Genomic DNA, 127194 nt, shown 5'->3' with positions numbered 1-127194 from the left:
ACAAAAAAAAAGTTTTTAATTTTCAGAAAGCATGTCACAGTATAGATCAGAAAGTGGCATGGACTATAATCTTATGGAGTGGATAAGAATGTGATGTCTCTTGCAGAACATCAATGACATTGCAGAGGCTGCTGTGAGAAACTGGAGAAATAGGCGGTTCCAGACAACAACAAGACCCAATATCCCCAAGCATCTTTAACCTGCTTTTAGAAAGAACAATGGGTGTCATAAAAGATAAGGGAACTTTCAATTCAAGATACTAAGATAATTTGCAGATGATAGTCACTATTGACGAAGAGGAACTAGAATAAACAGTGCTGAAGTTAAGAAGGAAAGAGATATAAGCTGATAATGAACATTGATAAAACAAAAACAATGATATTTGGGGAGAGAGAGAGAGAGAGAAGATAAAAAACCAATTGAGCTGGAAGAGGTTAGGAACTTCACATACCTAGGGAGCAATATGATGCGTGATTTTGACTGTAAGAAAGAAATAAAACCCCTAATGCTGACAATGATTCAAAAGAAATTAGTTTTTTTTGAAAACTGCAGAATGAGTAAAGGTAAAAAGATCAAAACCTTGATGCTTGGTACAATTTCATAAGTGATTAAAAGACTTATTTATTTTTCCCCTCTTAATACCATTTTTTGCTTCTTAATATGTCTTGAATTACTTTTATGGGAAAAAAAAGCAAACAAACAATTTCTTTTTTCATAGCAACTGTTGAAAACTTTTAATAAAATGCTTAGGTTAACACAAAGCTGTATTAATGTTTCTTAATTCTGATTGGCTCTAAAAGATAAATAGCTGACAGCAGTAATTAGCTTATTTCTTACAGTGAGGAGATATGTAGAATTTCATTGTTAATGATGGATATTAAAAATTGAGAAAAGTACTTATTTGACCAAAATATTTCATTATATATATATCGATGCTAACCTAAACATTTTTTGATTGTTTCTGTCACTATCATGATCACTGGCCCCATCTGAAACATTGTCATAGGACAACATAAATTGAAATAGTTATGAATCATTATTGACAAACCACTCTGGATGACATAAGTAATATTAATCATTCTTAATTATCTTCCATATGCAGCTGTGAAAATAGAAAATCTTGTGGACTTCATTTTGGGGAGAAGGGAGATGCATTTCTGGGAAGATATATCCCACAGCAAAGAAATCCTGCCTATTTGAAAATATGGCATTTTTGAAGTATTTATGTATTTCTGCTGATGCTTTTTACTAAAAACTACAGATATATGCTCCAAAGAGAGACATTTTTATTTCTCCTACTATGAACAGCTTGAAAATGAACTTATCTAAAATAGCTGTAATTTTGAATAGTCATCCTTTCCCACTCCCTTTTAAAAAAAAAAAAAAGTTCACTGCATATGTACCATAGCTGCACTCCCCTACTGGGTAACAAAAGAACCAGGCTTTTTTTTTTTTAGATAGAATTTTTAGTAATAAAACAAGTTCTAATTGGTTTAAATTAGGAAATTATGGTCTTAGGAGTGATTTAGACAGAATTCTGACAAAAAATAATCACCTTATGAAAGAAAGAAATCAGCATTCTTGTTTAGAATGTCTGATAATCAAAATTATGAAAACATTTTTCATATATGAGTTGAGCTGGGGCTCTTTAGTATGCCTTCTGGAATGTGCCTTTTTTTAAAATCTTAGTGAGTTATGTCATTTTAACTTTGTCTTGCTTGGACAGAAGATTATTCAATATTTCTAAGAGAGCTCATTTTGGAAATGGCAACATTTAAGACTTTTAAAAAAGCAGTAAATCCAAACTTTATAACTATACAGGTAACCCTCGTGTGACGTGGTACTTATACAACACGGGCTACAAATTGTGGTATCCCTTGTTCGACACAGTTTCGATATAACACGGTCTACAATTTCTAGTAACCTTTTTTTTTTTTTTTTTTTTTTTCATATTTTTCACTGCGGGACTTAAAAATCAGGGAAACCGGGAACCAAATTAAAAAGAATTCAGTTTAAAGAAATTAGCAGAAGGATTGGACTTGGCAAGAAAGTTAGGAAGTAATTTATGGATAATGATTCCTCAATGGAGCGCTCGGGAAAATTCAGGAGACAATTGGATATTTGTTTAGCGCCATATTATGAACTTAATAAAAAATTGCAACATAGTGGAAAGCAAAGTCTTATTACTGACTTCTTGATGACTAAACCAGCCAAAGTATGCAATGAGAATTACACAAATGATGTTCAAGTGGTGATGACCTCCGGCCACTTAAAGAACATCTATGAAATGTTATTTCTGAAGACAGTGATGATTAAAATATGCGCTTTATTTTATTGTGTCTGAAACATTTATGCATTATTTGTAATTTTTATACTACGTATTTGTCATAGTTTGTTTTCTTAACTTACATGAATTAAATAGAAATATTGTTTTTGTTGGATATGTCGTTGTTTATATAATTAAAAAAAAATAGATTTCAGAACCTAACCCTACTTTTTCTATGTGATCTATGTCTCATATAATGCGGCATTTCTATGAAACCTAACATCTGCATTATACGAGGGTTACCTGTATATATAAACAGAAAAAAAAATTAAATAGGGAAAATCCACAGATATTCTGTTTGTAAAAGTCAGAATAATTTCAGCTGTTTACTTCTCCAGATAACTTAGATACTAAGCCTATTTTTGGAGCATGTGCTTCAACAGACACTCAACAATAGTATTATCTGGGAATAATAAAATATGAAGCAATAGATTTTGGATATTAAAATTTGAAATGTTTCCAAAACCAGTAGAATGAAAATTTAATTACTACTTTCAAGTAATTAAATTTTCATTTTGAAATTTTGTATAATCACAATTTTAAATTAAAACTTTCGGTTTTTGCTTCTCTGTATAACACTGTGTATTTCTTCAGAAGAGTTTGTTAGACATCAGTTAAATAGCAAGAGACCTTTATCAAAGATGGAATGGGATCAGTATTATTTCAAAATGAACACATTTTAAATTGGTGTGTGAATATCATGTTTCAAAGTGGTAAAGCACTGCATGTTAATGAAACGAGAACTTTACAGGGGGGGGGGAACAGTTTTTAAGCTAAAGGTGAAAGATTGTGTTCTGAAATATTACTATATATAAATTTGTGACGTTGATAAAAGCAGAATATAGGTCTAGCAAGGGAAAAAAAGGATTCATTTCATTCATTGTATGATACTGTTTTACATAAATATTTAACGTTATTTTCAATGTAGATATTTGAAAACAGTGAAAAAAAATTCTGGAATATTTCTGTAAAATTAAAGAACCTGAATATCTTGTTCCGTTGTGCTAATCTAAAGATAAGATAGCAAATATTTTAGTAAGTTTATTTTTATGATTAATATCAAGTCATATTTTGAAATACTTGAAATTCATTTTTCTCTCTCTCGGACAAAATTTTGATTGCAAAATGTTAAAAGATAGTTTCTAAAAATTTAGGAAAATTCTTAAGTAGGATAGTATAAGTCAAATATTGTTTGTTAGTTAATCGATTAATGGCTCTATCATTAATCATACAATCAGCCTCGACATATTTACGTCGAGGCTGCCAGAGATGAGAAGTGTCCATTAAAATTGCACTACTATTGATATTCCATAAAATGAAGATATATTTCACCCACATGAACATTTGGATGGTTAAGGGATTAAGAGTAATCACATGATGGGTCAGAAAGCTGCTGCTTTTATCCTTAAATTCATAAGGTAGTTTACATATTTAATCCACCTCAGCTAGTAGCTTTCAGATTTGAGAAACTGCATTCATCAGCCTGTGATATTTCTGACATCCGCCTCAAAGAAGAATGCACACGTTTCTATCCGAGTTTATTACGTCAATTCTCTCACTAAACAACTTTCTCCAGACATGTAACTCCAAATCCATTGACATGCAATGTAATGTCTTTTTGTCCATCAAATTCACTTGACACATCTGAAAATTTTATATACCATTTCTCCTACACATGGACTTATTTGATAACATAGCCTTAAGTTCATTCCTTTCGCTACCATGGTAAGACATGACTTTACTCTTTTTGCTTCATCCAGTAACTCATCTTATGTTTTGTACCTTCAAATAAATCATTCATTCTGACTGAAATTAACGTTATTTCCTTTTCTGACAACATCACTAATATCTTCACACCAACAATGCAGGATTTTGTTACACTCTCAAGCACACCCTTAATCATGGAATCATTGTACATTTTTTCTGCTTTCTAATGCCGTTCCTTGTTTTACTCTCTCACCTCTTGTTTCTTACTTTCTGCAATACTCCTCCTCGTGGAGCACCTGTTCATGGTGAAGGGGCTTTTCCATATGATGGCTCTTTTCATTCTTTCTCTGTACTTCCTACATTCTTCACAACTCTAGCTTACAGACCACACTGCAATCCAATGCCCTGCTATGCAACTCGTTGACATATGAAAAGGGTCATCCTGGTAGTCTTGCATTATATATACAGGGTGTTCGGGATAAATTTGACAGTTTCGTAAGGAAAAAGAAAATCTTCTTTGTATCTATTAAATTTAATGAATTGACAAAAAAACATTACAGGCAGAGTTAATTACAATACTATCAACAAGATTTACTCAAAATAACCACCATTAGCATCGATCACAGCTTCAATTCTGCTTCGGAACCTCGAACAAGCTGATGCTACAGTCTCCCTGGGAAGGGCCGCAAAAACTGTTTTAATTTTATCCATTAACTTGGCTTTTGTATTACTGGAAGTGCGATTGGTGTCTTTTTCAACTGCGCCCCATACAAAATAATCCATGGGGTTAAGGTCTGGGGAGTTTGGAGGCCAAACATTTGGACTGGTGAAGTCGTAGAAATTTTCAGACAACCATTTTTGACTTTTCCCAGAGGTGTGGCAAGGGGCCGAATCCTGCTGCCATACATACGGCCTACCATTGGCTACCCTTGTTATCCAGGGCTTGATTACAGTTAGCAACTCCACGAACAAAGCCCGAATTCCAATGCCAGGGTTCTTCAACACCTGTTCCTGCAGATTTGCGAGGAATTCTGCTGTACGAACGCAATCAGATCGTCTGCTAGGGATCTTTCTTCTTCTTGCTACATCCTCGTAGTCACCATTGCAAGTCTCTAGTTCATGCCTGATTGTTTTTACTGTATTCAGGGAGCATTGGGCAGCAGTCGTAATATCCTTATTTTGATGGCGGGCACGAATCATCATGATACAAGTTATTCTCTTCCATGATTCAGGTGGGTTCCAGCTATCCATCCTTTCTGACATCTTGTATATGAATGAAGAAGGGTCCAAACTTTTAAATGAAGAGAAGTGTGTGTTAATACATGTAACTTACGGAAAAATATAATTAATTATAAATATGTCAAATTTATCCCGAACACCCTGTATTATTGCCTGTTTTGGCATGACCAGCAGTCCTGGATGGCCTAGCCAGGATCAGTGGACTAGACACATGACCCAAGTGCTGAAGTGGTTATATATACAGGGTGTTCGGGATAAATTTGACATATTTATAATTAATTATATTTTTCTGTAAGTTACATGTATTAACACACACTTCTCTTCATTTAAAAGTTTGGACCCTTCTTCATTCACATACAAGATGTCAGAAAGGATGGATAGCTGGAACCCACCTGAATCATGGAAGAGAATAACTTGTATCATGATGATTCGTGCCCGCCATCAAAATAAGGATATTACGACTGCTGCCCAATGCTCCCTGAATACAGTAAAAACAATCAGGCATGAACTAGAGACTTGCAATGGTGACTACGAGGATGTAGCAAGAAGAAGAAAGATCCCTAGCAGACGATCTGATTGCGTTCGTACAGCAGAATTCCTCGCAAATCTGCAGGAACAGGTGTTGAAGAACCCTGGCATTGGAATTCGGGCTTTGTTCGTGGAGTTGCTAACTGTAGTCAAGCCCTGGATAACAAGGGTAGCCAATGGTAGGCCGTATGTATGGCAGCAGGATTCGGCCCCTTGCCACACCTCTGGGAAAAGTCAAAAATGGTTGTCTGAAAATTTCTACGACTTCACCAGTCCAAATGTTTGGCCTCCAAACTCCCCAGACCTTAACCCCATGGATTATTTTGTATGGGGCGCAGTTGAAAAAGACACCAATCGCACTTCCAGTAATACAAAAGCCAAGTTAATGGATAAAATTAAAACAGTTTTTGCGGCCCTTCCCAGGGAGACTGTAGCATCAGCTTGTTCGAGGTTCCGAAGCAGAATTGAAGCTGTGATCGATGCTAATGGTGGTTATTTTGAGTAAATCTTGTTGATAGTATTGTAATTAACTCTGCCTGTAATGTTTTTTTGTCAATTCATTAAATTTAATAGATACAAAGAAGATTTTCTTTTTCCTTACGAAACTGTCAAATTTATCCCGAACACCCTGTATATAGCATCCAAGTTAACCCTGGTTAGCTAGACTAAGTTCAGCATGGCATGTCATATTTGTCTAAAATTTTTTGGATAAATATGCCATGCCAAATGGCATATTTATCCAAAAATATAATATAGACAAATATTTGTCCAATTTTTTTAAGCCTCAATGTTTTGCCTTTTTCTGATAAAAATAACCATTCACTTAAATTCCATGGTGAACTTCCTCTTAGGCAGCAGTTATAGACTGGCCATTGTTAAAAACTGTTAGAAAAAAGAATGAAAAATTGGTCACCAAGTAAAACATTCAGGATTTTTAGTTTGTTTCTGTAAATTTATGACAAAATATTAAGAACTACCAAAAGCACAAGTTAACACACAATCTTTATTTCATAACAAAGGCAGCTGGTTAGAAATTTTTCGTCGCAATTTCCTGTAGATGTTTAAGGCAGCCTCTATCCCTTTATCATCTTGACTAGAGATCTGACAGGCTTCATTCAAAATAGACTGAAAGACAAGTTGAATAATTAGCTTATTTGTAATAAAACATAATTATCATTAATGTTAATAATTCACTAAAACAATTACTTTTATTGTAACCTGACTACCTACAAGAATGAGTTTTAAGCTGAGTAGTATTGATTTGTCACTATCCTATTGCATAACAGCCTGCCAAATTCTAAGAGTTATATAATAAAAATATATATTTGTCCCACAACGGATTGCACCATTCAGAAATTTTGATATCCGAAATAGCAGTCTGATTGTTTAGGATCTAAAATATTCAGCTCAATCAGATTGAACTTGGGGGAATTCACTTCTTGTACAAACTTCTACCAGATGCACTTTCAACTGTTTTCAACAAAATTTGGAAAATAGCTAATTCTACTGTTGTTTAAAAGTACCATTTAGAACCTATCAAGCAATTTCTATACTGTTGGTTGCAAAGAGAGAGAGAAGAAAGAAAAATATACACATTACATGAACATGATCTTTCTACTTCTTCTGAATAAGTTGCATCTTGTCTATATAGTAAACAAACTAGCTAAGGAAGTGATTGGCTGCAGTTTAGCAGCAGTTTTAACTGTTAAGAATAGAAATTTCCCCTCTGAAATTCAAGCAATGACATCACTATTCTAATTATTATTATCAACACCTGACCTCCATGGAGTCAGAAGAGACTCATTATTGCATACAATGCTCATCCAACCACATCTTAAACTGATTCAATGTGTCCACAACACACTCAGGCAATGCATTCCACTCACCAACCACCTGCCATGAAAAGAACCTGCTTCTCACTCCTTTGCTCACACCCTCCTTATACAGTTTCCAGCAATGGCCTCTTATTCTACTCCCCTCTCCAATTCTATGAAAAATCTCTTCCATGTGTACCTGATAACAATCCCTGACCAGTTTATATGTCTCAATCATATCCCCCCCCCTCCTATTCACAAGGCTCTGCAACTTACATTCTCTCAATCTGTCCTCGTATTCCACATTCCAAAGACCAACTACCTTTGTGAATCTTCTCTGTACCCTTTCCAACATATCCTCACCATGAAAACCTGGTGACCAAATCTGTGCACAATAATCCATATGTGGCCTGATCAAAGCCTTATACAATGGACTCATAACCTCTCTATTTCTGCATGTCAGGGTTCTCTGCATCATTGCCATTATTCGATGTGATGTCTTCACAACTTGTGCAATGTGGTCCCTGAATTTCAGGTCCTTGTCCATCATCACTCCTAGATCTCTCTCATCGCCTCTACTTCTGTTAAAGTTTCCCCACCAAGTGTATACTTTGTAATTTACTTTGTAATTAAAAGCATCATTACTAACCACTCCTAAATTGCAGCTTCCTCAGTACTTTGTAAATTTTCTTTTACATTTCTTATGAACATTAACCACATAGAAATTATTGAGAAACTGAACTAAACTATGCTGTGACCAAGTGATTCTGCAAAAATTTTGAAAATTCTTATGCTTAGTAACTGTCTGCGACTTGTCCCACTTATTGGAGGACTGAAATCACTTGAAAATATTTCATGTCTAGTTTCTAGAGCAGGATTTCCAGACCATGTAAAAAAAAAAACCTCTTAGCATGTACTATAGGTTCCCAAACCTTTTGTAAGTGGGAATCACATAAATCAATAAATAAATACTAAAAAAATTCAATCTTGGTCAGGCTCCAACTGACAAACTGATATCAGTAGTGACTAACCTTTAATGCAAATATACACATCCAAAAGGAAGTGTGCTTTGTATGGGATATTAAGGCAAGTGGTATGAAGTCAAGAGCTTTTATATACAAGTAACCTAGTTGTGAAAGTGTGTGAAATGGAACATTGCATACACCAAAGTACTAAGTTGAAACTTGCTTAATTTTCTGAGGAAAAGAGCATGTTCAATTGTAAATATTACTACATATCATTTTTACCAATTCAAAAACTTCACATGAATCTCTCTCCAAAATGGCTCCTGTGTGTGGGAGGAAGGGGGGTGGGGTATGTTCCATTCTTTGAGGACCTGTGAAACAATACTGTTTCTTCTCTACAGCACTATATTATATATTATTATATGCTTGCTTTTTTTTTTAGTCCCATTAAAAGATAAAATTTATAACACTGATAACTGATGAATATAAAGCTAACAAATATTAGAGAAACAGAAGGGGAGGGGAGAGTAATACTGGCTAGCAATCATGCATCAGGTTTATGGGAATTAGACTCAAACTGTTATTCAGGAATTTTCAATGCATTACTCAACAGCATTGAAGCCCAATATTTGTTTTGGGAATAGTCCCTCTCCTTTTCAGACATATATATTTTATATGAATCTCAGTAACAAAATATAAGCCTCATACATCAGTATTTTGCATCTGGAAACCCTGCTCTAGATTCCAAACATGGTCCTCTTGTTAAGCTACTTCAGGCAGGGTTAAGCATCCAAGCAATGAAACTCATCTATCTGCTAAAGACATTCACAAACAACCATGCCTGCAGGGATGTGAATCTGATTCAGTGGTTATAGAGCAGAAATGCTATCCAACCAGGTGAGTCATAACTATATCATACGATTTTGCCCTGCAACCCATGCAAGTTTCATTAATGCTGCACTCAACTTTCCAACATGAATGATGTGAAATAACAGTATGTACTATTCCTGATTCAGTTATTTCGTATAACTCATAAGAGACTTATAGCAAACTCTTAAGTGAATTTTATTTTTAGCATTACACCCAGGATAGGAGAGACTTTTCAGGACTTTTGAGTTATAATGGATACTCAACTTCACTGTATTTTTAGTATAAGTGCAGTATAAATATATGTAACAAAATTAATATTTTGTTATCTATACTTTAAAAAATGTTTAGAATATATTTTAAACTAAGTTCAAAGTAAATAACTGAAATATTGCCCTAAATCAAAACAGAGAGAGAGAGAGAATATTCATTATGTGCAAGAACAGCATTAATAGAAATTACACTCTCACCTGTGCACAAGCAAAACACTTCTTGGAAATCTTGACTTCCTCTTCTGGTAAAAATGGATCATTTGTCAAAGCTCTCTGTGATACATGTTGGGAATGAAGAGAAGAAAATATAAGAAAGAAGAAAACTAATTAGAATGATTTCTAACACAGACTTGAAAACTAAATTTAATTTATAATATAACATATTCTATGATTTCATTATCAGGGAGGGTATGCAATGAATAAATTATACTTTGTTATGCATGTAAGTGGTGTTATCTTTTATTCCCATATTTAGGATAACCAACCTACCTTTCACTAACTTAGTTTTTGCTTGAATAGGACATTCTATTCTATCTCAATTCCATGTACTGTCTGTTTTGCAAAAAAAAAAAAAAAAAAAAGGGGGGGGGGAGAACCATGACACATCCATGTCGGAGTTCAGCTAACTTTCAGTTGAAAAGCCTTTTACAAATATTTTAGACAGAATTCAAATTCATTTTTTTCCAGCCAAACAGTATGGATTTCATTCTGAATAAATGATATAAGATAAGATTTATTTCCAAGGCTACACACCTATTACAACAATGCCAGCAAAGGTTGGTCGATTGGTAGAGTCTCTGCTACTAATAGCTCACGAAAAAAGTTAAGCAAGTTGGAAGGGGATCAATCGTTCGATGCTGTTGGCACACTCTCCCTCAATGAGTCTTTGGACTCCCTGGCGGTGTCACATAATAATAATTTATTTATTCAATTATATGTCAGTTATTAACTATCTTATGTACATCACCTCCTATACTATTACATGCCCCTCTGAATTTTTGGGCATATTAGGAATTATTAATCATAAAAAAATGATTAATCTTGATACTAATAAGGCAACTGGTCAAGATGGTATTCCTCCAGTTGTGCTTAAAACTTGTGCCTCAGAATTAACACTCGTTCGGTATCGTATATACAAGCTATCATATTCTACAGACATCTAACAGCATGGAAGCAGGCATACATCCAGCCTGTACACAACAAGAAGGCAAAAGTCAACCATCTAACTACTGTCCCATTGTTCATTGTTTTTACCTCAGTACTTTCAAAAGCAATGGAGAAGGTTAGTGCCAACTAACTTCTTGAGTACATGGGGACTCAACGGTTAATTAGCAATCACCAATATGAATTTCACCATTTTCGTTCTACAGCTGAACTCTTCACCAATCTCACTTACCTTTGGACATGGGTCATCATGGAAAGATTTGGAGAAACTCATGTTGTTGCTCTCGATATTTCAAAGGCATTCAATCATGCCTGGCATTGAGGCCTCCTGAAAAAAAGCTACCATCTTATGGTAATTTCAGATTACTCTTCAGCTGACTGTTGACATCCAGTTTATCCTGTCACAAACGTATTACATATGTAGCCTCCTTGGGATCTGAAAAGCTTGCTGTTCTTTTCCATTCAAAACATTACTTATTTTCCTTGTATTCTTAACACTTTATAAGTCAAATCTGAGTAATCTTGAAATACTGTTCTCATATTTGAGGTGACACACCCAAAACCTCCCTAAGAATTCTTGATGATATACAGAAGAGGTCAATCTGCTTAATAGGTGATCCTTCCCTCACAGACTCTCTCTTCAATCACTTTCCCATAAGTGCTCTGTTTCTGCACTGTGCCTTTTCTATAGGTACTTTATAGAAAAAGTACCTATATTCATGGGCATTGCTCTTCTGAATTGGCAGCTAACATTCCTCCGCTTTCTTCTAACCATATGAGAACTAGCGCAGCCACTGGCCAACACCCAACTCCAAACATATCAAACTTTTCATCAACTTCCTTCATTCCATCCACTGTCCGTGCGGTTAGCCTAGTGGCTTTGCGCTTCGCGACCATATGCCTGGGGAAGGAGTGTCCTGGGTTCGATTCCCGTCGCCGACGTGAGGAGCTTAACGATCTTCCTCAGCCATAGCCAAGTTAGCCAGTCTTGGGAATGGACAGCAGGGTTTTCCCCCACAGTTTATCTGGGGTTTTTCATCCCGCAAGCAGGCAAACCAGCCCCATGAACACACACACACACACGGATCTACAGCCGTAAATACTTTTAACCCCCATGAGGGGGCTCAACTCACCCCAATAGGGATAGGGGAGAAAAGGGAGGAAACTCCATATGAATAAATAAATTCTATCTACTCAATTCTTTGGAATAATCTCTCACATACTTGTACTGTTTTACCCAATAAGTACAACCTCCAACTCTTTAAGAAACTTATCAATATGCTACTTCTCTCTCCTTAATCACTTATCATTATATTATTCACGAATGATGCTAATATTTTGTTAGACAGTCACTACTAGCATCATCAAAGCAGAAAAAAAAAAAAATTTAAACATTTCTATTAGAGATGTAATGGAGTTGTTGCCTTGGAAATGGATATCATTCTTGTTAATGTTTGACTGGTATAAGAGAATTTTTTTTTTATGTGACTCCCACTCTTGAAAGATTGTAAGTCTATAGTACAGCAGTACCATGAGTGGGCAAAGGATTTTTTTTTTTTTTTTTTTTTTTTTTTTTTTTTTTTTTTTTTTTGTACATAGTCCAGAAATCCTGCTCTAGAGACCAAACATGGAACTCTGTCAAGCCACTTCGGGCTTCTTCCAATAAGTAGTGCAGTGGGCTCACACTAGGCAATGAAGTTAATCTCTCACTTAAAGACAGTCACAAACATTCATGCCCACAGCAGGATTCAAACCTGCAGCATGCTGATTGAAGAGCAGATATGCTAACTACTCAGCCAGCAGTATGCCCACAAGACAACATATTTTCAATGGACACTTGAAAGAACCCTGTCAAATGATTCTATCCGATCATAACTGACAAAGGTCAGTTATGATCGGCGACTAAACTTGCCAATACAGAGGAGACCGTTACAATCAATACTTCTCCTTCAGTGATCATAAAGAGATAATTGGTTCATTGTTATTCAATCTATACATTAATGACATTAGGAAGGATTTGACAAGATATATATATACACACACACACAGCTATTTGCTGATAATGGGGTTGCTTATGGTCAAAGGCTCAGGGTCAAAACAAATAACTGGGAGGAGGCCTCCATATCACCTTTAAATGCAGAGAGGCAACCTTTAGGATAGCAATGACAATCGGCTTTTAAACAGTCTGGAAACTTTTCCTCTGTACATATTCTGTTGTATGGTAAGAGAAGGAGATCTACAGAGGATGATGGGATGTGTTTTATCATCTCATAATGAATGTCATCAGGGCCAAATGTAGTAGCTTGAGAGAGAGGAGAACTACACTTCAGTTCCTCCTTAACAAATGGCCGATTGTATGACTCAATCTCCTTGGTACAAAAGCTTAGCCACTGTTTCTCTTGTTTTAATTTTTCAAAATTAAAAAAATCAAGAGGATAGGAAACTATCCTCTTGCTGAGATCCTGTTTTCTCCCCCCAAAGTATCTGCAATAGCTTTGGGATCGGCAACAATACATCCATGATGTTCCCCGGTAGATAAATGAGGTGTTTTGTATCTAACCTTTCATCTTCCAGATTTTATCCCAGACATTTTTTGCACTGGTTGATTGATTAATTGATGATGTAAATTTAATCCAGGATTGATTTTGATTCTGACATCTCACATAACGTGCTTTGGCTCAAGCAAGTTTAAATGCTATTAAGTTTGTTGTGGTAGGATATGTACAAAATATATCCCATGCTCTATCTTGAGATCTTTTTTGGTTGCTTGGCTCTCTCAGTTCCACCAAGGTTTTGGATGGAGTGGAAATAAGGATGATGTTTTTGGAATTGTTGCGATGAATGCATGAACAATACAATCTGTGACATGCTTCATTAATTTGATTGACTGCTTCAGTATTAAATTTTGCAAGATGGGAAAATGTATTCCAGTCAATTTTTCCCATTTTCCAAATGGGCATCTGTGTAGGATTACATGGTTCCTGTGAAGGCATAGTGCTGATAAGAGGATAATGATCGCTTCCACACATTTTCATCACATCCCATGTGAGGGATGGAGAAAAAAAGGCAGGGGAGCAGATTGTAAGATCAAATGCTGAATAAGAGCAGGTAGGCATGAAGAAGGTATTTGCTCCATAAGCAAATATTTAGTGATAACATCTGTTCGTGTTTGTGCTACTCCACAGAATGCTATGTCCATTCAAGTCACCCACTGGGAGTATGGGCTGAGGGATGTACCTGTTGACCCCTGATCTTTCATCTCTGAACATATCTCCTCATCAGGAACATTAGGAGATCCAATTCTGAGATTACTCCTCTACAGGAATTGAGTGTTTTATGGGTGTAAATTTTTCTGGATTAGAGCTACATCAATGGGTGGAATACTAATAATGTAGCTCTAATCCAGAAAAATTTAATAATAAGGTGCGACACCTTTTGGCAACTCTTATATGAAAATATGACTTCTGCATTACTTCAACCTTAGTATCACCTCTGGGTCTGGCTCCCACTGAAGAGACCTCAATAAAGGTCGAAACCAGTCTGACCCTTCCCATAATGCATAGCATTATACATGTCCACAAGGAAATGTGCTTTACATTATGGGATACTAAGGCAAGTGATGCGAAGTCTTGGCTTCCTTATATGAGTTGCTCAGTCCTGAAAATGCTTCAGGCACAAACTTTGTTTGCTTACACTTGGATGAAGGATTAAACCAAGTATATAATTTCTTGGTATCTAACTTATAGCATAACCAAATGAAAAAACTTCCAACAAGTAGCTCCAAGGAGTTTTTCAGAATGTTGTTGACTTGTTTCCAAAAGGACATCGCCAGAATGTAGTTTCTTAATTGTTTTTAGGAGAATCTGCCAGTCTCTGAATGAAGAACGGTGACATTTTCCCTATTGGCTTTTCATCTGTTACACGAATGATAAGAAAAACTGATACTTTATTTGATACAGTATTTAATTCATTCCCATTTCTTCTAGATATCTTTTGATGTTTGCTATTACTTCAACATTATCAGCATATTAAAAATAATTTAGTTTTCTACCATTGATATTAATCCCTTTGTCACTCCAATCTAGTTCACTTTGAGCATATTCTCATATTACGCTGAGTAATTTGGGTGAAATATATTTTATTGATATACTGATGCATTTTATAACTTACATATTTATTTTATTAAATCACTTAAACCTGCACTAATAGGCAATTGTATCATCTACTAAAAAGAGAACAGATCATGTGAAAATGTTAATGCCTGTAAGCTATTTTGTTCTTGATAATATAATTTACACAAGGAAATAATCTAACCTCTCAGGAGGGAAAACATACTTAAGTATGTGATATATGCAAGCAGAACCTATTGTTGTCATGGAAGCATCAAGTCAACACTTGTCTTAATTATCAAATTAACAAAACTTTTATATTATATAGAGATACAAAAAATAATGCTAAATCATAGTGTAATTTAGGAGGGTGGATAAATGACATGCATCCACAAAGCTCTCACCTGTAAATTTTCAGCAATTGCTCTTCTCAATCTGCATGCCACATTTAGACATTCTGATCTAACAGCTATTCTCAAGATTTCACCTTCAACTGCTGCTGAGAGAGATATTTTCTCACCAAGATAATTTAATTGAAGATCAGCACTATCAACAGTTACATTTTCGCTATGACTAATAAGATACTTCAACATTGCTTCTGGAATGTCAGTATCTAGAAAACAAACACAAATCATAAGTGTTTTATTACCATGAACACTGCTTTTCTGAAATATTTTATTCATTCGTCTCCTTTTTAACCACTAAACTTTTTAAGAGTGGAAATATCCTGACTGCTAAACTCACATTTTTTTATGAATTTTGTTGCCAATAATCTGACAACAAAACAATTAACTTTTTAATATAAGTATAAAACTCTTCAACATTTTAATGGGAATTAAAATTAACAATATGTTATTTTATGTAAATTACACATAGGACAATCATTCTTTCTGTATATATAAAATAATGTTTTACTGACATTTTTGTGTGATCTCTGAGTAAGTATGGGTTTTAGTGTAGTACCAGGACAGAGGTAGCCACACTAATCACTGAAAACTGTACTTGGCATGCAATGTACAATGTTCTACATGGTTGGACAGCACTACTATTGAAGTGCCAGCATAATGTCACATTTGAAATATGAACATCAATAAGGAAAATGATGATGGTGATGACATCAGCCCATTGCCTCTCCCAAATTCCTGCACACTTCTCTCTCTCTCTCTCTCATGGGCCATCCTCATCCAGTTTCCTGCTGTTCCTAAGATCTCATCGCTCCACTTCATTCTCTGTCTTCCATTGGATCTCTTGCTCTCTCTCTGAGAAACCAAACTGGCAAGGACTGCCATCTTTCCTACATGGCCAGCACAGTTCCACTTCAGTTTAGTTTTCTGAATGATGTCTGAATTTTTTTACCTTCTGTCCTTTTTTAATTTCCAAAATATTTCTATTCACTGCTCACTGACCAAACTCATAAATTTTTACTTTTTTTTTCTTTTTTTTTTTGTCAAAAATAAAGTTTTGACACCATATCTGATTATTATCTTGTACAAGGAAAATAAGAATATCTCTAAGATGGTTTAAAATTAACCAAATCAGTGCCAAGAGAATCTTTTACCTTAAATGTCCAGGAATCTTTTACAGTTCAACTCTTGGATGATAAAAGTATCAACTACCTTTATTAGCAAAGAATAAATGGAAAACTAGAACTAATGAAAGAAAATTATGATATATAGAGATAATGGAATAATTTAAAAAATATATTAATAAATGCAGCAACACAATGCCTCAGAACAAAAAGTAAATGGAAGAGGACAAAGGGAATAAGAAACTAGGATGAAAACATAAGCAATAATCAAAGATAATTATTAACAATGGATAAACACAAAATCACTAGAAGCAAAAATTAATTATAAATACAAAAGAGCAATAGCAAAAAAAAGCATAGAGAAACATGGGATAACTTCATAGCAAAATTGGAAAGAGATCAAATACATAAAAAATTCTAAGAAATATGAATAAGGAGGAAAAAGAAAAGTGAAACTTGAAATAATCAGAGAAAACCTGGCTGGACTTCTTCCAAAACTTATGGCAAGATAGTAATGAATCTAAAACCAACATAATGCTTACTACTAACCATACAGTGGAAGAAATCCAATAAGCAATACAGCAAAGCAAATCAGGAAAATCCCCTGGAGATGATGAAATAAATATAGAACTTATAAAATATGCAGGCATCCCATTCATCAAACGACTTTTAAAATTATTTAACAATATCTGGCAGCAAGGAAAAATCCCAGAAAGCTGGAATAAGTTAATTATTATCCTAATATATAAAAAAGGCAATAAGTGCAACTATGAAAACTACAGAGGAATAAGTCTTCTAAATACTGCTTATAAGTTATATGCATGAATATTAACTTCAAAACTTAAATCATATGTAGAAGAAAAACTTTGCGAAGAACAAAATGGCTTTTGAAAAGGATGAGTATGCATTGACTCAGCTTTTACATTAAAAATCTTCATGGAAAAACATTACGAATACAATGTAGAAACACACATAGCATTTGTACACTACCAGAAAGCCTTTGACAGAGTCTTTGGGAATAAACTATGGACCATGCTCAAGAATCTAATTATCAAAAGATGTTTTATTAACTGCTTATATTTTGCTGAATTTCAAATCAGCATCATCAGAGCACCACGCAGCTTGTATCTGCAACAGTGAGTAAGTGAAACAATACAATTGTAATGCAAAAAAGATCTAAAGTCCTATTTTGGCACCCTCTAATGTTGTAAAAAAAAAAGTACAACTATGTGGGAGTTACTCTTAGGATAACAGTCCTGAATTTTTGGCAAATTAATGCAACCATATTTGTTCAGGCTAGGAGAATTCTTCATAGCCATGGCTGACTCAAAAAATAATCTTTTGGATCTGTAGCGACTTCTAAATAGCACATTTGTTTTCTTCCATCTAATCCTGTGTGAAGGGTTGTCCAAAGCATGGTCTGCCAGTCCTGACTTGCCATAATAATAGTAGCGAATGTATTTTTTATGTTCTTCCAGGCTGATGTTAACCGATCTTCCTGTTTGTCCATAGTAGACCAAGTCACAGGGAACTTCATACACTCCTGTTAAATTAGCAACTCTCATCTGCTTGCCTAAGTTTATCCTTAGGCAAGCAGATGAGAGTTGCTAATTTAACATGAGGTTTGAATGTGAAGGTGCGAAGACCATGTTTCATCAGTACTTTGGCTATCTTTTTCTGATATACCTCTGACATAGGGAATAGAAATGGTAATGTTGTGCTCCTGTGTATTAGGGGAGGGAGGGATAAAAGGGCTATGTAGTATTTTATCTATTTTGTAGGAATTGTAACCGTTGGCCAAGAATGTATGGCACAGATATTTGAGTTCTGTGGACAGAACTGTATTATTAGAACAAATAGCTCTGGCTCTGTGTGTATCTGTTCTCCAGCCAAAAGGATGCGGGTTGGAATCCTGCCGTGGGCATGGATGTTTGTGATTGTCTGTGAAAATACTAGTGGTGGTGGGTGGTAGATGGCATTGGTGTAGATCAGTGTTTCTCAAAGTGCAGTACGCGTACCCCCGGGGGTATGTGAAAAGTCGTTAGGGGGTACGTGGCAATTTTCAGCTATGCATAATTAAAGGAGTCATTATATTTTTCAACAAACAGTGCAATTAGACACAACTGGGATAAAACAGCACTAACTAATGAATCACATCCCCTCTCCAACAGAAACAGCTGTATAGACCAAGCAAAACCATATGTTGCTGGTGGAACATATGGTTTTTGCTTGATACCACCCCGTTGTTAACGTGTTAAAACTAAGAAATATATAGTGAATGTGTTTCAGATATTATGGAATTCGGTTGAAGGAAATAGCATTTCAACTCAACTGCTGAAATGCTAATTTGTCTTTGGTTAGCGCAATCTTTTGTTAATACCGCACCAATCATATGCAGTTCTTTGCTGCTCTACATATCTCAAGTCTTGTAAATTACTGGTAATTTTTGCTTGAAATAACAGGAACGAAGATGATGCTATTTGGGTAGATAACTTTGACAACGCACACAAAGAAACTGTTCTCGATGCCAAAAGTAGTGATAGCGAGTAGGTATCACTTCTTGGTAAGTCGCACCATTTTCAGTTTTTTTCTGAAAACTTTAGTTTCCAAAAATTTCTGCACGTATCTCGCAACACGATTTTTTAGCTTTAATTTTGGGAAAAAAGTTAGAGTTATATTCGAGCAAATACAGTATTGTTTTTTAGCTTTCAAATTCTTACGTATGGATCATTGGTTAAAGATTGGATTTATAAAATTTTAAAAACTTTCAAAGAGAACAATATAGCAAATACAAGTAGCTGTAAGCAACAAGAAAATGTTTATATTGCATCTGGATCAAATGAAATTGATAAGAGTGTGTCGTCTGACATCTCTAGAGAACCAAAATTTAAAAATAAATCATATTTTTTGTTTACATGAACATATAAATTCAAATAAAATAGATATTAAATGTTAATTAAAATTTTTAATTAATTTATTTATTTTTAATTGATTAATGAATTTATTTTTTTATTAATTAATTAGGGGGTACTTGGTAATAATGAAAATTTAAGAAGGGGTACGCAGATATCTGAAGTTTGAGAAACACTGGTGTAGATGATGGTAGTTGCAGTTCGTTGTAGTTGGTGGATTGTAAGTGGTAGAGACACAGTTGTAGAGTAAGTGCCCTCCGTTGATTAGTCTTTGGACTTCTTGGAGGTGTCATGTAATAATAATAACTGAGTTACAAAAAAGGCTAAAGAAAGAAATTTTAAAGAAGGCTAAAAAAATCTCTATAAAAGTTCAAAAGTTTATCCAGGTCTAAATACTCTTTGCCTATCACTACTTCATAAAATTAGTATTAATGAAGCAATTTGTTAAGGCATTAAAATAATGTTTTAAGTATTTTTGACACAAATTTCTTTCAAATTCTAAGTTCAAAGAGGGGGCACTTTAATGGGATTAAGACACAAGAATATTAACTGAAGATAAACTGTATGAAGGAACAATGACTACAAACAAGAAGTGTTGAGTTTTTTTCACTGGTTAAAGTATAAATTAAAGATGTCAAGAAATTATAGTCTTGGTTTAATCTTTATTCTTTTAAACTTTTTTTAAAAAAAGTTTAAACTTTATTCAAACGAAAGTAAACAAAGTTTGTGCATGAAGTATCTTCATGAATGGGTTACCCTAAAGGATGCATGTTTTGCATTATGGGATACTAAGGCAATTGATGTAACGTCATTAGCCTCTGCATAAAAGTAACCCAGTTGAGAAGATACTTCACATGCAAACTTTGTTTGCTTACACTTGGATAAAGGATTAAACCAAGAATATAATTTCTTGGCATCTTTACAAACAAGAAAAGAATTTTAATGGATTGCTAAAACGATATTATGAAGAAATTTCCTGGAAAAAACAACAAAGATTCCAATTTTAAAAGCATGGTTGAATACAACTCAACTTTAATTGATATGAGCTTGAAGGTTCATTTCTCATGCTCTCATTTAGAATATTTCCCAATGTTGGTGCAAGGTGAAAGATTTCTCCAGGATATAAAAAAGACAGAAAGAGGTCATCAAAGAGTAAAATATATTAGCAGCTTACCATTGGTGATTAAAAAGGGAAACTTCTGGTACATCCAAAAAGAAAGAGTCCAGAAAACAGTGATTTAAAAGAAAAAGAACAAAAAATATTAAAATATATCTGTTTCTCATATTGTGTATATCCATGCTGTACTGACTTGCTGTAAGAGTGATTCAAAAGTTCACCGAATTTTATCATTTTTATTTTACCACTGCATAAGATTTCTTTCTACAAGCAGTTCAATCCCTCTAAAATATTAGGCTCAATCTCTGAAGGCAAACAAACATCCTATCTCAACTTCAACATCATGGCATGAGGGCAATATCTGTAAAGTGGGCCATTAATCCAAATGAGTGATAATCATATGCAGAACTCAACAAATACACTTACCTGCGGCAAGTAGATACAGACTGGACAAAATATCATATACTTATTTAATAAAAAAATAATTTTCTAAACAAATTCTTGTTAAGAAAAAACTACATTACTAATCCTTTTATGGAACTCCTATTGACTTAATGAGAGATTAAAAAATGGGCAAGGGGGAATCAGGATGAAGGAAATTTTTTGCATAGTGAGTAAGGTCTTGCATAATTTGTCAAGCCCTGATGATATGACATCAAATCTGATCAGTATGTTGGATGAGGAAGAAACCATCTCCTGTTCCTTGATCTCATCTGAACCAACACAGTGCAGTGTAACATGTCTTGTTGGAAGAATCCTCTTAATTGACTAACCAAAAATTTTGCATGAGGAATAGCATACACTCACATACTTTAGTTATTGAGAAGAACGGTATTAATGGTATCCTTCTCAAACAAGTTCAACATAGATTATTATATTTTCAAAGCTCCACAAAACACATACATGACCAGGTGATGATTCACTTGGAGTTAATTTTATGTCTTTGGATCAATGAAGTAGATCTACTATTCACTGCAAGTGGCTTGAAAATGTTTAAGTCTCTACAGTAGGTGAAGCAGATTATCTAAACCTTAGTTTCCAAGAATACTAAATCTCTCTGACAAAAGAGTAATTCTTGACAGATCCAGTGCCATAATGAGCTTGTTCTAATATTAATTCATGTAAATTAAACTTTCTGTTGCCCTTGCCCAGCCTGTGAAAATGATGCTTTAATGGAGTGTCACTGGTAAACAATCTGAGAGTACTTGTGACCAAATCAACTTTAATTACATGATATAGTATCTCTGGAGAGAATGGAATTCCAAGGTTGATCATCATAGTTTTGCTGAACTTTTCTCAACCAGTCAAATTGTAGGACATTTCTTCACACATTCTAAAGACTAAATTTTACTGCAGTATACCAAAGTTCAAACTCTTTTTGTTCAAGGACTTGAAAAAGTTCTTGAACAAAAATGCATTTAACAATAACTTTTGATTTTTGCACAAAAACCTCATTAATATGGTATACATAAACATCTCTTTAGTTATTTATGATACCATAAAAAATAAAAAGATAATATAAAGACAAATTTCAAAACTTCTGGATCACACTTGTAATAGTCATTAACCCAGAATTTATCTTTTGTAATCATCTTAGGCTATTATTAGCCTAATCAAGAAATTTCACAGAATTGATATATCTTGATGTTTTCTGAGCTTAGTCAGCCAGGCTGATCAAATAGTTAACAACCCACTCTCCAACCAACAGGTTAGATGTTTGAATCCTGCCATGGGCATGGATGTTTGTGATTGTCTGACTTGATGGGACATGAATTCCATCACCCGGTGTGAGACTACCCCCGTGCTTACTAGAGGCCTGAAGTGCCTCAAAAAAGTTTCATGTTTTGAAACTTTTTCAAACATAGTCTAGGGTTAAATATATATTTAGCATGGTATAGAGTTACTGGACTATGTTAAATATATTCTGTTTTTTATGGATTGATATTCCAATGAAGTTCAAATTGGTCTCATGATTTCTGGAATTCATCCAGAGACCAATTTAGAAAGACACAAATATGACTATAATTTCTCTATCTCTAGATTAAAAATAATATACAAAATAAACATTATTTACCACTTCCTAAAGAAACACCAGCTTTACTTATGATGTGTGAAGCACTTGCAAGAAATACAGACACTATAAAATGTTCAGGTTCACTCTGCTGTGTTGTACTTATCCTGTCCTTTGCTTTGTCATGTAATTCAAATCCTGGCTTCAACTTGGCAATGCCCCATATGATATCATCTAAAGTTTTGCAATGTTCTTTTCTATTTTGGTAATCACATGTCATAGTTAATTCACTCTTACTAAGAAACCATAATTCATCCACAATAATTGTTTCCAAAGTTACATAAATGGGAAGGTGGTTTCTTGTTGTCCAAAAAATTTGCATATCTGCCATATGTTTAGGAAGACTTAACTGTATTCCAAATTCTACTTGTAACGGAGGACAAAGACCAGTAGGATTATGAAGCAGATGCACTTCCACCATTAGAGAGATGCTGGATGCTGGAACAAAAAAATAAATAAATAATCAATTAGAGTAAAACATTTTATTACAACATGTCAGTTCATACTAAAATTAATAAAGTTTCTCTACCAGAAGCATAATGCTTTCTCACAGAAAAATATTTTCTTATTATGAAAATTTGAATAAAAATTATTAATAATAATAATACCAATATTTAGAGAAAAATATAAGAAAGGTATGTGTAAAAGCAGGTAAAAAAAGTCATAGGAAAAATTTGTTAAGAATACAGAAGATTAAATGTATTAAATTGGAATGGATTAGAGTAATATTGGAGTGAAGACAATGGAGAAATTACTAAATAAAATAAGTTATAACTATGATTTATCATATAATTCATTTTTATTGTATGTTCAAAAGTTACTGACTATAAATTAAAAATTCTGAAAGCAAAAATCTTGTGCGTGTAGTTAGTAGGCATGTGCACTCCCTTTTTGATGGGTATGCACAACTTAGAGAAAAGGTTCTCAAGTATACTTACAGATAATTACATGTTGCAAAAGATGAATTATATAGACAATACATAGGCTGTCTTTAAGTTGCCAGTCAGCAGTTAGAATTAGAAGAAGATGATTTAATGTAAAATCAGCTGTAAGATACGGGTGCACATGTGATCTGCACTCTTATTTATCATCTTATATGAATCCCACTGAGAAAGGAAGTCGCATTAATGATAGCAAACTTGAAGTTATCCAACTCAGCTCTTGGCTTTATGTAGATCATGTCATACTCCTAAATTATCCAGTACAAGTCTTCAGAATTTTTTGAATAAACTGAATAGCTGTTGTAACAAATATGGTATGAAAATCAATTAAAGGACAAACACTATGAAAAACAGATTGAACAGAGAAATTATCATCAACATTCTCAATGGAGAGCACAAAGAACAAGTATTTCAGCTCTTTAGGCATAATTTTAGTGAAGATAGCAAATTAAATATGGAACAGACAACAGAATAAAGAAAGCTGGTATGGTTGGAGGGTCAGTTTATATGAAATAAGAGAGAGCGAGAGAGAGATTAACCAAAAACTAACTTAGCAGTATACAACACAGTGTTTAAACCGATATCCACATATGGATCTGGGTTAGAAATAAAACACTTGATGGAATGGGGGAAACAAAGCATGATTATGCTTTGAGAAGAATTACAAAAAGAAAGCAGATGATATCAGTGGCAGTATCATATTAAAAATGAACATATATTGAGAAGTTATTTGGGATTACAGCAGAACATGGAGATCTTTTAATGGCATGTGTTCTGGTTAGTACTCTGGAGTAGTGGTGAAGATTTTAGAAAAGTTGGTTAGGATTTGCATTCAGAAATGGGTTGACAGAGAATCTCTACTTTGCAATGAACTGCATGGGTTTACTAAGGAAATGTCATGTTTTAGAAACTTGCTCACACTTTATAATAATCTTATCATTCAGTTAGACAAGGGGAATGGATATACCATGATACTTTTGGATTTTGCTAAGGTTATTGACAGAATACAGCATGGAAGACTGTTTCATAAATTGGAAAATATGGGACTGCATTATAAATTATTAGCATAGATAAGAGGATAACTGACTGACATATCAAAAAGTGGTATGTGGGGGATGTGATCTGAAAGATTTAAGGCAACCAGTGCTGAACCACAAAGACCAGTCCTTGGTCCACTGTTATTCAATCTGTACATTAATGACATTGAGAAGGATTTGACAGGCAACATACAGCTATTTGCTGATGATGCAAAGATTCAGGGTAATCAGAAATGCAGCTGATATGCAGTTCTTGCAGAATGATTTGAATAGGCTGGAATTGTGAGCATGGGAAAATGGATGTCAGTTCAATGCTAGTAAATGTAAAGTCATGCTAGATTAGATATCTAATGTCATATTATATTGGTGGGATTATGCTAGAAGAAAATGATCAATCTAGGGATCTTGGAGTTTTAGTAGATACGGAAGTTGAAGTTCAGGGGTCATATAGCAAAGATTGTAAATACAACTCAGAGGATAATTGCAATGCTGAAACAACCTTTGACATGTAAAGATAAGAATGTCATTTTGCCTCTTTACAAGGCCTAGATAAGAGGTCACTTATCTAGACCTTGTAGACTGCAGACACTAGCAAAGAGGAAAATAAGGATGATATGATTGAGATTTACAAACTTCTGAAAGGTTCATACAGGATTTCAGTTGATAGAATTCTTCATTTTATGGATGGTGGGGAAAGGATGAGATGAAATCCTTGGAAGCTGAGAATGAATGATGTGAAGAAAGGGGGTGAGAAGTAGATTTTTCTTTCAAAGAGTGGTGCATGATTAGAATGGACTGCAATTGGATGTTGTATGTGCAAATAGTGTGAATGAAATCAAAAACAAGTATGACAGCTGGTGCATGTGGTATGTGGCCTCCCTCAATGAGTCCCTGACTCCCTGGAGGTTTTTCTCGATAATAATAAATGGAATAAAAATTAATGATAAGATAGTAAATCTTATCATTCTTATCATATAATCTACTCTGCAATGATGTAGTATTGGTCAATGACACAGAAGATAATTTACAATTAGAAGTATTTAATTTCCAAACAGATTTGTCAAAAATATAACATGGAAATATCAACAGAAAAATATAAAACATTTGTGAATTTAGAAATAAACAGAAAAATAGAAAAAGTAATGAATTTTAAAATAAATAGCTAGGAATTCAGTTTCTAGGAAAGAATAATAGAAAACAGAGTAAAAGAGCAGGTCATTTAAGATAAACAAGATTTACTGGATATTTAAAGCAGAATAATATGGAAAAATACAAATCTAAATATTGTAAATTTATACATATAATAAATGTGTGATAGGGTACTGTATCCTTGCTAGCTATTTTTTCTGAAGTCCCTTTACAGCAAGGTATTGAAATTCTTTTCAAATCTGATTATAGTCTGGTAGAAAGATAACAATTATCAATAATTTTTTTGAATGGTAGTTTTGTTGTATCCATTATATATTAATTTTATGCTGAAACACACATACTATCATACAACAAAACTTCAATTTCATAAAAATAAAGCAAACTTGTGGCTCCTTTAGTTTGGTAAAATATATGGACTTAATGTTTCTTTTGAATATTTAGAGAATTCCCCATCGGCTTAAATATTTTAATTAGAAAAAAAAAACTTAGATTTAATGATTCAAAATCCTTTTTTAAAACATAGCTCTTTCATTACCTACTGTTAAGGGAACACTTTTACACAAAGATGGTCTACTGTCATCTGTGAATTGTTCATTTACAACTGCTACTAAATGCCAAAATTCAGGAGCTATCTTCAACAGATGTAAGTTGTGCAATTCCAGAGTAAACAAATATGTGTTGGTTATGCCTTTTACTTTCTCAACTTTGCAAGAAACAGTTAATGAATCAATACCTGCAAAGAAAAATAAAGGAAATGTTTCAAAATATTAATAGAAATTTTCTTTTAAATAATCCTAAATAATTTATAGACAAGAACAAAGAAATATGTTATATTAGAATACGGATCTGATTTTGAATGATTTTAATTAAAAAATATGGCATTTTGCTTAAAATTCAGAGTGTGATTATGAAATTCAAATGAATAAATGACATGAAGTCTGGCTCTGACTGATTATTTTATCAGGACCATAAGTTAATAATAAGCTAAATTTCCTTTGCTCCAAAGTTCTCTAACTCTGAATTGCATTAATTTCAACAACAATAATGCTTCTTTGAAACTTAAGGAATCCTGACCCAAACCATGCATAAAATACTACTTTGGGCTATAAAGAATAATTTAAAAAATGCTGTATGGGAAAGAGAGAGATGAAGACAGTTTTAATTTTCAAATTTATTCAGGACAAAACTTTTCTGCACACTTCTTGAAGACTGAAATAAAAGGTAGCTTTGTTTTCTCAAGGATGCTGTTTCAAATAATGATGGCCCATCTAAGTATTTATTCCTCTAAAATGAGAATTATACTGAAACACAAAGATTTCCTAATATCTAAAATAAAATAATTTTATCATATGTCATAAATGAGAAGAGATTTCCGTATTTAGAAAAATTGAACTAGCAAAATAACTAACAATTAAATTAACATGGCCCCAGCTGTTTTCATTTGAGAACCAGGGTGGACATCAGCTAGTGGGTAAAGAAAAAAAAAAAAAACCTCTACATCAGACTTCAAGAAAGGTACAACCAACATAACTGGTGTTATCAAAACACCAGTTATGTTGCTTGTACTTTTTCAATTCTTCTAAATAACAAATACTAGATAAAAAAATAAAATGAAATAAATAAAAATTTAGAAGAAAGGAAAGCTATTGATGAGAAATTAATAATGATATAAACTTTTCATGTAGCACTATCATACAACCTCCCTTGAGGTTACACATCTGGAATTTGATGATGATAATGGTGAGAAAAAATAAAATGAAATTCTTAAATATAAAGAGCCAATAGGCTTCATTTTGGCGATATAGTTTACTATATTCGGCATGAAACTCTCTGCTTCCAATCTTTGAGTTTCTTATTCGGTTTTAAAACAATGTGGGATTTAATTTCCCCTTAATTTAAAAAATGAAATACTATAGTCAGAGGATGTGTTTGACACACACTGGTCTGATCTACAAGATGTTGAAAGATATCTTTGGAATAATATTAAGATAGATAAATCCTGTAGTATTTGTTTATTAATGTTGATTCCACTCATGTAAGACCGGAAACTTATAGCATAAATTAAAGATGCCAAGAAATTGTATTCTTGGTTTAATCCTTTATCCAAGTGTAAGCAAACAAATAATAAAATTAGTTTAATCTTTTATCCAAGTGTGAGCAAACAAAGTTTGTGCCTGAAAGTATCTTCAGGACTGGGGTAAGGTGGTACAACACCAGGGCAACTCGTTGCAAAGGTGGAGCAAGATACCAACACTCTTATCTCAGTATCTCCTATAATGCAAAACACATCTCCTTGTGGATATGTCTAATGTTATGCATTAAGAGAAGGGCCACTACCCAGACTAGTTTCAACCTTTATTGAGGTCTCTTCAGTGGGAGCCAGGCCGAAGTGGAGATACCAGGCAGAAGCATTAGCAGGTCATCTCTACCTATAGGAGTTGCCAAATAGTGTGCCACCCTTTTTTTTAATAAATTACTCTGGATTTAGAGAAAGATGTTGAAAGTTTATTTTTAACTTGGTTAGAGTATAATAAAATTAGTTTAATCCTTTATCCAAGTGTGAGCAAACAAAGTTTGCACCTGAAAGTATCTTCAGGACTGGAGTAAGGTGGTACAACACCAGGGAAAGATGACCTGCTAATGCTTCTGCCTGGTATCTCCACTTGGGCCTGGCTCCCACTGAAGAGACCTCAATAAAGGTTGAAACTAGTCTGGGTAGTGGCCCTTCCCTTAATGCATAACATTAGACATATCCACAAGGAAATGTGTTTTGCATTATAGGAGATACTGAGATAAGAGTGTTGGTATCTTGCTCCACCTTTGCAACGAGTTGCCCTGGTGTTGTACCACCTTACCCCAGTCCTGAAGATACTTTCAGGTGCAAACTTTGTTTGCTCACACTTGGATAAAGGATTAAACTAATTTTATTATACTCTAACCAAGTGAAAAATAAACTTTCAACTTCAGTAAGCAAACAAAGTTTGCACCGGAAGTAATTTCAGAACTGGGCAACTCATATATAGAAGCTAATGACTTCACATCACTTGCCTTAGTATCCCATAATGCAAAATTAGTATCCTATTATACATGTCCATAAGGATATGTGCTTTGCACATATCCTTATGGACATGTGATACGATTTAAATTTCGTGGAAAGTGAAAAAATCATATCACATGGAAAGTCGCCTCATCACTGAATAATATGTTATTCAACAAACCTCCATTTTTGATCTGATCCACAAATTCTGCACACCTTGCTGCTTGATTTGGATAATCCTCTTCATTTAGGACATGCAGTACCTGAATGTGATAAGCTTTTTTCATCAGCGTTGAACACAAGCTTCTATGAACTGTTGTCTTTGATGTCATGTCGTGTATGTACAGATCCAGTTCTTTTATGTAAATTTGTTCACAAGTTCACAAATCGCTTTGTCTGTAGGACTGGATTTGTGAAATTTCCTTGTAAATATTTTTCTGATTTTGTTACATCGCACTCCTTTGATACAGGATGTTACAACAAACATGCATTCTTGTGTATTCATTATTAGGGTTCTGAAAGGATGATAAGGTTCTGATGAAAATAAAATGATATAATAATTTAGAAATTTTTACATTTATAACACACATTAAACATGATAAACATCAATGCTAGGTTGCAATTAATGCAAGTTTGAATAATTCAATATCCAATTGAGTGCAAACTGTATAATGATACCAGGTTGCATTTTTGGAAATTATGGAGACAACTACCGTGTTTGAATAAAAACTTTAGTTTACTATTACTAAAATTTTACAATTCGACGTTTCGACCTTTATGTTGGGGTCATCTTCTGGAGCGTACAAATATACACAGGAAACAAGCTATACTACAATCATACTGGTTCGTTAAAGACACTGACTAACCGCTACCACAATTGTTGGCCTGACCTCTGGTGGGAAAAAAAAAATTGTACATCAGCGCTAAAGTCCTATTATTTGTGTTGTCTACTATATACATATATTAACATTTTATTAACATCATTCCAGCCAGTTGGAGTGGAATGGTTTCTAATAATAGCAGATTGGCTAGAGTCCTGACTTGTATTGAATCTTTCAAATTAGGTTGGCTGAATGTGTGCCATCCAGATCCTTGGAATTTTCATACCATCTTTATTGTTGATATTTGGGTGGTTTATCAGGATTTCGCAGGATTCTTTAAATTTTCTTTCGTACCATGTTTTTGTACGGTGTAAGGAGCAGGTGCTTTTCCAGTTGATTTGGTGTAAGGTGTTGAGTGCGTGGTCTGAGAGGCCTGCTTCACCATAATGGTTATATTTAATGTGTCTAATGTGTTCTTTTTTGCGTATAGGGATTGTCCGTCCTGTTTCACCAATGTACGGTAAGTTACAGGTGCAGCGGATGCAGTAGACTCCAGGATGTGCTAATGGGAGGAGAGGGTCCTTAGAGGAGCTGAATAAGGTTTTAAGTTTAGTGGGTGGTTTAAAGGTGGCATTAAGGTTATAATGTTGTAGGATTCTGTTGATTTTTTCTGATAACCCTTTAATGTATGGGATGGCTATGGTTTTGCTGTAGTCTAGATTCGTTTTTGTTGTGGTTTTATAGAGTATTTTATTGACAGTATTTTTGTTATAGCCATTGTTTATGAATGTGTCACTAATGATTTTTAGTTCTTGTTTTAGGGCCTGCTGGTTAGAGCAAATAGTTGTGGCTCTGTTTTTAAGGGTGTTTATGACTCCATATTTTTGTGCTGGGTGGTGATATGAATTCGCATGTATGTATTGGCCCGTGTGTGTAGGTTTTCGGTAGACCGTGAAGGATAGATTGCCTGAAGGAAGACGTGTAACTAGTGTGTCTAGGAACGGGAGCGAATTTTGGTTTTCGATTTCGATGGTAAATTGTATGCGTTCGTGTTGTTTGTTTAGGTGGCTGAGGAATGTGTTTAGCGTTTGTCGACCGTGCGGCCAGATCGCGAACACGTCGTCAACGTATCTGAGCCAGATCGTCGGTCGAAGCGTGGCGGAATCAAGAGCCCTTTGCTCAAAGGTTTCCATGTAGAAGTTCGCGATTGGGGGGGGATAATGGTGAGCCCATGGCCGTACCTTCCTTTTGTAGGTAGAATTTGTGTTGCCACACGAAGTAACCGGACTTTAGTACGTGGGCAAAGAGGGCCGTAATGTCGGGCGCAAATTTGTTCTGTAGTAGGAGAATTGTGTCATCGATGGGGACATTAGTGAAAAGGGCAGAAACGTCAAAACTGACTAATAAGTCATCTTTGTCGAGTGTTATGTTTTTGATTATGTTTATAAAGTGTTGTGTGTTTTTTACGTAGGAGGGGGAATGACCTACCAACTCCTTGAGTGTTGCCGCTAATTTCTTGGCTAGGTGGTAATTGGGACTGTCTATTCCTTCCACTATTGGTCGAAGGGGCACATTTTGTTTGTGTATTTTCGGAACCCCATATATTCTGGGGGGGCGGGCGTAGTGGGGTTTGAGTTTTTTAACTGTGTCTGGTGGCCAAGAAGTGACGGACTTTAATAGTTTTTCTGTTTTGTCCTTTATCCTCTTTGTTGGGTTATAATTCATCATTTTATATGTGTTGTTATCGGCTACTAGTTGGTTCATTTGCAGTATGTATGTTGACCTGTCAAGGACAACAGTGGCACTGCCTTTATCAGCTTTCGTTATTATTATGTTTTGTTTGGCTTTTAACGATTTAATTGCTGCTAATTCTGTTTTAGTCAGGTTATTCTGTATGGTTTTCTTGGTATTTAGGACATTACTGGTTTCTAGTCGTATTTTGTCTGCTATGTTGTTAGGTAGGGATCTGATGCCTCTTTCAATGTGGTAGATAAAATCTAATTTGTTTACCTTTTTAGGCGCTATTGCGTAGTTCAGTCCTTTATTCAGCAGCGTGAGTTCGCCGTTGTTCAGGGTGTGGCTTGATAAGTTGATCACATGGTTCTTGCTTGTCGGTGGTTGGTCGCTCCTTGTCTCCCTTGTTTGTTGTTCATTGTTGTTTCTTGGGGAGGAAGTCCTCTGATTGGCTGCCATATTTTGTCGTTGTTTCAACCTGTGGAATTTTTTCTCGAGTATGATTGTAGTATAGCTTGTTTCCTGTGTATATTTGTACGCTCCAGAAGATGACCTTAACATAAAGGTCGAAACGTCGAATTGTAAAATTTTAGTAATAGTAAACTAAAGTTTTTATTCAAACACGGTAGTTGTCTCCATAATTTCCAAAAATGCATTCGGATCACCGTGCAAGCCTAAAAGAAAGGAAAAGAATACCAGGTTGCATTTAATGCAAACGAAAATTCAGTTAAAAATGTGAGGCTAGTGTGTGCACAGTTAAGGTTACTGGGTTACCATTAGTTTGTTATATGTTATGTTAGTTTGTGATTTGTTTTAATCATTTTAAGAAGTACCCTTAACAAAATGGACAAAAGATTACTTAAATAAAAACACTATGAATGCAAAAAAGAAAAGGCTCATTATTAGAGCAAAAATTTGATGTGATTGAAAAACATGAACGTGATCATAACAACTCTGAAATAGGACGAGATGTTGGAATGCCTTGGTACGGAATATTTTAGAGCACTTAAGGGAAATAAAAGAAAAGATAAAGTTGCATCAGCCTTTTGTGGTTTGCAAAAATCTAAAAGGAATAGAAGTGTACAATGATAGAACAAAAGCATCTTTTAACTGTATGGATTGAGGATTGCAATAAAAAAAAAAATGCACTGCCCTTAGCAGAGTAGCCCTTTAGACAAAAGCTTTAAATCTATTTAAGAGAGTGAAAGAAAAAAAATAATGAAGTAGAGAAATGTTTAATGCAAGTTTTGGTTGGTTTGATTTAAAAATCAAATTCGGCTGCATAGTGTTAAGATTATCAGTAAAGCAGCTGGTGCAAATGAGGATGCAGCATTTAAATATCCTGATGCAAGAAAAGAGAAAACAGTTCGGTCTACACTGCTAAAATATTTTGAAAGACAAAATACCTAGCTGTATTACATAACATTAATATATATATATATATATATATATATAATTTTTTTTTAAAGAATTGAATGACTAGAACCGAGATTTAAGTAAAAAAGTTTTAATATAAAAACACGACTAGTTTTGGCTTGTAACAGCTTTCATCAGGTGACATTATAAAAGAAAGAAAAAAGGAAAAAACACTAAAACGCTGAAGCTTAAATAAACTAAGAACATCACAGAGAGTCTCTATACATAATTAACATTAAAACGTGGTTGTATTTAAAGCTGTTCTTTCGTTTGTGGTATTGTTGGGAAAGTGCGTGCTAGTAGCATCTCATGAATGCCAGTACATGATTACAGCTGAATGACTATCTGGGAGGTTGTAGCTCAAGTTATTATTTAGATGAACAGGATTGAAGATGATTTCCCTAGATTCTACGATTTTTCTCTCTAGGTCATCATTGCAATGGAAGATGTTAGTAGATTTTTCCCAGCAAACTTTGTGACTTTGGCTTTCATCATTAGGATTAGCCGAAAAAGCTGTTACAAGCCGAAACTAGTAGTGTTTTAATATTAAAACCTTTTTACTTAAATCTCAGTTCTAGTCATTCAGTTCTTTTAAAAAATATGTATGTTAACCGAGTTAATGATCATTCATATATATATATATATATATATATATATATATATACATATTATTACCAGAGACCTCCAAAGAGTCAGGAACTCATTGAAAAAAGCCACGTATCATCTATACCAACTGTCATGCCTTCTCTTGAATTCATTCACACTACCTTCACTCACCACCTCAAAAGGTAAATCATTCCAATCTAGAGAAAAATCTAGCTCTTGCCCCATCGAATGCATTGGCTCTCAACTTTCATGGATGCCTCTCCCCACCCTGCATAAAATGAAAAATTCCACCTACTACTATCCTGTATGATACTTTCAGAAGTTTGTAGATTTCTGTCATATCCCCCCCCCACCTCTTTCTCCTATTTGCATCTGCAGTCCACAAATTCTCAATCTGTTCCCATAATCTTCATTCTGCAGTCTTGATATCATCTTTACACTCTGTATCTAATCACCTTAGAAACTAGATAACATCTGCAGACAATAGTCCAGATGAGTTGGAATCAAGGCCTCGGTAAAGGAGCAAATTGATTCCCTTATTAAACAAACATGCCAATGTTCGTTTTAGCATTGAAATTACCCTCACTTCAATTTCCTATCTATTAAAACTTCAAGATCTTTAGCCTGATCAATTTCTTCTAGCATAGTCCTACCAATATAACACACTACTAGATATCTCAACACATCAACGTACATAAACTTTACATTTACTAATAATAAAATGAGAGCCATTTTCACATGCCCACAATTCCAGCCTATTCAAATCATTCTACAAGTACTGCATATCAACCATATTCCAATTACCCTACTTATCTTTGCATCATAAAGAAATAGTTATATATTTCCTGTCAAATCCTTCCCAATGTCATTAATGAGGAAGATAGTGATCCCTGTGGTGCACCAGAGGTCACCATAAATCTTTCAGACTCAAACTCCCTATACATCACTTTCTGATATGTCAGTCAACAATCTTCTTATCCAAACTAATAGTTTATAATTCAATCCTATATCTACTAACTTATGCAACAGCCTTCAGTGATGAATCCTGTCAAAGCTTTAGCAAAGTCCAAAAGTATCATGATATACCAATTTCTCTTGTCTAACTTAACATTATTATAAAATGTGAGCAAGTTATTCAAGCATAGGCTTCCTTTAGTAAACCCATACTGTTTATTCAAAACGCATTGTTTGTCAACTCTTTTCTGGATGTAAGTTCTCTCTTACCGACCTTTCCAAACTAAAGTATCAATTGCCAGACCCCAAAGATACTGTTAGGTTGAAAATTAAATGCATCAGTGTCTGTATGACCCTCAGGCAATAATATCATAAATTCTCTCCACTGTTATAGAATCTTTCCAGTGCTGAGACTCAAATTACACAGTCAGTTCAGCTGAACACTTATAGTACCTGCACTGATATCCCATCAGCTCCTATTGCCGAATTCTTATTTAGTTTATGCAACAGTTCTAGTACCTTTTCCTCATAAATAAATTAAAGATACCAAGAAATTATATTCTTGGTTTCATCCTTAATCCAAGTGTAAGCAAACAAAGTTTGCGTGTGAAGTCACTTCATGATTAAGCTACTTGTATATAGAGGCTAATGACTGCACATCAATTGCCTTGGTATCCCATAATGCAACACACATCCTTACAGAGATGCATAATGCTATGCATTATTGGAAGGGCCACTTTCCAAACCGGTTTCAACTGAGATTTTTCTCAGTCGAAACTTTCAAAATCTCTCATCAGTAGGAGTCAGACCCAGAAATGATACTAATAGCCAAATGGTGTCAACACCTTTTCACTAAAATACTCTGGATTAGAGACAGATGTTGAGTTTTTTTCACTTGATTATACTATAAATTAAAGATGCCAGGAAATTATATTCTTGGTTTATTCCTTAATCCAAGTGTAAGCTTCCTTTAGTAACCCAAGTGAAAAATATTTTTATCTATTTCTAATCCAGAGTATTTTAGTAATAAGTGTGACAACCTTTGGATACTTGTATATGGAAATATGACGCCTGCATTACTTCGACCTTGGTATCACTTCTGGGTCTGGCTCCCACCATCAATAAAGGTCGAAACCGGTCTGGGTAGAGGCCCTTCCCATAATGCATAGCATTATATCCGTAAGGATATGTGCAGTGTGTTACGAGATACTAAGGCAAATGACGTGAGGTCATTAGCCTCTATATACAAATAGTCTAGTCGTGAAGTGACTTCATGCACAAACTCTGTTTGCTTACAGTTGGATAAAGGATGAAAGAATATAATTTCTTGGCATCTTTAATTTATACCATAACCAAGTGAAAAAAACTTTCAAAATATTCCTCATAAACCTGAGTTTTTTTCATTCAGTGTAATGGTATCATTGAGCTCCATACTGAAATACCACTTGCAAAATGAGCACATATAATTAAATAATCTCTTCTGCATCAGCCACCTGCATTACCATCTTCATTTAGGAATGTTTTCATTCATTCTTTCTTTTTGAAACATAATGAGAGGACTCTTTTGGGTTGTCTTGAGTTTGTAGAATCAATTTCTTTTCATACTCATATTTAGTACAACTTGTAACTCTTCTTGCCTGCACCTTATAATATTCATAACTGATAGATGTTAAAGGGGTTTTCTTTTTCACCAAATAGCACAATCGTGAAGATACTTCATGTGCAAACTTTGTTTGCTTACACTTGGATAAAGGATAAAACCAAGAATACAATTTCTTGACATCTTCTATTTCGTAACTGATATCATACTTATGCACATAGTATTCCTTCCTCGTCATCTTTCCTTAAGAATCTCTTGCTTAATAAGATTGTACATCCATTTCACTCTTATCCCATTTATTCTTCAAACTATAGGGACACATTCTGATATTACATCACTGATGTATCTTTTAATATCATGTAATAATAATATTTCATGTTGTACTACATGATTAAGTTTACATTATTACTGATCTATTAATATTTTCTTTCAAATTGTACCATCACTTGTTAACACTTCAGTATTGGCATATTTAATATTTTGGTCTTCTCCAGCACTTCTGACTTAATAAACATACTTGGTCATATGTGCCAAAAAAGACAGATTTAGATCTTGGTCTTCCTTTGGGTCTCTTTCCTGCTATCTTAGCATCAAACACCTGTTTTGCTAACCTTTCCTCTCTCATCTATGACAATGTACCTTAGATTAGCTCTGCTCACATATTCTTGAATGCTTATTGAATTCTTTCTTAATATCTTAATTTTTAAGATTTTGCCATCAATTTACACCCCTTAATTTTTCTCAGAACTCACTCATATTTATGGTCTCTAGTATTTCATCAAATTAGTTTGAGGCCCTGAAGACTTTATTTCTAACTCTCAGATCCATAACTGAAAACGTTTGAGCACTCTTGTATACTGCTACTTTAGTGTTTTGGCTAATTTCTCTCTTATTCCATATAAATTTATTCAGCTAGCTCCCCCACCATACCAACTTTGCATATTCACTTGTCTATTTTAATGTTTAATTTGTTATGTCTAGCAAAAATTGTGCCTAAATGGTTGAAATATTTTACTTGTTCTGTAGGTTCTCAATTGAGAATGCAGTTGAAAGTTTTATATATTCCTGCCAGTTTTCATAGTTTTGATCTTTTTTTACTGCTCATTTTCATGCCAAATTTCTCACAGCTGTTATTCAATTTATTTAGAGAATCCTGGAGACTTGTGCTGAATTTGTTTTGGAGTACAGCATCATCTGCATAAAGTAAAAACTTAAGCTTGGTATCTGCAATTCTAATATCAGGTTATATGCCACTTTCTTTCAGCAATCCATATAAAAGATGAATAAAAAAATTTAAAAAAAGGGTGAAGATAGTGTATACACTTGTCTTAACCTGATTTTTCTTCAAACCATCTTCTGTATTACCTTCAATTCTAACTGCTGACTTATAACTTAAATATAGACTATGTATTGCTCTTCAAGTGTTTCATTTACCCCAAAAATTGTAGTGTGTTGAAAAGCTTTTCTCTGGACACCTCATGCTTTTTCTAGATCTACAAAATTAAAGTATAAATCCTTGTTATATTCCCATATTTTTTCTAAACTGTTTGTTGTAAAGTGAAAATCTGAACTCGACAACCTCTATTTGTCCTGAACCTTTCTCAGAGATCCTCTTCCACAATTTTCTGAACCTCTTTTCAAGTATGCTTGAATAAATCTTACCTGGAACACATAGAGAAATCCCATTATAATTCTCATATTTAGTTTTATTCCTATGATATAATTGATTTACTCAGCTGAGAGACATATTTTTGAAACAGATTAAATGACTATAAGCCGAGAGATAAAAAAAAGAAACACTATTTTAATTTAAATAAACTGAACAACTAGTTTCATCTTCTTAGAACTCTTCTGGTGCATAACGTGAGGGAACTACCAACAAACATTGCGAAAGAAAATCTATACATTAAAGCGTTAATGTATTAACGTTTGAATCCTTTCTGTGTATCTCTTCATTGTCAGGCGCACACACACGTTCAGTGTCTTGTGAATACCAAAGTTGGATAGCAGCACAATGACAGTCTGAGAGATTATAGCTGAGGTTAGTGTTGAGATGTACTGGGTGGACAACGATTTCTTTAGATTCTACAATTATTTTTTCCAGTTCATCATAGCATTGAAAGATATTGTCTGATTTGTCCTACATGACTAGATGAATGATAGAATTTTCGTCGTTAGTGTAAGCAGAATTCAGGACGTAGCATTTGCTCTGATTCTGCCATATGTGATGTCTCTTTATGTTCCTCTAGACATGCTTTGATGGATTTTTTTCGGTCTGCCCGAAATAAGGCATTATTATTATTATTATTATTATTATTCAGGCCTCCAAGGAGTCAAAAGACTCATCGAGGGAGGTCCTTCCTAAGACAAAGTCTGTCAAGACTCATCGAGGGGAGGTCCCCCCCTGAGAAACACAAAGTCTATCATACCACTCTTTAAACTCACTGACCGTTCTCGCTCCCACCACTCCATCAGGCAATGCATTCCACGGCTCAACCACCCTCCACACAAAGAAACCACTCCTTACCCTCTTGCTCACAGTTTCCTTTCATAACTTCCAGGGATGGCCTCTTGTCATCACTCCTTCTCGCTGATCAACCAAGCGAAAGAACTCCCCAGTGTCAACCCTGTAACCACCTCTCAACAGTTTAAAAGTTTCAATCATATCACCTCTCCTTCTTCTATCCACCAAACTCTGCAGTCCACATTCTCTCAGCCGATCCTCATAACTATCCTTGTACAGTCCTGAAACCATCTTTGTCATCCGTCTTTGTATCCCTTCCACAGTTAATTTATCCCCTTCAAATCCTGGGGACCAAATCTGAGAACAATAGTCCAAGTGTGGTCTGATCAGAGACTTATACAACGGAATGATAACCCTCTTATCTCTGCAGGTCAGTGTCCTTCTCATAATAGCAGCAATCCTCTGTGTTACCTTCACCACCTTTGCAATATGTCCCCTAAACTTCAGGTTTCTATCAATCATCAACCCCAGATCTCTTGTCTCCCCTACTTCCTCCAGTATAACTCCTCCCATAGAGTATGCAGCATCCCATCGATGTTTCCCAAACCTCAAGACCTTACATTTTGCTGCATTAAACTGACACCCCCATTCATTTGCCCATCTATCTAGCTTATTTAAATCCTCTTGCAGGGCTACCATATCTGCACTATTACAAATAATCCTTCCCAGCTTTGCATCATCTGCAAACAACTGAATATCCCCCTGCAATCCACTGGCTATGTCATTGATATAAAGGTTAAACAATATAGGTCCTAGTATTGAGCCCTGTGGGACCCCACTTGTAACCCTCTGCCTCCTGGAAACTGCTCCACCATACACAACTCTCTGATACCTATCAGACAGCCAATCCTGAATCCAGTTGACCAATCTGACATCCAGACCCATGTGCTGCAACTTAAATATCAGCTTATCATGTGGCACCCTGTCAAATGCCTTTGCCAAGTCTAAGAAAATTGCAATATATGCCTTTCCCTCATCTAATGTTCTTGTAACTTTATTATAAAAGGCTAGCATATTGCTAAAACAAGAGCGTCCTTTCACAAATCCATGTTGATTCTCACAGATAACATTATCCTCATCTGCCCAATGCTGTATACGGTCCCTCACTACTTTCTCCAAGATCTTATCAACTACTGATGACACACAGACTGGCCTATAATTAGACACTTCCAGTCTGTTACCACCCTTATGCAATGGCACTATCTTACCTTCCTTCCATTCCCTGGGCACCTTTGCCAAAGCCAGACTTTCATTGAAAAGCCACGTTAAAGGTACTGTCAATTCCCTAGCACATTCTCTCAAAACTCGTGGCGAAATACCATCCAGTCCCACAGCTTTACTGACATCCAGAGTACTCAGTATCTGAAACACACTCTCCTCCTGTACCTGCAGACCTCGAACCAGTCCTATCCCTCTAGCATTAAAACTGACTCCTCTAGGATGAAATACTCCAATAAAGTGTTCATTGAACAATTTCACTATGTCCTCTGCATCAGTCACTCTATTCCCATTTTTATCCCACAATATCATTCTCCCACAGTCATTTCTCCTCCTGCTGGCCACATAGCTAAAAAATTCCCTAGGATTTTCTTTGGATCTTAGGGCCAATCTCCTCTCATATTCCAGTTTTGCTTTCCTTAACACACTAGTCACTCTTCTGGCCTGTGTCTTATATTGCTCATGCATCTCTTCACCTGTCTCCTTATATCTCTTCCATAGCCTCTTTTTCGCATGCAATTCCTGTTTAATATTGTTTGTCATCCACTTTACTCCAAATTGCGTCCTCTTCTTCACTCGTGGTATACAACTTACCATTGCTGATAACAAATATTCTTTCACAATTTCCCACGCACTGGTAATATCCCGGCCTTCCAATTCCTCTCTCCGTGAAACTTCCCAAAGTTGACGTCTAAGACTATTATAATCACCTGCCTTATAATTCCACATAAGTTCCCGTCTCTTTGATACTCCTGCATGTCTATTCATTTTCCAAGTCAACACCATATGGTCACTCTCTCCAACTGGTGGGAGAGACGTCAACTCAGTTATTATCAACTCTTCTGATGCTATAACCAAATCCAAAACTTTTGAACCTCTTGTTCCCTCTGTTACATGTTGCCTAAGACATTTGTCCCTCAAGAATTCTAGAAATTCCATTACCCTATTGCTACATGCATCTTCCTCTCTCCAATTTATACTACTGAAGTTAAAATCTCCCATAACAATCATTCTTCTTGCACTTGCCAAACTTAGCTGTCTAAACATCTCCTGGTCCCCATCCTCTGTGCTCCTGGGTCTGTAGCAACACCCCACTAAATATCCTGTCTTGCCTACCTCTACCTCACACCATACGCTCTCAAATTCATTTGTCTCACTTCCTTCCAAATTCTCCACTCTTAGAGGACATGGGTCATCACTTATCATAAGCAGCACCCCACCACCACGCTTTCCCCTCCTATCCTGGTGAAAAATGCTATACCCAGCGACTTCTATTCCTGTTGTTATATCCCCTTCTGTCAACCACGTCTCAGTGATCGCAATAATTTTTGGCCAGGCTGATGCTATCTGCGCCACCAATTCCTCTCCCTTATTCCGGATACTCCTGGCATTAGTATAAAGCATATAAATGCCATTGTTTCTATACCCAGCATTATCCCTTCTAGACTCCACTGGGCTCAGTGTTACCTGACATTGTCTCCCTTCTCCCAAGTATCCATTCCCACAAGAGGCCACCCCTGCTATCATCCTCCCTGGGACACACTGACTCGTTCAGAACAGCAATCTCTCCAGATGCCTACGTCCTTCCTCATTCAAATGTAAACGGTCTCTCACATACAATTCCTCTCTTTCCTCAAACACACTCCAAGCATCCACATATACCAGTCCTCTCTTGTCACACATTCTCGCTATTATGCCATTCAATATCACCGCTCTTCTGCTCAGCTCATCATTATCATACCTAGGCAACACGCACACTATTTTTCCTCTCTCTGTCTTCTTCCGTACAGTCTCAAGCAAAAATCTCATATCTCTCGCTGCCCGACTTACATTACCACTCAAGTCATTCGTTCCTACCATCACAATCATCTCATCCACCCTTTCACCTCTCTTAATTGCCATAGCCACCCTTTCTATTGTTCCTCCTGGCAAACACTCCTCACGCATCCTATCTTGAACACCACGGATCATTGAGTCGCCATACATTATACTTCTTACCATTCCCTCGCTCCTATTGTTTCCATTCTCTCCTCTTCTTTCATTCCCATACCTCTCTCTTCTACTGTTTCCATTCTCTCCTCTTCTAGCACTCCCATACATCTCTCTCATTCCCTCTCTCCTACCGTTTCCATTCTCTCCTCTTCTAGCACTTCCATATCTCTCTCTCTCATTCCGTCTCTCCTACTGTTTCCATCCTCTCGTCTGCTAGCATTCCCATACCTCTCTCTCATTCCCTCTCTTCTACTGTTTCCATTCTCTCCTCTTCTAGCACCCCCATACCTCTCACTCATACTCCCTAAATTCTCTCTCTCTCCTACTCTGATTCGCCTTGCATTTATCTCTTCCATTCTCCTAATCTTATCTTTCATACTTCTGCTCTCATTCACAAGACATTCCACCTCTTCTTTCAACTCATCTATCTCCCTCTGCAGGTCAGTCACTCTTAATCTAAATTCACTCTCCCAAACAAAACCATCTCCTAAACTTCCACAGTCACTCACACCTTCCACACTATCAACTATTATTTTCTCATTCTCTCCTATCATACTACTTGTCTTCCTACATTCATTCCCTGTTCCTGGAGCAACAAAGTCGGATATCGATATATCTAATGTACTTATTCCCTCCAACTGCCTGCATTTTGCACACATACGCTCTCCACTCTTTAACAAGCCACATATGTAATTCCCGAGACGCATACATGCCGCAAGTACTGCATGCCACAAAGTCCCTTATGATATTGCTAATAATTGAGTTCTTAAATGGCGGAGGATTTGGCGTTATGCCACTTGCGACTGCTGCCGAATCCACCATCATTCCTTACTGCCGAGTAGCGTAATCTTTAATAATTATTTAATTAATAAATAAGAGGAAAAAAAAGTACAAACATCAGAACATTTAAGTACTAAATATAATTAAATAAAATGAAATATAACTAAATACAGTAACTTAGCTTCGTTTTGTCTTTCACTGTTATGCGTTCAATTCCGACGGTACCAAAATATATTATATCGCGACAGCAACTAACTTCCAAAAAATAACCACTGAAGTACACTCGTATTCAGAGAAACAATTTAGCACTCAAAAACGTAGAAAAACGGGGAAAAAAGCGGACTATTCACCGATTAAAAATCACTTTCTTCTGCACAGCTCAAATTCACTGCCACGTGCTACGGCGACGCTAGCGCCAATCCCAAAAATATTATTATTCCTGACACCTCCAAGGAGTCAGACTCATCCCGGGAGGACACCTACAACTGTCTCAACCACTACACTGAACCTCTACTGCATGAACCTCTACCTTTGGTGCAACTGCATGTTGCAGTTGCACCAAATACAGTAAATGCCAGGATATTTCAGGTTATGTTTTTTGCTTGGATGTATTGAGCAAGGAACGAAGTTTAAGCAGAGGAATGAAATAAGTCTGGATATTATATTTTTTGAGAACTCTGGCTAATTTTGGGGAAACGGAAATGATATATGGTAGGGATATGTAGCCTTTTTTTTTTTATTGTTTCTATTTTCAATATGGCAAGGAGGTGGATTGAATAGTAGCCTATTTACTGTTTGTTTTGAATAACCATTTTGCTGAAAGGTTGTAAGAAGAAATTGAAGTTCTTTGTTAATATCTTCTTCTTCACAGAGGAGGGAGCGAGCATGTTTGTCAAGCGTAGAAATAATGCAAAGTTTGTTTTTGAGGTGGATAGCGATGGGACTGTGCATGGAGATATCTACTGGTATGAGTGGGTTTCCCATAAATAGAGATTTTTAATTTCTCAGATACACAAATGAGTATGGCATCTAGGAACGGAAGAAAGTTATCAATCTCTAATTCTGCAGTAAACTGGATTTTGGGGTTTTGACTGTTGAGATGGTCTAGGAAATTCTTTAAAGACTCGAGTCCATCACTCCAGATTAGGAAGATGCCATCTATATATCTTTTCCACAATCTAGGTTTCAAGGAATGAAAAGATAGCTTTTTTTCTTCATTTCAAAATATAAATTCACCAGTATAGGCGAAAAGGATTATCCATGGCTAAATGAAAGTTGTGTTTGTAAATAGTATCTTTAAACTGGAAATAACCACAATTAACACAATGGGTTAATTGTAAACACATTACTTTTTTTGATAATTTATCTTTTAGCAGAGTACGAACTTCTGTTGTAGGTGCATTTGTGAAGGGAAAATGACATCAAAACTTCTTTTTTTTTGAATATTTAGGTTTTTGACACTAGAAACAAAATCAACAGAATTTACGAGGAAAGAGGAGTATTTTCTTTCTGAATTTTTGGTAATTCTCATAATCAAGGGATTAAAGGATGCAATGAACGAAGAAACAATTGAATATTTCTAGAAAACTGTAGTTCTTAGAAGGGTTTGTACGTTTATGGAGTTCATGAGTTGGATCTCTGTCAAAAATAGAGTAAATATTGGTTTGTAATAATTGGAACATTTTATTATTATATTCTTCAGTATCCAGGATGACAGTGGAGTTACCTTTATCTGCAGGTAGAATTATTATATCTTTGTTTTTTTTTGTACTTTTTTTATTGCTTGACATTCTGTTGGAGAGATATTGTCTGTAGGGAGGTTTTTGCATTGTTGATAATAAAAATGGATTCCATATGTAGTAAATTAGCTTCTTGAGTAGGAAGGAAAGAGGTAGCCTTTTCAATTTTAGTTAACAGCTCCTTTGGAATGGATTTTGGTGACATAACAAAATTAAAGCCCTTATTAAGAATAAGGGCTTTAATTGTTTTCAACATTTAAAAGGTTGCAACTGGATTTATTTACGATAACTTTATCAGGAGAGAGTTAAAACTTTGATTTAGATGATTTTTCCTGTTCTTGCTTAAGAGCTTCAAATTTTTTAATTAATTTTATTATGTTATTATTCTTGGAAGTCTTGTAATTTGATTGTCTCTTTGATAGGTTTCCAAGTGTCGCTGTCTCAAGTATGTTCAAAGTATAAAAATAAATAAATAATAGTTCCCACATGTGTGGGAACTACAAGATCTACTGTAAAACTTTTATACCCCCATATTTCAGCATTACTGGTTGAATATCATTTATATCAGCTGCCTTTCAAGCTTTGATTCTTCAAGTATCAATATGTACTCCTGTTGGTATTATTATTCTTGATAATAATACCAACAGGAGTACATATTGGTATTATTATTCTTGAATATTTTTTACTATTGTTCTGTCACTTCTTTTTTTCATTTAACAAAATAATTACTCCAAAAAGCCAGAATATCTTTAGTTTGTTTTCATATCACCTTTATCATTTCTAATTCCTATTACTGCACTCTTTCCTTCATTTCTAAGCTTTTTCAATAGCCTCAAGAACATTTTGCCACCTTTCTGATATTTACTTTCTATATTCTTACCAATGTCTTCCCATGATTTTAGTATGCTTTCTTCTTGTCCAGAATTGCATCTTTAACTTCGTGGGTCCACCATGGTGTTCTCATTTTTCTATCCTTACACACAACTTCACTACATGCCTCCCTAGCTGAATCAATCAGTGTTTGCCAGCCTGGTTGGCCAGGTGGTTAGCATATCTGCTCTCCAGCCAAAAAGGCTGTGGGTTCGAATCTTGCCGTGGGCATGGATGTTTGTGATTGTCTGTGAAAATACTAATGGTGGTGGTGGTGGGCAGTAGATGGTGTTGGTGTAGATGATGAGGTTCGCTGCAGTTAGTGGAGATGGAGAGTTGTAGAGTAGGTGCCCTCCTTTGATAAGTCTTTGGACTTCCTGGAGGTATCACGTAATAATAATACTTCCAATGGATTACCAATACCCTATGCAACTAACAACCAATACCATGAATTGAATTTAGTATTCTTTTCAGTTTGTAATTCAGCATGTAACCTTTTCTGAATGCAACATCCATATAACTAGTCACTTCCCAGGTCAGTAAACATGATTCTTGTCACCAACTGGAGATAAACAGTTACATCTTTAAATGAAACTCCATCTGGCATTATAATCAGCTCTAAAATCTTTGCACTGAAATTCCTTCTGTTACATGTTCTTAAGGAAATTGTCTTGTAACAGTTCAATAAATTCAGCCTCAATCTTTTCATGAGATTTCACTGCCCAATCAGTGTTAAATAATAAAGTCACCCATGATTATCATCATCAACTGATCCACTAGGTCTGTAATAACATCTCACCATGTATTTGATCTTTTTACACTTTATCTCAAACAAGATGGCTTCAACCTCATTACTACATAGAAAATTATTACTAATATTGCAATCATAGCTTTCTACTCTAAATGGACTCAAATCATTCAATATCATTATCATCACACTATCCCTCTCCTATGTTGTTTATCCTTTATTCCTAAACAGGCTGTACTCTTTAAAACAACCAAATTATATGATAATCAGAGTAATTAATGAAAGTTTTGTATCGTGTAATTTGGTTGTTTTATAGTTATGCCACAGGTACTTTTAAAGATTAGGCTGTATGCTTTACACTCAGTACCAGTTAATACATCAGCTTCTGGGAAGTCACAGGTATCCATTAAGGCAACAAATTCAATCTCTTGGTTTCTGACATTTGTGTACAGATATAAGTTACCTCCCTGTTTTTTTTGTATACTCATCTGTGTAATTTGCATGATCAAGTTGCATAACTTTCAGATTTCTATTCATATCTAATGCTTCACTTATACAGAGATTTGCACATACATAAGTTTGAACCAGACAAACACATACTTTCAACATCTACATGATTAAATATATTCATAACATTTATTTTATTTATAGCATACGATGATATAATTGCCACGAGGCCCCTTTTATGGGGAAGTACGGCACCATCTCAATCTCCCATAATTTTATCCAGGCTTGGAACTGGCATAACATTACATAACATTAATGCAGTTGCATAACTTAGTCACCTGTATGCATAGATTCTCTCCATTCCTCTTATCATGATCTAGTTTTCCCTGACTCTCCATATTAGGTGTCATACCAATCAACAATTTCTCCGGACTCCTGATAATAAAAAACTCAACTGCAGGCTGATCCTCATCCACATATCCAAATACCCATAATTCATTCTACACAGCTTGCTTGCACACTGAATCATTTACCATCATAACCCTTCTTCTTAATCCAGTACTATCTCACTCTGGTGACAGACTAATGATTTTCAGTTTCACACTCTTCAGTCTTGCTTCTTCCAGCAATTCTATATCCCTCTCATTCTATATTTATATCTAGTTAAATCATTTGTACCTAAGAGAACTATAATCTGTTTTATTTTTCTTTTACGTTTTTCAATTGCATTCATTAATTTTAGCACTAGAAAACTTGAAGTAGTAACACGATCATCAATGATATATTTTATAGAAGAGTCGTCGTACCATATAACACTCTTCTTTTTATATTCTTCTTTACTTGCATCCTTCTTTTTTATATTTTACTTTACTTGCCTGAGGATCATTATACAATAATATTTAATCTGCTTCAATGCTTTCTTGTTTTTCCTTTTGCTGCTTAATTTTCTTATTCTTCTTATGCCTCTCTAATTGCTTCTCGACTTTTTCTAATTTTCACATCATTCATATTTGTTTTAGTCTTGAGATTATGAAAGTTAATTCATTTTCCACATCCTCATTAGTTTCGGTACTGGCATGTTCTGTTCACTGGGACAAGCTTCCTTGATTCTTAACTTCACTATTCAGACTAGCATTCCTCTTTGTCAAAATAAAAACACAAAAATCAGCAATACCTGTACATCCCTTGAGAGTACATGTCAGGAATTTGATGATGATGAAATCAGCAATAATATACTATAAAAAACTATTTACTGTAAGAAAAAAAATGCCATTAAATAAACATAATAAAATAAATAAGAACTACTAAAAGTTCCAACTAAACACTACAGGCATGATGCTATACTATATAAAATTCACTATACCAAACTATTCCTGTAATCCTTACATGTTTGCTAGTGCGAGTCAGTCATAATTTGTTTCTCTATAATTTTGATTTAACATCAGGGAAGGCTCATACAATTATAAATGTAAAAATTTATGCAAAAGGAGTATACTATAAACTGTACACACTACTAATATACTATACAATAACCAACCAACATCATGTGTGTGGGCACAACATAAAATATGCATAGAAATGCCTACACAAAAGGCTAGATGTTTAAACCACTGCCAAAAACTGAGTGGTTAATTCTTAGATATGGAAATGTCAATTAAATTACAGGAACATGAATAGAATCACTTTGTTAAATTTGAGAACATTTATATTTACCTAAATTTTTGATAGAAAAATCCTACCACCACCTCATATGAAACTCACCATCAGCTGAAAAACTTAAAAATGTTCTTTACATCTTAAATAGGATTCAAACCCATTTTTTTTCCCCAACTGAAGTGTATTTTATGTTTACATAGTCTCATGTACTCTAACACAATATTATACACCATGTTAGAGCACCATAATAAATTTAGTTTAATCCTTTATCCAAGTGTATGCAAACAAAGTTTGCGCATTAAGATACTTCAGGAGTGAGGCAACTCATAGCAAAGGTGGACCAAGCTCTCATCACTCCTTGTCTTAGTATCTCCCTTAATGCAAAGCACATCTCCTTGCGGATATATATAATGCTATGCATTAAGGGAAGGGTCACTACCCACACTGTAGAGCACCATATTATACACGGAATAAAAAAATTAGAATAATCAAAGAAAATGTGTTGAATGATTTGTAATTCTAATTTATTACATAGAAAATAATTATTACCAAATATGAATTAGCATCATCTAAATCTACATACTTTGTAGATTATATAACCAGGTAAACACAACACACAAGAATGTAATATAAATTATAAGTAAACTGTTATTTGAAAACACTCACAAAAATTAGAATAATTTTTTACGTGGTTCAAAATATTAGAATAATGTGAAAATAAATGCACAAAAATTACAGTCAAAGTACTTTTTTGCATCCCCCATAAGCTTTCATGATCATTCGTAAATGGTTGGGCATATTATTTACTAGCAGATCACTGTCTTTCTTTTTATCAAAACATGCCCATATGGTCTGCAGACTAGAAACAAGTTCCTTTTTGTCTCTTGGGGCAAATTCTTGAAGACGCTTCTTCAGAATTCCCCACAAATTCTCATCATCATTATCGAATTCCTGATATGTATCCTCAAGGGGTGTATAGGATATGATAGTACTTCATGAAAAATTTACATCATTAATAATTTCCTATCTACAATTTTCCTCCAAATCAATCTGTTACCTGTCAAGATTCCACATTATCAGATCATATTGTTTCCACAAGATTCCACATTATATTTCTATCTTATAAGGTACTTTTTACCATATCAATCTACCTATATCTTGGTCTTCCTCTGGGTCTTTTTCCTTCCAACCTGGCAGAGAACACTTGTTTTGTTAATCTTTCCTCTCCCATTCTGTTTAAGTGACCATACCACCTGAGATTAGTCTTGCTAACATATTTCTGGATGTACAAATTCTCAATAGGGTTTAAATTTGGTGAGTTTGCTGGCCAAGGAATTACACTGATGTGCCTGTCTTTGAGCCATCTAGTAGTGGTCTTGGAAGTATGACAAGAAGCTGAATCTTGCTGAAAAGGAAATCACTATCACATAAATCTTCTGATGCCAGTAAAATAAAGTGCTCAAGAATTTCTCGGTACACTTTGGAACTGACTCTTTCATACACAATACACAGCCTACCTGGACAAATCTTCTGATGCCAGTAAAATAAAGTGCTCAAGAATTTCTCGGTACACTTTGGAACTGACTCTTTCATACACAATACACAGCCTACCTGGACCCTCTGTAGTCAACATGTCCATACCATGACAGAGGTTGCAAATTTCACTGAACATTTCACTTATTCTTTATCAAATGTTTCTGGCTTAAGAAACCAAACACATATCCCTTGATGACCATGAGACACACAAAACATACTTTCATCGCTAAAAAAGTATCTTTTTTCCTCTTGATCCCCACAATAGTCTTTGCTTAAACATCTGGAAGTCACAAGAGACTTCATCTTAGGCACACATGATTTAAAACCCAATTTGTGAAGTTGCCTCAACATCATAGATTTAGATATGTTCACATCTAGTTCTTTCCATCTCCTGTGAAAATATCTTACACTTTGGAAGCGGTTTTTCTTTACAATATTCTTCAATCCCCTCTAATCTCGTCATGTAATTATTACCTTTCGACAGCTACTGCAGTGATTATTTTGAAAACTCCAGTTATTAGAATACTGTCTCAATACTCTACTCATGCTTGCTTGCTTGAGACCATTTCAATTCTTTAGCTGTAAACTGTTGAGTTTGGCCTTCTTTGTGTAGAAACACCATACAAAACTTCTTAGTTTCCGATGTCACTCGTTCAACCTATGTTTAGCAAATGATTAACTGAAATCCACACACAAACGATTTCTTACACACATGACCCAATCCCACAGCAATTGGAATATATGCTATTTCTAATGCTCTCCTCAAAATCAATCGAAAAAAATTGGAATATTCTAATATTTTGATACATCAAAAATTATTCTAATTTTGTGAATGTTTTCAAATAACAGTTTTCTTATCATTTACATTACATTTTCATGTGTTGTGTTTTATATGGTTTTATAATCTACAAAGTATGTAGATTTAGATGATGCTAATTCATATTTAGTAATAATTATTTTCTATGCAATAAATTAGAATTGCAAATCATTCAACACGTTTTCTTTGATTATTCTAATTTTTTGATTCGGAGATGTATAAGGATCCCTTGAATCTTCAGACCCGAATAAATCATCACTGTATGGTTATTATTTACTTACTTGCTTTGAAAAACAATATTCAATTTAATAAGTTCATTGTTGCCGATACAAAAATTCTCAAAAGAGAAAGAAAATATTTTGAATCTGCTGATCATAAACAAAAAAAATTTCCAAGTATTAAAAAAATATAACATAGCAAGCTAATTATTGTGTTAAAGTGAAATTGTAATAGTAAGTATCACTAGGTATTAGAGAAAAAAAGTACTTTTAGAAAGCAGAGCTGATACCACTCCTAATTCTTTGAGAAATGCTTGCTGCTTCTTATTTAATAATTGCACTTCCTGCATTTGTTCAGCATAATGATAAATTGAAGCCAAGAGATTTTGTATCTGTTGTCCGCCTGATGCATCTGGAATAGTTTTCTTAGACGATATTATGCTATCAACAGAAGACAGAGTGAGGTTTCCATCAGCAGTAACACTCATAATTTTCATTATATTACCTGTAAATAAATAAGTCATGATTAACTGTGCTTCACTAATAACATAGACAGATTGTTAATTGCTAACTGCTATTTCCATTTAGTTCACTTAATTCATTACATTTCATTAAGTGAAGACAAATAAAGAAAACAAAAAAGTAGGCTAAAAAAATAAAAGTTAAAATCAAGTGAGGTTTAAATTAAAGCATATTAATTTACACACCTGTGTAAAATTTTTTGGAGGAGGTAAAGATGGTAAAACCTTGACACAAGATGTGATCAGAACTGAAGTGATATACAATTAAAGTAATGAGCACAAGATATCAACAACTGAGTATAGAAATAACCTTCAGATAAACAAAAAATGTAAAAACCAATAATGAAAGATGAATTATAGAAAAGGAATAAAAACCTGTTATATATATATATGGAAAGCCAGTAATATCTACTCTATAATATAAAATGATAAGCTTTTTTTGTAACCTTTTTTTGTGTCATGTTTTTTGTCAAGTTATTTGAAACATTTTGAAACTCCGGGACTAGCCTGAGTGTCGAGTCTTCAAAATTCAAGGAGAACCGGCCTACCAGTCTGGAACTTGGGGGGGTCACCTGTCAGAGCCCCCCCTAGTAGTATATAATATAAAAACATCATCAGATATGGATAACTGAAAAACTGAGCTAACTGCACGGTGATTTTTTTTCTGTATGTGTATGCACGTGCACACACACGTCATCATCATCATCAAATTCCTGACATGTACCCTCAAGGGGTGTACAGGATATGATAGTACTACATGAAAAATTTACATCATTACTAACTTCCTATCTACAATTTTCCTCCAAATCAGTCTGTTACTTGTCACGTCTCCAACATTATCAGATCTTATATTTCTATCGTCTAAGGCACTTTGTACTGTATCAATCCACCTATATCTTGGTCTTCCTCTGGGTCCTTTTCCTGCCAACCTGGCAGAGAACACTTGTTTTGCTAATCTTTCCTCACCCATTCTGTTTAAGTGATCATACCACCTGAGATTAGCTCTGTTAATGCATTCCTGGATGCTGACAATGTCAAGTTATTTCCTAATATCCTCATATTTAATATGATATTGCCATTGATGCCATCTGTTCATGCCCCTAATCTTTCTCAGGACTCTAATATCTGTAGTCTCTAGTCTTTAGTCAAGTGTTTTACTTCTGACCCAGCTCTCAGATCCATAGGTTAAAACTGGTTTGAACACTGTCTTGTATACAGCTATTTTAGTGTTCTGACTAATTTCTCTCTTATTCATATGAATTTATTCAATTGACTGCCTACCATTACCAGCTTTGTTGATTCTGTTGTCTATTTCCATATTTATTTTGCCATCTTCAGTAAAAATCGTGTCTAAGTAGCTGAAATGTTTTACTTGTTCCACAGGTGCCCCGTTCACAATACAGTTGACATTTTCAACAATTCTACCTATTTTCATTGTCTTTGTCTTTTTAATGCTGACCTTCATACCATATCTATTACAACAGTTATTCAATTTAGTCAGAGAATCTTGCAGACTTGTAGCAGATTTATTTAGAAGTATAACATCGTCTGCATAAAGCAAAGGGCTGACATTAACATCTCCAATTCTGATATTATGTTTAATACCACTTTCCTTCATAATGTGATCCATATAGATAATGAATAACAGAGGGGATTACATCCTTGTCTCACACCAGATTTAACATTAAACCATCTTCGTGTACTTCCTTCAATTCTAACTGCTGACTTACAACTCAAATAAAGACTAACTATTGCTTGATATAATGCCCCATTGACACCATGTAACTGTAGCGTATTGAATAGCTTCTCTCTTGGCACCTTGTCATATGTCTTTTCCAGATCGACAAAACTTAAATATAGATCTTTGTTATATTCCCATGTTTTCGCAACTATTTGTCGTCAAGTGAAGATCTGATCCTGACAGCCTCTATTTGGCCTGAATCCAGCTTGTTCTTCACCAAGCTTTTCTTTCACAATTCTTCTCAACCGTTTCTCAAGTATACTTGCATATATCTTACCAGGAACACTCAGTAAGGAAATACCTCTGTAATTCTCACATTCAGTTTTATTTCCCTTTTTATATATGGGTACTATGAGAGCTCTACTCCAATCATCGGGAAGTTGTCCCTCTGTCCAGGCCTTCTGAACTATGCAGTGCAGCCACTGCAAGACTTTTATACCACCATACTTCAGCATTTCTGGTCGAATATCATCTACTCCTGCTGCCTTTCCACATTTTAGGCTTTTGATGGCTTTTTTACTTCAAGTATGGATATGTATTCCTGACTGCATCCCTGGTCAGTGTTTTTTACCACTGTGCTATTTACCACTTTTTTACCACTGCTTGCTTCATTTAGCAATTTTTCGAAGTAATTACTCCATACTTCAAAGATATCTTTTTCTCCTGTTTTCATGCCACCTTTATCATCTCTAACTCCTTTTACAGCACTCTTTCCTCCATTTCTAAGCTTCTTCAACAACTCCAGAATATCTTACCACCTTCTTGATATTTATTTTTTATTGTCTTGCCAAATTCCTCCCATGACTTTTGTTTAGCTAGTTTTACACAGTGTTTTGCTTTCTTACATTTGTCTCTGTATTCTCTAAGAGCAAAAGCTGACTTATTTGCCAAGAACTTTTGATATGCTTTCTTCTTTTCCTTCACTGCCTCTTTAACTTCCTGGTTCCACCATGGAGTTCTGATTTTTCTATCCTTGCAGACAACCTCACCACATGCCTCTCTGGTTGAATCAATCAGTGTTTTCTTCAAGGTTTGCCACTGAATCTCCAAGGTTTGTTTCCTGTTCTCAAACTCTTTCATTTTTTCTTCAATAATCTTTGTGTATTTTAGTCTACAGTTCACATCTGAGAGCTGCTCAACTTTTATTCGCTTTAAACTTTCTTACACGTTATTCTTTTCAATATGAAATTCAATTGTATCCTGCTCAAGACTAAATAGTGATCGCTTCCGATTTCAAATCCTCTGTACACTCTGGTGTCCTGCACCAGGGAGAAAACATCACTATCAACAATAATACAGTGGTGCCTTGGTTAACGACTGTAATACATTCCAGAATTACCATCGTTAACCAAAAGCGTTGTTATCCAAGGCACGATTCCCCATAAGATTTAATTGAAAATCGATTAATTTGTTCTGGCTCCTCCCCACAACCATAGTACATATTAAAAATGCAGATAAAACTCATTTAAAATGTCATAAAAATATGGTAAATATCATTTATTTATTATACAGTTTATGTATTTGCTACAAAAAAATTAACATTAATAAAATGAATTGTTCATGAAAACAGTTTTTAATTATCCATCTTCACCAGAAGGACAATTGGGCTCACTTTGGAGTTTTTTGAAAAATGGACCTGTAAAAAACACGTGTAGGGTTGTTTGTTTCTGCCTCTTTTTTAAAATGTTTCTGAAAAATTGCATGGACTTTTCATTAAATAGATCTGCAGTTCTGATAACCTCAGATTTGTTTGAATTCCATTTCATAGCAACATTTTGAATTTCCTGGTTTCAATAAATTTTGCTGGTAGTTTGTTGGTAGTGATGAAGACAATTCTGTAATTTGAATATTTGAAGATTTCGTTTTATGGCTTTATAAATGTTTTGGATATACAGAAATTTCATTAAACTATATGTGGGTTTTGATGTGTGGCTTTGAGAAGAGGGGATGTGATTTTGGGCAGAATGAATAGTGTAGTCTACGAGTTGTCTAGGATACTGCCGAGAGCTAAAGATCTCTTTCAGATGTGTGATTTCTTGGTTTAAAGCTGTAATTGAAGATGAGTGTTTGTAAATGTTAATATGACAGATTTTTTGATGCAATAAGAGTGATAGGAGGTGAAATGCAAATAATTTCTAATGTTTGTAGTATACTTTGGTACTAATATGATGATTGAATTTAATGAGGGTCAAATTCATTGTTACATAATACAATCGACTGGTTTTGATTGTATTATGTGACACCTCCAAGGAGTCCAAAGATTCATCAAGGAAGGGCAACTACTCTCTACAACTCTGTATCTCCATCACTTAACCCACCAACTACAGGGAACTGCAACTATCATCATCATCTACACTAACGGCATCTACTCCTCCCTACCACCACTAGTATTTTTTTTGTCTGTAAATTGCGTGTTTTCTCAAGGCCAATTTGTCTGTATGTGAGATGAAAAACCTGAATTTCCGGGAGAAAAACCCTATTACTTCTGTATGAGATCAGCTAACTCACCTTCAATTGAAAAAAACCCACATAAAGATTCCTCTCATCATGACGAGAATCAAACTTAGGCCTTATCCAACCGAAGGTTGAATAAAGGTGGAAAAAGCATCTTTCATTCTTCCAATTGCACTATAGAGGCGTTATAGATTTATTTTCTTCATACCAATGCACAAAACATCATCAACATATATAGCTGCATAACCAATTTCTTTTCATTTTCCAATTTAACTTTCTGCATAATACTCTTAACTTTTCTGGCTCTTTATACATTTCATAACTCTTCACACTCTTATTCTCATATTCCTTCCACATTATCTTCTTCTTATGGATCTCAGGTTGCAGATCTATTTCATTCCCACCCTATTTGTTCTTTGAACTTTAGTGATACATGCATTGCTGATATCTTCCCATTCAGAACCTGATACCATGGGACGAAGATAGTAATTGCCTGAGATGGTCATAATTTCCAGCTTTGTAGTTCAGCATGTAACCTGTCCTAATTGGAACATCTATATAATTAATTACTTCCTAGGAACATAAGGAATGATCACTGTCATAAGAGGCAATAAAATCATCATATTCTTAATTGAGACACCTGATGCTGTGATCGAATCTAATCTCTTTAATCTCTTTGGGGAAGAAACTCAAGATCAAAGAGATTAGATTTGATGCTATGATCGAATCTAATCTCTTTGATCTTGAATTCCTTCTTCACATGCTTGAGAAATGGTTGCCATTCACTACTGTTTTAGACAATTAAATTTGCAATATTATTTCTAAAAACTGAATGACAAGAAATTATATTCATGTTTCAATCCTATACTAAAGCATCAGCATGAGCGTGAAATATATTCATGACTAATCCACTTGGATATAGAGGCTGTTGACTTCACATCAGTTGCCTTAGTATCTCATAATGCAAAAAAAATAAAGTTTTCCTCTCACAGTAAGTCATATGACTCCATGGAGGTCATAAAAATAATAGTAATAATTACTATGGGAAGGTCACTAACTGGTCGAAACCAGTTAGTGACCTACTGAAGTCTCATCAGTGGGAGATAGACCCAGGAAGATACGAAGATTAAACACAATGCAGAAGTCACATATTTTCCATACACAATTAAATAAAAATCATCACCAAATTCCTGATATGCATCCTCAGAAGGTGTGTAGGATATCAAGATAGTAAGATCTAACTTTTTCATGTAGTACTAACTTTATATCAAACAGTTTCCCTCAAAATAATCTGTTCATCTGTCAAGAATTTGATATTATCAGATCTTATATTTCTGTCTTCTAAGGTACTTCTTACTGCATCAATCCACCTTGGTCTTCTTCCTTTTACCTGCCAACCTGGGAAAGAAAATTGGTTTTGATAATTTTCTTCTCCCATATTAATCAGAGCCAGATAAGACTAGCTCTGCTAACATATTATGAATGCTAACAATTTAAAGTTCTTTCCTGATATCCTCATTTTTAATATGATAGGGGAGCATTTGTTTGTTCCCCTAATCTTTTTTTCTTTTTCTTTTCAGAACTCTCATATCTGTGGTCTCCAGTGTTTGATGCAGCGTTTTATTACTAACTCCCAAATACATAAGTTAAAATTGGTTGGAACACTGTCTTGTGTACAGCTAGTTTGGTGTTTGACTATTTTCTCTTTCTCTATTATTTTCCATACAAATTTATTCAGGTGAACTCTTTCCACCAGTTTCGATAATTTAGTTGTCTATTTCCATATTGAATTTGTCATTTTCACTAAAAAATTGTGCCTAAATAACTGAAATGTTTTACTTATACTATATGTTCTCCATACAGGATACAGTTAATATTTTCAATATTTTCTGTCTATTTTTAGCATCTTTGTCTTCTTTATTTCTGATTTTCATACAAATTTATTACATCTGTTATTCGGTTTAAGCAGGGAATAATCCTGCAGACTTATACTGGATTTATTTAGAAGTATAACATCATCTCCATAAAGAAAATAGCTGAGATGAAATCACCAATTTTGATATCAGGTTTAATACCACTTTCCTTCATAATGTGATCTGTATAGATAATGAATAACAGTAGAGATAATGTGCACCCTGGTTGTACATTTCATTTAATATCAAACCATCTTCTTGTGCCTCTTTCAATTCTAACTGCTGACTTACAGCTCAAACAGAGACTAAGCATTGCTTGATATAATGTTGAAAGTTTATTTTCCACTTGGTTAGAGTATAATAAATTTAGTTTAATCCTTTATCCAAGTGTGAGCAAACAAAGTTTGCGCCTGAAAGTATCTTCAGGACTGGGTTAAGGTGGTACACACCAGGGCAACTCGTTGCAAAGGTGGAGCAAGCTACCAACAAGTGTACCACCTTAACCCAGTCCTGAAGATACTTTCAGGCGCAAACTTTGTTTGCTCACACTTGGATAAAGGATTAAACTAAATTTATTATACTCTAACCAAGTGGAAAATAAACTTTCAACATCTTTCTCTAAATCCAGAGTAACTTATTAAAAAAGGGTGGCACACCAATTGGCAATTCCTATAGGTGGAGATGACCTGCTAATGCTTCTGCCTGATATCTCGACTTGGGCCTGGCTCCCACTGAAGAGACCTCAATAAAGGTCGAAACCGGTCTGGGTAGTGGCCCTTCCCTTAATGCATAACAATAGACATATCCGCAAGGAGATGTGTTTTGCATTATAGGAGATACTAGGATAGGAGTGTTGGTAGCTTGCTCCACCTTTGCAACGAGTTGCCCTGGTGTGTACCACCTTAACCCAGTCCTGAAGATACTTTCAGGCGCAAACTTTGTTTGCTCACACTTGGATAAAGGATTAAACTAAATTTATTATGCTTGATATAATGTCCCATTTACACCATATAACTGTAGCCCTTTGAACAGCTTTCCTCTTGGCACCTTGTGATGTGCCTTTTCTAAATCTACAAAACTTAAATACAAATCCTTGTTTATATTCTCAAGATTTCTCAACTTTTTGTCTCAAAGTGAAAATCTGTTCTTTTAGAGATACTTATGCCACTAGAGGTTTCTTTAATTAATATGAAAATCATAAATAAATATCATTACTTATTTCTTGGAATTTTCATGTTAATTAAAGAAAGTGAAAGTGTGATCCTGACAATGATAAAGGTTGTCAGGATCATACTACTGTAGAGACCACTGCTGCAAACCCTACTGTAGAGACCAAACATGAAACTTTTTAAAGCCATTTCAATTTCAGATCATCTTCAAGCAGAGCAATGGTGGGCTCACACTTTGCAGTAAAATTTCTCTATGCAGGATTCAAACTTATAAACCTGCTGCCCACTGGCTGGAGAGTTGATATGTAACCACTCAACCAATCAATTAAACTTGTCAAGAAATTATATGCTTGTTTAATCCTTTACCCAAGTATAAGCAAACAAAGTGTTTGCTTACACTTGGGTAAAGGATTAAAAAGGTGTTAAATGTTTGTTAATTATTTAACACCAGAGGTAAGGCTAGGATAAATGATTAACAAACATTTAGATTCATTTTACTTTTGTATAGTGCAGTGGCATGTAGGTTGTGTATTGTACATATGTATGTTTTCCTGATGACTTCAATACAGAGGTTGAAACATTGATTGTTACTTGCTTAATGTTAAGTAAAGAAATTATTCTAACATGTGTGTTGTGTCTCCATAACTTGTTCACTATGAATGCTGACCACCATGTAACTTTAAAAGAAAGAATAAAATCTTGTGTGATGTTTATGTTCTTTATGTCTGATTTTAAGTTTGTGGGCACTTTTCTTTTTAGAAGATAAGTTTTAGTTATAATGCTGATTTATATATAAGTGAAACAAACATTTTACACACACATACACTATTACATTCATGCATTACCTAAATTACTAAAAAAATATTGTTTGTAAATAAAGATATTAAATTTGAATTTCCTTTGTTTCTTACTTAATCTCTTAACTTATTTTTATAATAAAATCCTGGATATTAACTGAAAAGTTAATAAACCATTCTTTTATATTAGGTATACCACAACTGACAATATATTTCTTGGCAAGTTTAATTTTATTTTTAAACAAGTGGAAAAAACGTTTTACTCAACCTACCACCCTGGCAACAAATTCAACCAAACAAAACTGCAAACCAAAATACAAACATATTTTATAAAAAATATAAACTTTGTTTAAATTGGTTAATTACTGTCCAAACACTATTAACTCACCTGTACATCTTAATGGATAAAGTCCAACAAGTGCACAGTATGGCAGTTCTTGAGATTGTACATTGAAGAGGTCTACTCCATCTTCAATTCTATGCTCAATGAGTGAGTACCATAACTGGCCACCAGAAGATATATGCAGTAAACCTCCACCATGATGAATGCAAGCAAGAACAGGAGAAGAAATAAGGATAACTGAATAATTCAGGCATGGTGATTTGTTTTTCTCTGCCAGATTGGATGTATTACGTATGGATATTATCATGATTCTCCCAAATACACCCACTACAATTATACAGTTACACGTTTTAGATCCTTCACCTGTAATGTATAAATAAATAAATAAATATACACACACATGAAACAAAGAAATAATTACATATAAGTTTTGTTTATGAAGGATAAGACATACTTCTATAACATTACACACAGTTTAGCATGTAACCTTGATTACTGATTTAAACAACTGGGAAAACCACATTCAGCATGCACTAAAATGTATTAAATAAGCATGTAAAAAAATAAATGAAATGAAATAAAATAAATCAGTTAAACAAGCAAATCAGCTTGTCAAGAACATTACATGTTATTTATATTTTTCTTCTCTGCTAGATCTTCTCTGGATTTATTATGAATAGATATTATAATTCTATCATAACGAATAGATATCATTAATGAGAGTTTGGAAGTACAAAACCAGGGAAACCAGGAGATATCACTTTGGGACAAATTGTTGAGAAATCATGAGAATAGACAAGGATCTGTACTTAAGTTTGATAGATCTGGAAGGTGCCTAGGGAAAAGTTCACCATTATATAGGATAAATGGAACATGATACAGAGTAATACAGTCTAAATTTAAGTTGTAAGTCAGCAGTTAGAATTGTAGGAAATATAGGTAGATACTTTGATGTGAAATTAGGCGTAAGACAAGAATGCACATTATCTCCACTCTAAATCATCATCTATATGCATCACATTATGAAAGAAAGTAGCATTAAACCTGATATTAGAATTGGAGATATCAAACTTAGCTGTTTGCTTTATACAGATGATGTTGCACTCCTAAACACATCCAGTGCAAGTCTTAAGGATTCTGTAAAACTTTATTATTCTGTACAGTGAATAATAGCTTTAACAAATTTGACATGAAAATCAGCAATAAAAAGACCAAAACTATAAAAATATGCAGGAACATAGAGGGCTTTAGCTGCCTTCTGAATAGAGAGCTTATAGAACAAGTAAATATATCAGCTATTGGGCAGGATTTTTAGTGAAGATGGCAAGTTAAATCTGGAAATAGACAACAGAATAAGCAAAGCTAGTATAGTGGGGATTCAGCTGAATAAATTTATATGGAATAAGAGAGAAATTATCCAAAACACTAAACTAACATATACAAGTATTCAAAACCAGTTTTAAAAATTGTTTTGAAATTGACATTAAAAATGAAGATATTAGAAAGTAACTTGACATTGTTAGCATTGAAGAATGTGTGAGCAGAGCTAATCTAAGGTGGTATGATCACTCAAATAGATTAGAATAGGAGAGGAAAGGTTAGCAAAGAGGTATTTGATGACAAGATGGAAGGATAAAGACCTAGAGGAAGATCAAGGTGCCTTAGAAGAACGAAATGTCAGATATGACAATATTGGAGTGCTGATGAGTAATACACTAATTTGGAGGAATATTGTTGATAGGAGATTATATTACATTATTATAATAATGTAAACTTAATCAGAGCATTTGAAATGCTTAAGAAAAATAAATAAGACTCACTGGTCAGAAAATAAAACAAATGAGTAAGTCAAACACAAATTAAACTAGAGAAGATATCACAGCTATTTGGACATCTCCAGAGCATGTTCTTTCAAAGATTACCAAATATAGTCTTGAATGGAATCATTGGAGGAAGATGATCAAGAGGCAGACCAAAAAGAACATGGCTACAGTCTTTGAAGGAATGGTCACAATTATCGAGCTTCAGAGAGAGAGAGAGATGACAGAAATGGCCACAGATAGAACCAGATGGCAAAGATTTGTTCATAGGGAACTCAACTCATCATCTGACAGATGAGAAAAAAGATGATTCATGTAATGCTTTCATAGTACTCTGAACACCACTTGAGGATAACTATTAGGAAATTAATGATGATGATAAATCAATAATAAAAAAATGAACAAATACATTAACTTGTCAAGAACATCAAATGATGATCTTCATGAAATTTTCATGATCATTACATGATGATCTTCATGAAATTTTCATTATATGTATAAAATTTATCTTGATGAAATATTTTATTACATGTACTAGACCCCATGCTGAAGGGCGTGATATATATAATAATATAGTTTCATTTGTTTCTCAAGATGGATGTAATGTTTCCTTGGCAAACTCTTTATTTCCATTGAAACACTGTATTTAAGAAGTAAAATGCTTGAATTATGCATGTTTTTGGTTATAAAATGTTACAAAATGTAAGACTTATTGTTAAACTGACCACAGATTTTTAATTCATACGTATGTTCGTACAATACTGCCTACTGGTTTCGCTAGTAACTGACTAGCTTTTTCAAGGCTTGCACAGTACAAAAAAATAATAAATAAAAAAAGGGGCTTAAGAATACAAAAAAAGTTAGTACCTGTTAGGTAGCTAAGGTAACACATTCACGTGGCATTTCTACTCAGTATCATGAACACGTGTTACATGCAAATGCATAATATGATTATTCACGTACTGTAGTTCTGTTGAACTGAGGGAATTAATTAGATTTTTCCAAGTATCGTTTAGTATGGCCTCTTGATTTCTGTTTAGGTTGCTGCCTGTATGTAGCACTACTGCTGCTTCTTTAAATAATCGATGTCTGTAATCTTCATCTACGTAGGGCATAGAGCTGTTATTCCAGTCTATAGTGTGATTCGAAGTTGAAAAGTGATGTGCTAACTCGGAGGTGATTGTTCTGCTGTGATTTACATCATCAACATTTCTTTCTGTCTTATTTCCAGACTTCTGAAAGTTTGTCCAATGTAGGAAAGACCGCAAGTGCATGGAATATTATACACACCTGGATATTTATAAAATGGAACACTATCTTTAGGAGATCTTAGAACCTGTCTGATGCTAGTAGTTGGTTTAAATACAACGCTAATGTTATGGACCTTTAACAATCTAGCAATTTTGGTGGAAATTGAACCCACAAAGGGGAACTGCTGTTGAAATTTGCTGGGAGACTGTTCTTTCTTGGTGGTTATCTTTGTATAGAAATTTTGATGATGTTTCGAGGATAACCATTTTGCAATAGTGTTATAGTGATTTGGAACAGTTCTGTTTGAACTTCTTCATTGTCGGAGATAAAGTTTCTAGCTCGATTTCTCAACATGTGGATGATGCTCTGTTTATGTGACCTATGATGGTTTGAAGAGTAATGTAGATATCGTCCAGTGTCCATAGGTATTTTGTAAATGGACAGTTTGAAATTGTTACCTTGTCTTTTAATGTCCAAGAAGTGTAGCTGTTCGTTGTTTTCTACTTCTAGAGTAAATTTGATTTTATTGTGGAGTGCATTGACTCAATTGACAAACACATATAGGTTTTCCATGTTGTCTTGCCATATGATGAAGATATCGTCTAAGTATCTCCACCATATTGAAGGTTTAGGAGTATGGTGAAGGTTTCATTTTCAAATTTCTCCATGAAAAGGTCTGCACATGGTGGTGACAGTGGGCTACCCATGGCTAGGCCTTCTAATTGTTTGTATACCTTGTTGTTAACTTTGAAGAAATTTGATTGTAGGCAATGCTTAAACATCTTTGTAATATCAGCAGGAAAGAGATCTTTGATAACGTTCATGACTTCTTCTACTGGTACATTCATGAACAAGGATACTATGTCTAGACTGGCCATTATGTCTGTTTGTGTTATCTTCACGTTTTTGAGTTTGTCAACAAAGTGTCGAGAATTTTTTATGTAGGATTCCGTTTGTCTAATTTTTCCCTTAAGTAAGTTCGCTAGGTGCTTAGCCAATAGATAAGTGGGGGAAGGACCTGCCATCCACAATCAGATGAAGTGGCACTTCTTCCTTATGCACTTTAGATGCCCCATACAGTCTAGGAGTAATGGGACATGAGAATTTAAGTTTTCTTTTTAGTTCTTCAGGCCAAGCATTCATGTTACGGATAAGGAAGTTTGTCTCGTTATGGTTCTTCATGGTAGGATCTTTGTTGAGGATTTTGTACGTGGAACTGTCTGATAAGTCGTTTATCTTCTTGAAATAGTCTTTTGAGTTTAGGATGATGGTGGCATTCCCCTTTTCCGCTTTAGTTATTATTATTTCTTTGTTCTTCCTCAGTTCCGAATAACTTTCTTATCATATGGAGTGGTATTCAGTTTTGGTTGTTTTGCTGTTGCTAGGATGATTGTGCTTTGGAATTTAATATCGTTGGCTACAACTTGTGGTAGTGGGTAGAGACTTTTTTCAATTACACACATAAAGTCCATTTTAGGAATGTAATTTGGAGTGATCGAAAAGTTAAAACCTTTCTTTAGTACATCTGATTCATGTTTCGAAAGGCAGTGATTCGACATGTTGAAAATCACTTTGTTATCTGGGAGGTCTTTGTGTGTCTAGTATTTTTTCTTGTAAAGTTCTTCAAATTTTCTAATTTGTTAGGCTTTATTTAACTGGAAAATTTTTTCGTAGCTCTATTCTATCATGTGGTCTATATTATTCCAGGTCGTGTAATCTAGACTATTAGAAATGTCATCAAAATAGTTGCGGCAATTAATCACTTATATTCAATTCCTACCTGATGTGTTGGATTCTTTCTCTAAGTAGTGCCAATGAAGTCCTTTGGTAAATTCTTTTGGCTTGTATGGATTGAATATGTCCTTTGATGATAAGGAATTTAGGGATGATAGAGAAATTTGCATTTTTTAAAGTTAAAATCATATTCCATGATAACTACTTGTTTGATTTCTGTATAACTTATCTAAGTCCATTCAAAACTATCCAGGTTTGCCTATACTATCACAACTGGAGTTCCCTGTTTTGAGTTTAGCCACTTATGAAAAGTCCAACAGATTAGTTGGATATATTGATTATTTAAATCAGTTCCCATGGGTATGTGAAAAACTAACAGCCACTTATTCAACATCACCAGAATATCTTTTGCCTTTTTTTAGTAGTAGATTATATTGTAGAAAAAAATTTAATGCAAATTCTCATCTATAAAAGGCTGCAAACTATTTTGCATTTAATACTGCAATGGACTAAGGTTAGATATTGTCCCTACTGTACAGGGAACGTTTTTGAGCCATTTCAGGCCACTAATAAGCAGAGCAATGGTCTCCCACAAGGCCATATAATTTATCAACTAGCATGCAGAAAATTTGCTAAAACTTCTTTTTTTCTATAGATATCTTAGATGTAAGGCAGTCTACTGCAATCCATCTTCCCACTATTTTGTGGTCTTCCACCTGCTCATTTTATGTATGATTTCATTTTGATTTCCACCACCAAATTTTAAACCTATAGCACACTAGACCTGTGGATAAGGTTAAAGATTTTTTTTCCCTATTTTTATTCATATATATATATATATGAATAAAAAAAAAAAAATATATATATATATATATATATATATATATATATGAATAAAAAAAAAATATATATATATATATATATGAATAAAAAATATATATATATATATATATATATATGAATAAAAAAAAATATATATATATGTATATTTGTATACAAACTGAAACCGAGAATAATTGTAGGGTTTTAATGGTATAACACATTACTAGTTTCAGCTTTTGACGGCCTTCTTCAGGTGACTTTTAAAAATAGGAAACAGCATTAAAAATACTGAAGCTTAAAAAAAACTGAGAAACACAGGAAAAAAATTGCAGTACATAATTAACATGAAAAATGTTGTAGTTACATTTAAGTTGTTCTTTCAATCGTTGCATTGTTTGGTGAGTGTGTGCTTGCAGTCTCTCGTGAATGCCAGTACTGAATAACAGCAGAATGGCTATCCGGGAGGTTGTAGCTCAAATTGTTATTTAAATGTTCATGATTAAGGATGATTTCTCTGGACTCCGACTTTTCTTTCAAACTCATCATGGCAATGAAAGATGTTTTTGGATCTATCCCAGCAGACTGAAATACTCTGGTGTTCATCATCAGGATTGTTTGAGAAAAGAACATGACTAGACAAGGCACTGGCACATGTTTTTTTGTAAGAGATGTCTCTCTTATGCTCCTCTATACATAATTCAATAGATTTATCTGTATGACCAAAATAAGGGATATTACAGTCACACCATATCTTGTACACGCCAGGATATTTCAGATTATGATGATGAGGCTTCGAATGGCTTACTAGAGAGTGCATTTTTGGAAATGTAGTAAATAAAGTCCTGATGTTGTATTTCTTAAGAACTCTAGCTAATTTTTGAGAAACTGAACCGATGTATGGGAGAGAGATATTACCCTTAATATTGGTTATTTCTTCAGTGCAGTGGTCAGGAGGATCTAGAAGGAATTTGTTGATGGTTCTATCAGAATATCCATTTTGTCTAAAGACATATGAGAGGTAACTAATTTCTTTTTATAGTTCATCCGGGTCATTTAGAAGAGAGTGTGCTCTATGTCCTAAGGTAGAAATAGTTCCAAGTTTTTATGGAGGAAAACGATGGGACTGACTATGAAGATAATATATACAGTAAAACCCCGAAGTTACGCGGTAGGCGGGACCAACAAAAAGCACATAAGGTAGAATTCACGTAACTTGGGGTATAATTTTGCATGTAATTTATATATACAAACATACAATTGGGACCAAAGGTTTACAAAACCACCTATATTTTTTAAGAAATATAATCAGAATTGTAATTTTTCGTACATAAAAAAATGAAACTTATTTCGATGTCGATGGTTTCATAAAATCTAATAGATTCGTCTGACAGCATAATGTCTTTTTCTTGTCACGCAAAATTTCTTCATAGCAAACTAATGATTTTTTTATTCCTTGCCTTGTGGCTATAATTCGTTCCTCATTAGAATCTATGTCCTCCAAAATCTGTAAACCTTTCTTTTATGATTGTTCTTACTGTGGATTCCTGTAGATCGAACTTCTTTGCTAGCTCACAAATTTTCATTCCACCTTCAAAATCCTTAATAACGTTGAGTTTTGTTTCCAAAGTCAATGTTTTTCTTTTCTTGCTAGCTGTAGAAGAATCGGACTTGCTTCTTTTGGATGACATTATTATTTTTTATGTGATAAAATTTTTATCAAGAACATAACATTAAACAATCACAAGGTTTGTAGACTATAAAAATCGTGTATGAATGGAGACCGCACGAAACACGTCATTGTTCACAGCATGTGTGACACTGGCGAATGCAGCTGGGGCCTGAAAGATACGACTAGTGGTGAGGCATGAAGCGGGACAGGAATACGTACATATAAGAAACCGCGTAACTCCGGATTCGCGTAAGTCGGGGTATGACTGTGTGTGTGTATATATATATATATATATTTTTTTTTTTTTTTTGTATTTTATTTTTACATAAACTCTGCTCTAGATACTAAACAAGTACCTAGAGCACGGTTTATGTACTGGAACTTTCTCATGTCACTTCAGGATAACTACTTCCCAGGATTATTCATAATTAAAAATTTTGATGAGCAGAGTACGGATGTAAAAATATGTAATTAGTTATAATAAATATGTAATGAATGCTATTTTAATAGAATAAGATTTATAAAGGTAATACACACCTGTTTTATTCATTTACTTCACACTTAACCCACACATGGCACAATATACGATAGGTTTTGCAACCTCTCATGCATGGAAATGTTGCCACCCAGTTATATTACCACAAGAAACATATACTCACTACTGCATATAAACACTGAAAAAACCTGTAATATTCATCTGTTTTTTTTAAAGTTAAAGCTGAAATGATCATGAAGTAATTGAGATATCCTAAAATTGAAGGGTATCAAAAAAAGTATTAAAACTCTAAAAATTGATAGTAGTAAAAAAGTGCTACAATTCCACATTTCACATGACAAAGTAAATAATAACATATTTCATAAAAATATAATAAAAATGACTAAGACTGATAGGCTTTATGATTACTAGTTACAATGACACAGGATTTTTGCATGAAAACAAAATCTAAAGGAATCTATAATAGGGTGAAGAGTATTTTCCAGTAAAGTTTACTAAATAGCAATTTCTGCAAAAACATTTCTCATATCCTGTTTCAATAATAGTGACAATCAGCGTAAGTTAGCTGGCAATCAGGCCAGCTAACTTACACTGATTAGTGTATCTGCTCTCCAACCTACAAGTATCAGGTTCCACTGCCTGTTGTCAATGAATTATTTCTTACATTATCATTTGATGGATTGCTTTTTTGACAAACTGTAATTCAATCACTTTTTATGGTAAATTGTAATTTGATGAATTTTTGTGGAACTTCATCTGCTATCTAAAGACATTCAACATTCGTTCACAGTGGTATCTGAACCTGCAAGATCGGATGTACTATATTGGTTGGAGAGTAGAAGCTAGCAATTACTTTTAATCACATTATCCTTGCAGCTACAATGCTCTCTTCTACTTAAAAAACTCATGAAAAATCAAATTGCAACCATAAAGTGCACCTGAAAATACACCATTTGTAGGTGTATTTGAACTCACTGAACTAGAAATATCTCCTTCTCACTCTGAAACAAATTTTTTTTTTTATCATTATTTAGGCTCTTTTAGGGAACCCCTGAAGCCCTCACTCACTGAGGGAGGTTCACTTTATTCATATACAGGCATACAATAATTTAGGTTCCAGACCATTGTCATATAACGAATTTTGTCATATACTGAATTACCGCCTTCTCCCCTTCCTTTACTTCTGGAAGCATGTAATAGTAATATTTTAATAATGTTTTTGAGCAATCATATATGTGCATAACTGATGTAAATAAAGCTTTTATTTATGTCAAATACACAAACAAAAAGTTATTCTGAATAGCTTGGATTAAGGGACATGCCAACCCGACTAGCCATGAATCTACATCATTAAAAGTTTTTTTCATTTTGAAATAGGATGTTCACATTTATGAACAACTGTAGCACTTTTCACTGAACTAAGAACTTTATCTTTGTTTTAAACAAAGATAAAGTTCTTAATGTTCTTACCTTGCACTACTGTTGTTAGAGTAGCATGAGGTAAGGTTAGCCTGTGGCCCACCTCAGTGTTCGATAACCATCTTCACTAAATTTAATAATTTTAATCTTAGCATGTAATATAATAGGTTTACATGTCTTCTACTTTTCACCAGAAGTAATAGTGCCCTTACTTTGAATTTTACCTGTCACTATTAGCAACAAAAAATATAACATAATAGTTAAACCATTTATAATTCGCAGCAAAACACCAAGAACAAAGAGATGTAGTGAGTAATTATTGTAAATAGACAGCTCACAAAAATTATGAATTGGTTGATTCATGGTAGCATCGTGTTGTAAAATCATCATATAAGCATCAGTAAGGAAATACCATGACATTTTACTAACTATTATAATAACGGAATTAACTCACGTCAATTATTCTTTATTCATAGAATTTTCACCTGAGTATCACAAGCATCATCAGTACAGGTACAAGGCTAATTAAACAAAAACTTTATATTCACAAAGCGCCACCTAAGTAGCTAAGGTTAAATTTCCTAAATTTATTTAATTATTATTATTTATTAATTTATTTTATTTTATTTTAATTATTTAGTTATTTAATTATTAAATAATAATTATTTAAGTATAATAATTTAAAAAAAAAATTTTTTATATACAATCATACCCCGACTTATGCGAATCTGGAGTTACGCGGTTTCTTATATGTACGTATTCCCGTCCCGCTTCACACCTCACCACTAGTCATATCTTTCAGGCACCGGCCGCATTCGCCAGTGTCGCACATGCTGTGAACAAGCACTGACATGTTTCGTGCAGTCTCCATTCATACATGATTTTTATAGTCTACAAACCTTGCAATTTTTTAATGTTATGTTCTTGATAAAAATTTTATCACATAAAAAATAATAATGTCATCCAAAAGAAGCAAGTCCAATTCTACAGCTAGCAAGGAAAGAAAAACATTGACTTTGGAAACAAAACTCAACATTATTAAGGATTTTGAAGGCAGAATGAAAATTTGTGAGCTAGCAAAGAAGTTTGATCTACAGGAATCCACAGTAAGAACAATCATAAAAGAAAGGTTTACAGATTTTAGAGGATATAATATGCATATATCGGATAATATCCAATATATGCATATTATTCTACTAAGTCATAAAAACCGATATTGGTAAGATTTATACGTACAATACATACCTGCTATTATATTAAAGAAATGGAACTACAACGTACGATACACCAACTGGAATCATTCGGCATGTAATATGGGCTACGAAAGCCAAGACAGTTAGTGATTCCAATTGGAATCACTAGGGCAGAAAGGGTTAATAATTAAATAACTAAATAATTAAATTTAAATAATTAAAAAAATAATAAATAAATAAATAAATAAATAATAATAATTAAATAAATTTAGGAAATTTAACCTTAGCTACTTAGGTGACGCTTTGTGAATATATCAGTTATTGTTTAATTAGCCTTGTACCTGTACTGATGATGCCTGTGATACTCAGGTGAAAATTCTACGAATAAAGAATAATTGACGTGAGTTAATTCCATTATTATAATAGTAATCATATAAGCAAATGTAATATCATATAAATGGGTATTATTCGTAAGCAAGTGTTGTATGAATGGATAATTGTGAAGTGAAGTGTTGTAATGTGGGGTATTACACTATACTTAAATGTCTATCATAGCAAACCCGTGAACACATTTACTATTGATATACCAAGATGTAACGTAATGATAGCTCATTCTACATGCTCACCACATGCTGCAAAAGACCTTGCTTGCTAACTACTATTAGTCAGCTTCCAGGGATGACCTTGAGTTCTATATTCAGTTCTATAAGTTGCAAGCTTGTGTCTATACTGTTTGTCATATTTTCAGTCATGTCTCCCCTTCTGCATCTGTTCCCCAATGCTAACAATAACATTCCTCATTGTCCTCATACATGCAATTTCACAGACCCAGTTATCATGTTGATTATCTTACAATGGATCTTTTCAGCAGTCTTCCAATCGTCTCAGAAGCCAATAATTCTCTGTCCACTATAACCCCCAAGCCTCCAACTTAATTGAGCTTAATGGATATCACCCAGAAACTCAATATCATTAATATATTTGAACAGAACAGAACCCTGTGGTACAACACTCGTTATCCTTTTTCTCTTCTTCTCAGCAACTCCATACTTCACTTTCTGATATTTATCAGTCAGTCATTTTCCTATCAATGTTGCAAGTTTATGTTGCATACACATCTCTTTGAGTTTGTGTAATAACCTTACATGTGGAATCCTATCAGATGCCTTGGCAAAAGCCAGAATGTCATGGTCACTATTATAGAATGTGAGCAGATTGCTAAAGCAAGACCTATCTTTAACAAACCCATGCTTCTACCCATATTTGGATGTGATTCCTAATCAGCATCTCCTAATACCTTTAATGACCCACCAGAAATACTAACTGGTTTATTATTCATTGCAGAACCTGCAACTGGCATCATCTTAATACTTTTGATTACCCACCAGAAATGCTAACTTCTTTATGATTCACTGCAGATCCTGTATAACAGAATTATCGTGCTCTCCTTCTGCAGGAATTATGCTTGTGCAGACTCAAGTTGTCCAACTTGAACAGTTCATTAGTTCTCTGAATGCTAAGGGGAGAATTGGATGAAAGAACAGTAGATTAGAGATATTAAAGCTATTACAAGAGCTTGATTTGAATATAGTGGTTGGACAGGATGGGATATCAGCATAAATGCTAAAGGACTGTTCAAGAGAGCAATGGATCTGTCCAGTATGTATACCATACCAAAGTGGGCAATTAACTGAGTTATTCCTACTGCATTTGTTGCTTTCCTATCATCTGCATTCACTGAGGTTATTTGTCCATGGTCATTTCTCCTTTTATTTGCTACATAGCAATAATATTTTCTTCGTCTGTTCAGTAATTTTTTTCATAATCTGATTTTGCCTTCCTTACTATATCTGTCACTATAGTGACCTTTATACTCAAACTTCTCACAATATTAAATTCACAATGTATTTTTTTTTTATGCAGCTCTTGCTTTAAAGTGTTATTTGTCCATTTAACTCCTATGCAATTTATTCTCCTAACTTTAGAAATGGAGTCAAATTTTTCTTGCTTTGACTACTTCCTATGGCCTGTTTATTCTTATACCATGCAGTTTCTCATGCCAAGGCACTGCCTCAGGCTTTATAATCACTTGTCTTACAGTCCCACACATGCTCCTCCTTAATCAAAGCTCTCACATGCATGATCACATCACTCTCAGCAACTGGAGGCATAATGGTTACCTTATTTCTAGACAGACTCTCAGATGCTACTAGATCCTATGTTTCTGTAATGCAAGTCCCTTCCATAGTGTACTGCTTAAGGTGGTTTTCCCTTAGTACTTCAATAAATTCTCTTTACCTTGTCTTCCATGCCTTTCATCTACCCTTATTCTACATTCCTATAGTTGAAACTGTCCATAATGATAACCCTCCTTGTATCCATAAGATCTATCTCCCAACTGCATTCACAGTTATCTTCAGATACTCCTGGTATATTTCACCACCCAATTGTGTATTATGTCCTACTAACCTCTGACTCATGCTAAATTGCCTCAAACCCTATTTATCTCATACTGCTAACAATGATGGAGATTTATATTCTAACTGGATTTAATTCATGTACAAACATCAGCAATATTCCCCTGCCCTTTCTATCCTATGTCCTCCTTAAATACTTGAACCCATTACATTCTGTTCCTGTAATGATATCCTTCTCTATCAACAGATTTCATTAATGCCAATTTTACTTATGTTCGTTTTTATACACATTTTTATTCATTTTTGAATTAGTTAATGAGGAATACATAATAAAGTAATCTAAAAAATGTGTGTTTGCATTTATTAATGCAAATGTATATGCTTAGTATTATCAGAGCTACCATGTGGATAAGCAGTAGCATGGCAATATTAAAGAAGACAAAGGTATTGAAGAAGTCAATTTGCTTACCATATGTTGTAATCCTTAGGAAACAGAAATGCTGCATGTATATTTTGTGTTTGTTTATAGTAGTGTTTGTATCTCACACTATTATGGTACAACATGTGAGCATTGTATAATGGCAAACATTTTGTCACTTTAGTTTTGAATCTTGGTAATAGACATGCGCATTAGTTGTTTTTAGAACAGCTGTCGCTGGGTTACAGGAATGCTAAAGAAGAAAAGGATAGACAAGCAAGGAAGGAGAGCCGAAAAGATCTAATAAACTACAGAGTTAAGTTCTCTAATCCCCAAAAAGTTTTTATACTAATTAATTACCCTCCAAGGATATGGAACTGTGAAGTTAATAACTGAAGGACAGTATAATGTATCAAGCCTTTGTATATAAGAACTAAGTGATATATGTTCCAAGAAGTAAGAAGGAATCTGTAGTAAAGTTCCTTTTATTGGAAGTGCATTTGAAACTGTTCAATTAGTCTATTTTATAGTGGTTATTCTTCATGCCTACTTCAGAAAAATAAGAAAGGATGCATTAAGGAAACTAAAAGACATATACAAGTATATTAGTTAAGCAAGGTATTTTTAAAAACTTCTATTGTATTTTGAAGAATTTAAGAGATAAGACAGAGTGAATGAATGAATGAATAAAAACAATAAAATAAGTGCTGCAAAGGAAGTTCTCATATGGCCAGGTGAAACTACAGAACTTTCAGCCGAATGCTACGTTCAGTTTGTTTTGTCAAGTACTTGATGCTATTTCCTTAAAACTGAATTTAATTGAGAGAATAAGAAAATGAAAGCATTTTCTTTGAGCTTATATAGTGTAATCTTAGAATGGACATATAGTTATCCTGAGTATTTAATTAGAATTTAAGAATTAGATATATAGAATATTGGAATTAACTGATTGTGATTCTGAAGAGAGTATGAATGTCGATCTCATTTGAAAGAATTACTTATTATACAGGAATTGTATATATTTATGTTTACAGCAAATATTTTATTTTTATAATTGAACTTCATTCTTTAGTATACAAAACATGTTAATCTTTGAGGTCAATACACCATCACAGATATGAATCTGAAACATTCTAACTAAAAATATATATAATTATATTGTTATATATTACTTCACGACTGACTATAAATATATAGGTTGGATATAGGTTGGGAATAACATAATTGAAGCAATCAAGCTTTTCAGATATAACAATGCTATGCTAATAAACCTCTCATCTTTATCTCTGATGTTTCTGGCATTAGTGAATATTAGCCAACCACCAATCTGACGAGTGTTCAGATAACTATTAAAACATAACCAGTTCAAACAGGAAGCTGATTCCTCATTCACATCCTCCTCCCCTCTCTCTCTCACACACACACCATATTTCCACAGTTCTGTTTTTCTTTCTTTCTTGACAAAACTAGTCACCTTTCCTGGAATTATCCCTAACATACTATCACACTCTCTCTCTCTTTATATATACATGTATGTTCCATCCATGAAAGGCTGTCCACTCTAAATTATGAGGAGGTTAAGGTTTAGGTGCTGCAGAAACCACTCTAAAGACCAGCTTAAAGACATTTACAAACATTCATGCCCAGACCATGATTAAAATCTACAGGCTGCAGGGTCTGACTGCACTATGTTGGTTGGAAAGCAGATAGGTTATCTACTTGGCTAACCAGGCTGGCAATTATTTTCACTCACATTATCTTTACGTTTATAATTCTGCCTTCTACTTGTGAAAACTCAAACAGTAGACAACATGCCATTCACTGGAAGGTGCATTCAAACTCACCGTACAAATATATTTTCTTAATCCTAATTAACCCTTAGTCCATTCATAGTACTTATGCTTTCAACCTCTCTTGGATAAGATTACTATAAAATTAAAATTTGAAAAAAATATATATATATATTTCACTGATGGATACCACAAAAGTTTTCATGAATTCCATTTGAGATCCTATGATTCTCAATGAAATTATCTGACTTTTATTTAAATGCATACAGTAAAATTATGATATTTTGCTGTAACATTAAACATACAGCCATAACATAAAACAAGTAGAAAGTCCAGTCACAAAGTACTGATATATTAATCTTTCATTAATGAATTAATGCTCTCCTGTAGTGGAAATTCAATTTTGAGTTTACACTACCAGAGAGCACTGCTTTAAACTCTTCAATCATGAACTATAAACAAATGTTAGCAGAGCAAAAAGATGTAATCGATAACTAAATGCCACATTTCTTAACAGGACAAAAGCCTCATGCTAGAATAAATAGTATAAAATATTTCATTTGAGATCATTACAATCTTCTATAAATCCTTTGTGAACATCATAAGATTTCAAATGGAATATATTATTTATTCTAGAATTAGTTTTTTTTTTTCTCTAATACAAAGAAATTACATTCAGAACTATTTTTTCTCTCTTTTTCTGTATACATAAGGTAACTGATTTCAAGTTTTCCTAAATATCCATTACCAATGGAAAATATTCTCACAGCATTTTCTCTAGGAAGCATGTATTATTATTACATCATACCTCCAGGGAGTCCAAAGACTCATTGAGGGAGGGCATCTACTCTACAAATCTTCGTCTCCACCAACTTTCATCATCTAACACTAACGCCATCTATCGCTGACTACCACCACCACTAGTACTTTCACAGACAATCACAACATCCATGCCCACGGCGGGATTCGAACCCGTAGCCTTTTGGCTGGAGAGCGGATACGCTAACCACTCGGCCAACCAGACCAGCTATTATCTTGCACATAGTGTACTAAATAAGTTACTACCTGGTTTCAGCATATAAAAATACTCTTATGGGTATTATTTCATGTATACAATTCTGTTTATACTAATAAAAACAAGAGCAAATATTTGCATAACAAAATCTATTATTTAACTCTTCATTTGGGTGTTGTATCAATCAACATAATGCAGCATATTGGAACAATGCTGTTCTAAAATAAAAATCACAACATTTGTAAATAGTGTACATTCTCTTATAGAAAATTTGTTTGGGTGAAGCAAAATAAAATTCTAAACAGATTTCACTACATGTGAATAATAACAAAGCATTGAAATTCTTTATTATATTAGAAAACCTTATCCTATATCTTACTTGAAATTCTGCTGGCAAATATTTCATAAACTGGTTCTTCCAAGTCACAGAAAAGATTTGCTGATTTAACTGGTGATGTTTTCCCTACTCTTAGTTCTTTAAATGGAAACCAAAAAATTCTCCCATCAGGTAAACCTACTAAACCCACCATGCTATTAAGAAGCAGTGCATCTCCTCCAAAACATACACTAAACATTTCATTATCCAGTGTCTGATCACCAGCTTCTGATGTTGTTTTTGAAGAAAAACATGTGGGTTGAAAATATCTGATAACAGGTTTTGCTACTCTTGGAACAGCCAAAAAGTGATGCTCTAAGAAATAACAAAAATAAAATAAACAAATAAATATAAAAATATACACACAAATAGTATGCCTTAAAAAAGTACACTGAAATGAAGCAGTACTGTGTGTAGCAGCATTTAGTTGACAGACTTTATTATGACATAGTGCAACTCTGACTATATCACCACTCAGAAACAGTGGCACTTAACACGAGAATTATATTTTCATCATTGTGCATTTTAGCTCATTTGGAAAAGGATGAAGTAGTAGCACCTTATCTCAAAAGGAATAGAATATTTATTTTCTCCAAATTCAATGACCTCCTGACTATTCAATACTAAATAGCTAAATGAAGCATATTTCCTCATAGAACAGTCTTGTGTTACAATACTTATTATTAGTGAATGAATGCTAAAGAAATATGTAGCCAATACAACACTCTTCCATCCAAGGAATTCTAGATGGAAGTGTATTCCCTTTGTTGATATCAGAAGGCTTAAGCATAAGAGGATATACCTTGAATGCATGCATATGTGTGTGTAAGCTCTGACCTGCATACTCTTCATTTCAGTATACAATTTTCCTAGACCATATGTGCATGGGAGTGTTAGATATAGAAATATGCATAATATACATGAGATAATAAAGTAACCTGATTAATTCAGTAAAAAATATACTTCAAAGTACTCACCTTCTGACTTTATATGCATCTCAACATTTCTATCATGGCTAGAATTGCCACTAGAAATAATATTCTTGTTGGTATGTCATTATAGGTCTGAATCCATAAGGAATTTAAAATGGGTTCCTTTGATGACTCAGTTTGGAAATATGAAAACATTGTACAGAGAAACTTCTATACTAGCATTTCCCAAACTTTTCTTAAGAATGAACACTTCACAAATCCTGAAATTTTCACTGAACACTCTGGTTAGAGTCGAGTATCATTGGTCTCATATTCAATGTATAGCTAAGCACACACTATCGCCAATGCACGCTATATCGCAAAAATGTGACACTGCACACTACAGCTGTGACAGGCCTCAGCGCATTGCATTGACCTTGCTTGTGACAGCACGTTTCTAGGAAACATGCTGTTGCAAGCAAGGTCAATGCGAACTTGTTGCAGCATTTAAAGCCATTCCAGGCTCATATTAATTTTGATAATTTTTCACGGAACACTTATTCACTTTCCACAGAACACAGTTTGGGAAACCCTGGTCTATACTATGGAGTTCCAACTAGTACAAGTAAGTTACATGCAGCAAACTGCTTTAATTAGCAAAGGAAAGGGAAATGGAGACCACAAAATAAAACGATAATGACTTTTTCATGTATTTACTCCATGCTCTACAGCAGAGAAAAAAAAAAATAGCCACCAGTATTAATCCTTATTTGGTTGCAATTACTGCAAACAAAACTAAGGAAATTTTCAATTTTGGCATATTAAATCATTTTGCCATTAACATTGGACTTTTTATTATATGCTAAAACTTCAATATCACTGTTTCAATAACATATCATTCTAAAATAAATAAAACGTGAAGATATGTGGTCAAAAGTATTTTTTTCCCTTCAGGTACAGAATATAGAATTGCCAGATCATAATTTCTTCACTATAACAGGAGTATATATTGGCTCTCATTGTTGCCATTCAACAGTTTATCATTACAAGAGACCACCAAAGTGTCGAGAACTCATCGAGAAAGGCCAAACATCATTGATTCACTCATTATACCTTCTCTTGAATTCATTCATGCTACATGCACTAATCACCTCCAAAGGCAAGCCATTCCAGTCACACTGCTCTATGAGAGTAAAATCTAGCTCTCATCCCTTTCTTGACTGTATTCATTCTCAACCACAGATGCCCTCTCGTCATCTCATCACCCTCCATAAAATGAAAAAATTTCCATCTACTGCATCTTCTATGACATCTTCAAAGTTTATACAGCTCTTTCTCCTGTCTGCTAGTGTTTGTAATTCTCAATCTCTCCTCATAATTGAACATTCCACAATCCCCATGTCATCTTTAATGATCTCCTTTGCACCCTCTCCACTGTATCATCTTGGAAACCAGGTGACCAGATTTGTGCACCAGATGAGGTCATATCAAGGGCCTGTAAAGAGGCAAAATGAACTTCCATATTCTTACATGTCACAGTGTTTGTTTCAGCACGGCAGTTATCCTCTGAGTTGTATTCGCATTTTTTGCTCTATGAATCCTGAACCTCAACTTCCTATCTACATAAAACTCCAAGATCCCCAGTCTGCTCAGTTTCTTCTAGTATAATCTTGCCAATATCATATGCCATTGGATATCTCATTACACCAAACTGTATAACTTTACATTTACTAACATTGAATTGACAGCCATTGTCACATGTCCACAATTCCAGATTACTCAAATCATTCTGCAAGTACTGGATGTCAGAGAGCTAATGATGCAAAGATGTACAGGGTAATTCCTCATCACCCTGCCTAGCTTTGCATCATTAGCAAATAATTGTATGCCACCTGTTATATCCTTCCCAGTATCACTAATGTCAAAAATGAATAACAATAGACCAAGAACTGATCCTTGGGAGGTACATCTCACCCTAAATTTCTCACTTCTCACCCTAAATTTTTTAGACTTGCATTCCCCATGCATCACTTTTTGATATCTGGCACTCAGTGAACCTCTTATCCAAACTAGTAATTTATAATACAATTCCATATCCTCCAACTTATGCAAAAGCCTTCCATGCTTAATCATGTCAAAAGCTTTAGCAAAGCCCAAAAATACTACCATGGTGTATGCATTTCTCTTGTCTAATTCAACTATGGCATTATTATAAAATATGATTACTTAAACATGACCTTTTCTTAGTAAACCCATGCTGTTAATTGCAAAGTACAGATTCCCTGTTAACCCATTTCAGTATGCAATCTCTTACCAACTTTTCCAAAATCTTCATCACTATTTCAGAGATACTGATAAGTCAATAGTTAGACAGTCTTTGCACCACCCTTGTGGAATGGGATTATCACCACTCCTGTAGAAAATATTCCCTGTGTTAAGACTAAAATTATACAGTCATTCTTTTCCATTAATGAAAGGAATAACCATTCTCATCATTAACACAGTTACCTAACATTGTCACTCTTACACACAGATTCTTATAATTCAGTTTCCCTGACTTAATATTACAGTTATTCATAAATGTGACAACTTTATTGCCAAAATGGGAAAACTTTTAATGATGCAGATTGATGATCAAACTGGTTGGTGCGTTTCTTTAAGCCAATCTATTCTGAATAACATTTTCATTTGCAAAAATTATTATAAATTTTTCATTTGCATATCTAACATAAGTAAATGCTTTATTGACATCATTTATATTTATGTACATAACTGCTTAAAAACATTAACAAACCATTACATGCATCTACAAGTTTACATATCTAACATAAGTAAATGCTTTCTTGACATCATTTATATTTACGTACATAACTGCTTAAAAACTTAACAAACCATTACATGCATCTACAAGTTAAAAAAAAAATTAAAAAAAAAAAAAGCAGTGATTTGCTATACAATGAAATTCACAATATGACAATTCACTAAAAAGACACTAAATGGAAACCAACTAGCTGTTAGACAATAGCAGGAGAGAGTGTCTGCGATAAGGGAGGGGAAGAGAGAGGGCATTTCAGATTAAATGAAGCACCTCTTTGAAACAGCCTTGAGAATTTTTACAAATTCTTCAGATATCTGGTTCACCATCTCAAATGTAGACAGCATTATTCCAAAGTTGGAAAGATTTAGGATGTGCACAGAGTTAATAGCTAGATAGTTGAAAAGCATCTTAAATGAAAACAGATGTTAAGTTTTTTAGAAGCTGAGGATGCTATAGAAAATGACATATTTATGTCAGGGTAGGCTAGAGATAAGCATCAAACCAAGGAAAGATATCTGGTCTTGACTATTAAAGTAATTATCAATAGTGGGGGGGGGGAGAAGAAGATAGAGAGAACTAGGATCTTTTTTTGAGAGAAAAAAAAAACAAAATTGTGTTTTGGAAGCAATGAAAGTGATAAATTGTTATCATCCCACTGAAGGATGGTATGGAGGTGTTTAGGACATTGACTGTAGATGATCTCAAAGTGTGAGATGTTTGAACATTGCAAAATTTATCAGATGAGTTGGAGGAATAGAGAGTGCTATCATCAGTTAAAACTGTGAATGAGAAATAGTAACAGAGCCAAGAGGAACACCTGCATTAGTAGGAAAATCAGAAGACAGAACACCTTCCACATTTATGACTAAATAGTCCTGACAAGTGTCTTCTCTTTTTTTTTTTTTTTTTAAAGGTGTGTGTGTGTTTTAGAAGCACTGAAGAAATTTATGTTTGTGTTTCAGAAGCAGCAGAGGTGACTAGGCTGCTAGCATTGCAATGAAGGATGGTATGGAGATCAATGTTTAGGGCACTGGGTGTGGAAGATCTTGAAGATTGAGATATTTGAGTGCTGAAAGGTTTGTTGTATGAGTAGGATGAATGGAGAATGCTATCATCTGCAAAACTATGAACATGATTTGAGATCAGTAACAGAAGGTCATTTATATAAATGAGGAAGTAGGTAGGTGATGTAACAGAGCTGTGAGGAATGCCTGCACTAGTTGGACTGTCAGGGTTCTGTGAAATTAAAAAGAACATCACCCACATTACATGTCATAAATGACCTCTCAAGCACAGGTCTCTCAACTTTTCTGTGGCACGTGCCCAGAGGTGTATGACATAAGCAAAATTCATGTTGGTGATTTACTGATTGATGGCAGTTCTCCTGGTGATGAATAAGATGACATGCCATGAGTGTTGATGACTTTCATTACTTCAGAGAACTGAGGTGAGGAATAGGCAAACAGTTGAATGGTAGACATTTAGAAGCACGTTTTTGATATCCATGTTTTCAAATTTTTAAAACGTCTATTTCCTGAAAAGTGCTTGCTCCTGGAATAGTTGCAGGCAATATTCCTTCTAATTTTTGCCGGCCCATTAAAAACATTTTGTGCACAAGTTTCTGGTCTCAAATTCAATGTATGCACTAATGATATTTCTTATATTAATGTTGGCTTTTTTTTTCCTAGCTATAACCTGTAAAATTGTGAGCACTAAATTAATTTGCTTAAATCTGCATAGTATAATATCCGTTAATAGCATTATAGCGTATCCACTCTCCAACCAAAAGGCTGTGGGTTAGAAATGTAGTCTTTGTAAAATGTAAGCAAGGGCACATTGAATTATTTTTCTCTCAAAGAAGAGTTGTTTTGAAGTTCAAGCATTTGTACTGAGCCTGGCATTTTGGCAGCATTGACACTGAATGGCATTGGAAACAAATCTAAAGAAGACTGTTGGTTATGAAAATCACTAAATCTCTCTTTGAACTCACTTTGCAACATGCTAATTTTGTAGCGTATTCATCAAGAGACGAACAGATGGACTCAGCGAGAAGCTGAAAATGAGTTAAGTCTTCTTTTGTGAGTTGTGCCTTCCAAAGTTTGAGCTTGGCCACAAAAGCTTTGATGTAATCAAACAGATCTTCACATCTGTGCACCAGTTGATCTTTGGATTGTAGTCGTGTATTAGTCATTCATATGCAACGAGATGTTGGTCACAAAGGCAAAGTTTGTCATCCACTTCAGATCATTAAATTCCACAATCGGATTCCCCTTGGTTTGCATGAACTGCTGTATTTTGCTCCTTAAGTCGAAAGACTCTTTTAAGAACGTTCCCTCTGCTCAACCAATGCACATCACTATAATAAACCACATCGCTGTGATCCGCTTCGCACTCTTGGGTCAAAAACTCTTGGAATTAACGATGATTCAATCCTCTTGCCCTAATAATGTTGATGACAGTCACAATTACTTTCATGACATTCTCAAATCCAATAGTTTTCGTGCACAAATTCTCCTGGTGGATTAAACAGTGGTAACGGATGAAATCTTTTCCTTCTAGTTCCGGTTCTTTCTGTAGCATTGCAACAAACCCATCGTTCTTTCCCACGATAGCAGGGGCACCATCAGTTACCACACCCTCGAGGCTAGTTAAGTGGAGGTCGAAATGCTGGAAACGTTTTCTTGGTGGCTTCTAGAATATCAGTGTCTTTCGTTGTTCTCTTCATAGGTACGAGGACTAGCAGTTCTTCTGTCACAGTGAATTGTTGATCAATGCCATGGACAAAGATAGCCAGTTGTGTTGTATCCTTCACATCTGTGCTCTTATCTAAAGCAAGTGAATATGACGTAAATTCAGATGACTGTTTTTTTAAAGTTCCTTCAATGTCATTGGCAAGTTCTTCGACACGTCATGCTAAAGTTACCCCAAACAAACTCAGTTTTTTAAACCTTCCTTATTATTTGGGCACAGAATATCCCCAGCAGTGATGAGACACTCTTTTACAAACTCGCCGTCCAAGAAGGCTTTTTTAGCAATTTTTTCAGAGATTAAATAACTTTGACACACGCTTCACTCTTTTCTCTCTGCCTTTTAAATGTACCCTGCTAGCATTTTAAATCAATTTGGAGATGGTTCACTTTGTCCATTTGGAGATGTTCACTTTTTTTCCACACGAAGCCGCCCTTGAAGGTGATTGAAATTGGATGCATACTTTGTCTCATAGTGTCATTTTATATTGTATTCTTTTGAAAATGACACTGCCTCACGACAAATTAAACACACTGGCTTATCATTGATCGGCACAAAAAAAGTACAAATTGGTCCACTTTTCACCCAACAAGAATCACGTGATTTACACTTTTTACTTGTAGACGCCATAGTGATGGAAGGTGAACCCAAAAAATGATCCAAAATGGCTGTGTAACAGTTATTATCCACTGAATATGTCTCACACTAATGAAAAAAGTCTGGCAATATAAAACCACAATAGGCTATGGCTGACACGACGAACTTGTGTGCACTTATACATGAATATCACACTGTTCACGACTGACTGACTATGGATGAGATCCTCTTGTATTTATATGAAAATAACGAAATATGAAGAACCTTCGAGATGTATCTGGAATGCACTAGACAGCGCACTTGAACAAACTGCTGCTTCAGCCATCTACTTGCAACGTTAGTACTAGTACTTAAGTACTGCTTGGCGCTGGCAGATGGCTGAAGAAGCATGTCTATTTAATATTTATTTTTATAGGATTTTATGTAAGGTATCAAATCACAGTGTTCCTTGTGAATCTGGAAAGCATCTTACAATTCTAAATACTGCAGTATAGCTTAGTGGCCCGGCAGGCTTCATTGAAATTATTTTTTATTTAATCGCGTTTTAATATTAAGTAGTTATTTTTTCAAAATGGCCGGAGGGCCATGTGTTGAAGACCCATGGTCTAGACAGTACACACTCTAAACAAGGATGCCTCTGCAACTTGCTCATGTCACAGCATAACTTCACATCCATGGCATAGGCTAAAAGCAACCAAATAGAGTATATTAAATTGGAATGGGTTAAAGTAATATAGATATTATAGGTTTAGAGTAGTGGAGACACTGCAGAAATTATTAAATAGAGCAAGTGACAAGTATGATTTATCATATAATTTGTTTTTATAGTACATTCAACAGTTATTGTCTGTAAATTAGAAATTCTGAAAGGAAAAATTGTGTGCATGCAGTTGCTAAGCATGTACACTTCCTTTTTGATTGATTTGTACACATGCATACACACAACTTAGAGGGGAACGTTGGTTGGAGGCGAGTTGCCCTGTCATCTATGGAGATGGAAGAGAAGAATGATGTCAGCTTTGGATAAGTGTTGCTGCAATAGTACCATCCATGTCAGAGAGGTGGGAGCATATATGGACAGAAATGCACTCAATGGCCTTTCCGAGAGAATAGAAGGCATGAATAATGCTATTCATGCTAGAGCAGAGTTGTTTGCATTTAGCTCTCTCAAACAAAGTCAGCCTTGGATTTCTTAACAGTTGTTTTGCATTTACTGTGAGCTTTGGTGTGAGATGAGAATGATGATGGCAAACAAAGTGCAATATATCTTTTTTTTTTTCTTTTTTTTTTTTAGTGCCTTAGCACTCTTCTTAAGAAACCATGGCTTGGATATGGACAAGAATTCTGAACTAAGTGGGGAATGAAAGATCTCCTTCCAATATGGATAAATTTTATTAAAACACTTAAGGAATTGAACAACGTAGTTAAGAATATAAATTAAATTAAACTTTAATAAATATTTTCCGATATTTCGGCAACGTCACGTTGCCATCTTCTAAAGGAACTTACAAAAAAAGTTACGTGCACGTAGGCACTACAACACAGAAACTGGGAATGAAGAGATGAAGCTATTGTTCTCCTAGCAGTCCTGATGGTGCCCTCTAGCGGGCTAAGTAGGTGTTCTTGGCCGTTGGGCTGAAGGTCTGCTGATGTAGGCCTCCCAGATTTGGGGCAGTCGCATACAACCAAATTTGTTGAGGTTTGGAGAATTTCTTAGGGATGAGGCTGATTCCATAAAGAGTCCTTCAAATTTGTATTCGCTACGGTATATCACTGTAGCTTTCTTCCACCGTATTCTGTGGCGTGTATCCAGAGCATGGTCCGCAAGACCAGAATGACTGTATTTGTGAAAACGGATGTGGTCCTTGTGTTCCGAAATTCTGATATTCGCTGTCCTGCCTGTTTAGCCAAAGTAAGACAGTTTACAACTGCAAGGGACCTGGTAAACACCAGGTAGGTCTAGGGGAAGTGGTTGGTCTTTAGTGGAGCGGATAAGGGATGCCAATTTTCTGTAAGGTTTGTAACAGGAGGTCAGGTCAGGTCATGTTTTTTTAAGATTTTGGTAATCTTTTCCGAGGTGCCTCGGATGTAGGGAATGGTGATGGATTTAGAGTAATCCTTGTTGTGGAGGGGGGGGGGAATCTGTGGTTTGTAGGTTCTAATATTTTTTGGATTTTTTGGGGGGGGGGGGGAACTATTGGCTGAGAAAGTGTTGAGGATGTGATTTAGTTCAGTGTTTAGGGCCAAGTCGTTTGAACAGATTAGTTTAGCCCTATCGTATAGTGTTTTCACTACTCCATATTGTTGTGAGGGGGGGGGGGATTGTTGGTGAATGTATCTGCCTGTATGGGTGGGTTTTCTATAAACTGAGAAAACCAAGGTTCCATTAGGCTGGCGGGTGACTAATGTGTCTAGGAAAGGGAGGTTGTTGTTGTCCTCTTTTTTCAGAGTGAATTTGATTCTGGGGTGTTGGTTGTTTAAGTGTGTTAAGAAGGTGAGAAGTGCATCAGAGCCATGTGGCCAAATAGCGAACACATCATCAACGTAGCGAAGCCATATGGTTGGTTTTTGTGGGGCAGAGGCTAAGGCTTTTTCTTCAAAGGTCTCCATAAAGAAATTGGCCAAGGGTGGGGAGAGTGGTGAACCCATGGCTGTCCCCTCTATTTGTTTGTAGAATTTTCCCTGCCAAACGAAATAGCCTGAGTTCATTGTGAACTGAAATAAGGCTGAGATATCGGGAGAAAATTTAGCTTGGATTAGCTCTAAAGTTTTCTTGAGTGGGACATTTGTAAATAAAGAGGAGACATCAAAGCTGACCATTATGTCAGCATGTTGGAGTGTAAGGTTTTCTATGCTGGCTTTGAAATGGGCTGTGTTTTTTATGTGTGATGGTGTGTTGCCAGTATAGTGTGTGAGCTCTTTGGCCAAATGTTTAGCTAATTTGTATGTGGGGGAATTAATGCCATCCACTATGGGATGTAATGGCACATTTTCTTTGTGTATTTTTGGGAGTCCGTAAATACGGGGAGGGGGGGGGGGTATAGAGTTAAACGGCTTTAATCTGTTGGTAACTTCTACAGGCCAAGAAGTGACTCTCTTAAGGAGCCTGTGAAGTTTTCTAATTTGAGAGTTGGTGGGATTGTAATTGATAGGAGGTAAGTGGCCCGATCTAATAGAAGAGCATTCAGCTTACCTGTGTAGTCCTTTTGGTTAAGTACTACAGTTGCATTTCCCTTATCTGCTTTGGTGATAACTAATTCTTTATTATTCTTCATTTCCTGTAGAGCTTTATATTCCTTGTTGGATATGTTGGTTTTTGGTGGTCTTGCTTTGGAAAGGACACAGGCTACAGTCTTACACTGTTGGCGACTTGATGTGGAAGGTGGCAGATTCCGCGTTCGATCTGGATCATAATATCCTCACTAGGTATTTTATTGGGAGCAATGGCGAAGTTGTGTCCGCGTGACAGCGCGTTGAGTGCTTCAGGGTGACTGAAGAAAGGTTGATTACCGTGTTGGTAGCAGGTTTTGGAAAGACGGTAGAGTTCTTTTTTAATTTTTCGAACTTTTTTATCTGTCGGCCTCGTATTTTTTAAAATTCTTTTTCGGCAGTGGTACATGAGACGTCATGTAAAATCGACCAAAGTTCGTGGTTCAAAGTGCACGAAAGCTCATCTTCGATGGCACGAATAGCTTCGTTAATATCCACTAAGAGCGACCGCGTGGCGGTGATTTGTTCGCATAGCAACGCGTAGCTAGCACGGTTATATATTCGGAGAGCTTTTTGTGACACAAACCGGTGCTTGAATTTTACACAGTTCGGGATTACTTTATTATCCTGGCAGCGTTTCCATATGGCTTCGCTACGTTGATGATGTGTTCACTATTTGGCCACATGGCTCTGAAACACTTCTCACCTTCTTAACACACTTAAACAACCAACATCCCAGAATCAAATTCACTCTGGAAAAAGAGGAAAACAACAACCTCCCTTTCCTAGACACACTAGTCCACTAGTCACCTGCCAGCCTAATAGAACCTTGGTTTTCTCAGTTTATAGAAAACCCACCCATACAGGCAGATACATTCACCAACAATCCCCCCCCCCTCACAACAATATGGAGTAGTGAAAACACTATACGATAGGGCTAAACTAATCTGTTCAAACGACTTGGCCCTAAACACTGAACTAAATCACATCCTCAACACTTTCTCAGCCAATAGCTCCCCCCCCCCAAAAAAAAATCCAAAAAATATTAGAACCTACAAACCACAGATTCCCCCCCCCTCCACAACAAGGATTACTCTAAATCCATCACCATTCCCTACATACGAGGCACCTCAGAAAAGATTACCAAAATCTTAAAAAAACATGACCTGACCTCCTGTTACAAACCTTACAGAAAATTGGCATCCCTTATCCGCTCCACTAAAGACCAACCACTTCCCCTAGACCTACCTGGTGTTTACCAGGTCCCTTGCAGTTGTAAACTGTCTTACTTTGGCCAAACAGGCAGGACAGCGAATATCAGAATTTCGGAACACAAGGACTACATCCGTTTTCACAAATAAAGTCATTCTGGGCTTGCAGACCATGCTCTGGATACACGCCACAGAATACGGTGGAAGAAAGCTACAGTGATACACCGTAGCGAATACAAATTTGAAGGACTCTTTATGGAATCGGCCTCATCCCTAAGAAATTCTCCAAACCTCAACAAATTTGGTTGTATGCGACTGCCCCAAATCTGGGAGGCCTACATCAGCAGACCTTCAGCCCAACGGCCAAGAACACCTACTTAGCCCGCTAGAGGGCACCATCAGGACTGCTAGGAGAACAATAGCTTCATCTCTTCATTCCCAGTTTCTGTGTTGTAGTGCCTACGTGCACGTAACTTTTTTTGTAAGTTCCTTTAGAAGATGGCAACGTGACGTTGCCGAAATATCGGAAAATATTTATTAAAGTTTAATTTAATTTATATCCTTAACTACGTTGTTCAATTCCTTAAGTGTTTTAATAATGCATAACCGTATAAGCCTGTCTACGATGGATAAATTTTGTACTCCAATCACAACAAGCATCTAGATCTGGAAAGCAGAAATAGTAGTTGGTCATGTAAAGGAAAAGTCTCCAAGGTTTTCAAACTTGGTGTTGTAGTTCCAAAAGATACAAAGTTGTGAATGGCTGAGGGAGAACCACTAGAGATGAAACATGTATGAGTTCATGATCTGAATTACCAAGATGAGAAGTCACCTCAACAGTATACCTAGAAGGAGAAATGCTTAAGAAAAGATATAGTGTTTGGCAAATGGAGAGGATTATCTGGTATTCTGGCTGTTAGATGAACAATGTATATAGAGAAGCAAATACTTTAGCTTCTCCAACTTTGTCAGTAGAATTGACAAAAGTCAGTCAGTTGAAGTTGAGAATATATGTCACCAAGGAAGATTACTTCACTGTTTGTTTTATGAAAGCAACACTATATATATTTGTGTTGAGTGTCATGGTGGTCTTTAAGAGATGAAGAAAGAGCAGGAGACATGCTATGAGAGGAGACAAGCTCTTACACATTACTTACACTCATATAGAGAAAGCATTCAGTATCTCCTTGCTATAACTGCAAAAAATTATATTCCTATATTTGGGTATATTAAAAAGCTCATGGTGGAATAAAAAAGTAAAATATATTCCTCATATGGAAAATATGGAATAAGGGATGTATTTTGCTTTTAACTCTGGCATAAGGCTATTTGTCCTAAATAGGGGAGGAGGAAGCAGGGGTAGCCAAAGAAGAGCTGGTGGATGACCTGATAATGAAGAACTTGGATGTGGTTATGGCCCAAGACAGGAGGACATGGAGGAGACCCACTCATTAGAAACAGCGACCTTAATTAAGTGGGATAAGCTGCAGAAGAAGAAAAAGAAGGAATATAATACTTTTGTTTTTGTTAAGAAAAATACAGAATTTTGATCAACACAGTAGTGAAAATATTTCCTTTAATATTCAATGCTGAAAAACATCTTAAAATGCTAATACTTTTGAAAGCAAATGCTAATAAAGAAGGATAAGAAAATAATTATTTATTAACATAAAAGCTAATATTTCGCTGGTATTATATCCAGCATCTTCAGAGCACACAACACAAAGTTTGTTACAAATGCAAGACAACCACAATCCGGTGTAACAGCGGGGCTAGTATAAGTAATTGCAGCGTGCAACACAAGACTAAAGTCCTAATAGGGCACCATCTAGGTTAAAAAAAAAAAAAAAAAAAAAAAAGATAGATAACATACTAAATGCTACCCAGAAATCACCTTTATCTACTACAGAAGACTACAACAAAACTATCGCCATCCCATACATTAAAGGCATATCTGAAAAGATATCTAGGGTGCTTAACAAACACCAACTGCGCACCATGCTTAAACCTTATGTGAAATTAGCAACACTTATCCGTTCACCTAAGGACAAATGCACTCCTTTATCACATCCAGGAGGCTATGAAGTGCTCTGTTCTTGCCATCAAGCCTAATATGGACAGACAGGAAGAATTGTGGACATCTGCCTCAGTGAACACAAAAAATATATCCGATACTTTCGCTATGGCAAGTCGGGTCTGGCAGACCATGCATTGGATACCCCTGCACACAGGATCAATTGGAAAAAAACAAAAGTAATGCACAGAAGCTTCTACAAGTCAGAGAGGTTGTTCCTGGAATCAACAGAAGCCTTAAAACATACTCCAAACCTTAACAAGTATGGCTATATAAATCTACCAAAGATTTGGGAGACAGTTATCCTAAGACCAAATTAATATTTATTACTTTTATTTTATTTTCATTTTTTTTTTCTTCCAGACTTTCTAAGACTATTATTTGGACTACTATTTCAAAACTTTGGTTTTTTTTTTTTTTAATCTATATAACCTAGATGGTGCCCTATTAGGACTTGAGTCTTGTGCTACTTATACTAGCCCCACTGTTACACTGGATTGTGGTTGTCTTGCATTTGTAACAAACTTTGTGTTGTGTGCTCTGAAGATGCTGGATATAATACCAGCAAAATATTAGCTTTTAAGTTAATAAATAGTTATTTTCTTATCCATCTGTGTTCATATCAATACCATTAAATCTATTACAACATGTCTGACGAACACATAAGTCTATCCACGAGCTAATAAAGAAGGAAGCATATACATCATTAGAACTATATATATATATATATATATATATATATATATATATATATATATATATATATATATATATATATATATATATATATATATATATATATATATATATGTTATATATGTTAAAGATACCAAGCAATTTTAAACCTGGTTTTACTCCATTTTTCCCAAGTAAGCAAACAGACAAAAATGTCAAGTTTGCGCCTGCAAGTGATGCAAGACTAGCTGATCCTACAGGTAGTGCAAGACCAAGGCAACTCGTGGTAGAAGTGGAACAAGCTCCGATCACTAATCTTAATATTTACCCTTAATGCCAAAACACATCTCCAAGAAAGGGATGTATGATGTTTTGTATTAAAGGCAAGGGGCCACTACCCAGACCGGTTTCGACCTTTTTTGAGGTCTCATCAGTGGGAGCTAGGCTAGAAATACCAAGATTTAGTAATACAGAGCTTGTATAAGTATTTTACCAAAACAAGTTGCCATAAGGTGTTTTAACCTTATTAAATAAAAATCTCAGGAGGAGATATAGATGTAGAAAGTATTTTTACCTTGGGTATAATTATGAAAAACTTGACATTTTTGTCTGTTTGCTTACTTGGGAAAAATGGAGTAAAACCAGGTTTAAAATTGCTTGGTATCTTTAACATAATTATACCCAAGGTAAAAATACTTTCTACATATATATATATATGTATATATATATAAGAAATATAATAATAATACTCAAATATATTTAAAAATCAAATTAATTATCATGAAGACTTATACCTATATTAAAAGGATTCAAAGAATCATCACTATCAAATATAGAAACTTTTGTATACTGACAATCTGATCATGTGAAACATAAGGAATTTTATTTGATAAAACTGAATTATTAAAATTTATCTATAAATGGAATATTAAGTTAGCATAAAAACATATATCAAACATATACCTGTATTAAAAGGATCCAAAGAATCATCATCATCATTAGAGTATTCGAAAATCTGATTATATGGAACACAAGGAATTCTGATTGATAAAACTGGAATGGTACTTCCTTTCAGCACATCATCTAATAAAAATACTTGAATTACCCAGCAATTTTCTAAGTAATCTTTATAAACAATTACAATCCCATGATCAAAACAGCAGACAGACAAAATGTTCTCCTTTCTTAATTTTAATGGCATGTTATCAATAATAAATGGTTTCTCTTTTGTGGAAACTGCAGCATCTTCTATTCTCTCCTCTTCATCCTCTTCTTCATTAACAGAAGTAGAGAAGATATCCTCATCAGAAGCATTAAAGATATCTTCATCATCACTAAAATAATAATCTAATCAGAATTACACAAAATACTTCACAGTATTACTATGTTGCCTATAAAAAATATGACAATTTGAAATCCAAGAATATTTTATTGCTACAAAGCAAGTAAAAGGGAGAATTATCATGGAAGAACATTCTTAGTGAATGGGGATGAAAACAAAGTGACTGATGCACTATAAATAACTTTTTTTACATGTTTGCTGCAATATGGTATGCATTCTGCACAGCTCCATTAGCTTGCAGTTGAGTGGAGAAAAAAACATAGGGAGAAGGGGTAGTGGCATTAAAAGATTACAAGAGCTTAAATCAAATATAGAAGTCATACCAGATGGAATATTGGTATAGGTGCTGAAGAAATGTGCAAGAGAGCAATACCCTTGAGTTGAGTGTCTGAATCTCAGCACTTGTATGTTCCAGATTAAGTAGAAGGAGAGCAAGATAATTCCAATTCACAAGGACAGAATTAGGATTGACGCAGCAAATTACAAACCAATCAGTATTTCTGGTGTGGTCATGAAGGTTTGAAGCTGATTAGGAATTACATCCAGAAGCAAACAGACATCACTAGGCCTTTATGGCTAGTGCAGGCAGAACGTGGGGTCCTCCATGGAAACTGCTAAGGATGTGTGTTGGAAGCACATGAAGTTTAGATTCTTTTCATGATAAGTGGTTAGTGTGCAGAGCGAGCTACTGTTAGATGTTGTGAGTGCATCTTCAGTGAATGTGTTCAAAGAAAGGAAAGACAGGCATTTAAGTGTGAGTAACTGTCACACTTAAAATCTGTCATTTCCCTTTCCTTAGGTTGATTATTGTTTCCAGTTTTATGATACCAATGATTTCATTGAATGACTCAAACAATTCTTACAGATCTCTCATTACTTATCTAAGCCCTTCACAGTCTTTCAAAAAGTGTGCCTGAACTGTTCAAGAGAAGAATCACTCACTCACTCACACACACACACACAAATCATGGGTGATTTCATTAGTCTTCATCTCCTTTTTCTGCTTATACTTCAGCATCTACTGCTTGCATTTTCTATAAATGCAAGCAGCAGATGTTGCATTTACTGCTTGCAGTAAATGGTCACTACTTATCAGAATTGGTACTGGTAATTCTCCCATAAATAGCTGATGAAACACATACAATAGCCAAGAGTGAATGGTCTGAAGTAGGGAGATTTTGCTATAGATGGGTGAATGCAGGTCATAAAAATGAAATGTTAAAGAAAATTAACCTTAAGTACAAAGTGGGATAAACATGAAACATTGCAACTATATGCTACTTGGGAATAGCCAAAGCAACTAAGGCTAAGAGGCCAGTGTGTTTGTTATCATTATTATTATTATTGTATGGCCACTTCCACAAAGTCAGACTCATCACGGGAGACCCAAACTATCCACAAAATCTATAATACTTTTCCTTGAATCCATTAACAGACAAAGCACTCACAACTGACTCTGGCAAATCCATTCCACTCATTCACAACTCTCCAAGCAAAAAATCTACTCCTCACATCCCTACTAATCACACCTTTATTCAACTTCCAGAGTTGAATAAAGGTGTTTATTCAACTCTGGAATGTGGGAATTGTGGGAATGCTGAGAGTTGAATAAAGGTGTTTATTCAACTTTCAGCATGTGGCTAGAGGAGACAAAACTTCCGTTTTGTCTCCTCTAGCCACATGCTGAAACATTTCCCCTGCATCAATCCTATAAACCCTTTAAGCAAACTTAAATGTTTCTATCATATCCCCTCTTTCTCACCTATCAACCAACTTCTGTAATCCACACACCCTCACTCTATCCTCATAGGGAAGAACATTCCACAGACCATTCACCATTTCGGTCTCTTGCCTTCTGTACTGCTTCCTCAAAACCAAGAAACCCAGGAGACCAGACTTAAACATAGTAATCCACATGTGGATGTATAATGGCCTTATAAAAAGGAATAACATCCTTATCTCTACTGGTTAGCCAAGTAATCTTATAGGCTACCTTAACAACATGTCCTCTAAACTTTAACTCTCTGTCTACCACCACCGCTAAATCTCTAGCTTCATCTATCCCCTGGTTACAGTTCCATAATCATCATCAATTTCTGATATACACCCTCAAGGTTAAATGACTAAGTTTACATTATTATTAATCTCCTATCAATTTCCCTCCAAATTAGTCTATTACTTGTAAACATTCCAATATTGTCATGTCTATCATTACATGCTTCTAACGCATTTCGGACTGAATCAATCCATCTAGACCTTGGTGTTTTTCTTAGTCTCTTTTCTGCCATCTTGGCATCAAACACCTGTTTTGCTAACCTTTCCTCACTCTTTCTATTTAAGTGGCCATACCACCTTAGATTAGCTCTGCTTACATATTCTTGAATGCTAACAATGTCAAGTTTCTTTCTAATATCTTCATTTTTAATATGATTCTGCCATTGATGCCATCAGTTCACTCTCCTAATTTTTCTCAGAACCCTCAGATCTGTGGTCTTCTGTCTTCGATCAAGTGCTTTTTATTTCTAACCCAACTCTCAGATTCACTACTTAAAACTGATATGAACACTGTCTTGTATACTGTTAGTTTGGTGTTTTGGCTAATTTTAGTCTTATTCCATATAAATTTATTCAGCTGGCTACCCACCATACCAACTTTATTCTGTTGTCTATTTCCAGATTCAACTTTCCATATTCACTAAAAACTGTGCCTTAATAGCTGAAATATTTTACTCCATTCAAAATGCAGCTGAAGTTTTCTATGTTCCTTCCCATTTTCATAGTATTGGCATTTTTGTTGCTGAGTTTCAAGCCAAATTTGTTACAGTTGTTACTGAATTTAGTTAGAGAATCCTGGATACCTGCACTAGATGTGTTTAGGAGTACATCACCTACATAAAGCAAAGAACTAAGTATGACATGTCCAATTCTAATATTGGGCCTAATGCCACTTTCTATCATAATGTGATTAATATAGATGATGAATAAGAGTGGATATAATGTGCATCTTTGTCTTACCCCTGATTTTACATCAAACCATCTTCCTGTATTTCCTTCAATTTTAACTGCTGACTGACAACTTACATACAGACTACGTACTGCTCTGTATAATGTTCCATTTACTCCATATAAATGTAGTGTTTTGAAAAGTTTTTCTCTGGGCACATTGTTGTATACCTTTTCCAGATCTACAGAACTGAAATACAGATCCTTGTCATATTCTCATGATTTCTCAACTTAAAGTGAAAGTCTGATCTTGACAACCTGTATTTGATCTGAACCCAGCTTGTTAACACTTCTCCAAGTTTCACAATCTTTCTCAACCTCTTTTCAAGTATGCTTGCATAAATGTTACCTAGAACACTTAGTAGAGAAATTCGTCTGTAATTCTCACATTCAGTTTTATTCCCTTTTTTTTTTACAGATGGGGAACCATGGGGGCTCTACTCCAATTTGACCTTCTGACCAGGCCTTCTGAATTATCAGTGTAATCATGGCAAAACTTTTATACCTCCATACTTAAGCATTACTGGTCAAATATCATCTACTCCAGCTGTCTTTCCACATTTCAAGTTTTGATGGCTTCTTCTAACTCGAGTATTGATATGCACTCCTCTTTGCATTCCTCTTGAAAATTTCCTAATAGAGTTCTGTTACTGCTTTGTTCACTTAACAGTTTTTCAAAGTAAATACTCCAGACATCTAGGATATCCTCTTCTTCAGTTTTCATGTCACCTTTATCATCTTTCATTCCTTTTACAGTACTCTTTTCTCCATTTCTGAGCTTTTTCAGTAGCCTTCGGAACATTTCACCACCTTACTGATATTTATTTTCTATATTCATACCAAAGTCCAGTATATTATGTCTGTTTATTCTCATGGCCAAGTTTGTTTTGTGGGATAAAAAAATCCAAGTTTCCAGGAAGGGTAGCCCACCTCTGTATGAGATCAGGTAATTTTCCTTCATTTGGTGTAGCTATCATAATAGATTGGACAGAAGAGACCACATGCGATAAGGAAAGAAACCAAATTTTAGAATTCTTGAGAGCAATTAGACAGTATATGATGAAGGGAATGTGAGAATGAACAGTTTTAGATTCGGTGAACAGAAGATGTGATTGAGAATACCATTCTTGTGCAAGTGATCACATCATGAGGGACATAGAAGCCAGCAATGTCATATAGGGAAGAACTTAAAAGGAAAGATAGTGGAGAAAGGGGGGGGAGATCAGTAGTTCACAGAGTTAGTTAAGAAATAACTGCTAAAAAAATTGTGGTAAATACAACCTAAAAGATAAAGAGATTTTGTTGGCAGAACTGCAGAGGAAGAATATATTATTCAAAATGTATAATGAGAGAGAGAGAGTAAGAGATGTGAAGGGCAGCTGCAGGAGGAGCATAACATTCAGGCTAGGAATGTGACTAATATAGAAAAGAAAGAAAGAGAAACTAAATGGGTAGGAGACTGGTGCTGCAATCTAAGGAAAATCCCAAGAGGTTCTTTAGTTATATAGCCAGTACGAGGAGGAATGATGGTAGCATGACCTTTCTAGATCGAGTGGTTAGCTGAATGATATAAATTACATAGTAGAAATATTTAATAACCCCTTTATCAGGATATTTCATTCTGGTGAAACAGCTTTTATTCCTAGATAACTGAGGGATTGAAAGTGAACACAGCAAATGTATTTAGAATAATCTCTAGATATCAACAAGATAGTGGGACATGGATGAGCTTTCACCAAGGGCATGCACTAAGGAACTGAATGAAAGTCTAGCAACTAGAATAGTCACTAACAGATAAAATAGTGCCTGTTACACATGGATGATAACAAAATGGAAGTATCAGACTATAGATCAATTTACCTTTCTTCAGTGGTATTTCAGATTTTGAAAAAAAAAAAAAAATAGAGCTCATAAACAAAACTGGGCAGATGAGGGCAAGATTATTTATGGTGTTCATTATGAATCTGTTCAAGATCAGGCATGTTTAGTCACTAACTGTAAGTTATAAAATAATAATCAATGAGGGAATGCAAATATTATAATTTTTCTATATTCTGAAAAAAGCATTTGACAGGTTGCTGTACAAGTTAATACTTAAGTATTATAGTTTAGCTGCCATGTCAGCAGCCTGGAAAGACAACTGGCTGTCTGAGAAAGATCACAGTTGTGCATTGATAACAGCATCATGAAGAATGTTACAAGTGGTGTTCAGTACCTGAGGCAATTACTATTCAAACTTCACATCAGTGATACAGTGAACAGATTGCAATAGCAAATTCAGTTGTTTGAGGATGATGAAAAGTTGTGGGAGAAGCATTAGGATTGTTGCTGATATGATAGTCTCCTCAGGATTTTAATAAGCTAAAAAGTAGACAATGAGTGGAAACACCAGTTGTCACACAACCAAGTGAAAGGCTATATATTCTATTGGTTGGACTATACTGGAGGAAGTAAGAAATCTTGAGCTTATGGAGTTGGAAGCTCAGAATTGCCATAATAGTAAGAAAGACAATGATCAGGAGGTAAGGAAGTAGTAATTTCATTATGTGAAAGGGTCCAGAACTGATTGCCTAAGGTAGTTTCTGATCTCTGAAATGTTGAATATGAAGAAAGGTTAAGAAGATGCAATGTACAGTCTAGTGGATAGGAGGAAGAGGGATGATATGATAGAGATGTACAAGTCGGTAAGGGGTTGTTACAGGATTAATGCTGAAGGGGCTTTTTATAAAATGGTGGGAGATTAGAGGAGAACAATAGGTCATCCCTGGAAGCTGTATAAAGAGGGAGTGGGAAGCAAGTTTTTTTGCATGGAGAGTTGTGAATGATCAAAGAGACACCAGACTGCAAATACCATACTCTGATTGTCTGAGAGTATAGTGTCTGCAGAGAATTTAAGACAGGTATGATGTGCTGTGTGAATGACAAGGACTCATCCTAGATGAGTCCTTGACTTGATGGGGTGTTAAGATGATGATGATGATAATAATAATAATCAAAAACCCTAATCAGATCACATGTAAACTACTGTACAGAAAAAATGGCTGCCTGTGTTTCAAGGGGATAAAGAAATTTTATAGTCTCAAAGCAGGTAATAAAAATGATTAGGTTGGAATGTTGGGCAATAAGGAAAAGCTAAATATATAATGGCATAATGTGGAGATAGGTGGAAGGAGTTTTTTTTTTTTTTAATGAAAATCCCACCCACCAAAAAGTTTTAAATTTATAGCACGTTAGAATGGGCAGATTAAAGGTTATATAATTCATGAACCTTCTAGAGACATGGTGATTTAGCAAGCCACTTGCTAAATTTTGTCAAATCTGCATCTATTAAGCAGAGCAGTGGTCTCACATGAGGCAATGAGAATTATTACCACCTAAAGATCATTCTGGAAAGTTTTGCAGTTGGTTACAATGTATATTATACTTGGCAAGAAATTATGTTCTTGTTTTAATCCTATACCTAGGCAGAAGCACAAGTATGAAGTAACTTCATGACTAGTTGTCCACTTGTATACAGAAGCTGCTAACTTCACACTGATTGCCTTAGTATCTCTAATGCAAAAACATCCCACTCCCTCTCTATATGGATAGAGTCACTACCCAGACCAGTTTCTACCTCTATTGAGATCAAGGCAATTGATGTGAAATCAACAGTGTCTTACAAGTATGGAGTTGCTTCATGCTTGTGCTTACATTGACAGGAATAAAACAATATAATTTCTTGTCAAGGATAATATATCTCAATATACACCTTTCCTTAAACTCATTCATTATCACTCTCCAGAAAGTCTTCAAGATCTTTGGCTAACCACATGTACACAATTTTCAGGAGATGATATCTTGTTCTATCTCCTCTTATGTACTGAATTTTTTTTTATTTCTTTATCTATTCTATAAAACTCTTTTAGTAAATTTCTTCATATCCCTTTCTTCTCTACCTGCCAACCAATTTCATAACCCATATATCTTCCAACATATCCTTATAGGGAACACAGCCCTGTAAAGGATAAGAGCCATTCCTGGAAATTGCATGAGGACATGAGAAGTAGGTTTTTGCATTCAGAGTATAGAGTGTGTGTAGAATGCTTATGCCTGAGAGGGTTAAAAACAATGCAGATTGAGTGTAAACAGTCACTAAAAGAAAGAATGAGTGTAACAGTAGTAAGATAAAATTTGTTGCACCTAGAGTAGACCCTCTTGTAATGCATGATGATTCTGTAACAATTTAATAATAGGAAAAATAATATTTAGAAATATTTAAATGTCTGAATACATCCTTTCCTTAAATTGGATCCAATATTTTAATCTTTTGCCAGTCCTGTACTGATGATTCCTGTTTATTTTTGATTTTTGTATTTTCCAACACATTCCAATTAATCCAGTTAAAATTTTTGAAATTAAAAAAAAAAAATTGTATATCTGAAGATTGTTTCCCAAACAGGATTTGCTTTAATCTATATTAAAAAGTTACTATTGTTGTTGTTATTACTGTTACTACTGTTAAAAAGTTTTCTTCAAAATTTAAAATTTTTTGAAGATGTCTAAACAATTTTAAAATAAATGCAAATAATTAAAATATTTTATTTCTGACACTCACCTCTGAGATAATTCAGATAATAAACATATCCCATTCTTTGTCATCACCAATACAGAAGAGTCGACAGATGTCAAATAGTAAATTGGCGATTTTAAAATGTAACTTTCCTGAAAAATTAAGATCTCACATTTAGATCAAATTATGCCTTATAATACATATCCACAAGTATTTAAATATTCAAAATTAATTTAGTTAAAATGAAAATGTTAAAAAAAATGTTTCCAAAACTGTTATATGATATTCAATTTATCTTTTAGCTTTATACAGCATTCTGTTTTTAATTAGTTTGACAAATATTCTACCAGATTTAAAAAAAAAAAAAATCCTCTACCTGTTATTCTCAGAGACAAATGTCCCTACCCAGTCAAATCTCCTATGCATCTTCTGTACTGTATCCTATATTCAAATTGGGACTTTTCCATCTTGTACCACTTGCTTTTTCTTCTCTATTCTCATATCCAGTGTTCTTTTTTTTTTTAATTGTTCTTTTTCTTCTTCCTATATGCACTCACTTTAATCAACTTTTCCTTGCTTCTGTTGAAAAAGCATGGAAAAGTTTTACCAAGATATAGTAGCAGTTTAAGTATAGAATTAAATGAAAAAGATTATTGTATGGTTAAGGAAAGAAAAGCACAAGATAAGCGATTAGCCACTCAGGACAAAGAAAATGCAGGGGAAGCTTTTTTTTGTTTTTCTATGTGGCAAATAGAAGCAAACACTATATTATTGAAGACCTAAAGTGGAATTGGTTTTGTGTCTGGTCTCTAGAGCAGAATTTCTGGTTTAGATAAGCCTGCACAGGTAAAACATTTCCCATATAGGATTCATATATATATATATATATATATATATAGGGATTGACAAATTATGCAAAATCCTACTCATTGTGCAAAAAATTTACTGGTTTCATGTTTACTGACTCTCTCTCATTTTTAATATGTTCCAATAAATTAAAAGGAGTGATGTTACCTCTTTTTTTATAAAACGATTTTGTTTAGAAAGTTATCTTTTATTAAATAAAAATAGTCTATTTTGTCCAGTCTGTTTGCATCTATTCACCACAGGCAAGTAAGCAAGTGTATTTGTTGAACCCTGTATATATGTGTATATATACATATATATATAAATATATATGTACACACACACACACACAACAAAGAAAAAAGAAGTATAATTACAAAAGGAGTGATGCTAATGGAAGATGCTGATGGAAGAGGATGTAATGGAATGATGAGCACTTTGTTAATGTATACAATGTTGTGAATGTTATTAACTAAAGACAGGCAAATGCTACAGGGACTAGAAGTGAATGAAATAGGATATGATATGCTGAGTAAGGAAGATGTTAATATGGCTTTGGGACTGAATAACCTCACCACATATTTTAAACAAATGTGCAAAACAGCTGACAGCATCCTTGACTTGGCTGTTTAATGAGACTTTGCAACAGTAAGTGACTCTATTTTGTCTTTTTTCTCCCATTCCCAAGTGATGAAAAAAAAAAAAAAAGATTTGTTGATTGGTAGAGCCTCTGCTACTAATGGCTCACGCAAAAAGTTAAGCAAGTTAAGTGGTTAGTAGTTGGAAGAGAACCAATCGTTCGATGCTGTTGGCTTAATATGGCTTTGGGACTGAATAACCTCACCACATATTTTAAACAAATGTGCAAAACAGCTGACAGCATCCTTGACTTGGCTGTTTAATGAGACTTTGCAACAGTAAGTGACTCTATTTTGTCTTTTTTCTCCCATTCCCAAGTGATGAAAAAAAAAAAAAAAGATTTGTTGATTGGTAGAGCCTCTGCTACTAATGGCTCACGCAAAAAGTTAAGCAAGTTAAGTGGTTAGTAGTTGGAAGAGAACCAATCGTTCGATGCTGTTGGCACACTCTACCTCGATGAGTTTTTGGACTACCTGGAGGTGTCACATAATAATAATAAAAGTGACATTGCATAAATCTGATTCAAAGGCAATGTTTTCAATTTCCAATATTGGTTTCAATTGAATACAGATTTCAGCTGATAGATAGCATTCTCTATGATGGTCATGGTGGATTTGTAAAAGGAAGGTGGATCTTAATTTAACAATCTTGCATTTTATGATTATGATAAAGTGACAAATGTGTTGGAAGAAAGGAAGGAACTTGCACAGGGTAACATTCTTAGATGTTGTAAAGGTATTTAACAGATTACTAGATATTTTAAGGGAATAAGTGTCATAGAAATTATTATGAAATAAATAATGGTTAGAGTACATAAAAAATAGAGAATTTATTAGCTTTTATATATTTCTTCCTTGTTATAAGGACATCATCAGGAAGAAAATAAAAGACTGGTTAACATTCAAAACTGACATGTCATATAGCATATATTTACTTCTCATCTCAGTTACACCTCAGTAAACAGTAGAACATACTATTAGAGTTCAATGGATACAATGGTCAGTTTACGTAATTCCATTGAGGGTTACATAAATCATTCAAAAAAAAAAAAAAACTTAACAGTTTGATTACTTCAAAAAACTAAGATAGGCATACAATCAGAGTTGTTGAGATGTGGACAGTGTAGTAGAGTTGCACATGTTTCAAGAGAACTAACTAAAAATAAAAATTATGACTAATGTATATCAACAAACCTCAATTCACCTCTTTTGTGAAGAAGAAATTATATGTAGAAGTCAACTTGGTTGGATAGCCTTTAGAAAACACCATAAAGTGCTCAAAGAAAACATCCAAATATGCCTTAAAAGTATACAATTGTCAAATATTTTTCTTTTAAGGCATATTTGGATGTTTTCTTTGAGCACTTTATGGTGTTTTCTAAAGGCTATCCAACCAAGTTGACTTCTACATATAATTTCTTCTTCACAAAAGAGGTGAATTGAGGTTTGTTGATATACATTAGTCATAATTTTTATTTTGTTTAATTCTTTCAACAGAAAGGAATTAATAGAACAGACAGAATGAAATCGGATGGAATGAAAGTGAGATGAAGTGAGTATACAAAATTTGATAGACCCATCTTCCATGATGGATGATGGTGTGAGGAAGGATGAATGTATCCGCTAGTGAAGGAAGGTATTAAATAAGGTGGGCAGCACAGCTATTTGCTCATCATACTATTGTAAAATTCGATGCAGCGTAAATTTTCCATTTTTCTTGCATCGACTTTTACAGGGATCGCATCTTGAAAACTCACAAAAATAACCTTGTATTTTACTAGGTAAATAATACCAAAAACCCGTGTATTAAAATCCAAAGGAATTAACATGCTAAATTGTGTAAACAGAAGATGTCTGAAAATGTTAAGTTCAAGGGCAATGCCTTTGAAATTGGAAATATATTAATGTTAGTATTTAGCATAAAGTGAAAAAGAAACCTACTGTATCCAAAGTCACTTTGATACCACTTTCAAGGTGAATGGTAAAAGGGGCGGTATACATCTAATGCAGTTCCGCTGTTCTGTAAAAGGGATTAAGTGTGCACTTTGGAGGAGAACTATAAGTCCACGTTAAAGAAAGGCCAAGACAGATTGTGCGGGAATGTTCGGGGGTCTCAACCCTTCGTTCAGAGTCTCATGAAAACTGTATATAAGCCATCAAAGAATAAAGAAAGATGTCGACACCAGGAAGAGAAAAGGAGGAAAAGAGGAGAGAAGAACTGTCAATCCACCATATGATGTCTCAAAGGACAGCCACCGGAGGCGAGAAACTACCAAGAGAGTAACGGCGCCGGACCAGAATGCATTGCCCTCGAGACAATCTGCATAGGCCTCAATCGTCAGACCCTTTGCCCGAGTCCTAAAACACCAAGAAATAGTGCTCTAGGTCCTGCAAGCCATTCCAAATGAGATATCGGTGTCCATGAAACCTCTAAGTGATAGCCCAAGACCTGATATGGAGAAGCCAAGGAATCTGTAATGGAATTAAGGACGAGTGCACTATAAAGATAAAGAAGATATGCGAGTCGATTTTAATGTAATTTAGTCTATGATATGAGAAACTGTTTTAGAAGGATTGATAAGTTTTTATTGAGTTACTATATATAGTCTGAGAATAGTTTGTATAAAGTGATAGTTGGAAACTCTAGTTATAGTTACCAGAGCATGATAATTCCTAAAATGTAAATGGGCTGATAGTTTTCTTTTTAGACTGTTGAATAATTTATATTATGTTGCATGATTACGTGAATTTACTAAAGGAAATTTTTCTCTAAAGTGTTAAGCTTAAAGTGAAGTAAGGATTAGTTCACTATTGTGTATTTTGTATAGTTATTTTAGTATAAATAAATATGTTTGTTTTATTTACAAAGAGTGCTGCCTGATCTTTTACGCAATGCACTGTTTCAAAATAAACATGATCCTGTGAGCAGGGAGTTTAATAATAGCAATGACTTGAAGTTAAGTGATAGCCATGATTGTAAATTATTATTGAGAAGGGCTTTAGGATAGAAAGAGAACTCTACCGGAAGTATTGATATTTCTTGTACCACAGTCGTTAATTCAAAAAATAAATTTCTAGAATTCTCCAGTATAAGTAGAGAATGCAGAAGGTAGAGTAAAGGGAGTAAAGATTAATAAGTGTAGAAAAGAATTAAATATAAAGTTAAAAATAAATAGATAGAAATAAAATAAAAAGAGAAACATCCACATTTTACAATTGCACAGTAATCAACACAAGCACAGAATATTACACTATGGTGTCCATTAACTTCTTTCCAAGCAGTGTATATGATCATTATTTTTTTTTATTTAAAAGAGCTGCAGTCAAAAACACATTCTGATCCACGGGTGCTCGATAAAAATAAAGCTTTGCTTATCTCTTTATATCTAGATATGGATATTTTTCTAGATTTTTTTAAAAACCAATTGACAGGCCTTTACATGACAATTTAATATTTAAGTTGCAATAAACGGACTTAATCAAGCTAGATCAGCAAATGGCTCTGGCAAATATCAAAGAGTTGTGTACAGTTGAGTGTATAGACGTTGAAAGTTTTTTCATTTGGTTATACTATAAATAACTGCACGCAAACCTTTTTTTGCTTACACTTGGATAAAGGATGAAACCAAGAATATAATTTCTTGGTATCTTTAATTTATAGTTGTGTATATAAGAGAATACCAACATATCAACATTTCAGATAATATAAACAAATAAATAAAAACCTTTGTCTACACAGTACTAATGTATTGTAGGTTTACAATCATCATTATAACAGTCTCTGTACAGATCAATACTTGAGTGCAGTATCCTCTGCAACATATGTAAACCTTTCAGTTCAAAATGAAAGCTTTATTAGACACACATATTTGCAAAAATAATAACTTTTATCATTATAAATATTTCGACCACAAACTGACTGGTCATCGGTGCATCAGCATAATCACAAGGTGAAACTAGAACAAAGATTGTTAATCCTATATAGCTTTGTCTGTTAATGAGTTCAAGAAGAGGTATAACAAATTGTGTGGATAGATTGGGTCTCTTGCGATGAGACTTCAGACTCCATGGAGATGCTCATATAATAATAATAATAATAATAAGTACTGGGAACGTCACTATTCAAACCTTTATGTAAATGATGCTGTCATGGACTGCAGGAAGATGTTTAGTTATATGCAGATGATATAAAGCTAAAGAGGATTATTAATAATGCTATGGATGTTATCTTCAAGAGGATTTGAATGAGCTAGAAATGTGGGCAAATGAGTGGGGGTTTTGCAGTTTATATTATTATTATTATTATTCAGGCCTCCATGGAGTCAAAAGACTCATCGTGGGAGGTCCTTCCTAAGAACATAAAGTCTGTCAAGACAGATCGAGGGAAGGTCCCCCCCCTAAGAACACAAAGTCTATCATACAACTCCTTAAACTCATTGACTGTTCTCGCTCTCACCACTCCATCAGGCAATGCATTCCACGGTTCAACCACTCTCCATGCAAAGAAACCACTCCTCACCCTCTTGCTCACAGTTTCCTTTCATAACTTCCAGGGATGGCCTCTTGTCATCACTCCTTCCCACTGTTCAACCAAGCGAAAGAACTCCCCAGCGTCAACCCTGTAACCACCTCTCAACAGTTTAAATGTCTCAATCATATCACCTCTCCTTCTTCTATCCACCAAATTCTGCAATCCACATTCCCTCAGCCAATCCTCATAACCAAAATTGTACAGTCCTGAAAAACCATCTTTGTCATCCATCTCTCTACCCTTTCCACAGTTAATTTATCCCCTTCAAATCCCTGAGATCAAATCTGAGAACAATAGTCGAAGTGTGGTCTGATCAGAGACTTATACAACGGAATGATAACCCTTTTATCTCTGCAGGTTTTTATCTCTGCAATTATGAGAGTCCTTCTCATAATTGTAGCAATCCTCTGTTACCTTCACCACCTTTGCAATATATCCCCTAAATTTCAGGTTTCTATCAATCATCAACCCCAGATCTCTCGTCTCCCCTATTTCCTCCAGTATAACTCCTCCCATAGAGTATGCAGCATCCCATCGATGTTTCCTAAACCTCAAGACCTTACATTTCGCTGCATTAAACTGACACCCCCATTCATTTGCCCATCTATCTAGCTTATTCAAATCCTCTTGCAGGGCTACCACATCTGCACTATTACTAATAATCCTTCCCAGCTTTGCATCATCTGCAAATAACTGAATATCCCCTTGCAATCCACTGGCAATGTCATTGATATAAAGGTTAAACAATATAGGTCCTAGTACTGAGCCCTGTGGGACCCCACTTGTAACCCTCTGCCTCCTTGAAACTGCTCCACCATACACAACTCTCTGATACCTATCAGACAGCCAATCCTGAATCCAGTTGACTGATCTCACATCCAGACCCATGTGCTGCAACTTAAATATCAGCTTATCATACTAAATATAGTGGCACCCTGTCAAATGCCTTCGCTAAGTCTAAGAAAATTGCAGTATATGCCTTTCCCTCACCTAATGTTCTTGTAACTTTATTATAAAAGGCTAGCATATTGCTAAAACAAGAGTGCCCCTTCACAAATCCATGTCGACTCTCACAGATAACATTACCCTCATCTGCCCAATGCTGTATAAGGTCCCTCACTACTTTCTCCAAGATCTTACTAACTACTGATGACACACAAACTGGCCTATAATTAGACACTTCCAGTCTGTTACTACCCTTATACAATGGAACTATCTTACCTTCCTTCCATTCAATGGGCACCTTTCCTGCAGCCAGACTTTCATTGAAAAGCCAGGTAAAAGGCACTGTCAGTTCCCTAGCACATTCTCTCAAAACTCGTGGTGAAATACCATCCAGTCCCAAAGCTTTACTGACATCCAGAGTACTCAGTATCTGAAACACACTCTCCTTCTGTACCTCTAAACCTCAAACCTGCCTTATCCCTCTAGCATTAAAACTGACTCCTCTAGGATGAAATACTCCAATAAAGTGTTCATTGAACAATTCCACTATGTCCTCTGCATCAGTCACTCTATTCCCATTTTTATCCCACAATATCATTCTTCCACAGTCATTTCTCCTCTTACTGGCCACATAGCTAAAAAATTCCCTAGGATTTTCTTTGGATCTTAGGGCCAATCTCCTCTCATATTCCAGTTTCGCTTTCCTTACCACACTAGTCACTCTTCTGGCCTGTGACGTATATTCTTCATGCATCTTCTCTTCATCTGTCTCCTTATATCTCTTCCATAGCCTCTTTTTCGCATGCAATTCCTGTTTAATATTGTTTGTCATCCACTTTACTCCAAATTGTGTCCTCTTCCTCACTTGTGGTATACAACTTACCATTGTTGCTAACAAATATTCTTTCACAATTTCCCACGAACTAATGATATCCCGGCCTTCCAATTCCTCCCTCCATGAAACTTTCCAAAGTGGACATCTAAGACTATTATAATCACCTGCTTTATAATTCCACATCAGTTCCTGTCTCTTTGATACTCCTGCATGTCTATTCATTTTCCAAGTCAAAACCATATGGTCACTCTCTCTCCAACTGGTGGGAGAGATGTCATCTTAGTTATTATCAACTCTTCTGATGCTATAACCAAATCCAAAATTCTTGAACCTCTTGTTCCCTCTGTTACATGTTGCCTAAGACATTTGTCCCTCAAGAATTCTAGAAATTCCATTCCCCTATTGCTACATGCATCTTCCTCTCTCCAATTTATACTACTGTAGTCTCCCAGTCTCCCATAACAATCATTCTTCTTGCACTTGCCAAACTTAACTGTCTAAACATCTCCTGGTCCCCATACTCTGTGCTCCTGGGTCTGTAGCAACACCCCCACTAAATATCCTGTCGTGCCCACCTCTACCTCACACCATATGCTCTCAAAATCATTTGTCTCACTGCCTTCCAAAGCCTCCACTCTTAGAGGACATAGGTCATCACTTATCATAAGCAGTACCCCACCACCACGCTTTCCTCTCCTATCCTGCCGAAAAATGCTGTACCCAGCGACTTCTATTCCTGTTATTATATCTCCTTCTGTCAACCACGTCTCAGTGATTGCAATAATTTTTGGACAGGCTGATGCTATCTGTGCCACCAATTCCGGATACTCCTGGCATTAGTATAAAGCATATAAATGCCATTGTTTCTATACCCAGCATTATCCCCTCTAGACTGCACTGGGCTCAGTGTTACCTGATGTCTCCCTTCTCCCAAGTATCCATTCCTACAAGAGGCCACCCCTGCTATCATCCTCCCTGGGACACACTGACTCATTCAGAACAGCAATCTCTCCATATGCCTACGTAAGCAGTCTCTCGCATACAATTCCTCTCTTTCCTCAAACACACTCCAAGCATCCACATATACCAGTCCTCTCTTGTCACACATTCTAGCTATTATGTCATTCAATATTACTGCTCTTCTGCTCAGCTCGTCATTATCATACCTAGGCAACATGCACACTATTTTTCCTCTCTCCGTCTTCTTCTGTACAGCCTCAAGCAAAAATCTCATATCTCTCGCTGCCCGACTTACATTACCACTCAAGTCATTTGTTCCTACCATCACAATCATTAAACAAAAGTTTAATATAGCTAAGCATAAAGTTTTGAACTTTGAAATAATTTCAATATAGAATGCTGCCAATCCTAGAAGTGAAATTAAATGGAGGAGAAGGCAAGAAACTTTGGGTAATGGTGAACAGAAATTTAAATGTCAAGGGATATTTATCAAAGGTGATAAAGACCATCATCAAATTCCTGATATGTACTTCAAGGGATGTACAGTACTTTGCTAATCCTATGATAGTACAGGAAAGGTTTGCATCATTATAAACTGCCTATCAACAATTTTCTTTCAAATTACGTTATTTGTCAGGACTCCAATACTGTCAGATATATTTCAGTCTGCATCATTTTCCTGCTATCAAACACTTGTTTTTAATAACTTTCCTCTCCCATTCTGTATAACTGACCATAACCTTAGATTGGCTGTGCTCATTCTTGAATGATAACGCCTCCATAGCGCAATTGGAAGAACGACGGCACATTGCGCCCTTCGATTGGGATAGGCCTAAGTTCGATTCTCGTCATGACGGGAGGAATCTTTATCTGGACAATTTCAATCGAAGGTGAGTTAGCCGATCTCATACAGAGGTAGCAGGGTTTTTTCTCCCAGAAACTCGGGTTTTTCATCCCGCATACAGACAAATCGAGCATTCAGAACACATGCAATTTACAGACAAAAAAATACTAGTTGTGGTGGAGGTGGGCAGTAGATGGCGTTGATGGAGATGATTCATAGTAGAGGTTCGGTGTAGTGGTTGAGACAGTTGTAGGTGTCCTCCCGCGATGAGTCTTCGGACTCCTTGGAGGTATCAGGAATAATAATAATAATAATAATAATTTATAGTCTAACCAACTGAAAAAAAAACTTCTAACATGTATGATTACATATAAAAGTGAAAAATATATAAACCTAAAAATTGCAAAATATTTAAAAATAACAGGTGTAATTAACTTTATATGGAACAATAAAACAAAAAGACAAACAATGATTAATATCGTATCATAGTGGATGGAATTTTTCATTTTATAAACGGTGGGGAAAGGAAGAGAGAACATTCGTGGAAGTTGAGAATGAATCTAGTCAAGAAAAGGAGGAGAGATGGTTTTATCTCTCATATAGCAGAGCGTGACTGGAAAGGCCTGCCTTTGGAAGTGGTAAGTGCAGTAATGTGAATGAATTTAAAACAAGGTGCAGGAAGTAACATGTGGATTCACTCGATGAGACTGACTCTCCGAAAGTCTTATGTCATAATCATAATAATTTTATAGAATTTATGTTAATAAAGAGACATCAGTTTTTTTTAGTTGAAAAACCTTACATCTTCATTTACATATTAAAGATATCAGCGTTTAGTTTCTTCACGAGTTTCATTCCGTGTTGAGCATTAATAGCATATACCCCTTTATTGGCTGTGATATACCAAATTACTTGCTGATATTAAGTTTGATGCTATCGTGCACAGTGGAAAACCGCTGTGTTTAGTTAGATTGTTTGCTGAAAAGAAGTGTTGGAAATAAATACATAAGGTTAGGCATATGCTACATCTTAAATCCTAGCTTATTTTAGTGCGTAGAATGTACAATCATGTGTTTCACAATATACAAGGTGGCAATATTCATTTCTTATGATTGTGTATCTATATTTATATAAATCTGAACCCCAATCTGAACAATAATGGTCTAAAAATCCCAAGCATATGGAAGGCACATTCTACCCACAGAACCTTTCTCTCTAAGAGTTAACTATAAACAGGACTGTAGGTAATCCAGAATCCTAAATCTAAAATAACAATTGTAATGTTAAAAATAGGGCATCATTGTTACTGAAAGAAGACTATCTATAAGAAAATGTTTTTCTCATGTTTTCTTAAATAGAATTTAGCTTTGATGTAGTTTCTAAATAATTTGTATTTTTTTTTCACTAGAGCCAGTAGAATAACCGGTGATCAAATCATTGTTTCTTTAGCTTACTGTGTGTAATGTAACTCAGCTTGTCCTTGTATATTTGTATATACCCCAGATCAGAGTTTCCCAAACTGTTCTGTGGAAGGTGAATAAGTGTTTCACGAGAAGTTCTCCTGGAATTTGTCATTTTAGTTTTCTAAGCATTTTTCATAAATATTTTATAGTGGAAACTAGGGTGCTATTCCCCCCCCCCGGTGCCTACGGCGCCCAACTCCCTGCGTTCTAGACTGGTAGGCCGGTTCTCCTTTAATTCTGATGACTCGACACTCAGGGTAGCCCCCGAGTTTCAAAACGTGACATACAAATGCGACATAAAATATGACATAAAAAGGCTGATCATTTTATATATATAGGGTAGATATTCTGAGGAGAATAATATTCATGAATATGTCGAAAAGCTCAGACCCAGAATGTCTAATAACATCTGTGTAGCAAATGTTAGTGACTAAGCTGTGTATTTAAAAACATGGAAGTATTCATGAATTATCGTTAATTTTCACACATCGAAACCTTTCGACATTTGGGAAAGGGAATACCGCTGTTTATGACTGGTCATAAAAATTGCCTGCAAGCGGATTATAATAGTGGGTGGCGTATCCTCTGTTCACAAAACTGAACAAAACAACATCTGTGTAGCAAATGTCAGTGACCAAGCAGCATATTTTTAAACATGGAAATATTCATGAATTATCGTTAATTTTCACACATCGAAATCTTTCAACAATCGGGAAATACCACTGTTTATGACCGATCATAAAAATTGCCTGTTTATGATTACAACAATGGGGAGGGGGGCATATCTTCTGTTCTCAAAACTGAAAGAAATAATATCTGTGTTGCAAATGTTAGTGACCAATCAGCAAGGAAGTATAAAGAAAATTTTTCCACTAAAATTGAAGATCAAGGTAGTCCATATCTGGTTTTCAAATCTAGTAATATTTAATACTTTCTTCGCAAGTTTGTATTATAGGGTGAAAGTTTCGAAACCGTAGTGCTGTGATTTTTTAAAAGTAATAGGCCTGCAGATTTAAATTTTAATATGAATAACATACAAGGGACTTTGTTTAATTTTGGTATTAAGAAATCTCTTATTGAAGGTGTTTGTGACACAACAGATAGTGAGTCATCCACCACCAGCCTACAAAGCAATCTCCAGGAGGGGAAAACTACCAGCACACAGGAGAAAAAGTCTGCATTCACTCATAAGTACTTATAATATTATAAATTTTTGGTGATTAGAATGGGATATGGCAATGAAAATCAGCACAAATTAATTTAATGTTGTTTAATTAATGATCAATTAAGAAATTAATAATAAAAAATCAGTTAAATTAACAATTAATTTAGTTTTACACTTAATTAATTGAAATTAATTAACAATTTTAATTAATTAAAAACATTTTAATGGAACATCTTGGTTATTCTGTAATGTATTAATTAATAATAAACCAAATAACCAAAATAAACAAAATAACCAAGGTGTTCTGTGAAAATTTCAGGATTTGTGAAGTGTTCCGTCTTAGGAAAAGTTTAGGAAATGCTACTCTAGATGATGATCTTAATATGAAGATCAAAACGTCGGAAAATTAAAAGAGTTATTTATAATATGGTTGTAAAGTCCATAAATTCTGGTATTGTAGGAAGCCAGCTGAATGAATTTATATGGAATAAGAAAGAAATTAGTTGGAAGTTTTTTTTTCTTTCCACTTGGTTAGACTATAATAAATTTAGTTTAATCCTTTATCCAAGTGTAAGCAAACAAAGTTTGCACCTGAAGTATCTTCAGGACTGAGGCAACTCGTAGTAAAGGTGGACCAAGCTCTCATGACTACTTGTCTTAGTATCTCCCACAATGCAAAGCACATCTCCTTGTGGACATGTATAATGCTATGCATTAAGAGAAGGGCCACTACCAAGACCAACTTCAACCTTTATTGAATGTTCAAATACAGGTCAAACTCCAAAAACGCAGTGTTGTTCTCCTCAGTAACAGGCTCACCCTGCCACTGAGAACTCTTAGAACCGGTTGGCTCAACACCGTGGCAGGCTCACCCCACCACCTAGCAGAGCCGCTCATTTGCTCATATCTCATCTGAGGGGTAACAGCAACAGCCGTGCCTCAGTTAACTTCACGAGCTACAGCATTGCCATTCATTACCCCCACACCCAGGACCTGGGTGACAGCAACAGCCAAGCTTCAGTTAAAACTTCATGGGCTACAGCATTGCCATTCATCACCCAAGCTTCCAACCAGTTTTGACCTTTATTAAGGTCTCGCAAGTGGGAGCCAGACCCAGAGGTGGTGATACTAAGGTGGAAGCAATGGAGAGGTCATATTTACCTATACGTGTTGCCAAAAGGTGCCTCACCTTATTATTAAATTACTCTGATTTATAGAAAGATGATGTAAGTTTTTTTCCCACTTAGTTAGACTATAATAAATTTAGTTTAATCCTTTATCCAAGTGTAAGCAAACAAATTTTGTGCCTGAAGTCTTCAGGACTGAGGCAATTTGTAGTAAAAGTGGACCAAGCTCTCATCACTGCTCGTCTTAGTATCTCCCAAGATACTTCAGGTGCAAACTTTGTTTGCTTACACTTGGATAAAGAATTAAACTAAATTTATTATAGTCTAACCAAGTCGGAAAAAAACTTCCATCTTTCTCTAAATCCAGATTAATTTAATAATAAGGTGAGACACCTTTTGGCAACTCATATAGGTAAATATGATATCTCCATTGCTTCCACCTTAGTATCACCACTTCAGGGTCTGGCTCCCACTGACGAGACCTCAGTAAAGGTCGAAACTGGTCTGGGTAGTGGCACTTCCCTTAATGCATAGCATTATACATGTCTACAAGGAGATGTGCTTTGCATTATGGGAGATACTAAGACAAGTAGTGATGAGAGCTTGGTCCACCTTTACTATGAGTTGCCTCAGTCCCGAAGATACTTCAGATGCAACTGGGATAAAGGATTACACTTGGAAAAAGGATTAAACTAAATTTATTAAAGGAATTAGTCAAAACACTAAATTAGCTGTATACAAAACAGTGTTTAAAACAATTTTAACTTACAGATCTGAGAGCTGGGTAAGAAATAAAATACTTGATCAAAGACTGGAGATCCTCTGATATGAAAGTTCTAAGAAAGATTAGTAGAGTGAACAGATGGCATCAATGGCAGTGTCACATTAAAAATGAGGATATTAGGAAACAACTTGCCATTGTTAGCATTCAGGAATGTGTTAGTAGAGCTAATCTCAGGTGGTGTGGTCACTTAAACAGAACGGGAGAAGAAAGATTCGCAAGACAAGTGTTCTCTGTCAGGTTGGCAGGAAAAAGACCCAGAGGACTGATACAGTAAAAAGCAAAGACAGAAATATAAGATCTGATAATATTGGAATCTTGACAGATAACAAATTAATTTTAGGAAAAATTGTTGATCGGAAGTTAGTAATGGTGTAATTTTTTCATCTAGTACTATCAAAATTATCCTGTATACCCCCCCCTGAAGGTACATATCAGCAATTTGATGATGAGGAGTTTGATGTAGAAACCTATCAAATAATTCTATCAGTTTAATATAGAAGAAATTATAAAGAGTGGATGTTAAGATGGGAAGAATGAGAGGCCATCCCTGGAAGTTGTATAAAGACATGGTGAATAGGTATGTGAGGGGTAGATTTTTTTCGTGGGAGTTGTTAGTGAGTGCAGTTAGTGTAAATAACTTAAAAGCTCACTATGACAGACCTTGCTGGTTGAGTGGGCCTCTCACAATGAATCTATTGACTCCATGGAGGTTACCAAATAATAATAATTTGCAAAGTCCAGCAGTATCATAACATAACCATTTCCTTTATTCAATTGTCACTTTATTTAAGAAAGTAAATTACTAAGACAAGACCTATCCTTCACAAAGCCATGCTGCCCTCATAGAGTATCATATTTCTATTCATTCATTCCTGACTTCTGGCCTCAATCATTTTTTTTAATACTTTTATAGCCATTCTAGAAATATTGATCAGTCTATAATTTGCTACCTCTATCTTGGAGGAGTTTCTTTTATGCAATGGAACAATTTTGCCCTCTTTCCACTCCTTGGGACCTCTACAGAGAAACGGAGGCACTGCCAATTCCTTTGTACATTCTCTTAACAGAGGCCAATATTCCACATAATCTCATGGCTGTATTGGTCTAATTCATTCATTTAATTAGAGAATTCATCTCATTCTCTTTTCACATTATGCCTGTTACACCTGTCAATGCAATATTTGCACTTTAAATTGCAAATCAAATTTATATTTATATATAACTGATCTATATATTTATATATATCAACCTACTGATCTGCAGTAGGTTGATATTAGTTCACAGAAGCTACTTACCTCCAATAGTTGATATGTAACAAATACCATATGATATATATCACATGATTTACATCAGCAGAAGTGATGCTATTGGTTGTTTGTCATTATATTGCAAAAGTTAGCTGATAGGTGAAAAAGGGGATATAGAACTATTTAAGTTACTAAAGAGGCTTTCATAAGATTGATGCAGGAGAATTGTTTCAACACTTGGCTAGAGGGAGCAGAACAAGAGATCATCCCTCAGTTGGGTAAGAGCGTGGTTAACAAGGAGAAGACTAGATTTTTTGCTTGGAGAGCGATGAATGAATGGAATTGGTTGCCTGAGTAGTCAATTGTAAGTGCTTTGTCTGTTAATAACTTTAAGAAGAGGTATAATAGATATTGTGTTGATAGTTTGGGTCTCCCACAATGAGTCTTAGGACTCCATGGAAGTGCATGTGCAATAATAATAATAATAATAAAAATATTTAGATAGGCATATTGTTTGAATTTGTAGAGTGAGATGTGTGTTCAGTGTCTGAAGTGATATGTTGATATCAATGACTTGAGTGGGTGTTATGTCTGGACAGGGGCGTGCCGGCCATATGTGCAATGTGTACGATGTACACATGTGCCAGGACAGTAAAGGCCCCAAAGATTGGGTATGATATTTTAAATAAAGTGAATTTTGTCAGTAAAATACTGTAGTCTTCATCTATGAATCTTCAACTTACTTTATGCATTGAATGATCTAAATCAATTTTTAAATAATAATTAAATTTCTGACAAAATTTAAAGTAATTTTTTTTCTCTGCATAATAGATCAAATAGTACAATCTTTGAAGGAAAGATTTACTTTATTAAAAGAACATATGAATTCCTTTCAGTTTTTGTATTTGTTAAGTACTTCATGAAATAAAGAATATTTATTATCTTGTTGTAAAAAGTTACGACAAAAATTAACACATGAGAATCATTCAGACATTGACACAGACGATTTATGCGAAGAAATTTTACACTGTCAACCATTTATTTCTAATTTTAAAAACAATATATATCAGATAATTCAGCATATTTATTCAAACGACTTAATCATAGTTTATCCAAACTTTACAATTGCTCTTCGGATTCTTTTGTCATTACCAGTATCTGTAGCATCTGCAGAACGGTCCTTTTCTAAACTTAAAATTATTAAAAAATACTTGCGCTCCACAATGGTACAAGACAGATTTTCAAATCTTGCCATTATATCAATAGAGTCAGATATTTTGGATCAACTTGATATACATGATATTATTCGAGAATTTTCACTAATGAAAACTAGAACAGTTCAATTCACTAAGTGGTTTTTCTTTCTGTTTAAATATTTAACTATTTCTTTACACAATAATGCTTAATATGTTCCTATTTTATATACTTATAAGTTACTATTATTTATTTATCTTATTATTTACTTTATTTTTTTTTCAAATTATTTTTGTTGTTTTTGTACCCTTCTTGTATGTTTATTGTTTTTTATACATTTTTTTGTAATTTCTGCTTTTTGTTTAATAAACTTATAATATATTTCATTTTAACTCACTGATACGTTTTTATAAAGTGAATTTTATTGGGGGGGGAATATAGGGGCGCCAACTAGTTTTGCACACAGGCGATGGACACTAATGGCGTGCCCCTGTGTCCGGAGAGATAATATTTCACTGACTTTTAAAAAGTTAGGTTGGCTTTTGAGGGCTGCAGGCCAGAGATGCTTGGTACCTGTGTTTGTGGCAGACTTTTTTGGTATTATCATGGGTGTTTTCTTGCACAGAGGAATGACATCTTGATTTCAATGACTTAAGGGTCAATTAACTTATCTTCATAACTGTTGTTTTATTTCTTGCACTTGAAAATCATCACATTCATTGGTGATCACTTTTGTCTTCTGTTAATGTCTGTGTTGTGATTCCTCTTGACATCAATGGTATTACTAGTATTTCTTCACATGGAGGTTTTTTGGCTTCTGTCAATATTTGTGCACTGGAGTCTCAACATCTTATATGTCTTGGAAAAGAACACAAGTTGAATTTTTTGGATTAATTCTCAAGCAGCTTCTGCATATTCGCTTTGTATTATTATTCATTATTGTCAACTTTATTATTGTTTTTTTTTTATTACATTGTGTGTTTTGTATCATTTATTGTGTTTTTTTGTTGTCATTTTAATTTTTTTTATTGAATCTCATATCTGCATTTCTCTTATCTGCACTGGTTTTTTTTATTTTGCACTGTCAGATGAGTGGCATTGCTTTCAGTGATGTCAACCATGTGACACATACATGTTGTGACTTAGTTGATTTATCTGTTATTGGAGAGGAGTTAACTATTGCATACTTGCATCTTCAAGTTTCAAAATTAAGCTACAAGTTGGTAAAAGAGGATATAATGCACCTGCTGATGAGAGATTGTATAGAAGAAACTGAGGCAAATGTTCATAGCATAAGAAAAATGAAAAGAGAACAGTCATCATTTGAAGTTAGGAAAAGTATGGTTTGTAAAGGAAGTCAAGAGTGAATCCATTTCCTTGTGGATAGTAATAAGAAAATGGACTAAACTGCTTGAAGATGTGTTACTAAAATGCACTGAATTTAAAAAAATGCATAGCATGTACAAAAAAAAAGAGCTAGACTAGATGAACTATTATGATGAACCATGGGACTTCATGGAGGTACATCATAAATAAATTATTGAATTCAGACTCATACCAGTCCCCAATATCTTATCTAAAACACTCTTTAAGCAATTAAAATGAAATCTAATATTATTCTTGTATGAAACTGAATGTTTGTGATAACTGCAGCTTATTAAAGCATTTTTACCATTAAAACAATTCTGAGTTTTGTGACTGCAGTTTCAAGTGTTTGAGTAGTAGCAAAGCCAATAGTGTATGGGAACACTGACATTTTAGTATTCCCATACACAATTATATTTTCCTTCACCCCAAAACATTTTAATTTTCTTTTTAGGAATCCAAACTGTCGTTGCCACAATCAAGTTGATGATAATAATAATAAAACATGCATAAATGTACAAAGTCTTATTTTTTACAAATGCTTTCACTTAACTCATTTAGTCAGGATTTAAAAATGATAAGGTTTCCTGTTAAGTGATGCCATGCAACTGAATATCTGAAATGAACTGAATGTATTAACGTTCATTTCAATATCATAAATGTATAGAACATTAACATACTGTATATACCTTTATTTTTAAAAAGTATTCTTCGTAATTTTGTACTGAATTTGACGCAATGCTACATGTCGGCAGATTTTTATCCCAATGGTCTGGGTTTACCTCCAAAGTCAAATCTTTCCAGTATTTTTCTTTGCTTAGTTCATCGGTACTAACAAGATTATAACAATACAAACTTGAGTATCCCTCGAAATACACATATAACAACTGGGTTCGTTCTGTTGTATTTGGTAGCAATATTCTTATATCACCCATATTACAAGTAGGTGGTGCACAAAACTGTGCTAAAACACTCCACAACATAGTTGACATTGACTATTTACTTAAACAGCAACAAATTAATCCAATTCGAGCAATACAACACTACAAACTACCCTCCATCCTATGACGCAACGTGATTGAAAAATTGATCGTCATGCACCCTGACAATTTATATATATCGTGTAATATTACTACACTTCCTACTCTAGGTGATCACGAAAACTAAAATACAATTAGTAAATAAAAGACAGCTTGACTCAGATAGTTGTTATTTTTTAATTAAAAATTAAAGTTTACACATTTGGATTTTTTAAATCTTAACTACTTCGTACCCTGACAGCTAGTATAGAAGGCCAGATACGGAAGATAGCTGGAAGCACAAAATGCTTCCAACACTTTGTGCATATAAGACTCCGCAACTTGAAGCACAAAGTGACATTGAGACCTTCGATTATAAAATTCCTGAGGGCCATTCTCGTTGTCACAAGAGAAATCTTTATATGGGCCTTTTCAACTGAAGGGAAGATAGCTGGTTTCATACCGTGGTAGCGTTTTTTTTTTTAAAAAAAAATCCCGGAAACCGGTTTTTCATCTTGATACAGACAAATTGACCATGAGAACACACACGATTTACAAACCAACCATTCTGCTGGTGGGGATAGTAGGCGGTAGTTGTCGTTTGAGATTAAGTACATGAGATGATGGGTTTTGTACAGTGGAATAGAGCACTTTCCCATGATGAATCCTTGGATTCCTTGGAAGTGTCATGTCATAAGAATTAGTGATTCAAATACGACTGCGAATGATTTGAAGAGTAACAAGGATGGAATGAAAAAAGATATGAAAGAGTCACTGGTAATATTGTAGGTCTGTTAAGATGGTATGTTTAAAGGGAAATAAAATGAAGGAATGATAGCAAACATGCATAACTTGTACAGAAGAAATTATGCACAGTTTGTAGATACATTGAATGAATTCGATGAACATATAAGACTGGTGGAGCATATTTGAATGATTTAGGTTTAATGTCTGGAGAATTTGTTGTTCAGTGAGAGATTAGACGAAAAAAATCAGGAATATTAGAGCTACTAGAGAGGGAATGTATGTAAATGAGTGTGCATGCAGACATTTTCAATTGGGCAAGTGTGAGAATATGAATAAACAAAACATGCTAAATATACTGTATTTTCTCAGCTCTCGAATATGAACGTTGCAGTCATCACAAGAAGAAGGATAGTTAGGGGCACAAGAGGATATTGCAGTTATTATATAAACTATTATATTATATAATATAATACCAGAAGCATCAAAAATATTATTATTGTTTGTTGTTGTTGTATGGGCACCTCCATGAAGTCTGAAGACTCAACGCAGCGACCCAAACTATCCACACAATCTATTATACATCTCGCTCAACCCAGTAACAGAAAAATCGCTAAAAACTAACTCTGCCAACCTATTCCATTCAACCACAACTCTCCAAGTGAAAAACAGTCCTCACTCCCCTATTAACCACACTTTTACTCAACTTCCAGGGATGATCACATGTTCTTCCCACTCTGACTGACCAAGTGCTGAAACATTTCCCCTGCTTCGATCGTATAAAATTCTTTAAGTAATTTAAATGTTTCCATAACATCTCCTCTTTTTGTCCATCAACTAACTTCTGCAATCCACACATCCTCAATCTATCCTCATAGGGAACATTCCACACAGCACTCATCATCTTGGTTGCTTACCTCTGAATCAGTGGCATAGCTAGAACTTTTGCCACCTGGGGTGGTCCCTGAGTTTGCCACCCCTCTCAATACACACCAAAAATACTACAAAAAAAGCCAAAACGACGTATAGGGAAATAAATTAAAATACTATGTTTATTTTTGAAGTAAAACTTTAATTTCAACATTAAAAAAATCATCTAACACCTTTTATTCCCTTATAGGGAGTAGGCGAGGCCTTTATACCCTATCTAACTTTTGGAGACTGAGTGGGAAGTTCAATCTCAACCGCTAGCCAATCAGAGATAGCTGGCCCATGTCTATCACTAATTATAGCACCCACTGATGAAGAGGCTGGCAAACAAGTGCTGCCATCTCTTGGTACCTAACCCTAACAAGATATGTTACTGTCTGAAATAATGTGGGTACTACAGTCGATTTTCTTGAGTTCATGGAATAAAAAATCCGAGTTTCCAGGAGGAAAAACCCGCTTGCCCATGCCAGAGATCGACTAACTCTGGAATCGGTCGAAGAAAGGCTTAGAAAAAGGTCTTCCAGTTGGCGACTAGACTTGAACTTAAGTCTGACTTCAAACGACCAAGCCCAGAGGACGCAAGCGCCACTTCCACTGATTTTTTTGGCTTTTCTGCTGACAAAATCGTCGATAACATTGGTGAAGTCTATTTCATAGTAATATAGGTAATTCTTAATCAAATTTTATTTAGAAAAACTCCTCTCACAGCTATCAACACTTACAGCAATTGTGAGGAAAATTCGCAGTAGTATTACAATATGTGGAGCTGAGTTCTTGAGACTGAATTTTAGAATTAGATTTAAGAATCTTAGAAATGTTCAAAGTGCCGCCCGGGGAGGACCTCCCCCTTCCCACCCACCACTAGTTACGCCACTGCTCTGAATCCTCTCCATTACTTCCTCATCCTCAAGAAACCAATGAGACCAGACCTAAGCACAGTAATCCAGATGTGGACGTATCAAAGGTATGGTTAAGGATATGAAATATATGCTGCTGCTAAGAGATAATTACCAGAAACAGCATGTGATGGAGGAGACTGAGGATGTGAAAGGCCTAGATCTGATGACAGCATCAGGGGATTTGTTCATAATCAAGGTATCTAGCTTTTCTTTGCCTTGATTCAGAGTGGTCAATTCCACATAACTATTCACCTGTGAAGTCAAAGACCAAGTTTAGACACATGAGAGGACTAAACAACGAGAGAGGACTAGGCAAGTGTGAGAATAATTTGATATTCCGGTTTTGTGTTTTACATAAGTTTTTTTTTACATAGCCCTGTGAAAGTTGCGTTTGAATTAACATCCATAAATTTGGAATTATGCCACAGCCACTGAGACTATGTGGCAGGTGTGTTTATGCCTGCAAATTTTCCATGTGCTTCTGGCTGGTTTTCCGTCCTGGAAATTCAGGACGGAAAACCTGAATTTCGAGGACACGTTTTTCTTCCTCTTTATGAGACTACATAGTTAAAAGCCGTTATAACGTTTTCATATAGTCTTAAAAGAGATCGAACCCAGGTATATCTAAATATATGAGGAATTACAATACCGTTTATTACATTAAGCTTAGGAAACAGTTTGGAACAGTGCAACTGCTTAAGAAAATAAGGATGAGCAACTCATGGGAAATGATTAAGAGGTGTTTGAGTGAAGTCAGGCTGTATACCTGGAGTGCAAAGATAAATCAGATGGGAATTAAATGAACCAGTAGCATTATTAAACAGGTGCTACGAGAAAATAAAATGCTGTGAAACATAACAACTTACGAACCACAGAAAGCACAGGAAGAAAGATGAACAATGCAGTGATGAAGGCAAAACTGAAAGATAAGAGGAAAGTAGTCGAGCAAATCATATAATTATTTCTCTGCTTAATAAATAAATGTAAAAACGATTGTGGCAAGATAACTGTATTGGATGTTGAGAAGTGAGAGAACCAGAATGAATAGTTGAATTACTGAGTGATCAATTTGCAATGGTCTATTCACCCCATGGATATGCTTGATTAACACATGTGAAAGCAACTGTTGTGAGATTAGAGGTAGATGAAATGGAGGTGCTTAGGATACAACAACATTGTGAATATCATTGTGGGAATGGATGGGGGTATTAGCCAGCATACCAAGAGAAATGGATGTGCTTTTGAGCTAGTTGTTTAACTTATGACTGAATTCTGTGATGCTTCCAAAGAGTAAAAAGAGTGAAGAATAGTTCCATTACATAACGAGGATCCATGAGAAATTTAGCAAATTAAGACACTGCATCAGTGAAAAATTCGAAAAGCTGTTTAAGAGCAAATATATATTACTATTATTACTATTATTACGGGCAACTCCAGGGAGTCATTAGACTCATCGAGGGAGGCCCCAAATCATATTCATCACAACTATTTGACATTCATACAGTATCTATCATACCTCGCCTTAAACACATTCACTGTCACAGCATCCACCACAGACTCAGGGAGTGCATTCCACTCATTCACTACTCTAAAAGTAAAGAACCCAGCTCTAACACCTTTACTAACCACACTTTTGCCCAGTTTCCATGGATATCCCCTAGTCCTCCCACAACCAGCCCTGTTCTCAAAAATATCTTCTGAATTAATTTTATAGAAACCCTTCAGTAATTTGAATGTCTCAATCATATTTCCCCTCCTCCGCCTATCAACCAATTTTTGCAACCCACAAATTCTCAACCTGTTCTCATACGGTTCATTCCACAGACCTGCTATCATCTTGGTCACTCGCCTCTGGATCCTCTCCACCTCCTCCCCATCAAGAAGAAACCTAGGTGACCAAATCTGAGCACAGTAGTCTAGATGGGGTCTTATCAAGGCTCGATACAGAGGAACAATAACCTGCTTGTCTCTGCTTGTCAACGTATTCTTCAGCAACCAAGTGATTTGATGAGCTGTTTTGGTCACTTTTGCAATGTGTCCCCTAAATTTCAATTCCTTATCTACCAACACTCCTAAATCTCGTGCCTCATCAATTTCCTGGAGCACGGTTCCACCAATGCAGTAAACTGCCGCCAATCTTTTCACCCCAAAATGCATAACCTTACATTTCGCCACATTAAACTGACATCCATTCTCCTTAGCCCAGACCTCCAATCTATCCAAATCATCCTGCAAAATTTTGACGTCATCTGCATTCACTATTGCCCTACCCAACTTCGCATCATCCGCAAACAAACGAACTGTTCCTCTCAGATCATTTCCTATATCATTTATGAACAAATTAAACAGCAGTGGTCCAAGAACAGATCCTTGTGGCACACCACTAGTCACAGGCCGTCTTGTGGACTCTACTCCCGAGTAAACCACTCTCTGATATCTCTCCATCAACCACCCTCCTATCCATCTCACCAACCCTATGTCCATTCCCATATGCTGCAATTTACTGATTAGAATTCCATGTGGAATCCTGTCAAAGGCCTTGGCAAGGTCCAGTAGAATCACCATAAACCCATTACCCTTATCCAGTTCAGCCGCCACTGTGTTATAATACGTGAGCAAGTTACTGAGGCATGACCTACCCTTCACAAAACCATGCTGTCCCCGATACAGTATCCCATTTTCTTCTATCCAATCTTGTATTTTCCTCTTGACTATTTTCTCTAAGACCTTGACAATGATTCCTGATATGCTAATCGGTCGGTAATTCACAACAGCAGTCCTGGAACCACCTTTATGCAGTGGAACTATTTTCCCCTCTTTCCACCCGCTCGGGACTAACCCAGACCCGAGACTCAAATTAAACAAAATGGTCAAGGGTATTGACAATTCTTTAGCTGCTTCTCGTACAACACGAGCTGGTATACCATCCAATCCCAGAGATGTATTGACATTGAGGTTATGCAATAGACTACTCACCTCCACTTCATTAACCACAATTCCCGTATAATCTACTGGTTTATTCGTTTCTGCAATGTCACCACCTGGATGATATACTTTTGCAAAGTGCTCACTCAGTAACTCAACTATCTCAACTGATTTAGTTACCTCCCTACCATCGGCATTCTTTAAAATCAATCTGCCATGTACATTTTTCCTTTTACTTGCTACATATCTAAAAAACTGTTTAGGATTCTCTTTAGCCTGCATGGCCAATGTTCTTTCGTAATCCTTTTTTGCTTTTCTTACCACACTCGTCACCCTTCTGGCCTGCGCCTTATACCGTTCATGTGCCTGTCGGTCACCCTTCTCCTTAAATTCCCTCCATAGTTGTTTCTTTTTTTGCAACTCAAGCTTAATGGTGTTATTCATTCATTTAACCCCTACTTGATTTATTATTCGGACTCTAGGTATACAGTCAGCCATTGCTTCATGCAAGCACTTCTTAACTACCTCCCATGCACTATCAACTTCTAGTCCTTGCAGTTGTACATGCCACGGCACTGAACCAATCAAACTGCTAAGCTTGTCATACTTTCCAGCCCGATAATTCCACATGTACCCTGTCTTAATTGAAAATTCTACACCTTTAGCCACCTCCCAAGTTAAGACCCTATGATCACTCTCACCGATTGGTGGCAATGTGGTCATATTTGTTACAGCCAAATCCTCAGATGTAATTACTAGGTCAAGCACTCTCTGACCCCTAGTATTTTCCATTACATGCTGTCGCAGATAGTTATCCCTTAATAACCGCATAAAATCCAGTTCCTTCCTCCCGTGTGTCCTCTCCTCACTCCAATCAATGCGACCATAGTTGAAATCTCCCATAACAATCACCCTCCTTCCACCCATTTCTTCTATTTGCTTGTGCATACTGTCACCACAATCTTTTCCATCACCTGGTCTATAGCAGCACCCAATTGTATATTTAGTTCTGCTAGCCACAATCTCACACCAAATGGCCTCAAATGTGCTCTTTTCTCTATCCTGCAATTCAACTTCTATTCTCCTTGGCTGGAGTTCATCAGCTATCATCAACATACTCCTCCCCCCATTTTATTCTCTCTGTCATTCCTGAACACACTATACCCATCGCATTCAATCCCACTAGTTATATCATCTACAGTCAGCCATGTTTCACTAATACCTATAACCTGTGGTCTGGAAGTGCCAACCATGGCCAAAAACTCTTCCTTCTTGTTCCTAATACCCTATTATTAGTGTACATGAATTTAAGACCCCCATTAGCCCCAACCCTACCTTGATGCCTTATATTAACTATCCCACTCAGATTTGTTGTCCTTATTTGCTCTGGCATATTATATTCATTCTTACATTCAACTGCCTCCATAAGGACTGTATCTCTACTCCCTCCCCCCCTAACAAATCTAGTTTCCCTGAATTTGCACATCCACTACATTCAGCAACACTTTCTCAAGTCTTCTTACACTGTAACCATTCAAATGCAAGCCATCCATCTTATATAGATCCTTTCGCCCATCAAACTCACTCCACACATCCACAAATTCCACACCACTCGTCATACATAACCCACGCATAAAGTCATTTGCAATTATAGCCCTCCGTTTAAACATTTCACTGTCATACCGTGGCAAAAGACTAATCATTCTAACTCTCTCACTCTTTTCTTTTGCTACCTCAAACAATTCATTCAGGTCTTCTATCATTTCCATTTTATCTCCTTTCAAATCATTCGTACCTGCCACAACAATCATTTCTTCCACCCATTCCTTTTGCTCTCTAATAGACGCAGTTACGTCCTTTATGGTCGCACCAGGTTGGTACGATTTTGTCAAATCCTCTACTAACACACCTCTTACTAACGAGTCTCCATACAGCACTCTATCCTTCATTTTGTTCATGTTCACATTCATACGTCTATTTTTCCTGTCATACCTTTTATTATTGGTTGGTTCATTCAGTCTACTTTTGTTCATGCACTCCAGCTGCTGTTTTGCTCTTTCTATCGCACTATTCAACAACGCGATCTCACTCAATGCATCTATCTCATCTTTTTTGTTCTCTGAGAAACCATTTATACTATCATTCACACTTTCTACATTCACACTCTCACAATTTTCATGTACAACCTTGCCGTTTCTTGTCATATCCCTATTTCCTTCATTCTGAAGGTTGACAAAAATATCACAATCACGATCCGAAATACACTTCAATTCCGCATTCTCCCTACATTTTCTACACACATTCAATCCTTTATCATCATCTAACCACACTCCGACCGCACTCCGCAAAGCGTACATTTCACAGCTAGTACACTGACTCATTTCTTTTATGCTACCGTTCTTTGATAACGATGGCGAACCTTCATTACTGGCCGCCATTTTCCTTCGCACAGGTGCCATACTTATCTGTAACGTGTTTTGTCAAATTATACGTTATAACACACCAAAAATAGTCGCACTAAAATACGCAAGGCAAACAAAACAAAACTACACAATATTAAGTAATTTGTATCGATAACTGAAAATGATACTTATCTTATTTGGAGCTTGCACGAACACTACACATTACGAATTCATCTAGCGGCGACTTCCCGACATAGATTATGTTATAAAACACTTTAGTACACTAACCACGCTAATAAAGCTCCAATAATATACCAAAATTAAACACTTAAGTCCATTAAATTGAATCCAAAACACCAATAAATCAACAAAAAAACACAAATCTCTCAGGAGCTCTCCGATAGCACGTCCGTTCACCAGCTAGCCTTGATGTAGTTTTATAGCGAGAATAATTTGTTATTCCGGTTTTGTGTTTTACATAAGTTTTTTTTTTACATAGCCCTGTGAAAGTTGCGTTTGAATTAACATCCATAGGCTGTCCAAAGAAAATGTTCTGAGTTCAATTCTAGTCACTGACTACACGAAGTTTTCTAACTCTTTCTTTGACAGCTTTCCGAGTTAGTCGATCTCTGGCAGAGGTGAGTGCGTTTTCTTTCCCTGAAGTTCAGGTTTTTAGTCCCATAAACTCAAGAAGAACGCTCACAATTTCAGACGATAATACACTGTATATTGTATTAGAGGTCAATATCGCGAGATGAGAGCAGTTGTCTGCTTTTCTTCATCAGATGTCATTTAAAATCATTAATAGTCTTGGGTCAGTTATCCCTGATTTGCTGATGGTGGAACTCGACTTCACCTCAGGCACCAAACGTTAAATAGATCTAAACGGTGTAGCCTACTCCCTATGGGAATAAAAGGGATTAGCAGATAATAATAATAACGATAATCAGTAATGCCTTTAATTCCCTTATTGGGAGTAGTCGAGACCTTTCAACCCTCTCAAGCTTTTGGAGACTGAGTGAGCAGTTCAGTCTCTACCATTAGCGATATTATTTATTTATATATGCGGTCTTTTTAAGAAATTGTAGTTTCACATGTCAAAAGTTGAAAATTTGCTCATTTTGGAAGGCTACAATTTGGAAACAATAACGCATATTCGACAGGTGATGAAATTCTGGCTTCAGGATGAAGTGTACAATGAAGAGCGGAAAATATGACTTTATATGAATTCAGATCTGTGACTGTTGGTCATAGAATGTTTGATATCGAGCTGATAGTTTTCTTATACAAAAGCAAAAAAAAAAATTATTGAAATTCGAGAGTCTTGGTGGATTATTAGTAACCAACTGAGTTACTCATATACGGTACTAACG

General features: G+C 35.1%; 1 protein-coding gene across 3 annotated transcripts; it reads right to left on the bottom strand.

Annotated features, from left to right (window-relative positions):
- Nucleotides 1-6789: 6789 nt before the first annotated feature.
- Nucleotides 6790-117943, bottom strand: LOC150099299 (uncharacterized). 3 transcript variants are annotated; one of them, XM_090404020.1, is made up of 12 exons: nt 117592-117660; nt 99335-99537; nt 99004-99110; nt 91025-91395; nt 75821-76132; nt 59443-59760; nt 50728-50964; nt 26282-26479; nt 22623-23057; nt 15396-15604; nt 9917-9991; nt 6790-6925 (listed from the first exon to the last, which is right to left on the bottom strand). In XM_090404020.1, the coding sequence occupies exons 3-12, from the start codon at nt 99045-99047 to the stop codon at nt 6809-6811; spliced, it is 2316 nt and encodes a 771-aa protein (XP_090260146.1). In that variant the 5' UTR covers nt 99048-99110; nt 99335-99537; nt 117592-117660; the 3' UTR covers nt 6790-6808. The 3 variants fall into 3 exon arrangements, with proteins under 3 accessions (XP_090260146.1, XP_090260143.1, XP_090260145.1); XM_090404017.1 differs by lacking the exon at nt 99335-99537 and having other exon boundaries at nt 117592-117943; XM_090404019.1 differs by lacking the exon at nt 99335-99537 and having other exon boundaries at nt 22650-23057; nt 117592-117943.
- Nucleotides 117944-127194: the final 9251 nt, after the last annotated feature.

Source organism: Typopeltis vanoorti, chromosome 14 (assembly GCF_054136105.1).
Source record: "Typopeltis vanoorti isolate ZY-2024b chromosome 14, IOZ_Tvanoo_1.0, whole genome shotgun sequence".
Classification (NCBI taxonomy): Eukaryota; Metazoa; Arthropoda; class Arachnida; order Uropygi; family Thelyphonidae; genus Typopeltis; species Typopeltis vanoorti.
This window is presented reverse-complemented; position numbering and strand designations above follow the sequence as displayed.

Excerpts from the sequence above, each read along its gene's own strand:
- LOC150099299 (XM_090404017.1), bottom strand. The coding sequence starts at position 117,894 with ATGTCAACTATGTTGTGGAGTGTTTTAGCACAGTTTTGTGCACCACCT. Across the intron at positions 76,133-91,024 it reads TTTGGATCCTTTTAATACAG|AGCATCACTTTTTGGCTGTT; the intron begins GTATATGTTTGA and ends GTTATTTCTTAG. Across the intron at positions 23,058-26,281 it reads AAGTGTTCCCTTAACAGTAG|CATCCAGCATCTCTCTAATG; the intron begins GTAATGAAAGAG and ends TTTTTGTTCCAG.